The 112715-nt window shown below is 42.1% G+C and overlaps 3 protein-coding genes across 12 annotated transcripts; 2 read left to right on the forward strand and 1 right to left on the reverse strand.

Annotated features, from left to right (window-relative positions):
• Positions 1–2927: 2927 nt before the first annotated feature.
• On the forward strand, positions 2928–40908 carry NKTR (natural killer cell triggering receptor). Of its 9 annotated transcripts, none has more exons than XM_089533724.1 (18): positions 2930–3077; positions 7183–7281; positions 9810–9884; positions 11093–11200; positions 12369–12413; positions 14518–14605; positions 23523–23552; positions 24330–24475; positions 24875–24991; positions 26567–26792; positions 27226–27375; positions 29267–29354; positions 31394–31539; positions 33015–35891; positions 36088–36183; positions 36491–36550; positions 37658–37762; positions 39634–40908. In XM_089533724.1, the coding sequence occupies exons 2-18, from the start codon at positions 7224–7226 to the stop codon at positions 39710–39712; spliced, it is 4494 nt and encodes a 1497-aa protein (XP_089389850.1). In that variant the 5' UTR covers positions 2930–3077; positions 7183–7223; the 3' UTR covers positions 39713–40908. The 9 variants fall into 9 exon arrangements, with proteins under 9 accessions (XP_089389859.1, XP_089389850.1, XP_089389852.1 ...); XM_089533726.1 differs by having other exon boundaries at positions 37661–37762; XM_089533725.1 differs by having other exon boundaries at positions 2930–3061; positions 7179–7281.
• A 5166-nt stretch (positions 40909–46074) lies between these two features.
• Positions 46075–85050, forward strand: LOC149310111 (zinc finger and BTB domain-containing protein 47-like). 2 transcript variants are annotated; one of them, XM_089533735.1, is made up of 6 exons: positions 46075–46459; positions 70983–72425; positions 77197–77344; positions 79354–79469; positions 81430–81574; positions 82494–85050. In XM_089533735.1, exons 1-6 carry the CDS (start codon positions 46457–46459, stop codon positions 82904–82906), a joined length of 2268 nt encoding a protein of 755 aa, XP_089389861.1. In that variant the 5' UTR covers positions 46075–46456; the 3' UTR covers positions 82907–85050. The 2 variants fall into 2 exon arrangements, with proteins under 2 accessions (XP_089389861.1, XP_089389860.1); XM_089533734.1 differs by lacking the exon at positions 46075–46459 and adding an exon at positions 68842–68906.
• A 5601-nt stretch (positions 85051–90651) lies between these two features.
• LOC149310112 (kelch-like protein 40) lies at positions 90652–99103 on the reverse strand. Its single transcript, XM_089533736.1, has 6 exons — positions 97743–99103; positions 95489–95649; positions 94097–94204; positions 93129–93314; positions 91804–91950; positions 90652–90927 (listed from the first exon to the last, which is right to left on the reverse strand). Exons 1-6 carry the CDS (start codon positions 98898–98900, stop codon positions 90816–90818), a joined length of 1872 nt encoding a protein of 623 aa, XP_089389862.1. The 5' UTR covers positions 98901–99103; the 3' UTR covers positions 90652–90815.
• Positions 99104–112715: the final 13612 nt, after the last annotated feature.

Here is a 112715-nt window from a genome sequence, read left to right on the forward strand (position 1 = left end):
GGCTCAGTGCAATGGGATTCTGGGAACTGTAGTTTTGTGAGGCATTTAGCCTTCCCTGTCGGAGAGCTCTGGTGCCACAACAAACTACAGTTCCCAGAGTTCCATAGCCCTGGAGCCAGGGCAGTTAAAGCTGTGTCAAACTGCATTATTTCTGCAGGGCGGATGCAGCTTCTGCGAAGTTTAGGAGTCAAGACTAGTCTAAGTATCTACACTGTAGAAATACTGGAGTCTGACACTACTTTAACAGCCATGGCTCCATCCTATAAAGTCCTGGGAATGGTAGTTTGGTGAGGCACCAGCACTCTTTGGCAGAGAAATCTCAAGACCTTGTAAAACTACAAATCCCAGGAACTCATAGGATGGAGTTACAGCACATAAAGTGGTGGCAAACTGCATTATTTGTACAGTGTAGATGCACCCTGAGAATCAGTAGGATCTTTAAAACCAGAAAACAAACTGAATATACAATTACGAATCTGCGCTGGCAAGGAGTGAAATAGATGTGATTCTATGGTGAAAAAATGTTCCAGATATGAAAATCATATAATCCATGTGAATGAATATAAAGGCAGAAAAGTCACAAATCCAATATATAGAGAGGCCGAAATTAACAAAGAGCAAAGTCCTGTGCAAATTTATACACAGAATAAACTCACAATAAAATAAGCAGAATAAATGCACAAAGAAGACGTTGCACAGAGAACTGATTTAAGCTCCAAATTGTGTTTATTGTATGGTTCGTCAGAACAAAACGCTGAATGAGGCTGATTTGGGTGGATGGCAGCCAGCCTGGATTCTCTGCTAATCTGAGTCGGCAGCAAAACTGCGGTAGCAAGGCTAATTGCTCTAATTGCTAGTTAAATGTAACAACCCTAGGATTACAAGATAATGAACCTGCTGTAATTAGTCATACACCAAGACTAAATAAATCAGCTTCCAAGAAAAGAGAGGAATTAAAATATCTTAACAACTGTTTATAAAAGAGATGGTTTAGGGATTTGAGTCCTGGACTATGGCTCTGGAGGCCAGGGTTTAAGTCAACTCCAATTAATGCCAATCTAAGCCTAGGCATTTCTTCAGAGATTTGCCATTGCTTCTCTCTAAGGCCGAGAGAGTCGTGTGACTTAGCCAAATCAGCCCATAGGTTTCTGTGGCTGAGCAGGGATTCGATTCTTGGTTAGACCACTAGACCACGTTGTTGTTGTTGTTGTATGCTTTCAATTCATTCAAACTTATGGCGACTCTTATCACAGGGTTTTCTTTGCAAGATTTGTTCAGAGGCGGGCTTGGCTTTGCATTCCTCTGAGGCTGAGAGAGCGTGACTAGCCCATGGTCACCCCACGGTCGAGCCGCGATTCGAACTCTGGTCTCCAGAGCTGTAATCCAATTTTGCTCAAACTGTTACCTCACTTTAGCTCTCCCAATAAATAAGGTAACTGATAGATGATCATAAAGGAGACTGAATGTTATAGATATCAGTTATATGTTGTATATAGATATGTGTGTGTGTTATATATAACTGAATGTTTTATATATATATATATATATGTTTGCAGTGTGTTTTGGACCTAAGAGATTTATTTTAGTATGATTTGTGAAAGGTGCCGGGGGTTTTTTGTTGTTGTTGGAAGTGGACACCCTTCTAAGGCTGCATTTGCAATGCAGAATTGATACTGTTTGACACCGGCTTAACCGCCATGGCTCAGTGGTATGGAATTATGGGATTTGTAGTTTTGTCTTCTGTCTGGTGCCGCAACAAACTACAAATCCCAGGATGCCATAGGCAGGAGACGCATTAATCAAAGCATTGTCAAACTGTGCTAATTCTGCAGTGTAGTAGCAGCCAAGGCCTACAATAAAGCTGTTCGCCCCACTCAGGCTTCATCCGCACTGCAGAAATAATGCAGTTTGGTGCCACTTTAACTGCTGTGGCTCAACGCAACGGAATTCTGGGATCTGTAGTTTTGTGAGACATTTATTAGCCTTCTGTCAGAGAGCTCTGGTGCCTCACAAAAACTACCAGTCCCAGGATTCCAAAGGATGGAGGCCATGGCATTTAAAGCAATATCAAAGCGCATTAAATTTTGTGCCATGGCAGCAACCTAAAAACACAACTTGACACTCCTATACCCTTCTCAGGCTACATAAGTGACATCGCTATTATATTCCACATTAGCAGCCATTATTATTATTATTATTATTTATGGCAACATCCCTTGGATTTCTGGGGTTTGTAGTTCAGTCAGGCCCAAGCGCTTTGGAGAGTGGAATAGAGTCACAGAGCTGTTACTTTCTCACAGATATTCATGAGTTGGTGGAACTGTGATTTCAGTGACTGTGATTCATTCTGCTCTTGAGCTCCGAACTGTGATTTTCAGAGATCACTGCTGGAACGCTGACTGACTCTTATAGCTATATAAATAACCAGGGTCTTGAAATGCATAAAAGACAGAAATTTAGGCGTCCTATTTGGAGGCCTGTTTCTCCAAAGAGAGAGTGTTGCTAGGCAGGGCCTCTAATCTGCCTTCAACTGCCACTTCGTCAGGAAAGGCGGGGGGAGGAGCCAAATCACGAAGCTGCTAGTTCTCGCGATATTACAGCGCGAGGCAACTCATTACGTTCACGTTCGAGGAGTCAGTGCGCATGCGTCCTACATGAGGACTGACCCTCCCTTCCGAAGGAGGCGGGGCTTAACAGAAGAAGCGTCGTCCTTCTTTCTCTTCTCCCTTCAGGCAAACGAGCGTTCAAAAATAAATGCGAGGGGGCGTGGCCTGGTGACGCCATCGCCTTTTCTGAACCAGAGGAGGAAAAAGGGGCGGGGCGTGAGGTGGGCCGACCAATGGGAGTGAGGGAGGAGGCGGGGCATAGCGTACGTAACGTGCGTGTAGTGCGCGCGCGCCCCGTGCCACAGAGGCAAGGGAAGGAGTGCGCGTGCGCGGGAAGGTGGGCTGGGCCGCTCCTTCCCTCAGAGAGAGAAAGAAAAGGCTGTTAATGGCGGCAGGGCTTCGCCTTGTCTTCCTCAAGGGCTCCTCTGAGGGAAGGAAAGGAAGGAGCGCGGCGGCGGCGGCGGCGGCCAGGTAAGGGTCACTGCGAGGGAGGAAAAGAGTTAAAACGGTTTCAAATCGGATTATTTCTGCAGTGTGTTTAAGGCTGCGTCCACACTGGAGACATAACCCGGTTTGGCAGCGCTTTAATGCTCTGTCTGGCTCTCTGCTGTGGAATTCTGGGAGTTGGAGTTTGTCGCGGGGCCCAGAGCGGAGCGCCCACAGCAAACTCCAACTCCCAGAATTCCACAGCAGAGAGCCAGAGAGAGCATTAAAGCGCTGCCAAAACCGGGGGAGGGATCTAGATCATGATGCTTCTTACTTTGGCCACATCCTGAGAAGAATATCACATAAGATGCTGTAATGGCAGGTCTTCCCTTGACTGAAGGCGAGGCACAATATGACAGTGCAATAATGATGACGACGCTGTAATAGGGAAGCCAGAGCTGATCTGGAAGGATAGCCGTGTCATCTTGTGTCTCCCTTTTATTGAAGGGGGGCAGGAGGCAAGGTCAGCCAGGAGCCCCGGATGAGGGAGTCTCTGGGGCTCCCATTCCTTCTGGGAAGAGTAGCAGCTTAAAGAAAGAGAGGAACAAGCTATTTATGTAGCTTTAGCTTTTAGGGAAGGGAAGGCGAGAGTGGATTTGCCTTCCAAAAAGCGCTAGCCAGCTCAGTCTGGTCGGAGCACAAATTCCTGGGTTGATGATGGTGCCCAGATAAGAGATGCCCTTCTTCCCTTAGCCTTGATGCATATGCAGCTCCCTGGGCGGCTGGTTTGGGGCCCTTGGCTCTGGATGGTGGCTCTCTGGTCCTGGTAAAAAGAAGGATCTGACAAGGATGGGGTCTCCCTACTGCTGTTGGGTCAGACTTTCATTGCTCTGGAGGACCATTGTGGCATTGTTCATTGGCTTGGCAGTGTCTCTGCAAGGCCTGAAGCAGAGGAAGATCTATTTAAAGGCCTGTTTGTGTGCCAGCATTGCTGGGGCTGAACCTGAGGCAGGCAGAGCCACTCTCCTTCACTCAGCTGCAATTCACATAAGAAATAGCTTTTCATGATGATACTGTGTTTTCAGAACAGATCCCTGTGCCTTTTAATGGATGGTGAGTTAGGACTGAGAAATTGCAGAAGGTTACTGGGAATAACAGAGTCCACTCCGCAACCCTTCTGGGTTTACAGTGTACCCCAATGCCTATAGCACTCTTCTGTTTGGAGCAAAGAAACATGGAGGATTTAATCCTGTTAGGTTATAATTAATTGCCACTGAGTCCCTTACAAATCAGTTGAGTTTTAAGACGTGGCTGCTTTTAAAATAGTAGCTGGGTATGGATGGTGTTAGGCAGGGTTTCTCCCACAAGTGCTCCATAAATGGACAGTACATAGGAGAGCAGGGCTTTTTATTGCCTTGTGCCAAGAGGAGATTGGTTAGGAAATATTTAGCCATTGGATGCATTTAAATGTAATGACAAGTCAGGATTTTCCTGGAGTCTGGCTTGTCGAGGATAAAGAAACACACTGTTGCAGAAGGCGGACCCTAAACAAACCACAGACCAAAAGGTCCCTAGTTTATCACTGATTTAGTCTAAAAAACCCCAGTGATAAACAAACAGTATGCGGCAACATGTTCTGGCCAATGTGGTGTAGTGGCTTGAGCCAGGGGATCCTGGGAATTGTAGTGTATTGTGGCACCAGAGCTCTCTGACACAGAAAGGTAGATCTCTCACAGAGCTACAGTTCTCAGGATTCCTAGCCCTGAGCCGGAGCAGTTAAAATAGTCTCAAACTGGATTATTTCTGCATTATATCTTGGACTACAGACTCTGGAGACCAGGGTTCAAATCCCACCTCAGGCATAGAAACCCACTGAGTGACCTTGGGCAAGCCACACTCTCTCAGCCTCAAACAATGCAATGGCAAATCCCCTCTGAAGAAACTTGCCAAGAAATCATGATAGGGAAATGAATTGAAGGCACACAACAACAACAAATAGTACAGGATTACAAAAACAAATCAGACAGCAACAAAAACACAACAGAACAGCAATATGCTGTTATTTCTGTATGTCTAGTGTACAGTTCTTTATAATTTACCAATCCTTTTCTTTATCAAATGCTATTTGGTACAGATAAATCTGTTTCAAAAGATATAAGTTACTTGTCCTGGTGGTAGTTTGTTTAACTTGACTTTTGAACACAACAAATCGGGGAAAGATCTAATTTGTGGATGGGTTGGGGAGCATTGTTTCAGCACTTTGTTGAGGGAGAATCAACCCGAAGCACCATTTCCTTTGGGGTTCTGATGTCCCATTAAACCGGCGGTGGGCTAGTCCACTATTTGCTTGCCCAATGCTAGTGATATGTTCATCCTGCTGCTTATGAAAGAAGCCAGTGTTGCCCTGGACACCTGACATGTCATGACCTGCAAGCTAGGTCACTATTTCCACAAAGGTCGGTGGCTAAATGTTTGCTGTTTTCCCTTCAGCAAACAGGCCCCATACAGACAGGCCAAAATAAAGCTGCTTCAAGTCACTTTGGAGGTACAGTCGGCCCTTCTTATACACGGATTTGTTATACACGGATTCAAGCATACACGGTTTGGAAATGTTCCAAAAAAGTATACATTTACCTTGATTTTCCATTTTTTATTTGGGACACCATTTTGCTATGTCATTATATTTAATGGGACTTGAGCATACACGGATTTTGTTATATGCGGGGGATCTTGGAACCAAACCCCAGCGTATAACAAGGGTCCACTGTATACTGTTAAAATGATGCATGCGTCCTAAGAGTCTGGAAGCCGCACCAAAGCCATGATCCAGTCCTAAGGACTGGAGTGCAGCTTTGGTGCAGCTTCTGGACTCTTAGGACGCATGCATCATTGAAACACCATATCTCCAAAGTGACCCAAAGCAGCTTTATTTTGGCCTGTCTATATGGGGCCTGGGGCGCGTTACAGACGGGCCCATGAGGTGCCCTCATTACGCGCGAGGGGCGGCGCTTCCTGACGCACCTTGGCCCTCGCGTGTAATGACTATGTCAAAATGGCGGCAGCCGTTCCACACGGCGGCCGCCATTTTGACGTAGTGGACGCTCTGCGTCCGCACGTCACGCCCCGGAAGTGACGCCACGAGTGCACGACTAGCGCCTCACGGCATCTCTTCCAGGGGCCAGGAAGGTGCGCAATTTTCGCACTCCTTCTCTGCAGCGTCCGGGAACCACACTGTTTGGCTGCTGCAGTTCCCAGATGCTGCAACTGGCAGCGGCGGCAGACTGCCGCTTCTCAGCGGTCTGTAACGGGCCTGAGTTAGCTAAAAAGAATCTACCTTTCTGGTCAAGGCAAGGGTGGGAATCAGCTAGCCATATTTTTTGGGGACTGCTGTTCATAGCATTTTTACGGTAGTTGGGTTGTGAGTCCAATTCCAATAACAGTTGTAGAGCTTCATAATTCTCACCCCTGTTTTTCGTTGTGTTTGTGTGGTTTGAGTGTGTGATACTCCTCATTTCTAACAGATGTGGGCCGAATGAAACATACCGCTCCTTAGTTCTGAACCCTGTAGTAGTTGCACCCTCACTGCAGAAATAATTCCCTTTAACTGCCATGGCTCAGTGCAGTGCAGTGCAGTTCTGGGAAGTATAGTTTGTTGTGGCACCAGAGCTCTCTGACAGAGAAAGCTAACTACAATTCCTACAACTCCATAGCACTAAGTCATGGCAGTTAAAGTGAATTATTTCTGCAATGCGTATGCAGCCAACGTTGGTATTGGTAGTGTGCTCTTTTTCTCACTCCACTACTTCCACACAGATAGAGGCACACATCATAACCCATTCTTAAAAGAGAGTGGGAAAGGAACAGAGATTAATTCTGCTTTGTCCAGTGCTTTGTTTAGGAAATAATCTTGGGCATATCTGCAGTTTAAATATTCTCTCCCCCTGTGCTCACCTTCTCTGACAAAAGCTCTTCAGCATCTATAGAAGTTCTGTCTTCCGCTTGGTTCACGTGGAATTCCCTGTGACTGGTTATCATTGGTTTCTTGGTAATACAGGAGGAGGCATTGCTTCCAGCCTTGGCATTCTACTCCCTCTTTATGATTGCAGGCATTCTGAGCTGCTTGAGTTCTGATGTGTTTCTTTTTCTCCAGGGTGGAAGTGGTGAGGAGTGCTAGGGCTTCCTGCTGCTGCCATGGGGGCACAGGATCGGCCTCAGTGCTTCTTTGACATAGAAATCAATCGCGAACCAGGTAAGACTTGGGGACTCTACACATTTACTCTTTTACTGAAGATTTGACACACTGCTTGCAGTTACCTGAGCTACTGAATGTATTATTTAGACGTCACTGGAGGAAATATCTTGTTTGCAGGAAGATGCAATATAGAGCAGTTTTGTAAAGCGTACTTCATTAAATTCATTAAGTAATGACTTGCTGCAACATGCAAATGTGATATTTTATGGAACTTAAGTATCAATAAATAAGTGGAAAATGGGTAGTGTGAAGCTTGACTCTGATTAACTGAGGTAGTTTTGTACAAGTGATCGATGGCCAGGGTTGGGAAATTAAACAGAATTGTGCAGGCTTAGTGTAGGTCTTTTGCACCAGGGTCAAGTACTTGTAAAAAACCAAAACAGATTCTATAAACCTGAACTCTGCAAACCCCGGTCTAGAAAATTAAAGCTGCAATGCTGCTGCTGCTGCAGTTCCTGCCATTTCTCAAGTTCGGAACTCAATACTGAGTTAAAATTAAAAATTCATAAATTTATAAAAAAAGAATTAAAAGTCATAAAATATAAAACATTAAAAAAGATTAAATGATCAACAGTGTTAAAATCAGATAAAAACATACGCTGTTAAGCACGCACACACACACACACACACACATATCCCTATACAACAATTATGGAAATACAGCACATAGTTTAGGTGGGATTTGCCTTTAAAAAGCAATCCTGAAATGCCTGTAAAAACAGATAAGTGTTTGTTTGTGAAAAGAAAGCAGAGATGTGGCAGTCTTAAATTCTCTGGGAAAGGAGTTGCAAAGTCTGTATTCTCTCGGATTAAGTCCAGTTGAACTGAGTGGAACATCTAGATAGATTTTGTAGAAAACTGTGCTTTAAGTCGTGAGGCTGTAATCTTTTAACAGATTTTTTTTTTTGCTTTCACTTTTAAAGCATAGCAGTCTACAAAAATGCAATTATTTGAATGATGAGTTAAACAGGTAACAGTTTTCCAGCTTGAAGAAAATTCAATATGTTCTTCATCTGTTTACTATGTGGGTTTTTAAAAAAAAAATATATATATATATATATATATATATATATATATATATACACACACACACACACACACACACACACACACACACACACTGGAGAATTCATAGTCTTGGGAAAAATCTTGGATGTTTCTGTTGTCACTTGTTCAGGTTGCTAAATTTCTTCTGATACTTCTTTGTGATGCCAGCATTTTGACTGGCTTTTTATATTTAGGTACTCTGAATGCCTTAGCAGAAGAAAAGCAGGAAATTATTTTTAGACAGTGTACATTGTATGTATGTAATGCCTTTATATGCTAAAGCTCATTTTCTTGTCATTTTTTAACATCAGACTCTTAACAGCTTCACTTTTGTAAATGTAGTGTTTTACTGTGATAATTTTAGTAAGCATTGCACAGACTGTTTTTATTACAAGCTGCTACAAGAGCCAGGATGGGCTGTTCTAGTGGGATTGCACAGTTACATGATAAATGGAAATAGAAGTGATAAGATTTGGAGATTTAAAATACGGTTACTTCCTAGTTCCACAATATTTCAAAGTAGTTTATTTTCTTTTATGACTGTACCTCACATACTCTTGTGGGCAATAAATGAAAATAGTAAATATTTATGTATTTGTTTTAGAAATTTAAATATTTTTTATGTTTGACCACACATCTCTATTTACCTTCTCACATATACATTGCTATAAATACAGATGGGCTTACATGCTCTCTAGCAAGAAGAGAGAAATGAAATGAAAAGCACAGCTAGGGTGTGCAAATGTGTCTGTTTACTTCCAACATGTGACAAGAGAAAAGGATATGCACAAGACTGATACTTATGTAGTTTTCTACAGTATAACACTAATGCAAAAAAAGTCTCAGTTCATTACTTCTTGATCAATGCTTATATTAACACCTGGTTTGAATTTCTGGTTTGATTTCATAGAGGTTGTGTTCAATTTCTGTAGCTAACAACAAGCCTATTAATCTTCATATTACCTGAAGCCTGTAAAACTGCACAAAGCTTAAGTAACAAAGAGGGGGACAGTTAGTCATTCAAAAGCAGAAGGCAGGTTTGCAGTTCACAACCTGCTCCTTTTGAATCAAGACAACAAACTGAGTTCCTGCATAGTAATTCTTTGGTTGCCCCTCTATGGATGTTCTTCCTCTATCAATAAACACCATTTCTCACATTGCTATCCTGCAATGGAGGCTTTAGGCTGACCAGGAAGGGCTTGGCAGGATCCATGTTGCCATGCTCTGCAGTTTACACTTACTCTATAGTTCTTCCCTTTCCCACTTCAGCAAAACTTGGGCAGCAAAGAGAGGATTGATTCAGTATTTCCCAAGTGACACTAAACATTTATCTGTGAGTATCACCAAAAGGAGACAAAACTGAAAGAGAGCCAGACTTTTTTTTTAAACTGAAGTTTACTCAAGAACCTTACTGAAAACTCAGTACTTTGGGTTAGCTGGTCTGTGAACAAAACTAAAATACTATCTTCTCATTCCAGTTGGTCGTATTGTATTTCAACTTTTCTCTGATGTATGTCCAAGGACTTGCAAAAATTTCCTCTGCCTATGTACAGGTAACTTGCTTCCTCATAGTCATGAATAATTGTAGCTACTTTACAGCTTAACTCCAGGGTCCACCTACAGAGGCCACATGGTTAGTAAGACCAACCATCCTGCGTAATACTTCCAGGGTGCCAAAATTGTACTCACATATATTAAAAAGCTCAGCATTGGCCAGTTTGTTTGACGCATTCCTTTGCAATACCTTTTTAGTTCTCTAACATACAGAGGTCTTAACTACAAAGCTATATGTATATATGATACTACTGTGAACCGCTTTGATCGCTGCGGAAAAGCGGTATATAAATAAAGTATTATTATTATTATTATTATTATATCTATAACATGGTAGAACATCAATTTCCCTGCGAGGTATTATAGCCTAGGGATGAAAATACAGTTACACTTGCGTGTGCACACACACACACATATGGAAACTATTTGAGCATTGGATCTTTGTTCTTAACATACCAGAAGTAGTTTTGTGTGGCATGTGGCATTGGTTGCAAAAATGTGTGGTTTAGTGCTAAAGCAGAAACTGTTTTAAAAAGCATTTTTGAATGTTCTTTGATATGTGCCTCTTTGGATGTTCCTGCCTAGCAGTCACCAGAGGCACAAGGAGTTGTTTAGGATTCTCGTGTCCTCTTCCCACACCCTTCACTGAAAAATAGAATGAACAGACAAATAGGTGCTTGGGAATGTTTTTCCAGCAGGAGGTCTCTTTTTGGCCCAGGATATGAAATCCAATTTCAGTTCTCCCAATCTTTTTCTGGAGACAATCTTGGAGAAGTTGGCATCTGCCAAGTGTTCACAAAAAATGCTGTTATAGTCATGATATGCCAAAAAAAAATCAGTCACCCCTCACCTGCAGTGTTAAATGTCTGGGGGGAGAGGGACAAAGAGTTAGAAAGTCTTCAAATATTTCAGTCCGTACAGTAGAAAAATAATTATTCCTTTAAGGTCAGTTTTGTGATTGTGTCTGTGCTTTCAAGTGGAGCATATAGACCAAGTCATTAAAGACTGCAAATAGTCAGTATTCTGACTTAAATAGTCTATCAGTCAGTCTCAAAGGTGCTACAAGACCCCTTTGCGTACTGATTTTCCAGACTAAAACACCTATGTCTTTGAATTCTACTGTCTTAGTCTACAGTTCCATCTTGAAATCAATATTACTGTGCTGAGATTTTTAAGCTTGTAGTTGACATATGTTTCTTTTCTGCAGGCGAAAAAGGAATTGGGAAAACAACTGGGAAAAAACTCTGCTACAAAGGTTCAACATTTCATCGTGTGGTTAAAAACTTCATGATTCAAGGCGGAGACTTCAGTGAAGGTAGACACTGAGAGAAATTAAATTTCTCACTCCAGTGTCATTAAACTGGCAGGGAATGTGTTGCTAGAACATTTTACAAAACCATTACTTACTTTCATTTTAAAAGTTAATATTACAATGAGATTAAGTTTTTAAAATTCTTGTAGGCCCTAATGAAATGTGTAGCTTGGCCTCTGCCCTCGAAGCAAAGGGTAATTGAGGCTTTTTAGAAAACAAGGTGAATACAAAGTTGACCAATTAGCTCACTGCTTATATATGAGTGATATCTGAAAATTCTGTTTCTGATGCATTGCTTTATGGAATGCTTGAACCTATATAGCATCTGTACTTAGTGTCCCTTCACACACTGTCTTTTTGGAAATGAAATAAAGTGGCATGTTAATCAGAATATCTCTATGCAAGATTGATCAGCACTTCTTAATTTGTGGTTAAATCCCTGCATGGAATTTGCAAGCATTTGATTGAATCAGTCATGTAGCTTATTGTGTTTGTCAATCCTGTGTTTGCATAAAGGGCTGCAGATATGCCCAAGAATTGCAGATATAAGGTTTCTCCAGTCTTCCAGATAATTCACATAAATGAAAAGTCTAGGAATGTTGCTTGATGAGATGAATTTAAACGAGATTTAGAACTAATGTCTTCAGACCTAGTGTGTGACTGTCCATCTACTGCTCTGCTCATTAACCTACTCCTTGGTTACTATTGCTTTCTTCATCCCTGCTACAAAATGCCTGCCTTTGTCCCTGCACTGAAGGCTTACTTGGAATGTAAGTTGAGCATCTGTAATTGAGAATTTGCTTGAAATCAAAATTAATCTAGGGAACAACTGCAAACGATTTTGAGAAATTGGGCATCTTCCCTTGTTAAAGAATCACAGTTTTTCTGTTAGCACAAACCAGCCACCTTCATGCATGACACTCTTTTTCTGGTGCTCCCTCCCACTTCTTTCCCAGCCCTTTAGAGAACAGGAGGTTAACAGGCAGTAAAAGGGCAAAGTAACCTCTAACATGTTCCTTATGCATCTACCAAAGATATTGATTTGATGAGTGATCTGTTCGTGACTATAAGCGTTGCAAAATTGATAGACCACTTGTTCGTGATCATAAGAACAGTTCCAGTTTTTAAAATACCTGTGCCAAAATTTAATTTATACTTTTTAATCTACTAGGTAATGGAAAAGGAGGTGAATCTATTTATGGAGGATATTTCAAAGGTAAGGTCTAATCATTCTTGATCAATTGCTTCATTTTGGGGAGGTTTGATTCCTGATGTGTTTAATGAAAAGGTGTACAATAGATGACTTTTGCATGAAAGTAACATTGCATGGATATTATCTATGTGCATGTGTTTTAAAGACAACCATTGTAATAATAGCGTTAATGATCAAAATTTATTGCGGCTAATGTAGTGGTTAAACATGACTGCAGCATGGAGGCTAGGCAACTTGATTCATGAAAACTCCTTTCTTCCTGCCTAAAACTGTCAACATATTCTTTTGTTTATAGAGAATGTGGTCTTTTGCAAAATGAAAAGGTAAGAGACAAAAACTCAACACAAATTCAGATTGTTCCCCTGCACCCTTCCTAATATATGGACCACTGATAATGAATTTGTGGCTGGGTAAATATAGCTTGGAGAGAAGCCTAGAGGTTGTTTGAGAAGCTCTAAGGCAGTTTTCTCTTTCAATAACAAAATAATTGGATTCCAAATAATTATCACTGAAAAAGTCTTAAGTCTTCCTTTCCCCCATCCTACTCTTTCAAGGTTTGTATGGGTACTGAATTCTCAAAATATTTTTCAGCATGTACTTTCCATAGAATGGGATAAATTAAGGTATGTTTGTGAATTAGACTCTTTAAGTTTCATATTATTGGTTGTTGATTTTTAGAACAGATATTGAACCGCTGTTGCAGTATTGGTTACAAACTATATGGAAAGTACTTGGATCGAATTACAGTGTCCGATACTCATTTTAATTCAGTTTGATGCATGGTCCAAGAGATACTTTCAAAGGATTCTTAATATAGTTAGATGTTAGCAAATATTGATGGCCTGTTGACAAACTCATATTCTAAAAGTTTTCGGTTCTTGTTTTCTATGATGTTATTATGGGTAAGTACAGTACAAATACTCTGGTTCTGTAACTTTGCTATCAAATAGTTCAGCCGTAATTGCTATGACTGTGCACATATGAAATCTGTTTTCCTGACTAAAATTAGTGTTGCTCAGTATCTCTATTCTCATCACCAACCTAACATTTTACTTTAGAAAATTTAACACATTCGTACTGGTCATGAAATGAGAACATGTGCTTTTCTCCTTCATTTTATTTTATTTTTTCATTTAGTGAAAAACACTGCTGTAGACCTAAGAGATTTATCACTGTTAGTGTGGCTTTTGAAGTATGTGGAAGGTGAAGGGATGGGAGAAGGAATAGTGGAATGGGTCTAGACTCAGTTGTACCAGCAGCAGACTCCAGCTAATCATAACTTAAGGGCCATTTATATCAGTGAGCCTACTCTGTATGTGATTAAACATGGGTCTATCCCAGTGTTTGAAACAACTTTTATAAAGAGAAGGATTCCAGTCCCACTATGCCTATTCACTTCACTTCACGCTTTTGGTATGGTGGGTAGTAGTCTATAGATCACTGGGGGGGATTACTGCGTATTGTTTCTCTTTCTCTGCTGACATTTTTTTAATACCCCAAGAGTGTCCTAAGAAGTCTCGGAATACAGAAAATGTAATCCTCAATTAGCCAGACATTGGTCTCTCTGCTGGGAATATAGTGGGCCTTAATTACCCACTGATAAGCCCCTATCTTGTGACGGGCATTCTGCAAGTTACTGTTTTATTGTCGGTCCGTCCCTGTCCCATTCCCCCCACCATCTGTTCCTTAGTTCCATGGCCTTGGAGATAATCTGTATAGGATCCATTTGTAGAAAAAGCTTTTGAACAGCAAAACTGGAAATCCTGTGTTTGACATTTTGGGCAGGGCTGCTGTGTCTCAAAACTGGGTTAGTTGGACATGTAGTCTGACTCAGTAAAGGCAACTTGATAAACAAATCTACTACTTACAGTTTTAAAATCATTTCTTTCTTTCTTTTTTTTATATTAGCCTTACAAAGTATTATTTTAATAGATGCTGATTTGTTTGTTCAAACTTGTTCCCATTTTAATTGTGTAGATTGCTTTTTAAATTTAAATTTCTCTGCTATAAAGTTGGGTAATTCCGTATTGTTATTTACTGACATTTTTGAAGTCTGTAAAGTCATAGAAGCTAATGGACTTTTCTTTTCTTTTCTTTTTTGAAACAGATGAGAACTTTATTTTGAAACATGATCGGGCATTTCTTTTGTCAATGGCAAACAGAGGGAAACATACCAATGGTTCCCAGTTTTTCATGTAAGTAGATGTAAATTGAAAGTTTAGTTTTTTTCCAGTGGAGAAGCGCTGTTCATGAGAAAGATGGTATTGCTAAAATCAACCTTAAAGCGACGAACAATGTACTCTTATTTGCTCCTCTAACTAATAAGAGATGAATCTTAAATTTTGTGAGTAGAATGTTTGTTCTGCAGTAACTGACTTTACTTCAAATCTTTAAAGAGTATAAAAATAATAAATTAAGAGTTTCAGTACATAATTCAGTTTTAGAATCTTATTTTTAAAAAAGAGGCAAAAATTGCATCCCATTTCAGCTCCTGGCAATGAGAAAGCCCTTTACAGAAGTTTTCCCCTATGCATTTAGTGAACACATCCCAGTATTGTTTCATCTTTGCCCTATCTGCCCCCTGATCTTCATGCATTTGGTGAAAGTTTGAAAGGTGGAGTTCAGGTATTGGTTGCTATGCACATAGTGTCGTCTTCAAGACCTCTGAATGTATGGGTATTGAGCAGTAGCACATGTTCGCTTAGTACATGGAGAGAAACTTCTGAAGAGGGCTGAAGTCAATGAAAATTATGTGGATTAGATCATGTTGACCAGAATGCATCTGCAAGCAGCAGAAAAAGTTTTTTTTTCAAAGAGTCATTTTGTTTAGGATGAGATATTTTTGGAGTTTATCATAAAGGCTTCAATTTTACAACAGAGTACATGTATAATAAAAAGTGTTTCTGCACACAGTTTATCTTGACAAGATTTTATCTAATACATTTAATGGCAAAATTGGACATTTCAGAAGTTTTGTTTCAAAACTGATCTCAGATTCAAAAATATATTACGAATACTAAGTACCTAGTGGGCTGAAGTTGACAGATTGTCTCCCCAGTCATTCTGCTTAATTTTATTAGTGTATTTCAACATGGGCCTTGTTTTCTGCTAATTACTTTCCATAATTACAAAAAAAAGTATAAGTGTTATTTACTATGGCTTTCTGTTTAAGAAAAGTGGGTTTGAAGTTTTGTTACATTTTTACATTTTACATTGATATCTTTTCATATTTTAAAAAAAATAATCCAAGTTGCTTTAGTCACATATTTGTAAACTTTGCCATCTTTCTTAGTGGATGAGAATGAATGGTGCTTCACTGCCTTGTTAAAGGAATATAATGTCCAGAAGGACTATATCCTTTCTGTCTGAAGAGATCAAATAAGTTCAGATAAGAGGCATATTTAGGTTGCTTCCTAAAGAATGTCCCAAAAATGGAAAGTCATTATAAACATAAGTGGAAGAATTGGTAACCTGTTTTCCTTCATACTTCATTAGGAAAAGAGATGTAGGCTTGAAGTGAATTCTCTTGTCTAGTGTAACAGAAAAGTGGCTTCTTTTGAAAATTCAGACTGGCATTAATCATATCTTCAGTAATAAACAAAATACTTTGTTCATTATCCTTACTACCTTCTTTGCTCACACGTTTCCATTTTTAAGCTTATCTGAACAAGAGAAATAACAACTTCTACAACTGAGAAAGCACATTGCCCAAGAGGCTACTGATGGGCTCTAAAGTTTCTTTGACATGACAATGCAGTATATGAGTCAAAACTGGATTAATAGGTATGCGCTGTATTTTATAGTGTAGTGTTTAATTTGAAAGGTTCTGATACAGAGTTTAAACAGTTGGCTCAGTTTTGTAAAAAGATATATTATAATAAGATAAATAGTTAACCCTACCGTCACAGTTCAGAGGAAGTGATTTTATATAGGCATAGATCTGTACGTTCACTGAATATAGGAAGTACATTGAATAGGGAAAGTAATCTCGGTGCCTCTCATATTTCCAGAATTATAACCAGAAACATAAGTTGAACTAAAATGAACAGGTTCTACACTAATACAGCTGTTTAATGTGTGATCATTCTTGAAGGGTTCATTCTTCTGATTTTTAATTGAAATGGGGGGTTGAGTGGTAGGCAGCAGTAGATTTAAAGGCAGTGAATGAAGTTTGCTGCACATATGACAAGATGCAGAGTTTCTTTCCAGCTGCCCCTTCCATCCATCTCTGCTTGTGATGGAGAGTGTTGCAATGTTACTGGACAGTTTACTTCTGAAGTAGCAGTTCAGTGTTCCAGAGTTAAATGCACTGGAACCTTTGGGGGAAACAGAGAAGAGTGGTTGCAGATGAAATGGCAAAGGGTTATCAAGTACCCAGTAGCTTGGCAAAGCTACATATCTGAATCATTATTGGTGCCTTGGCCTCATGTTGGATGAGAACAGGGTCCCTGTGCCATTTAGAGCCAATGCAGATATTCTGTGCTCCATATCCATGGGATTGTAGTGTCTTCTCAATCCAGACCACTAATCAGACTTTTCGGTCATAAATTTTGACTTAAAGGTTTCAGGCAGGAATTTAAGAACATGTAAGTACTAATCCCTGCACAATAAGTTTCAGCACTATGATCTCCAATATTTAAAAAGCCCTACAGATAGGAAGATTAGCTATGGCTCTTCAATTTGTGGTGCATAATCAATTAGAGGGCCAAATGTGTTTGACCAATAGCTTGATCTGTTCACTCTGATACCATAGATCTAATGAATGTAGAAAACATGTTGTAGATTATAGGCTCACAGAGTTGGAAGGGATCTCATGAGGGAAAGGATAATATTACAAAATACCTTCTTGCTGTAAGACAGGCTAATATTGTATAGAACACTTCAGAGCCTTGTACAGAATACTTTAGGAGTTCATGTCAATATAAAAGCTGAAGACTGGGACCTAAATCTTACTGTTAGTCCAAGCTAATGTAGACCTGTGTTGACTCACCAACATTTGACTCAGTTGGTTTACTCTAGTTGGGACTAAACAGTAGGATTATGACCAAGATTATCTCCTAGGGCCCCCTGGGGGGAGGCTGAATTTCATTTATTCCCCATGACCCTCCCTGAGATCTCTCTTCTTCAAAGTTGTGCCTTTTGTATACTCAGGAATCACCTCAAGAGTTAAGTTCAGGAAGGGCCTGTATCAACTGAATGGTGAGGGTTCATGGGCCATATCTGGCCTATGATTAGAGATCTATGTCTGCCATAGATTTTTCATGGGAAAACATGCAAGGAACTGCTGTACCAGTACAACTGCTCTACCTGGACCAAATGCTAAAACCTAGTTTATGTTTGGTATAATGAGAATGAGCCTAGGCATGTCTTGGCCTCAGGTACCTCTCACCCATTTCCTCCTCCTGTTTACCCATGTGGAGATCAGGAATAATAAGTTGCTATATCTGAACCCTATACTGATAGATGTGAATGACTGTTACTAAAAATAAACCAGCATCATAAACTGTGGTTCAAAGTGGCTTGTTTCCACTGACCATAGTTAAGATTAACCATGATTTAGATTTGTTCACGTAAAAGCTGTGGTTAATTTAAAATGGAATAGAAAGCTTCTAGACTCCTTGCTGTTTCGCAGAAGAAAATGGGGAAAGCACTCAAGTGAAGAAGGCTTGCTTGCCACATAATCATGTTTTAGTATTACATCCAGATCAAACTCTTTTCTCCTACAATGTAAATGGACTGCGTTGGTCAGTGGTGGACAGCTTTAAGCCTCCGATTGTTTTTGGCCTATAGTTTCCATCAGCCCTATCCATTGATGACAGATTATGGGAATTGCAGTGCAGAAACATCAGGAAGACTTCAGTTGCCTAGCCTTGGTGAAGAACACATTTGGAACCTGGAACACACAGATACAGCAGTGTATAGACTAATGGAGTTGTTATTGATAGCATGAGTCCCAAGACATAATGGTTGAAAGTGAAGTTTGTAAAGTTAGTGTGGCTTTATCTTTGCTAGGAAAAAAATCAGAAACAAACAGTGACTAAAATTCAGAGGACTACATCCACAGGAAGGTTTTCATAATCCTTTGCGCACACACTTTTCAGGATATGTTCCTGAAGTTTCAGGGAACTTGATATAGTGGAGTTCAGCAAAGTGAACGGGCTGATAGTATAATGAAAAAGTCAGCAGCCAGTCTCCAGTGAGTGTTGGTATTTTCTTCTTATATCCTGAGCTGTTATGATCTTTGCTAATGCGCTGTAAAAAGCGTGTATCAAATCCCTTAGAGATGTTTAAGTCTCTGAGACTGAACTGCAATATTTCTGGTCATGCCAGGAGCAACACCTTTTAAGTGTATTGACCAGATTCCACAGCATCATCTAACCAATTCTTTCTGCTGAAAGGAAAGGCAATGGAGAAGACTTCCAAAAATAATTATGTGATGCAGCTTGAAGGAAGGTGTACTGTTGCAATGAGAGGTGTTTGAAAATCCATCTGGGTTCATACAAGGCCTTGAGAGACCTGAAATCGACTAGATTGACCAGCCAGGTAGTGTTTAAAGTTAGATACTCTCAGCCTCAGAGGAAGGCAGTGGCAAGCCTTTGAACAAAGAAAACCCTGTGGTAGGGTTGCCATAAATTGGAAATACACCAAAGGCACACAATAACCACAAGAGTCTTGAGTTCTGTTTCTTAAAAGCAGCCCGGGGTTGTTTTTTTGAGGCATTGTAAAACTTGGAACAGGTCTACATCTTTTTCTAAACCCAGCTTGTGCAGGAGGAGGATGGGAATGCCAGATTCCTAGATGTCAGAGCTAAGATAATAGGAGAGAATATGAATAGGATGATGATTTTTTGTCCTATTTTAAACTGCTGTTTGGGGAAAATTCTATTAAATGTAAAGCAGTAGAATTCAGGGGAGTGTATATTATCTTTTTGTAATAAAACATAGTTTGGGACTCGCTTTCCATTTCTCCAATGATTAACTTAAAGATATATGGTTTTCCTGTGGGGCCCTTTTCACAACTCCCCCCCCCCATCTTTAATGAAGGACCAATTACATTAACCTATTTACATTGTAAATTTGTTATTCATTAATATCTAAAATGTCTCCATAGTCTACACATAAGTGCCAAATTGCAGCATTAGTATAAGCACCTTGTGCTAGCTTTACTCTTTTGACACAATCTAGTATGCTAAGATTAGGGAGAATGATGCTGCCTTTGTGTTTTTGACTGACTTTTGGATGTGGTTTAAAAAGATAGCTTACTGTCTGTAGTATAATTCACTCCTTTTTTCCCTTGGGGGAGTGAAAGATCCCAAAATTGAATGTACTTAGCTAACCATATAAGTAAAAGATTTGTGCTTTCAATATTCTTCATTAGATTATTTAAGTATTCTTTCACAATGGAATATACTGGCATGATATCCTGTACAGTTCACATTCATTCACATGAACTGAACTCTACACAGACATACAGTTGCATGCTTTTAAAAAAGTGGGAAAATACAAGTGCTGCTTTAGGCAGAGGTTTTAACAAGAGTGTCTGTTGTAGTGGAGGATGTCTCTTTACTGGTATAATCTTGCATTTGCTATTTTCCAAATATGACCAGAAAGAAAATTTAGAGCCCTGTTTTTAAAATGTCCTTGGTATTGAGTACACTTTGAAAGCTGCATTCACTTGAAAAAGTTTAAATTTTGTATTAAACATAGACTCAGATTTGTTTGGAATTGTACTACAATTTATTTCTTGCCATTTTTGTGTAAAATTTACAGAAACAGTGTTACATCGTGCGCTCCAAAGGTAATGTCTCATTCCTCTAAGGCTGTGTTCTTTTTCTTCTTTCTTTCTTTCTTTCTTCCTTCCTTCCTTCCTTTCTGTCTTTCTTGTCCTTTTCTGCTCATATGTGCATTAAATCTTGTGGTAGTAAAATTCTTCCAGCTCTGAGAGAGAGGATGTCTTTATGACAGTGCTATTTTAAAACCATAAATACAGTCTAGCCTCATCCTCTCAACTTGAGAAATTTAAGGTTGTGAAACAGTATCAAATTTATCAATGACTTGTAGAAAACCAGTTGTTTTCCTGGGAGAGCTCTTTCAAGGGCTCCAGAGGCAACATTTTCTAAGCAACTCTTCATTTAGAGGAAATGGTACAACTTTGGAAAAGGGAGGGAAGGACAGGTTCTTATTCTATTGTGCAATAGATTGTGGAACAAATATTAGTGGAAAATGCATTGGTTGTTTAAAACACCTGCCACCTGTTTTCAACATTGCTCAAATACAACCTTTCAAACTTATTGGGGCACCTAAAATATGGAAAGAGGGAAGCAGGGCACAATTTATAATGTTTGTTGCTCCAGTTGCTCAAGGGTACTGTTTGCTTTTGTCTCCCTCAATGACTTCTGTTTTGTTTTTACATATTTATGGTTGAGTAATAAAAAGACTAACTGTGAAAATAAGTGGATTTTTTTAATGGAGAAATCTCCAGAGCTGTAATGGACAGCTGATGTTCAGTATTTCAATCGGTATTTGGAGTTGTTCTTCACGATATCCTTGGTAATATATTGGAAGTTCTATTCAAAGTATTCTCTTCAATAGCATCTGCTGTAGTTTAAAGTATGCCAATTGCTTTACAATATGTCTCTTATTCGTCTTCACAGCTCCTCTGCTGGACAGTAACAAATGTTATAGTTATGAGAACTAAGACTGAGGGACATGCTACTAGTTTCTCAGTGCATTCATGGCTAGAGTAACATTTGAGTTTGTGACCTGAGGTCACAGAACCCCCAACTATGGAAGCACACTAGTGGAATGCTTATCTGTTTTACGAAATGTTTACTTACAGATTATTTTGTCTGTATGTTGCTCATGTAGTAGCCCTTGCAGTATAGTGTATAAGAATCAACTCGTGGTGAGGTAATGTTTGGTTGCACATTCTGTTCCTTGTTTGTGAATGTTCTTTGGTGTTTGGAGCCCTTAAGCATGTGTTTAATGTTCACTGTATTGTACGTTTATTTCTGTGAAAATTAAGCATATGCCTCAAGTGTGATACTGCCTAGACTTTCAGGACTTTAAATGAAACAGAATATTTTGTTTCACAGTCTTGAATTTGAACATCACAAAACTCTATGTCCCTATTTCACCGAGGGCTTAATAAACACATTTCTACTCAATATAATATCCACATAATATCCACAAGGGGTTATGATGTACATTTCCACTACACACTGTGCTGCACAAGCCAATTTAGACCCAGGAGAGGCCTTTTTTGAAACTCAAAGCATGGTGAAAAAAGCCCCATACCATACCTCTTAAAGAAGTTTGGGTGCAAAACTATTATCATCATTTTTTGAGAGCAGGTGCAGCCTCTAAGGTCTCCTAGAGGGCTAATGCACTACCCTAGTCTCCCACAGTTGTCCATTCCTGGTATAGGGAATGTCTGTGAGCAAAGATACATAAGCACCCCACCTCCCTTTCCTCTAGGAAAATGAGGCAGATGAGTTCCTTGGCCATCATTCATTCAAGGCTTCTAAACCAGCACTAGTTTTTGGTGTGGCTGTCAAGAATTGTGCGACCAAGAGCTGTAGTCCCTTAATAATAAACCTTTTAATTTATGGAAGTGAAATTTAGAGAACTATTTCATTTAATGGACAAATGTAACATATGTTAAGTAGGCTCAGGGGAAGGAGCTTTAATAACAATTTGAAATTCTGAAATGGTCCTTGTTTTTTGCTAGAGCAATACTCTGTGTGGTTTAAGGAGGATTCAAGTGTGTTGTATTTAATTTGTGATTTTTCCTGCATAACCTCAGGTGGTTCCATTCTAGAGTTGTATTATTGCACTGCCCATTAACAAATGGGGACTGAGGAAACATCGAGTCCTAAAAAGTCATTAGGACTATTAACATGTATGATTAACACGTACTATATGTATGAATGAACTTTCCGGGGTAGCTGGAACAAATTTTAACAAGATGCCTTTCTGGATCAGAATTATATATATTATAATCCTCATAGTGGAATGAATTCTCTGGATCCTGATGAAGTTCTTAATGATTTCAAAGCAGAGCTTTCCTGGAAAACAAGTTTGAAAGTAATATTGATGATGTTTCTAATGTGCTGCCCCCAAAAATGGTTTGGAATATTTGAAAGACAAACTAGTTCTTCCAGATAGTAAATTCCATTTTTAAAAGAAGCTGAAAACCTTTATTTAGGTATTGAAAGATATCCAAAATTATAGGAATAAATAAACATGGCCATCACATTGCAAGCAGTGCAAATGAATTTCTAAGGCTTCGATCATGTACATTTTAATGTGAGAATAAGTTCCACTGAATTGATAGAATTTATTTTGATTGAAAAATGAGGTATAGGATTGCAGTGAGCCAGTGTAAATTCCCTCCACTCTGGCACACTCAGATGTTTTAAATTACAGTCCCCATCACTCCTAATCAACAGAACCCATAGTCAGGGATAATGGGAGTTGTACCCCAAAACATCTGGGAGACACAGTACGAGGGACAGCTAATTTATGACATTCTTTGAGCATAGACTTTCAACTACTACTTTTCTGTAGCAGTATCTGTAGACCATTCTTCAGTGAAATGGTTTAGAACTGACCCAGGAGAGTAGTGAGAGACCAGCTAGTTTGCAGAAACAAATGTTATACATTTCTGATAGGTTTGATTGTTAAAAAGTTACGTATAGAGATAATATTTGTAGCCATACCTAATTTACTGTGATTCTGAAGTTATTTTCAAGAACCAGATTGCAATTCTGTGCAATGTGCAATAAATGAAATATGTGTACATCCATGATAATTCATCCAGTTCCTGCCATGGTGAAACTGAGAAGTTGATTTGTTTATATGCACTGCATGTATTCCATCTTAATGAGAGGAAAAAACTGAAAAGTGTGGTTTTGTGTTGCAATGTTAATCACTTACTCAAAAGTCCCTGCATTTAGTATGGACCCAGGGTTTCTGTACAAAACTAACTGTTGTATTTTTTTCTCCCCCTACTTTTTTGTTATGTGCACCATTCTGCCTTTTTACCTTCTCATCTGAACACCTGATTTCCCCCCCAAAAAACCATCTTCTCATGCATGTTGGTGTTAAACAGAACTACAAAACCTGCTCCTCATCTTGATGGGTAAGACCCACATCTTTATTTATTTTTTCCTGCATGTTGGAAAGATTTGGTCTTAGTCAAGTGGGGAACCTTTCCTGGGCACATCTATATATTACAGTGAAGAATGATGCACACTCAGATCTCTGCTCAGCCACGAAGCTCACTGAGTGACTTTGAGACCATTACCACTTTGGGCCCATAATGGCTAAATTATTGTTACAATAACAGAGTAAAATAGATGGAAGAGTGATATGACATATATGTTGTCCTTGAGTTCCTTATAAAAAGCATCAGGATAAAAATGCTAAAGAAAGTGATTAGGACAGGTATTTTTGTACCTTTAATTTCAGAGTTTCTGCATGAGAAATTGCCCATGTTTTTCTCAGTGGAAAAGAAGGATGCCACCTTACGTCCCAACTTTAGTGGAAAGGTGGAGTAGAAATAAGGGAATAGAATCAGAGCTCATATAGTGAAAAGTGGAAAGCCTTGTTTCGGCAGGGAGAGCTTAATATTCAAGATATTTCTGGTTTTCTGAAACAAATTATCCCTTTTCTTTTTAAAATAGGCCTTAGTGGGTTCTGTGTGTGTGCAATAACAACTTATGTTTGTAATTGTGTAACATGTAACTCCATATACATCTTAGGTTAAACATGATCACCTATTCCAAGGTATGACATTTTAATACTGCATTTTATCTTGTTTAAAAACAGGCTGAAATTTTGTATTTAAGAAGAACATTTCTTTCAACTCCTGTTTCTGTATAAATGAGGGTAGCCTCTGTATCTTATATTTCTGCAGTGTTCATGTTGTCTTTGGACTGGTTATTTCTGGATTTGAAGTGATAGAACAAATAGAAAATCTGAAAACTGATACTGCCAGTAGGCCATATGCTGATGTGCGAGTTATTGACTGTGGAGTGCTTGTTACAAAATCAGCCAAGGATGGTAAGCCATTACATTCTTGTTTGGAGTAGCTGAGATGAGCTCTTAATTTGTCTTAGCCTTAGAAATTTCCCAACATTTAATTTGCATTAGTATTCTAAAATAGTTATTTTAATGTGCTTTGACAGTGCTTACCTGCCATGCTTTCTGCCATGCTTTATAATGGTATCATGCTCATTTTGGCCATTTCCTTCTGCTATACTGGAGTGCATACAGTCTGACACTGAGTATTGGGATAAACTAAAGTTGTGGTAGGATACACAGGGTGACATAGGAATATTAAACATTCATCTCCTTGATAAAATATTTTTGAAATGTTTAAATGACAGAATGTATCAGCAGATTACTATCCATTTCACTTAGCAGATATTGCCATTAAAACAGTCACTTTCCTTGATACAGCTGTATTTATAGGGAGCCCTGGTGTCACAGAGGTTAAATACTGGTCCTGCAGCCACAACATTGTAAGTTCTATCCTGAGTGGCTCCAAGATTCACTCAGCCTTCCATCCTTTCGCAGGTTAGTAAAATGAGTGCCCAGCTTGTTGGGGGCAATTGGCTTACACATTGTAAACCGCTTAGGGAGTGCTAGTTCACGGATAAGTGGTATAGAAATGTGCTTGCTATTGCTAGGGTGTTACATCACAGTCTGCACCATTTGGGGAGAGGTTGCAAGAGCACATCTGTTGGTACCATTTTTATGTGCCTTCAATTCAACCTCTGACTTATGGTGATCCTATTGTAGGGTTTTCCTGGCAGGATTTATTCAGAGGAGGTCTGTTATTTCCTACCTCTGAGGCTGAGAGAGAATGACTTGCCCAAGGTCATCCAGTGGATTTCCAGGCTCAGCAGGGACATGACATCTACAATGTCATGTACTATGTTATATATACTATGTCTATTATGTCAATTCAAGAAAAATAGTTGATTTAATTTTACTCAGTTTGGAGATATGATCCATACCCATATGGGTGCACCTTTAGCTGAGCCTTTCTCTCCCTTTCTGCCTCTCTATGTGGTCCTTGTTGGAAAGGAGATTTCAACGGAGGCGCACACTAATTTCCCAGCAGATACAATTGTTGGATTGGTGCATGTATAGTGAAGAGCTGGCTATGGAGGACTTGGGAAGGAAGAGAACTTCATTGACTCCTATGTAGAACCTATCCTGCAGTTCTGTTATGTTGATAGTTTGGCCTACATGTCTCTTATATCATACCCTCACCAACATCTTTGAGAAGGGAAATTGAAAGTGGAAGAGAAGCTGAGCGTGGGCATTGGCAGTGGGTCTTTTTAAGTGAAACACACCTAAATGAAAGAATATTTTTCAAATGAGAGGAGTTGAAATCTGGGAGGGGCAGTGTTGACAGTAGGTTGCTGATAACAAAGACCCAGTCAGTTGCAGACCTGCTGCATGTGGTCAGGCTCCTCGTAGTTTACTTTGTGTGAGTAGAGAAGCAGGAGTGTGAGTTTGTGTTAATGGCTCTGGCTTTGTTTTCTCAAGTTAAATTTATTCCTTTTATTTATTAAAACTGTTATATCCCACCCTTTATCATGGGATTTCAGGGAAGCATACAGGTAAAACAATAATTTAAAACCATTACAGTTTAAAATCATCAATGGCTTAACATAAATATATTAAATGTGACCACAGGTCAGAACAGCTCACTTTAAAGGTCTGCTACAGTTAAAACCATGAACTTGTACATTTACAGTAAATTAAGACCAAAAGTCCTTAATAAATGCCATGTCTTGGTACAAGAGAGAAAACAGTGTTGGTTCAAATAAGACGTTCAAGGGAGCAGGGCTTTCCACATTTGGGCTGCAACAAGCCAAACATGAGTAAGCTATGGCAGTATTGTTTTGGAGTTATTTAATATTATATTATCAACAGAGGTTTTGTAGTTCCAATACTAACTGTCAGTAAATGAGAAGTAAATTGTCACACTTTCTGAAACAGGAACAGAAATGTGTTTGTAACGGTAAATAATTAATATCACCAGATAACTGAATTGTATTTCTTGTTGCATCCATGTTGAATTCCATCCATATATCTTCTAGCGATAATAATAAAATAGTATGACTTTGTCATTCTAAGCGCTGGAGAAGAAGAGAAAAGTCTCAACTAATTCAGAAGCGTCAGACACCTCCACCAGCAGTTCATCTACTTCATCAGAATCCTCATCTGACAGTGAATCTGAAAATGAGAGAAGCAGGAAAAGGAAACGTAAGAGGAGAACCAAAGCTAAACAGTCACGAAAGCAAAGAAGGGAAGAGAGGAAGAAAGAGGAGCCCAATAACAGACAGACACCAGGACAAAGAAGGTACTTAATACATTAAAATAGATGAAAAGGGCTTTTTTTAAAAAGTCAGTCAGGTTTAGGAACAAGCCTTAAAGCATCTAGTTAATTAAATGAAAGCAAACAACAGTGAAATGAGCTCCACTGTTGCAAGAGAACCTCTAAGCATGCATTTTGAATAATGAAAAAAATGGTATTAGGGCCTCCATATACAGAAGTTCTTGCAAGTGTGTTCTCCTTGCCTCTTAGAAAGGAGATGTGACATCTCTATACACCAAGGAGTAAGATAGGTTTAGTATTTGCAGAAGTGAAATGGGCAGACTAAGAAATTTAGGAACTGAATATTTACCAAAATGACCAGGTATGTTCCACTTTGCAGACATTCTCATTTGAATTATCATAAATTTTCAAAGTTACACTTCCAGGGTGAGTGAAAAATTGTTCTCTGTCCATCCAGCCACTCTGAAAGAAGTGAAGCAAATGAAAAATCAGACTTGAATGCGAAAAGAGACAAACCTGTTGTGCGTCCTGAAGAAATTCCTCCAGTGCCTGAAAACCGATTTTTACTTAGAAGAGATGCACCAGTTACAAGTGCAGAGCCTGAGCCGTATGTAGTAAACTCTTTTTCTTTTGTGTGTGTCCCTCCTTTGCGGGAATATTCCTATGCAGTAATTCTCAAGGTGATTATATATTTCTAAGTATCGAGTCATTATACCAGTTGTAGATTCCTGTTGGCTTCTGTTATATAAACAAAGATTTGATGCACTCACTATGTCCATTTCTGAGAGAATGCTTGTTAATATTACAGTTTCTGAAAAACTTAATATAAAAATAAACCCTGTATTTTATATTTAGGAGCTAAAGTCTTTGTTTCGTAATAGAAGAAAAGTTGCATCTAGCCTGACTCCAGTGATGTCCTGCATCAGTTGCCATTTTTAACAAATGAGCAAGAGGATAGGAAGTGCTGTATCCGGTTCCCATTTTTAACTAAATATTGGTTAATGTTATCTTTTGAGATGTCCTCAACATCTATTTATATGTAGCTTGTCCATCATAATTTTTGACACTTCCAGGAGCTTATTAAGTCATGTATTTATTTAATTTATTTCCTGCCTTTCTCCCAAAATGGGACCTAAAAGGTCTTACAGTATGCATCAGAGATATACACACATGCCTTTTCCCATTGATCTCTGGAGCTTAGCTTGAATATTGAGTTGATTTTTTAAGCAATCCTGGAGAAGTCTGAGAGGTCTAAGATTGTGACTATGAAGCAGTCATTTTCTTAGTGGTCTTACTGTATACGAAGGAATGACTTGGAACTATGTTTTCAAAACATTCTGTTTTCATTTTGGTTACATCTGTTGCATATCTGTCATTATATAAAATGAAAAACCCCATAGTGAAGAGGACAGGCAGATGCCAGCAACATCAGTCCAGTTTGCAGGACATTATAATGGACATGTTAGGAAACTACGTTGGCCCTTAAGGAATGCTGTCCAGTGTAATGTCAACAGCTACTCTTCAGGAGCTTCACTATGGCCCGTTACAAACGGGCATAATAGTACGGACTGGGTCCGTACTAGGGTTAGAAAGGGGCGTCACTTCTTGACGCCCCTAACCCTAGTACGGACCCAGTCCATACAAAATAGCGGCGCCCGTTCCACACGGGGGCCGCCATTACGACGTCACAAACGCGCCGCATCCAAACGAGGTGGCATGGACGTATAGAGTGCCCTTTCCGCGGCGTGACAAGGAGCTCCAAAACGGAGCTCCTTCTGTGGTTTGCATCGCTGGCGCAGCCTTTAGACGGCTGCGCCAGCGACACAAAGAAGAAAGTGGCCCCTTTCTCCTCCTCGCCGTCGCTGGGTGTCCCTGGGGCTTGAAGCCCCAAGGACACCCCTTTCCAGGTTGTGGGGAAGCGGCCTTTTACGGCCTGGAAAGCAGCGGATTGGGGCCTCGGAGGCTGCCGTTCTGGCAGCTGAGACCCCGATACAGCGGGAAAGGGGCGGGAACAGGCCGCCCCAAACGGGCGGTCTGTAACCTGCCATAGTAAGGGGTTTGTTTTTTGTTTTTTGTTTTGGTTTTTCAGAGAAAGAGTAGCATTTATTCATTTCCCTTAATAATTTTTTGTTTGAGACACACACCAGCCCAACTTTTACTGTTGAACCGAAGCCAAAGGAAGAAGGAGCCTACAAAGTGCAACAGCACCTCCCAAATAGAAATTGTAGAGAATTGGTGTCTTGGGCAAAAATCCTATAATCCATTGAAAGGGAGAGGCATCTGTCAGAGACTCCCAAGGTTGTAAGCTGTGTTCTGTACCACCCTGTATTTAAGACTAAAGAACAGATCACTTGGATAAGCAATTGGCAGATGAGCAATTGTGTATGTGGTTGTTTGAATCATATGCTCAGTCTAGTAGTATATTCAACTGACTGGAAAAAGGATTGATTTTTTTCAATGCTTTCTTCCTTATGCTTACATCATTTTTAATATTTAAGGAAGCCCCTTGATGTAGCACCAGTTTTGGCTGACCAGAAGCCCTCAGTGTCTAAATCTGGAAGAAAAATCAGAGGGAGAGGCACAATAGTATGTTTTTCATTTTTTCCCCCCTTCAAACTTTCTAATTTATGAGAGAGTTCTGTTTTAGCCAATATTAAAAAACTGTGTAACATTTGCCTAAGACTGTTGATGATGTTGGTGATAGTGCCAGTTTATTAAATTAAAAGTCAATTAAAAAGATGTGCATGATCGCAGGTGCTTGTGATAAAGCAGAGGTGGTTAGTAAGCAGAGGAGGAAAATGCTAATTCCCTTTAAATCCATCAGTTTATTTGCTAGATGGGGAAAGTGCAAGCAAGATCAATTAAAAAATGTTGCTGTATGTTGAAATTCTTTGGACTTTCTGATAGTACTGAGTTCGATGGGCACCTATTTTGGCTGGAATTCTAACAATACTATAAAGTGAAGCATCATCTTTGGACCAATTAGCTACAGTGTCCCAAGCAATCTGTTCAACAGCCCTGGGCTTTTAGAGGAAGAGTGAAATAAAAATTTATCTTATCTGCCTAATAATCTGCAAAATTATCTCAATTGAAAGAGTAGATGTTATAAAATGGTTGGACAGGATGGGGTTATATGGTACTTAAAGTAGAGTGTAATGGCAGGGGGTGGGAATGTGCATCTTTATTCATTTGAAGTTTATAGAACTTTTACATATCAGAGATGAGAAAGATGGCACAAAATACTGAAGAATTTTTTTAAAAGGGTGTGAATTTGAAAAGACCATCTAAGCCAGAGCTTTAGTTGGAAGACCAGTGCCATATCCTAGCTTTTGGTGGAACTGTGCAGCATCTCCATTCACATGCCTGAGTTTTCTCTTGCTGCAGAGTTCCATGATAGGGGGCAGCTCTGGAGGAGAGGGAGAGTCATTGGCAAAGCCAAGACCTTTCTCCAATCCTGGGAGCCCTTGCCACATTAAGTCCTTCTTCATGCTCCCAAGGCAGCAAGAGAAATGAAGAGAATAAAAGGACTGGAGTGGCAGTAGTGAAGAAGCTGCAGAGCAACAGAAAACACATCCCAATGAGTCTCCCTCTGTTGAGCTGGCAGACCCTGAGCTAGGGAAGCCTGAGCTAAGGATGACCCTTAGCCAGTGCTCTTGGGGTCCTCTGCCATAGCCACCACCAAAGAAGGGGGGAAAGGCAGGAGAGAGGAGAAGGGAAGGCCAAGAAAACTCACAAACCGCTTTCGGAGAAGGAAAAACCTTGCTGGCTCGAAGAGACACATCCTGCTAGGAGCATAGGCAGGAACAAGACTGGGGCTCAGGGGGACTAGCTCCTCCCTATATAGGGGCCGGTCTTTTGTTTATTGTCCCTGCCTACAGGAGCAAATAGGAGGAGCTAAACCCAGAATACAGGAGGTTATAGTTCTTTGGGACTGGATTAATCCCAATAGTCCTGTTTGGATTAACACCTTTTGTGTCTAGTTGCCTTTGAAGAAGAGTGTTTGAAAACTTCAGCTGGTCCAAAGAGCTTCAGCCAGATTGTTAACCATAGTTTGCTACAGAAAGCACACAACTCCTTTGTTGCAATGTTTTATTGGCTACCAGTCTGTTTCCAGGCACAATTCAGAGTACTGGTTATGACCTGCAAAGCCCTAAACAGATCAGGTTTGGATTATCTGAAGAGCCCTATCTCTCTGTATGAGCCTTCATGTGTCTTGAAATCTTGTGGGGAGGCTCTACTCTTTGTTCCACCACTCTCACAGGCATATCTGGCAGAAATTTAGGAGAGGGCCTTCTCCCTAGTTCCTCCCAAGCTCTGGAACTCCTTTCCTGGAGAGGTTAGATTGGCACCCTTCTTGCTATCCTTTCATGGACAGTTGAAGACATTTTTGTTTCAGCAGATCCTTGGAGGGTTGATTGCCCTGGGCAAAGGGCCTTTCATGTGATGGGCTGTTTATTAATAGTTTTTAACTTCTGCATAGTATAAAATTGTACCTGCAGAGTATATCTAGCCTGCAGTCACCTCCCAAGTAGTTTTGTTTTTATTATAGATGAGACTTAGTTGATGATTGTATGCCTGCACAGGTGATGGATTTTCTGTAATACTGTACTGTTATATTTTCTTAGCGATACCATACGCCCCCTCATTCTCGCTCATGTTCAGAATCTGGTAATGATGGGAGCAGTGAAACACCTCCACACTGGAAAGAGGAAATGCAGAGATTAAGAGCCTACAGGCCACCCAGTGGAGAAAAATGGAGTAAAGGAGACAAGTAAGACTTTAGAGTGTATGAAACTCTCTTAAATGACACCTGTCTTGTAGAAAGTTTCCTTTATACATGTCAGTGTAGGGGGGGGCTGTTATTTAAACTACAGATCCCATAAGATGTGTATTGAGTATATATATTAACTGTGTTTTATTGTGCATGATTTAATTTTAGAGAGGTACAAGTAAGAGCTTGTGACTGAGTGAGCAGGGAAAAGTTAGGAGGAAGCTTTAGATTGTCATTTCAATCCTCTTGATTCAGTCTTAGCAAGCTCTGTGAAACACACTGAAATGTATATTTTAATTTTAGAAATTAGTTTGCTGAACTCTTGTGCAGAAACTCAATAAAAAATAAAGCAGTTTGGCTACTGTGTTATAAAGCAGCATGGTATGCATGGTTTAAAAAAACATTCCAAAGTGAAACAGAAATGTTTATTGTTTCAGAACCATCTGCTGAATTTACCCCTCAAAACCAGTTTCATGAAATATTTACTTGCAGTCTACAAGTACTTACCATGAGCCATAGAGAAAATGTTTAAAAGAATCTGATGGGTGGTGATCAGGGTGCATTGGGTTTTTATTAATATATGAGAGCAATTTTTAGAATGATTTCCACAGATGCATATTAATACACAAACTCTACAGTTGGCCCTCCACATTTGTGGCTTTGACTTTTGCAGATTTGATTATTCGCAGTTTTGATTAATATGTTCTCTCTAGAAATTTCTAGGTCTTCAGCGCAACTCTGCCAGAAGTTGACCATAGGATTGTGCTGGAGAACGAAGAATTTCCTAGAGAAAACATTTCTAGGCATTTATAGGTTCTCCAGCATGATTCTATGATCAGCTTTTGGCAGATGTTGATCATAGAGAGTTGCATTGGAAGACCTGGAGATTCCTAGAGAGATGTTCTCTCAGGTAAAAAGAATAGTGTTTTTTTTATTTGTGGGTTTTCCACATTCATGGGGGTCCTTCACCCCTAACCCAAGTGAATGTGAAGGGACACTATATTTGAATGATTATCTAGCTAAGTTGCTCTGAAGCTAAGTTTCTGAGTATTGAAATCAAATCACTGGATCATCTTTAACCAGTTTCTTTGGCTAACCCATGAAAAAAAGTCTTCTCAGTCTAGGAGCAGTTGGTCATCTTGTGAATGCATGTTACATTGAAGCCGGACATGCCTTTTGAGGCATACAGACTGTAAAACCTTCTTTTAGCCACTCAGATATAGTTCTTCAGTTTCTTTGTACTTGATGTAGAGAAATCAGTCTGCTTATAGAGTCTCTTAAGTGTCATGGAACTTGTTTTTTTAGTAAGATACCTGTACTAACCCACTATTTCCAATCATCTTCCACTTCACTGAGCTATCGTCACTTCTTCAGGACCATGCTACATAGTGTCTGACACCAATACTTGCTTTTAAGAAAAATAAAGAAGTAAATTTAAGGGAATATCCATTCTTTTTTAAAAACTTGTTTTTTAGGTTGAGTGATCCAGGAAAATGGGATGAAAGAAGTCTGTCGCAGCGATCAAGATCTTGGTCCCAAAATGGCTATTCGGATCTAAGCAGTGCCAAATATGGCAGCCACCACAGAAAGCACCGGAAAGAGAAAAAAACAAAGCACAAAAAGAAAGCAAAAAAGCAAAAGCATTTGAAGAAGCGCAAGCAAATTAAAAAGAAAAAATTATCTCCTTCGTCAGATATGGAATCTTCTCGTTCCTCTACTAGAAAGACAAAATCACCTTATGATCGCGAGAGGGGCTCTCACTCTTCTTCACTGACTTCAAGGGGCGAGTCCTCTAGAAGAGGCTGGTCTAAATCAGACAGAGATAAGCAGAGTTCTTTGTCCCTGTCAAGCAGAGATTCCCAATCATATTACAGGTCCAGATCCAGGTCCAGATCTTATTCCAGAAGAAGTTCTAGATCAAGAACAGCTAATAAGTCTTCTCAGTCTAGGAGCAGATCCAGATCTAGATCCAGATCTAGTTCTGCCTCTGATCATCTAAAGATAACATCCACTCCACCCAAAAATGTTGCCACTCGTTTAAATGAGAGTAAGCCAGTTAAGGTAGAACCTGTAAGAACAGCACTGCCACAGAATGATAAGGTTGTGATACAGCCTGTTGTTACTGAAAGCATTCCAGTTATACCCCTAAGTGACAGCCCTCCACCTTCTAGATGGAAACCTGGGCAAAAGCCATGGAAACCGTCCTATGAGCGCATTCAGGAAATGAAAGCAAAGACTACTCACATACTACCCACTCAAACAACTTACAATTTAGTAAGTGCCAAAGATGCTGGCCCATCCTCTTCATATCATAAGCGAGAAAAGAGTTCAGATAGTGAGCACAGTGACTATTCCAAAAATCGGAGTGAGAGGAGCTCAGGTAGTTGGCGAAGATCTAGGAGCAGGACAACTCGAAGTAGATCCTACTCCAAGTCATACTCCAGATCGAGAAGTCTGTCCAGTTCAAGGTCTCGATCAACACTTAGATCCCATTCAGTGAATAAATTTCCCAGTGACCAGTCATGCTACAGTGGGTCATCGTCTTACTTTTCTTTAAGTGAGGATGACAGACCGAAAAGCAAAATAAAATCTGAGTACAGGGAGAGACATTTACAGTTGGAAAAGAAAAGGCAAAGTAGTTCTGAAAGTACACTTCCATATGCAAAAGACACAAGTTCTCAGAAGCACAGGGATAGTGTAAGCAGATCTTCAGATTTCTCCACAGACAGTGAGCAGTTGGTAAAACCACAGTCAACTCAAGAAAAGGGGCAATTACAGTCCAAAAAAGCTAATCGAAAACGAAATAAAAGCTGCTCGGTTTATGACGAACATGAAAAGAAGACTAGATCTGATTGGAGCAGTGACCATTCCAAAAAAAGTGTTTTGAAGGCGAAATCTGAGTCTCCAAGAAGGGGTAGGAAATCGAAAAGGAAAACACGTGCTGGCAGTAAGTGGGACTCTGAATCAAATTCAGAAGGTGGTAAAGTCAGAAACAGTAAAGAAGGTTCAAGATTGTCTTCTAGCAAGGAGGAAGGCGAAGCCTCATCAGATTCAGACACAGATCTCAGCCTTGCCAAACGTAAGACAAGATTAGATTCTTCTTCTGTTGTATCGAAGACAAATAAGCTGTCTTCCCTTTCAGAGACGGAGAGTTCCCATTCTACTTCAGGTGCCAGAGGGAAATCCAGAAAACAAAAGCATGGCTCCAAAAAGAACCTGAAAAAAACACATTCCAAAAAAGCTAAAGAGAAGTCCAAGGGTAAAAAAGACAAGAAGCATAAGCCTCAAAAGCAAAAGGAAACATTTCATTGGCAGCCTCCCCTGGAGTTTGGCGAGGAGGAAGAGGAGGAAGATGATGTTGTTGTAAGGCCAGAAGCAAAAGATGAAAGAGAAAAACAAGTTGCAACTGGTCCTAAAGATAAAAACCAAGAACAGGATTGTGAAAATGATAAGATGGTCAAAGACCAACCAAGAGAAGATGAAAAGCTCCATGAACAGAATACATTGTTGGATAAAGCTGTAGGGCATACATCACCTGCTAGCCAGCCTAGTACAAGTAATGGGGAACAATCTACTTCAACTCAGGTTCCAAATCCAGATAAAAACATTGATGCATCGGGAACTCCTGATAGAGCAATGGTGAGTGAAAACGAGGTAGATGTCACCCAGATGGATGACATGGAGATCTGTACTCCAGAACATAATTCACCTTTAAAGGTTGATGTGGAATCTTCCCCTGTTAGTCTGAAGATACACCTTCGGGACATTAAAGTTAGTAAGAATACAGATGTACCCAACAATTCTGAAGCAGAAGGTAGAATGCAAAGACTCAATGGTAAAGAATCTACTGATGCCAAAGAAGACAAAGACAACAAAGAAAAAGAGAAACAAAAACCTAAGCCCACCACAGCAGTTCTTGCTGTAGAAAGTAGACAGAAAACCGAAATGGTTGATAGTGCCCAAAGCAGCACAGTGGATAATAAATGGAAGCCATTACAGGGTGTAGGGAATCTTCAGTTGGCCACTGCAGTTGCTTCTAGCAGTTCTTCAGAACCCAAAAATCAGCCCTCGTCTTCTGAATCGAAACCACAAGGTTTAAGGATAGAAATCAAAAGTAAAAACAAAATTAGACCAGGCTCTCTGTTTGATGAAGTAAGAAAGACTGCCCGGCTTAATCGGAGACCAAGAAACCACGAGAGCTCCAGCGAGGAGGATTCAGCAACACGAGAAAACAGCCAATCACGAAGCCGCAGCCGGTCAAGGAGCAAGTCGGAACCTAAATCCAGGCACAGAACAAGATCCCTTTCTTACAGTCACTCAAGAAGTCTATCAAGCTCTACTTCCTCATATAGGTGGGTAAAGCTTATAAATAGGCAGAGCCATTTCAGAAAAGCATTGCACTGAGAGTGTGTCTCTGAATTCCTCTTAATGCATGTTAACTGCTTTGACTCTAGCTGGCTCTCACCATTTATCACCTTAAAAACTTAGTGCCTCTCAGTGTTTCTCCATTTTTCATAGCTTTTCAATACATATGCTCAAAATTTATAGGTCACGGAGCTACACACGAAGCCGGAGCCGAGGGTGGTACAGCAGGGGCCGCTCAAGAAGTCGTAGCAGTTCCTATAACTCTTGCAGAAGTCATAGGCAAGTACTTACAAAGGGGAAGGAATGAAGGATGGTCCTGGAGAGTTGTGTGGGCATCATTGCAAAATATCATCTTGAAACATAGGGTGCTCTCATAGCCAAGATGCTTTGTAGGCTGAGTGATCACTTACGATTTATAAATTAGTTAGTTATTTTTTTTGAGATAAGTTTGTCACTCGGGGGAATAATTGTGACTGTCTCTAATGTATGATAAATGGAATATTAGGATTTTTTTTTGAAATGTTTTAAAAAACATTTGCAGCATGAGTGTAAAAATGATCATGTCATTTTCTTCCTATTTTATTAGTCGAACCTATAGCAGAAGCCGGTCCAGAAGCAGTTCCTACGACCACCGTAGTCGATCCAGGTATGCTGTGAAAGAGATCACTATTGAAAATGTCCAGGATATGTAACATATTTTTAACAGCAACATGTAAGCAATATACTGAAACATAATTTAGTAACTCTTCAAGTTTCCAGCCTGTGGTGGTATATGCTGGAAATGTTAACTGAATTGAACAGGATTTTAGAAAAAACCAATGTTGTGGCCTTTAAAGCCCTTTACAACTTAGGTCCAGACTATTTGAAACATTGTATTTCCTCATACAAATTTGCCAGAGTTCTAAGATCTATAGGAGAAGGCTTTCTCTTCATTCCTCAAGCTCGCTTGGTGAGAACACAAGAGCAAGCCTTCTCAGTGGCTTCTCCCACCACCCACTGGAACTCCCTTCTGCGGAAGGCTAGACTGTGCCCTTCCTGTTTTCCTTTCACTGGCTGGCAAAGATCTTTTTTTAAAGCAGACTTTTAAGATGTAATCACTCCCAGGGAGGCTTCTTATTGCAGTGTGTGCATATTTTAAGCTTTTGTATGCTTTTAAATTTTACTGTTTTAAATGTGATGATTTTAATTGTTTTTAAAATTGTGTTGTTAAGTTATGAACTGCCTTTGGTACCACTCCAGGAAAAAGACAGCATATAAATGAAAGAAATGAAATAATAAATGTATTTTCCGATAAGTAAATGAGGCTCTGTTTTACCAAAAATAGAGCAAGTAATGAAATAATTTTGAAGGATTATTTTCCCAAATAAAAATTATTAGCTTTATGATTCTGCTAAATCTAATGTTAGTCCCAACTTCAGTTTGTTGTGTGCCTTCAAGGCATTTTTGACTTACAGTGACCCTAAGGCCAAACTTTTATTCTTGGCAAGAGAGGGTTTGTTTGCCTTTGCCTTTTTCTGAGATTGAGATGGTGTAACCTGTCGAGCATGGATTCGAATCCTGGTCACTAGCATCATAGTCCCAATGCTCAAACTGCAATACTATGCTGGTTCTAACAACAGTAGCCCCACTGGGTTTATGGGAGTGGTAACATAGATGTTCTGATTTCAATATGTGTACTCCAGTTGAGAGTAACATTGAATTTAACCATGGTTAAACCAGATAATCAGTTACCTTTTTTTTTAACCCATAAAAGCAGATCTTACACCTATGACAGTTATTACAGCAGGAGTCGTAGTCGAAGCAGAAGCAAAAGGAGTGATAGTTATCACAGATCCCGCAGTTATGATCGACGGTCCAGGTAGGTACATTGTACTTGTTCAAATGAATTTATACCGCAACCTTCCCTATGTGAGAACTCAGGGCTGTTTAAAACTTATGAAAACTTAGATGTGGTTAGTGATTAGGATTTATTTGTAGTAGGATGTGATGGTGGATGTTGTATATGTTGTGTTATGTTATTATGACTATGTATGTTTGTCTTTTATCAATAAAAAATGGTACAAAAAAAAAAGAAAACTTTCCAAAGGCACATGCACATTCTTCACTGCTGCCAGGTTTACATTATATTGTGAGACAGTAATAGACAAGAGAAATAGAGAAATGAGAGGCTAGAATACCATTGTCAGTGGCACTTGCAACGACACTAATTCAGACATATCACAGATACGTTAAAAGTTTGTCCTTTCTCAGATCTACCGTATTTTTAAAAAAGTTTTGGTTCTGACTATTTTAATCAGAGTAGTTTCTTGGCTGCCCAGTAAATTGAGTGGCAACTTTAAATTGTAAAAGACACAAGTGGGATGGGGGGTAGTGAATTAGTCCACTGCACTAGATTCTGTTCAGCTTAATGTTCTTGTAACAGCAGGTACAAGCAGGCTTCACTTTATGTCAGGGATGTGTTTCTGGACTTGTGATATAAAGTGAGACTGGTATAAATGAGAAGCATTGGAGGGGGGGATGCATTCCAGTGGAGCTAAAGGAGCTGCAAATTAGCAATTGGACTCAACCCACCACTAATTCTGAAGAGGTTTAAAGCATAAAACATTAGTACTCGCCTTTTCCAGATTGGAGAAATGTACAATCATTCCTCTGTGTCCACAGAATCAACCATCCACAGCTTGAAAATATTCATAAACCTATATGCATATTCCAAAAGCAAACCTTGATTTTGCCGTTTTATATAAGGGACACCATTTTATTACACCATTGTATATAATGGGACTTGAGCGTCCACAGATTTTGGTGTCCATGGGGAATTCTGAAACCAAACCTCAGCAGATACCAAGGGCTTGATGTACAGATGATCTTCAGAAGAGGCACCAAATGCTGATTCTAAGGGAGCTTGGCTGGTGTGCGAACTAGCTGCCATTAGATAATGGTTTCTCTTTAGAGGAGCACACTGACAGAGAGCAACTGGTAAGAACTGTGATCGTCTGCTGTCCTTTTTCTAGCAAGCTTCCTAGGTGGACAAAAGCACATCAGGAGGGAGGGGGGGGGCAGCACATCTCCTGCTGCATCTTCTGTGACAGGTGCAGAAGACACAGCAGGAGAAGAGGCAGCATATCTCCTGTACAGTAACCAACTGCATTACATTCTTTAAAAAAACAAAAACAGAATTCTTACTGCAGCATATTTATCAGAGCTACTTTTGGCATTGTTACTGTTACCCACATGATCTCTCCCCATCATGAGTCCCATGCCTAAGTAGATAGAGAACACCTTTTATTTCAGCCACACCATAACACCAAGTTTCCAGTTTCTTCTTCTCCATCATGCACCCTTTAAGCAGGGCAAGGAAATGCCTTCCTTTTGGCAGTGCCAGGACTCCAGTTAATTTCTGCCTTTCCCCACTCCCCCACCCTGGGCAAGGAGAAGAAACCCAGTCCAGTCAGCTATTCTTATACCAAAACTCCATATCTCTCCCTCTGGTCACACTCAAGCGCACAGCTATTCTGAGATAGCTATGCATTTTGAGTGACACTTTATTTCTTGAGAAATTATCTGCATTTGAAACATTGTAAATGAAGGTAAAGTAAAATGAGACTTACATGTAACTTTTCCCCCTTATATGTGGTATTCTGCTTGCAGTGAAGATTGTTGCATGTCTGTAAAGTGAAAGTAATACTTAAGAAGTTTACATTTTTATGTGTGTCTTGGCTTTTCTTCTAGATCCTACGGCTCTGACAGTGAAAGTGACCGCAGTTATTCAAACAACCGAAGCCCCAGTGAAAGCAGCAGATACAGCTGAAAGCATCCTGTTGAAAATGTCAATTGTACTCAACTAGTTTTTTTATTATTACTATTATTGTTGTTGTTGTTGTTATTTTAACATATGAAACTGCCCTTGTCCTTACTCAAAGTAAAATTAAAAGATATTTAGTGAGATAAGCATAATTTTTATGCTCTCTTTCTGGTCTATGACATTGTATTGATACGATTTTGGATGTGCTGGTAACCTTGTGTTTTGAGAGAGAGAGGGTCTGCTGTACCAAAATAATCTGTTGGCCTGCTCTGAAAAAATATGCTGGCCTGACAACCATGAAGCTGTGAAGAAAAGTACTGTGAGAAGTCTGCATTCTACAGAGTTAACCTTAAAAGCTTACCTTAAACTATACGGTATCAGTTCATTGGTATCTTGTACGTACATCATATAAGCCTGTACACATACCTAGATTGATACAGATAGTTAGGGTGGAGATCCTCTCCTGGCTATTACTGTTTCCCATTGTACCTTGCTCTACTTCACAGGAGATGCAAGGTCGGTTATGTATAAAATACTTAGGTTCAGGGGCTAGCACTAGCTCTTTCTTGAACAAATTAAACATGTTTATGCAAAACTCCAAAAATGAAATCAGGCTTTTCCATTTCAATTTTGTATCCATGCCAATAATATTATAGTATTTGTAAAAGCAGATCTTTAAAAAGCCCTTTTGATGCATTTAATCGTTGTATCTGCTAACCCTTAAACACTGGACATGAATTTAGTTGTTGGATTTTCCCACCATATCCAACATTGGGTTTCCATTGTCAGATTTTATACTGAAGCTATAAATCAAAGGGAGATGTGTGAATTCATTTTCAGTGTCCATTACTGAACTGACACTAAAGTGTCTAAATTATCTGTCTATGAGGACTTTTTAATCCAGACGTACTGAATTTTCTTCCTGTACTTCAGTATACACAAACGTTTTGTATGGAATAATGACTTTTTTTCAGCAAAAAATACCCCTATGCTAAGTGGGTATGATAACTGGGAGGGAAATATGTAACTCTAGTACTGATAGTGAATTTGTTAACTTTCTATAATTTTGAGAGGCTGTACATTTCATCAGTACTAAAAATAGGTTGTTTTGTTTTGTTTTGGTCCCATGCCAAAAGTTGTACATTTTAATAGGCATTTTTTCCTTTGATGCAATTAAAAACATGAATCATTTAACTATTAAATACTGGTTGCTAAATTTTTATCACATCCATGACATTAACTTACTTAGAAGTAAACCTGGTTTGGAGTAAGTAACATATTTCAAGGAGGTGTGACTTAATTCCCACAGCAAGACCACATCAGGCACTTAGTTGGCTTCACCCTAAAAGGCACAGGAGAAATAATCCTAATTTTCAACTCAACTGGACCTCTAGTTCAGTTGCAGTTTGCCAAACAGAAGTCATGTCCATTATTTTGTAAGTTGCCCAGTGTTTAAACTCTGTGGGGCCAGATGTGATTTGGATTTTGGACTTTTTTGAATTTTGGAATATTTGCATATACATAATGAGATCTTGGAGATGGGACCCAAGTCTAAACATGAAATCCATTTATGTTTCTACCCAACTCCTTTCCAGGCAAGCATTGTCTGAAGATGGTAGCCACAGATGCTGGCGAAACGTCAGGAAGAAACTCTTCTAGAACATGGCCACATAGCCCAAAAAACCCACAAAAAACCATTTATGTTTCATATATGCCTTGCACACATAACCCAAAGGTGATTCCATACACAATATGTTTTTAATAATTTTGTGCATGAAACAACCTCTGTTAAATGTACAAAATTTTCATTTTCCCTAGTATCTGTTTGCTCTAATCCCAAGTGAATCATTCTACAAAAGCATGCTGGATCAGAACCAAAGTGTTGGAAACTACCAAGGTGAAAACTGACCCAGTCAGTATATGATGCAGAGTGGGATGGTAGGCTGACACTTCTGACAATGGGCTGGCTGTATTTTTAAATGCTCCTCTTTGGACTGTTAAGTGTTCCCTCTATATAGGAAAAGAAATTTAGTGTGTAGCCCTTCCACTGGTGGTTAGTTTACTGCTGCATTCCATGTTCCTCGCAGCCTGCACCGTGTGTGGATGGCTATGGTTCCATTATGAAATACCGCCCACTACATTGTGACGTAGTGGTTTGAGTTGGACTAGGACTCTGGAGACCAGGGTTCAATTCCCTGGTCTCCAGAGTCATAGTCATGAAACCCACTGATGACCAAGTCACACCTTCTCAACCTCAGAGGATGGCAATGGCAAACCTCTTCTGAATGAATCTTGTCAAGAAAACCCCGTGATAGACTTGCCTTAGGATTGCCATAAATTGGAAATGACTTGAAGACACACAGCTCTCCCACATCAGTGCAATCCAGTCAAAATCACATTTTCCTACGTAAAATTATGCTACAAGCATTTGATGAAGTCATCTAATCTGGAAGATCTTATACTCGTTCCCCCCTCAATCTATAGGATTCCTTTGTACCTTTTAATAACATTTATTAGTTACAAATAGATCACCCTTCAGTGAGTTCAAGGCATCATGTGTGCCTCTCCTCACTTTATCCACATACCAACCCAGCAAGGTAGGTCAGACAGAATGAATTTATCTCCAATGAACCATTGTCCTAAAGTTTGTGTTTATTCTTTGCAGTGCCAAGTTGCTATAGATCAGTGGTTCCCAAACTTTGATCCTTCAGATGTTTCGGACTTCCATCTCCCAGAATCTCTGACAGCTTTACTGTGTTGTGCATTCAAAAAAGATGCCAAGGAGAGGTTCCTTCCACGCGCCGTCAGCTCTCCATACACACACACACACACACACACCATGGATTCAAGCATCCATGACTTGAATTTTTAAAATATATAATTTGCAAATAGCAAACACTGATTTTACCATTTGATATAAGGAACACCATTTTACTATTGCCTTGTGTATAATGGGACTTGAGCTTTGACAGATTTTGGTACCCACAGAGGGTCCTGCAACCAAACCCCAAGGGCCCACTGTACCATGGAGGGACCAGATTGGGAAAAGATGCAGTAAGGTAATCTATGCATGTACAAAAACATCCTGGTTTTCTAAAACCCCAATTTTCTGAATTAGAAAATCTCCACTCCCCAGTCAAGCTGTCAGAATAGAAATCTCGGATACATTCACATTCTGCCTCACAGCTACTTTTGACCTTTTGTTTCTAATAACGCCCACTGACGTTTTGATAGGAGCACTTCATGATGTGGGTTTCTTACTTTCTTCTTGCCAAATACACCAGGTCTGTGAACATGCTGGGCTTTGGATCCAGAACCTCCCATGGATACCAAAATCTCTGGATGCTCAAATCCCATGGTATACAATGGGTAGTAAAATGAGTGTCCCTTATATAAAATGGCAAAATCAAGGCTGGCTTTTTGGAACTGATATTTTGGAGGAATATTTTCAAGTCATGGGTAGTTGAATCTGTACCTACCTCTCCCTAAGCATCGAGGTGGGGAAAAATGAACAGACAAACATCAGTTACAAAGGCATGCATTAAACACATATCAGTCAAAAGAACAAGATGGACACCTATTAAAACTAATTAAATTTCATCATTTAGTAATAAAGAGTTTTCAGCAGCTGATGGAGAAGGGAGTTAAGGTGGTTTGTTTTGGGTTGTTTTTATTGAGAGAGCCAGCCTGGCATAGTGGTTTGAGCACTGGACTGCAACTGTGGAGGCCAGGGTTCGATTCCCAGCTTGACCATGAAAGCCACTGGGGGACCTTGGGCAAGTCACACTCTCTCAGCCTCAGGGGAAGGCCATGGCAAACCTCCTTTGAGCAGATCTTGCCAAGAAAACCCCATGATAGGGTTGCCATAAGTCAAAAATGAAGGCACACAAGAACAACAGCCATCCAAAAAAGCTGGCCATGCATTTCAGTAGCTGAGGAATGTTCAAGATGATAAGGATAGATTACCCAGAAGAAGAAGAAATTGGATTGAGTGGGAGGCAGAATAAATAGGCTTGTTTTGACTGGCTTTTCAAAGGATAATAGACATCTGGAATAAGTTACTGCAAAAGACAAAGTGGAATCAAGATGAGTACCAGATGCAACGCTGTCCTCTTTTGCAGAGTGGAAGAGTCAGGAGAAAGGACTGCCATGGCTGAGCCAAAGAAAGTCTGCATGCAGGCATCCAGTTACCTTTGGAAAAAAGACTGTCTGCTCCTCTCTCTCTGTTACACATATTGCTTAAAAACCAGAAGGGAATGGTAGGCTGTCAGATCACATCATCCTTCTCAATGGCTATGGCTGGCCATGGGACGTACTAAAACAAATGACAGTACTTGCCCATATAGAAACCATAGTTGCCCATAGAGAATAATTGGAAACTACTTGCCCATAGCAAGTATTCTCCAATGATTTCCTATGGGCACATATGGCTTCACAATGGGCAAATATTCCCCAATTATTTTCTATGGGCAAGTATTCCCGCATGATTTCCTATGAGCAAATATTCCCCGGTAATTCCTTATGGGCAACTATTCCCCAATGATTCTCTATGGGCAAGTATGGTTTTCATATGGGAAAGTCTTGTCATTTGTTTTAGTACATCCCCTGGCCATGGAATCTTTATCCACGGTTTCAAGTATCCACGGCTTGAAAATATTCCCAAAATATATAAAGTCCATAAAGCAAACCTTGATTTTACCATTTTATACACAGGACACCATTTGACTATGCCACTGAATTTAATGGGACTTGAGCATCCACAGATTTTGGCATGCAAGGAGGATCCTGGAACCAAATCCCTGCAGATACCAAGGGCCCACTGTATTTATATCCTATAGAGGCATAACTCAGGCTGCATCTATGTTGCAGAATTAATGCAATTTGACACCACTCCAACTGCTCCATGCTATGGGATTCTGGGATTTGTAGCTTTGTGGGATACTTGTCTTCCTGGTGTCTCAGCAAACTATAAATCACAGGGTCTCATAAGATGGAGCCATGACAGTAAAAGCAGTATCAAACTGCATTAATTCTGCAGTGTGGCAGCAGCCAGGGCCTCTGAAAAAAGAAACTCCTTTTAACAGATTTACAGCACTATAGACATAGGCTTTAATAATAATAATAATAATGATAACAACAACAACAACAGAGTTTTTATGCCCACTGAGGCTTCATCTGCACTGCAGAAATATTTCAGTTTTACACTGTTTTAAGTGCCATGGCTCAATGTTGTGAAATGCTGGGATTTGTAGTTTCATGAGATGTTTAGTTAGATGTCAGGGAGCTCTGGTGCAACCACAAACTACAAATCCCAGAATCCTACAGCACTGAGCAATAGCAGTTAAAGCAGTGTCAAACTGGATTATTTCTGCAGTGCAGATGCAGTCAAAAAGAGAAAGAGAGAGAGGACTTCCAAGTTCTAGTCTTCCTTGTAGCAGTTATAAATACATATACAAAAAAAGAAATGTAAAGTAACTTTTCCAGGGTACTATCCACACTTCAGCAGTAAAACAGTTTGACACCACTTTTAACTGCTATGGCTCCATGCTTGGAATCCTGGGATTTCTAGTTTGGGGAGATATTGAGCCATGGCAGCTGCAGCAGTGTCAAACTGCTTTATATTGTCACGGTGTGGATGCAGCCATTTGGCATAGCTTGGCTTGATTCACCTCACCCCAGGTTTGCACCACTGGGATTTGTTGGTCGGTGAGACATTTGGCCTCCTCTGTCAGGAGTTTCTCTGGTTCCACACAGAAAACTACAAATCCCAGCATTCCACACCAGTGAGCCATTGCAATTAAAATGTGCCAAGATGCTTTACTATTGATACAGTGTGGATGCAGCCTGGTTCAACACCACTTTAACCACCATGGCTCCACGTTGTGGAATCCTGGGATTTCTAGTTTGGGGGGATATTGAGCCTTCTTTGTCACAGAGCTCTGGTATCCCACTAAACTACAAATCCCATGGAGCCATGGCAGTCGAAGTGGCGTCAAACCACTTTATGATTGCCGCAGTATGGACACCACTTTTAACTTCCATGGCTCCATGGCTATGGAGTTTTGGGGTTTCTAGTTTGGTGTGCCATTAAGCCTTCTCTATCAGAGAGCAAGCTACAAATCCCAAAATCACATTCCCCCTTGGAGCCAGGGCAGTTAAAGCAGTGCCAGACTGCTTGGCTATTGGAAAACGGTGTGGATGCCAACATGTGGCACAGCTGTTCTGGATGCTTCCCAGGTGCAGCCTCCTCTGCTGCTGTCTTGCAAAGCAGCCACTCTGGCAGCATTTAGTGCTGCACTGTCCCTTTAAAGAAAAATCCCGCGCAGGCGCAGAAGAGGCCCAGGCTCTGATCAGCTGGGCCTGGCTGGTGGCATTCAGAGCTGGACTGCGTTGCTTTTCCTCCAAAGAAAGGAAAGGACAGGAAAAAAGAAGGGGGGGGGGAGAGGCAGCAACTGGAAGAGCATGCCAGGATTTGAACCCAGCACCCAGGAAGACCCTCTGCAAAAAGTCTAGGAAAGGGAAGGGGAGAGGAGGGTATTAAAATTGCATTTTTAAGATGCAATAATAGTAATAATAATAATAATAATAATGCATTTTTAAATGCAAAGATTTTGCACATTTTTTTAAAAAAAACATTACTAGGCAGCAAGATTAAACCTGGAGATTAAATGGAGATGCCAAGCCCCCTGCAAGGAGGAAGAGCAGCAGCAGCAGCAGAAGAGGAGCACCAGCTGGGAGCCCAGCAGCAAAATGGTACAGAAGGGAGCCCTGCCTTCTCTCTCTCTCTCTCTCTCTCTCTCTCTCTCTCTCTCTGTCCTTGGATTGCTTTCCCTTTTGCTTAAAATCTGCAACAGTAACGCCTGCCTTGGGAAGTTCCTTCCTCCCCAGTCGTTACATTTGACCCCTCCTCCTTCCCTGGCATGCCCTCCCTTCCTCTCCTGGTGCCCCTTTTGCATCTCCAGGGCTTGCCTTCTCTGGGGGGCATTTTGCAAAAAGGCAGAAATAGGAAAGGTCCAAAGCTCTCTCTCTCTTGCCCACACAAATGGGTATGCAAGTCGTGGGTATCTTTGTGTATGAGTGTGTCTCTGTGTGTGCATACACATACTCTGTATGTTGGTGTATGAATGTGTGTATAATGTAGGTATACACACACTATCTATATATGTGTATGTATAATGTATGCACATGTACTATATGAGTGTGTGTGTTTGTATATGCACATACACACTATGTACCTGTTTGTGCATGTGCATATATGTATATACAGTATATGTATACAATATATGTGTACACACTATATGTTTCTGTGTGTGTGTATATGTATATAAATCCAATCTCTGTGTATACAGATATATGTATACACATACTCTATGTGTATAATACACACACACACTGTGTGTGTATGAATGTGTGTATAATGTATGTATACACACTATCTATATGTGTGTGTATATATATGCATATACATACACTATGTGCCTGTTTGTGTCTGTGTGTGTGTGTGTGTGTGTGTATATATATATATATATATATACACACACACACACACTGTATGTGTATACAATATATGTACACACAATATGTTTCTGCTTGCATATATATTATATACTGTACACACACATATACTGTGTAGGAGTATGTGTATAATATATGTATACACACTGTATATGTGTATAATATACACACATACATTATCTGTGTATGTGTGTATGTATACACACAATGTGCATGTTCCCTCTGTGTGTGTGTATATATGTGTGTGTGTGTGTATGCAGACATACACTGTGCATGTTTGTGTGTATGAATATATGGATATATGTATACGCACACAGTATCTCTCTGTGTGTAGATACACACTGTATGTTTGTGTATCTCTCTGTGTGTATTTGTATACACAGTCACTCTCTCTGTATGTTTGTGTATGTGTGTGTGTCTATGTATATCCACACTGTATATGTGTATAAAATATATACATATTCTCTCTGCATGTTTGTGTATTTGTGTGTATGTATGTGTGTGTGTGTATATATACACACACACACACGTGTATACATGTACACACCTATATATACATACATAGACAGATATTCAGATGTTGCATATATATATATGTACAGTTTGAGTCTCCCTTACCCAAATTGCTTAGGACCAAAAATGTTTGGGATTTAGAATTTATTTTTGATTCTTTTCTTTTCTCTTTCTTTCTTTCTTTTTTTTTTTTTTGGGGGGGGGGGATTTTGGAATATTTGCATGCACATATTGACACACTTTGTAGACGGGATCCAAATCTAAATATGACGTTAATGTATGTCTCATATATACCTCATGCACATAGCCTGAAGGTCATTTTACCCTCGGTATTTTTCATTCTTTTGTGCATGAAACAAAGTTTGTCAACATTGGACCATCGGGAAGCAGTCAGTGGTGCCACTGTCTCAGGTATCCATGTGGATAACTTTGGATTTTTGGTAGATTTGGGGTTTTGGAATTCCAGATAAGGGAGGCTGTATACATAAATACAGATATGCATCGTGTGCCTATGCATATAGGAGTGAGTCTATGCATCAGCCTGATTGTTTTTTTGCCATTTTTTATATTTGTGTATGTGCGTGTGTGTATGCACACCCTTTGGAAAGGGTGAAACCAGGATGCCAAACGACAATAGCAGCAAAGAGTCAGCATTCCTTCATGGATCGGCTGATACCATTGCAAAAGATTAGTAGACCCCCAATGTGAATAGTGGCAAGTTGTGGAGGGTGAATGGGTGCTGGATGCAGTTTCCCCTTTGGAGAGATGCTTCTTGACTTGTATTTTGCTTTCTTGGGCACATGGGTGACGTTGGATCCATGTGCCTAAATAGGACAGCCTAGGTGTGCCATTTAAACACAGACCCAGCCAACCTGGAAGTCCTGAATTGGATGCAGGGCCTGGAATGGATTGGTAACCGTGTCTTCTCCATCCCAGTTCTTTCTGCTGCTTGGAGGAAGGAAGGCTGTTCAAGTTTTGCATTGGGATAACATTTTTGGGGAGGTGTGTTGTGGGGGAGATCCCCTTGCTTCTCTTTTCGCCTTTTGCAGAAATTAATAAATAGGTTGCATTTTTGGATGCTGGAGGAGAGAGCTTGCAGTCAAGATGCAGAAATGTGGAAGCTTAATGGAGGCTGGGCTGGAGGCTCCTCTGCAGAAAAATCTTCAAGGGCAGGAAAAGATCAGAAATATATTATGCGGGCGGGAAGGAGAGCCTGTGAATCTTTCCAAGGCTTGGGATGTGAAGCTTTTCAAAGGCCTGGAGATGGCCTGCCCCACTGTGCTCTCAGATGAACTGTGGGCCCACCTAAAATGTGCAAATACATAATCCCACATACTCCAGGCATCTTGTAAAGCAGAGAGTAGGAGTTGTGTCCAAAAGTCTATTGAGGCCCGCCTGATGGAAAGAAAAATGAACGTCTAGATTTTTTTGTGCTTGTGTATGTGTATGGGGAATAGCTTGGCTTTTGGAAGGGATGCAACTGTTACATCCGGTTGTTTGGTACAAATATGGAGGATGAAGCTGAATATCTAGTTTGGTGCAGATATATTTCAGGAAGGGTTGGTGTAGCACAGTGGTCCCCAAACTGTGCCTTTGAAGAGATTTTGGACTTCAGCTCCCAGAAGCCTCAGCCATGTTGACCAATAGTCTAGGATTCTGGGAGCTGAAGTCCAAAATCACTTAAAGATCACAGTTTGGCGACCACTAATGTAGCAGGAGGAAACCCTAGAAGGTGAAATGCAGAATTGTGAAGTCTGCACAGGGTTTGCTCTGTGTGGTGGCGTCACAAGGGGAGTGAGGAAGGTGCAGACCGTGCCAGGTGACACCACAGCTCTTCAAATATCTGCCTTTTGACAGAATCAGACTGTGGCATTCACCTGTGTCCCTTTAAAATGCTGAAGAGATGGGGAAAGTGGGGTGAGGCTCAATGGGAAAAGAAGGGAGTGGTTAATTTTCTTTCAAAACATCACTTTTTCCCAAATTTTCACTGTGAGCACATGAAACTATGTATATGTAGATACACTTAGGCTGAGCATGTGAAGTATAATTTTAACTGTGCAACTATTTTATGTCGCAACTATTACTGAATGATATGTGGGAATTATTATTTATGAGTAACATTAGTACAAAAGCATTACAATCCGCTGTTCCCTTACGCAGGTGATCCATTCCGCCCCCCCCCCCCCCCACGTAAGGGGAATTCTGCATATGCTCGAGCCCCATTTAAATGAATGGGGCTCGTGCATGTGGTGGCACAGAGGCGTGCATGCACCATGGGCATGTGTGCCGTTACCCCTTATGAGGCGTGCCGCCCATTTTCCCAGTGCAGCTTTCAGCGTATGCTGAAAGCTGCGTAAGGTGCATGCGTATGATATGGGTGCACTGTATTAAAGATTCTGTATGGTGTGGGATGGGAGGGGGTTAATGGGGGATGCCGCCATAAGTTACCGCCCAGAGTGACACCAACGATAGTGATGCCACTTATGTAAGGCTCTCTGTGACACATAGTTGCTTGTTCACTCAATAGCTGCAGCAGATCAGCATGCATGTGTGCATGGACCACTGTAGCACCAATGAGATTTAGGTATTGCCGGTGCTCCAAACATGCTGGCTTCTCTTCATGCGGTTTTGGCTGTGTGTTGTCAGGTCTCAAACGTAATTAGCTTGTTGATCAATCCTAGGAATGAGGTGGGAGACGATTGCCCCTTCTAGATGCTGTTGGATTTCAGCTCTCATCTGCCCCATCCAGCATGGATAGTGGTTAGCGTTGATGGGAGGTGAAGTCCCAATAACATGTGGAGGGCTGCAGACTCCTCACCCTTCTGTTAAGATGTGAGTTCTGGAAGAGAGCAGAAGGTCCATCAATGACAGACCTGGAATATTCACCTGGAGTATTGTGTCCAGTTTTGGACACCATAATTCAAGAAGGAGGTTGACAAGTTGGAGCATGCCCAGAGGAGAGCAGCCAAAATGGTGAAGGGTCTGGAAACTATGCCTTATGAGGAGAGACTTAGGGAGCTGGGTACCGTTCAGCCTGGAGAAGAGAAGAAGGTAATATGATAGCCCTGTTTAAAGATTTGAAAGGATGTTAGATTGAGGATGGAGCAAGCTTGTTTTCTGCTGCTCCAGAGACTAGGACCCAGACCAATGGATTGAAACTACAGGACAATAGATTCTAATAAGCATCAGCAAAAACTTCCTGATGGTAAGAGCTCCTTGACAGTGGAAAGCACTGCTTTGGAGAGTGGTGGAGCCTCCTTCTTTGGAGGTTTTTAAACAGCAGCCAGGTGGCCAGAGTGCTTGGCTTGTGTCTTCTTCCATGGCAGAAGGGAGTGGATTGGATGGCCCTTGGGGTCTCTTCCAACGCTTTGTGAAAGACTGTGTTCAGAGGTACTGTGAATGCATCTGCACCACACAGAACCATTTGATATCGCTTTAGCAGCCCTGTTGCCTCCCCCTGGACTAGAAGACTGGCAGAGAATCCTAAGTATTTCGCCAGACATCAGAGCCCATGAAATCACAGGACAGAGTCATGACAGTTAAAAAGTGGGATCAAATTGCTCTAACTGTATTCAGGTATGCTCATTATCTGTCAGTGTTATTTGCCTGGGGGACCGATGGCAGTAAAAGGCTGATGTCTTCCATACCTGGCTGCTGGTCTTTTTGAAGACTACCCTGGTTAGCCACTTTAGGAAACTGACTGACAAAGGAGAGCTCTTATTCTAAACTCTTTGTGTTGCAGTTAGGAACCAGGCTAGCCTTCTATAAATGGCATACTGAAAGTGGAGGTTGAAAGAGCTGAGGATTAGTGATAACCTATAGGATGGTCTTGCTGCCTTCGGCCAAGAGTCTTGATAAGTTACTTTTGGGGGAGTATAACTGTTAAGAGTTTCTATAACTCCTCTTGCCGGCCTGGCCTGAAGCTGTGCAGAATTCTGGGAGTTCTAGTACAAAACTCCGATCTGGTCCACAGCACACCCAAGCCTTTGTTCTTTGCTGGTATCCAGCAAAAGTCATTGTTCTTTGCTGCTATCCTCATGTACCTTTTATTTTGTTCTTCTTAATCTTGCTCCAAGTCACCTCCTTATAGTGAGTCTATGCTAGGGTTTTCTTAGCAAAATTTATTCTGAGGAGGTTTGTCATTGCTTTCTTCTAAGGTTGAGAGAGTGGGACTTGCCCAAGATCATCCACTGGGTTTCCCTGTCTGAGCAAGGATTTGAACTCTGGTCTCCTTGTTGAAATTCATTTTGTTACTTTTGGCCAGCTTTCTAATCTATTAAGGTCATTTTGAATTTTGATCCTCTCCTCTGGGGTATTAGGTACTCCTCCTAATTTGGTGTCATCTGAAAATTTGATAAGCATGCCTTCTATTCCTTCATCCAAGTCATTGCTAAAGATGTTGAATAGTACTGGGCCCAGGACAGAACCCTGTGGCAGAGTCTTATAATTTCTCTGAGCTTTGGCCAGAATGCCCCAAATATCTAGAAGAATTCAAACAAGGTTTCACTGGAACAAGAAGCCTTATAATTCACAACATTGTTGGAGACACTGCCAGGGTGTAGGCACCTTGGAACGCATGTGGGTCTTTTGTCCCTACAGATTTGTGGAACAATGGTGGTGGTGGTTGTTGTGTGCTTTCAAGTCATTTCCGACTTATGGTGACCCTAGGATGAACCTATCATGGGGTTTTCTTGGTACGATTTATTCAGGCGGTGTTTCCCTTTGCCTTCCTCTGAGGCTGAAAGAGTGGGACTTGCCCAAGGGCACTCAGTGGCAGAGCGAGGAATTGAACTTTGGTCTCCAGAGCTGTAGCCCAATGCTCAAACCACTACATAACACTATACTACGTACACCTGCCTGAATATCCTAAAGGCACCAGATCCCATCTGATCTTGGAAGCTAAGCAGGGTCAGACCTGGTTAGAACTTGAATGGGAGACCACCAACAAGTGCTGTAGGCTTTATTTCAGAGGAAGGAACTGGAAACTCTACCTCTGAGTATTCCTTGCCTAAGAAAACCGTGTGAAGTTCATGGCATCGCCATAAGTGGACAGGTGACTTGACGGTGCATAAAACCACATTCTACTCCCAGATTTCCTGACTATTCGCCCCAATGGCTGAGGCTTTTGGGAGCTGAAGTCCCAAATGCCTGGAGGGCCAGAGTTTGAGAATCACTGCCCTAAAGTGATCCTATCATGGGTCATATCTGATGCTGAGAGTTTGTGGCTTCCACAAGGTCTCCCAGTGGGTTTCCATGACTGAGCAGGGATTTGAACCCTTTGCTCCAGAGTTGTAGTGTGGCACACAAATCACTACACTACACTGGCACCTCTGTGCGTGGTTACCCTTGTGGACTCAGTGCTTCTCCAGCCATGTGTTGAGGTTGTCTATGTATTGAGATATCTGCTATGGAATAGAATCAGAGAGCCATAGATTTGTTTCTTCTGGCCCAGACTTATTCAGCCCATCAATTTTTGTAGGCCTGTAAGCCCTGCAAGTTTCTTATATCATCCTATATCATTCTATTTCTATATCTTCTTCTTTTCATTGTCATTGTCATCGTCATCATCATCATCAGTTAAAAATGGCATGAAAATTGCCCAAGGCTAACTACAGCTATTTAAAAATTGCACATAAAATTTGGCTTGTTCCCCCCCCCCCCCCCACACACACCATGAACCTTCAAAACGTGAAAAAACTAAAAAATTGTATGAAATAAAAACAAGATTGACATCACACCACTTCCAGGTCACTCAGTGGTAGTGAACATGGGTCAAACCCAGCACAGTTGTCAACCTCCTTTAGACTGATAAAGAGTTGGAGAGAACTTGAAACCTTGTAAACTTCCATGGCATTGGTTGTTATTAACTGTCTTCACATCAGCTTTGACTCATGGTGGCCCAATGAGTTAGATGTCTCCAAGACCCCCTGTCCTCATCTGCTCTGCTCAGGTCCTAAAGCAGTGATGTCCAAACTCTGGCCCTCCAGGTGTTTGGGACTTCAGCTCCCAGAAGCCTCAGCCATCTTGGCTAATGGTCTGGGAATCTGGGAGCTTCTGGGAGCTGAAGTCCCAAACACCTGGAGGGCCAGAGTTTGGACATCACTGTCCTAAAGGCTTAGGCCTGTGTCCTCCAGGTTTGAGTCTAGCCATCTTGCTTGCGTTCTTCCTCTCTTTCTATTACCTTTCCTAGCATTATTGTCTTTTCCAGTGAGTCGTGCCTTGTCATGACATGGCCAAACTACAAGAACCTCAACTTTATCATTTTGGCTTCCAGAGAGAATTCTGGGTTGATCTATTCAAGGACTCATTTGTTTGTCCTCTTAGCCGTCCACAGTCCTCAGGACTCTTCTCCACCACCACATGTCAAATGAGTTTATTTTCTTTTTAACTGCTTTCTTCAGTGTCCAGTTCTCACATCCATGCATAGTAACAGGGAATACAATGGCTTGGATGATCCTAACTTCAGTGTTGTTTTATATCTTTGCACTTAAGGATCTTGTCTAGTTCTTTCATAGCTGCCCTCCCTAGTCCCAGACTACTTTTAATTTCTTGATGACAGTCTCCATTCTGATCAATGTTTGATCCAAGGTATGGAAATTCTTTAACTATTTCAATGTTCTCATCGACTGGGTTAAATTTCTATAACTCCTCCACGGTCATTATTTTTGTTTTCTTAATGTTCAACTGTAAGCCTGCCATTGCATTTTCTTCTTTGACTTTCCCCAGCAGTCATTCCATGACATTTGGTTGGTAACAATAAAGGTAATTTGTTATTGTTGTGTGCCTTGAAGTCATTTCCAACTTATGGCGACCCTAAGACAAACCTATCATGGGGTTTTCTTGGCAGGATTTGTTCAGAGGAGGTTTGCCATTGCCTTCCCCTGAGGCTGAGTGTGTGTGAATTGCCCAGGGTCACCCACTGGTTTCATGACTGGGCTGGGAATCGAACCTTGGTCTCCAAAATCATAGTCCATCACTCAAACTGCTCCACTGCACTGGCTCTGGTTTAGCCATTTAATGGGATGTAGGAATCCTAGTAGACAAGTTGAACATCAGTCAATAGGGTAATGAGGCAGCTAAAAAAGCCAATACAATCCTAGGCTGCATCAATAGAAGTATAGTGTCTAGATCAAGGAAAGTAATAGTGCTACTCTCTTCTGCTTTGGTCAGGCCTCACTTGGAATGCTGTGTCCAGTTCTGGGCACAATTCAAAAGGGATGTTGAGAAGCTGGAGTGTGTCCATAGAAGGGTGACCAAAATGGTGAAGGCTCTGGAAACAACCATGCCTTGTGAAGAGAGATTTAGGGAGCTGGGTGTGTTTGGCCTGGAGAAGAGAAGGTTAAGAGATGATACAAAAGCCTTGTTTAAATATTTGAAAGGATGTCTTATTGAGGAGGAAGCAAGCTTGTTTTCTGCTGCTCCAGAGAATAGGACATGGAGCAATGGATGCAAACTTCAGGAAAAGAGATTCCACCTCAGCGTTAGGAAGAACGTCCTGACAGTAAGGTCTGTTCGACAGTGATTATTATTATTATTATTATTATTATATTTATATTTATATAGCGCTGTAGATTTACATAGCACTGTACATACAATTAAAAAATTGATAAAAAATTAAACCTGCCAATGGTACAGGATAATAACAAAATACATATAAAACAATAGATAATAATAATAATAATAATAATAATAATAATAATAAATATTTATTTATATCCCTCCTCTTCCATTTGGGGATCAAGGCGGGTAACAAAATAATTTATGCAGTACACAATATAAAAACAATAAATAGCATTGGATAAAATAAGCAAGCAACAAATTAAAAACATTGAATATCACATATCAAAGCAAATATCAAATAACAATCAGACAACAGGAGTCTCCTCCTTTGGAGGTTTTTAAGTAGATGCTGGATGGCCATCTGCAGGACATGCTTTGGTGGTAGGGTTGCCATTAGTCGGGGCCTCCAAACCGGGACAAATGTAGGACAAAATTTTCAAATGTAGGACCTTTTTTGGGGGGGGTCCTACATTTGAAAAAGAGCCTCGCTGAGGGGAGGATTCCTTCTGTGCTTGGGCTCCGTTCACGGAGCCCAAGCGGAGAAGGAATCCACCCCCAGGGAGGCATTCTTTTCCCCTTGGACTCCGTTTTTGCCAACGGAGCCCAAGGGGAAAAGAATCCCTCCGCTCAGCGAGGATTCCTTCTCCGCTTGGGCTCCGTTCACGGAGCCCAAGCGGAGAAGGAATCCGCTCTCTTTCCCGGCCTCTGTGGAGGCTTGGCCTTTACAGAGGCCGGGAAAGAGGGAGCAGAGCCAGACCGCCTCCCTCGGTGGAGGAGGCCAAGCAGGGAACGGGCCTCGCTCATGCGAGGCTCCTTTCCCTGCCTGGCGTCTGTCGCGGGGGGGGGTGTCCCGGGGGCGGGGCGAAACCAGGGCGGGACCATGTGGACCCGCCCCAAACCGGGAAAGTCCCGCCCCCAGGCGGGATATGGCATCCCTATTTGGTGGTGAGTTCCTGCATGGCGGAAGAAGGTTGGATTTGGATGGCCCTTTGGGATCGTCTCTTCCAACTCTACAATTCTATGTGGCTGTCCTGGATTGGTGACCAAATTCCACTCTCTGGGTCCCATGTACTTGGATGGAGGTATTAGTTTCTCTCTTGTTCTGTGATCAATGGCACTTAGAAGAGCTTCTCTGTGAGAATGAACAAGGAAGAAGAAGAAGTTGGCAATGTCTGTCTACTTTGGCCCCGTCTGTGACAGTTCCTTCCAGCCTCCAGCCCCGGCTTGCATTCCAAGCATAACGCTGGCTCTCTCTGACCAAGCTGGTGGGAGTCTGCTTTTTGCCAGGCCTGCAAGACCAGCTTTGTAAAGCTAGCATACTTTTCAGGGCAGGCTGTAGGATTAGCAGCATTTACAGAAAAGCAGCCTTCCGCCACAATTTTGCTGTGCATGAACGGGAGAGAGCAAAAACCCCATTATGTAAAAGAAAGTGCGATATATGTTTTTCAAGTCAACTGTGGACTCTCTAGGAAAGCTGCTCCGAATGCAAATGCTAATCCATGGATGTAACAATGATGCTGGCCCTCTCTTCTCTATCCTTGTCCTTCCTTAAATAAAATGATGCCATGATGTGATTGCCGGCAGTGTGGCACGTTGCCCTTAATAACACAGCTATTAATTGGAGCGCTTTTCAGAAAATGGCAGTCAAGTGCCAGGTTCAGGCAGAAGGAAGTGTCATTGTTATTTTGCTTGAATTACCATTAGCTGGGATATCTGAGTGTTCGGCTGTCAATGGTGGGCTGCAAATGGCCAAAGCGGAACCAAAGTATAGGACAAGGGATCAGCTGGTCTAGCAAGTTGACAGCCTTTGATACAGAAAACAGCTTCGCCTCCAAGTGAGTTTCTTTGCTGTCTGTGGCTGAAGGAGGCAGGGTCTTTCTGAAGAGAGAAGGGTGCAAGAAGATGAGCCTGGTTCTGCAACTGAGTGAAAGCAATTGGGTAGCCTAGTTGGGATGACCACTAGGCTTTCTATGTGTGAATATGTGTGTCTTCAATTGGAAAAAGTTAAGAGGTAACATGATAGCTCTGCTTAAATATTTGAAGGGTTGCCATATTGAGGATAGAGCAAGCTTGTTTTCGGCTGCTTCAGAGACTACAAGACGGAGCAATGGATTCAAACGATTCTAACTATTCATACTATTTAAAACATGAATTATTAGTGGCTTCCAGAAGAGGCAGTCTGCTTTTTCTTCCATCAGAAAATAGGATTCTGGCGGTCTCAGGGACAGAAAGCATTGGGGGCCACCCTTGTCACAGTGAATCACATTAATCTAGGAAGCGATAAATTACTGTATATACTGTATATACTCTTGCATAAGTCTAGAAATTTTAGTAGAAAAATTGACCCCCCAAAACTGAGTCGACTTATCCATGGGCCAGTATAAGTTCTGTATTTTTAACTCTTTTATATATAAAAATATATCATCTCTTTATGAAAGGCAAGAGTGACATCTGCCCTGGAAGCACTGACCCCCCCCCCCCCCACTCACTCATCCATCCGGCCATTAGTGTAAGCACAAAGATGCTTGCTGGAATTTGGTAAGTTTATTGGCATTGTTTTCCTTTGCGTCATCATTTAGTTTCTTACTTCATGCCCCTACGTTTTACCCTTGACTTATCCATGGGTCATAACAAAATCAATAATTTGGCCCCATAACCTGCCCTCAACGTATACATGAAGTCGACTTATAGTTGAGTATATACAGTCTCTTACCTTAGAGTAAGCAACTGACAAACATGTTGTTGGGAGTGACTCCAGATGTGTTGGTTTCTATCAGGAAGAGGGAGGAAGGTGAGGAAGTGATTCCCAAACTTTGGTCCTCCAGAGGTTTTGGATTTCAACTCCAGAGTTCCAGATCATTGGCTAACCTGGCTACAGCATCTACAAGCTGAAGTCCAAAACATCTGGAAGACCAAAGTTTGGGGGAAATGGTAGTAGAGAATCAGCTTGACTCTGCCAAGATGTCCAAAAGCTAATGGCCAAACCTTACATTAGGCTATAACTCTGGGCCTCAACAGGGGGGAATCTGTGTTGGTATTTTCACCACTGGTCTCTTTTCCTTTACAGTAGTTTGAATCCACTGCTCCATGTCCTATTCTCTGCAGTAGCAGAAAACAACCTTGCTCCATCCTCAATATGACATTCCTTCAAATATTTAAAAACATAGCTTTCATGTCACCTCTGTTTTTGAGGTCATAATGCTACTGTATTTTCTCTCTATATGCACATGTTCTGGTGGGCCAAATAACCTCCCTCATGGGAAAAGTGGGAGCTTTAGGAAACCAAAGAATGCTATGACTGAGCTGGTAAGATAATAGTTTGGATATGAGAGTCAGGCCTCTCATACCATAGATGTACATAAGGGGAAATAAGGTAAAATCTTTTTGTCTGTGAACTCAATGTGTCAAAACATGAGGCGTTCTTCAAACGTTTTTTCATGAAATGCGTCACTGCGATTTCTCCGCACGGCTCTGAAGGACGGAAGGCCCAGTCACTTTTCTGTCGGGATGCCTGCCCAGGAAAACAAAAGGCTGTTTTGTTCTTGCGCTCTTTGGTTAATAGATCTCTCTCTCCTAATTCTAGATATTGCTTAAAGTGCAGTCCCCTCCCACCTATTTTAGTGGAAAGAAGAATGGACTTTAAAATGGAAAGCGGTATTCTGTGGGGCAAAGAGCCAGCATGGTGTAGTGATCGACTGGAACTGCACAAGACCATGGTTCAAATCCCTGCTTGGCAGTAGAAAGCTATGTTATTAAATATTTGAAGGAATGTCATATTGAGGATGGAGCAAGGTTGTTTTCTGCTACTGCACTGGCTGACCTTAGGCAAGTCACACTCTCTCCAACTCAGAGGATGGCAATGGCAAACCACCTTTGAAGAAACTTGCCAAGAAAACCCCATGATAGGTTCACCTTTGGGTTACCATAAGTCAGTAACGACTTGAAGACGCACAACAATAACACAAAGAGTAGCTAATGGGGTTCTTTCTCCAAGTGCGTTTCCCATTCTGCAAGTTCAGGGTGCCTGAGTAGTTGGGTATCTTGACAACTCAAGAGTGCTGCCGGAAATGGCAACACTATCTCTAGATGGTCTTTTGTCTCCTCCATAATGTGTAAATGGGGGGAGCCTGTGTTGTGACTTCCCATCAAGGATTTTCTGTCTTTCCTCCGTGCATTTTGCCTTCAGCTGAAAAAGCATGTACAGGAGAGGGCAACCAAAATGGTGAAAGGTCTGGAAATCACCAAGCCCTATGCGGAGTGTCTTAGGGAACTGAGTAGGTTTAGCCTGGCGAAGAGAAGGTTAAGGGGTGACATGTTAGCCCTGTTTAAATATTTGAAGGAATGTCATACTGAGGATAGAGCAAGCTTGTTTGCTGCTGCTCCAGAGACTAGGATATGGAGCAATGGATGCAAACTACAGGAAAAGACATTCCACTTAAACAGGAGGAACTTCCTGATAATAAAAGCTGCTCGATAATGGAACATGCTCTCTCAGATTGTGATGGAGTCTCCTCCTTTGGAGGTTTTTAAGCAGAGGCTAGATGGCCATCTGTCAGGGATGTTTTGATTGAGAGTTCCTGCATAACAGAATGGGGTTGACCGGCTGGCCTTTGAGATCTCTTCAATTCTATGGCTCTAAGCATAACTTGACTGGCGACCATGAAATCTGAGGAAGTAGGCGTAAGTCTACGAAAGCTGATGCAACCAACTTCTCTCTTTCAGTTTGTCTCAAAGATTATGTGGGATCCCTTTGGGTACTGTTTTTCCTGACTAACATGGCTATGTCTTTGTATGACATGTGGGGACTCCATGGCATTGCCTGCCTGCGTGTCCACTTCTAGTGACCACATCCATCTTTTTCACTGTTTCTAAACCTTTCCACAGGCTGTTTTGTTCCTTTTATGGCCTCCAGTTTCAATTTTAAAAATCCCTCTACTTACTGCAAATTGTTTTATAAAAAAGAAAGACATGATGGACCTATTTCTCTCTCAAACCCCTGTCCTGTTTTTTCCAGAAACCTGAGGGAATGGGCCAGGCAGCCTGCCTCAAAATTCTCTTCACGTTGACCTTCTCTCGGCCTCAGCCCAGAACCTGGCCAGCGGCCGACCAAGGATTAGCAATTCTGGCTGCAATGCCTCTGAGGGCCCCCTTGAAGGCCTCTAGGCTTTGGGGGAAGGCCAAGCGGAGTCCTTTCAGCCTTCCTCTAGTGCCTTCTTTCCAAGTTTGCTTTCTGTAAAGTGTGAGGCACACACATGTGTTTTTAAAAACTACAAATTGAATGTCCCTTCCCCAAAACACTTGGGACTAGAGCTGCTTTTGGATTTGGGGGTTTATTTATTTATTTATTTGCATTTTGGAATGCCTGTATTTAATTGCACTGTATGCATTTACAATTGCCATTCCATTCTCACGGGCTTGACATCCGCGATCTTGAATGTTCACTGAAGATCAGCCTCCATTAAATTCAATGGGGCACACCCTTGTGGCGCATAGCCTGCGTGCACTCACAGGCACACACCCCATTCATGCTTATGGGGCTTGACTATCGGTGAGTCTCCATGTTCGCGGGGGTCCGGAATGGATCCCTCACAAAAACAGAGGGCCGACTGTATACAGGATGAGTATCCCTTATTTGAAATGCTTAAGAACAGAAGTGTTTCACATTTTGCATTTTTTCAAATTATGGAATATTTGCACAGACATATTGAAATATCTTGCAGAAGGAACCTAAGTCTAAGCATGAAATTCCTTTATATTTCATATACAGCTTATGGGAGAGTGTTGGATTATGACTCTGGAGACCAGGGTTCAAATTCACCTGCATAGTCATGAAACCCACTGAGTGACATTGGACAAGTCAACACTCTCTCAGTCTCAGAGGGTGGCAATAGCAAACCCCCTCTGATGAGACTTGCCAAGAAAACCCTTTGATAAGTTTGCCTTGCAGTTGCCATGAGTTGAAAGTGACTTGAAGGCACACAACAACAATGCACCTTTTACACACATACCCTGTAGGCAGTTTTATGCCATCTTTTAAATAATTTTGTGCATGAAACAAAGTTTGCATACACTGAATCATCAGAAAGCAAATGAGTCCCTTCTCTGCCACCCATGAGAAGAGTTTTGGATTTTGGAGCATTTTGGATTTTCCACTTTAATTTCACTTTAACTGCTGTCGTTCCATCGTGGAATTTATAGTTTGGTGAGGCACTTGAGCTCTCTGGCTAAGAATCCTGAATGCCCCTCCCTGGACTACAAATCCCATGATTTCATGGGATGGGACCATGGCAGTTAAAGTGGCATCATAGCATTATAATTGTGTAGTGTGAGAAGGGTCCCAGATTTACCAATCTACTGATCCAAAAAACAAGGGTCTCCATGGTCTGGCCTCTTCTGGACCTTCTGTCATGAGAGCCACGTGTAAACATGGTGGTTTTGGTTAGTGTTGATACCCCTGTGCCTAAACTATCATTTTTCCTTAGAATACAGTAGCTGTGCCCATACAGGTTGAGTCTCCCTGAAGCTTGGGCCCAGAAATGTTTTGGATTTTGGAATACTTGTATTTGCATATAGGTATATAATGAGATATATTGGAGATGGGGCCCAAGTCTAAACACAACATTCATTTCTTTTTCATATGTACCTTCTACACATAGCTTGAATGCATTTTGTGTAATATTTGTAATAATTTTACGCATGGAAATCTTAATGACTAAAATGTTCCTCCTCCTATTTGAATACAATGTGTTCCCACCACATGTGATTTGGAGGAATTTGAGCATTTTGTGGTTACCTGGGAACACTCTATAAACTCTGGGAGGAAAGGCTTCAAGGTTTTTACCAGAATATTCACAAGTAGCATGGCATAGTGGTTTGAGCATTGGGCTACAACACTGGAGACCAGGGTTCGATTCCCTGCTGGGCCATGAAACCCATTGGGTAATTTTGGGCAAATCACACTCTCTCAACCCCAGGGGAAGGCAATGACAAATCTCCTCTGAACCAATCTTGCCAAGAAAACGCCATGATAAGTTTGCCTTAGGGTCACCATAAGCCGGAAACGACCTGAAAGCACACAACAACTGTTCATGAGTATGTGCATTATCAAATGTGTGGCCATCTGTCTGCTTCACATGGATTTGGGTGGCTGCACATTTTTCGCAGGGAGAGGGTGGATAGACACAAATTTGTGCAGGACAGTGACAACAAATGGTGATGCGAGTGTGTGAAAATCCTCAGCAATTCGCATAATGCAGTTACTTGTAGACGTTCCCAAAATTTGTGTACACTGAACCATCAGAAAGCCAAACATTGTCTCAGCCACCCATGAAAAAAGTTGTGGTTTTTGGAATATTTCAGAATTCTGGATAAAGGAGACTCAAGCTGTACTTGCAAAGATGGTTTATCATGAGAGAAAAGTGATAGCTATGTCTGAGAATTAAGCCTTCATCCTCTATTGTAAGAGGCTAGTGCAAGCGTACTGGTTAACCAAGTGGATGTTTAGTGATCTACTTATAAAGGCTTGGTGGTTTACTATAATCCCAGGGATCTGTATTGATCCCAGAAAGGATTTGGAATTTGAATGATATGTGAGTCTGTATCTTTTGAGATTGGCAATGGTAATCAAGGATGGCGTTCCGCTTTATGAGAATCCCAACTTTTACCTTTAAAAAGCAAACAACAATATACAAGGCAAGTTTCTAGTCCTCAATACATGTGAGAAGAAAGGTGTGTTTGTGTGTGTGTGCATTCGTGTGTATGTCTGTGCGATGAATTTCCCAGGGTCAATTTAAGCGGCCTTTGTTCTTTTTTCTCTCTACCATAAATATTTTTGGATTTTAAATACATTCACAAATAGTGTTGCCCCAACAATTATTGGAATTAATATTTTCAGCATCACTACCCTCCATGGCTCTGGTCTCTCTTTCTCTCTCTCTCTCTCTCTCTCTGGCCAAAACATGCGAAATAAGTAAATTTTAGGCAGAGTTGCTTTATTGGCTTTGTTGTTGTTGTTGTGTGCCTTTAAGTTGTTTCTGACTTATGGCGACCCTATCACAGGTTTTTCTTGGCATGAATTGTTCAGGGGAGGTTTGCCATTGCCATCTTTTGATGCTGAGAGTGTGTGACTTTCCCAAGGTCACCCAATGGGTTTCATAGCCGAGCGAGGAATTGAACCCTGGTCTCCAGAGTTGTAATCCAACATTCAAACCACTATGCCACACTGGCACCATGCCTGTTATGTGCAGAATGTGTGTCACCTTTTCTTGGTCTTGAATTTGAGTGGCCAAGTCCAAAAACGTTGACCTTTTTTTCCAAGCTCTCTTTCTGATAAATGACTTGCAGAACGTGGAGTGATGTTTTTGCTGAGCTTGGGAAAAACTCCTTTGGACATTAACTGGGAAGGGTTTTTGCATATCTTGCCTGATGTCCCTTCTCAGTAAGAAGGGATTTCTCCAGGGTTTTTCTGAGGAAGAGCTGAATTTGGAAATGCATGCATGGAATGAGGTGAAGGCTGGTGGGAAGGCAGTATCTTGTGGAGGGAAGAAGAGGCGATTTAGCTTCCCAGCTTGTAACCGTTGCATCAATTAGTGGAGTTTGCACTTCTGTCACTCCAGGCAGCTGTTCATTTCTGACAATGGCCCTCTCTGGGAATAAAACTGGGAGGATGGGCAGGACCGAAGTGACCTTGAATGCCTCCGATAATAGACTAAGGCGGCACTGCCAGGACACTGCTAGGACTGGGCATCCTATGGCTGTGACAAATTTTGTCATGGGTTTCTCGGCCGCCATTCCTCACTGCCTCAGAGAAATGATCAGCTGGGCCCTTTCTTTGGGGGGAAAAACACATGATAAAACCATGCATGTAAAGAACTGGTGGATTCTCTCTCAGCATCTCTGGTTCAGAGCCATATAATGTTGTTGTTGTGTGCCTTCAAGTTGTTTCCAACTTATGTTGACCCTAAGACAAACCAATTGTGGTGTTTTCTTGGCTAGATTTTGTTCAGAAGAAGAGGTTGACTTTCCCCCGAGGCTGAATGACATGTTCAAAGTCACCCAGTGGGATTCATGGCTGAGCTGGGAATTGAACCCTAGAGTGCATGCACAGAAATCATTCCTGAAGGCCAATGCTATTTTAGGCTGCATCAATAGAAGCATAGTGTCTAGATCAAGAGAAGTAATAGTGCCACTGTATTCTGCTCTGGTCAGGCCCCACCTAGAATATTGTGTCCAGTTCTGGGCACCACAATTCAGAAAGGACATTGAGAAACTGGAGCGTGTCCAAAGGAGGGCGACAAAAATGGTGAAGGGTCTGGAAACCATGCCCTATGAGGAACGACTTAGGGAGCTGGGGATGTTTAGCCTGGAGAAAAGAAGGTTAAGAGGTGATATGATAGCCCTGTTTAAATATTTGAAAGGATGTCATATTGAAGAGGGAGCAAGCTTGTTTTCTGCTGCTCCAGAGAACAGGACCCGGAACAATGGATGCAAGCTACAGGAAAAGAGATTCCACCTCAACATTAGGAGGAACTTCCTGACAGTAAGGGCTGTTCGACAGTGGAATGCACTCCCTCGGAGGGTGATAGAGTCTCCTTCCTTGGAGGTCTTTAAACAGAGGCTGGATGGCCATCTGTCAGGGATGCTTTGAATTGGATTTCCTGCATGGCAGGGGGTTGGACTGGATGGCCCTAGTGGTCTCTTCCAACTCTACGATTCTATGATTCTATGCTTATGTGCCAGCTGTGATAACAACTAAATAGGGTTAGCATTGATTTACTTTAATGGGGACCAGGTCTAGCTTCACAAATACCTTCCCATGGAACACAATCAGTCATTTCCTTTAAATGGATTAGCTGTTCAGTAGACATAGGTATGACTAATTTATCTACAGCTTGCCCTCTGAAATGAGGACCGGTAACTTGAGGCCATTGGGACTTATAGTTGTACATCTTCTTTGCCTGCAGGAGTTTCCAAGTTCACGCCCAGGCGTTCCAGTTCTAAAGGCTCCAGTTGTGGTGCTGGAGAAGACCCCTGCTTGGGATGTTAGTTAATCACTGCTAGTCAGAAAACTGGACTGGATGACTTTATAGTCTAATTTGTATTACCTATGAACCACAGAGAGTTTGCTGTTGGTTACTAAAATGACGTGAAAGCTTCTGACTGTAAGCATAAGATGAATGATGGAGTTGTATGATGAGAAGCCGGGGTCTGTGTTTTCCAACCTGGATTTTGGGAGATGTGATCAAACATCTGAAAGTCACCAGTTTAGGAAACGTATCTGAAGGGTACCAGGTTGAGAAACCTTCTCTGTGCATAAGTACTGAGCAATCATATAAGGTGATGACCACTGCTGGAAATAAGAGAACTGGACAAAACTGCATCTTGGCCTGATTACTGTAGACATTTTTTAGGGGAGGAGTTGAGACATCTAGAACATCTAGTGTTATCTAGAGCTGAGGCATCTGGAACAGAACAAAGGTCTTCCATTATGACTGATGCCTCATGATGTTGGCCAAGCTGCCTGACCAGCACCCTCACTCACCTGAGTTTGCTTTTAGGAACCAAGGCATGTCAGTTTGGCTGGTAGCAATCTTTCGTGTACTGGTGGTGTCCTTGCGGCTAGGCTTCTGTTACTGTGCCCTGTTTCATAATATGTACTGACAGCCAACTGCACTTTCAACAAACAGCTTTAATAATTCCTATTTTCCCTCCCAGCTCCCCCATCCCAATCTGATTTAATCAGGTTTCTTGGTTTCTCTCTTCTCCCATTGCCCATCTGTCCCTGCTCCAGTCCACAAATCATTAAAAACGTAAATCTAGTTCTCTGTCACTAGTCTGAGCTGTTCATGATTCCCTAGGTCTTGTCTCTGTAGAGGCCAGCCGCAAAATGTTAGCTGATGAAGCAAGTTGGAGAGAAGGGAGAGAGACCGAGGAAGAAGGGAGGAAAAGCATAGCTTGCCATATCGAGGGAGAGAACTTGGATCAGGGTCAGATTATGCAATGATATTTTTTTTGTGAGCAGCTGCTAGCAAGAAAGGGAAGCCAAAACCCACCCGCTCCAGATTGTTCCATCATTTGTTCGTATTCTTAGAAGAAGCTCAGAATGCAGTTTAGGGCTTATCTTTGTAATTAAGACTCTGGCGTTATCATTCCAACATTGAGTTTGTAAGACCATTCTTTGGAGACAGCTACTTAGAGCAAAGCTTGGTTGAATTACCACTGGATGATTCAGTTGCCTTCTTGAAGCAGGAACGTGATCCCATTTGCAGATTTAAGCTCCTGAAATTATATTGGGTGTGCTAAATAAAAAGCATTATATACAACTTTCTAGCCCTTTTGATAATCAGTATTCAGTGGGCAGGAAATATTGCAGTCTGCAGCATCTGACGAAGGGGCAGCAGGAGGACTCTCTAGCCATCAGGTCAGGCTTCTGTTGCCAGTCACAATGTCTAGGAAAAATGCAAAACATTGTGCAAAAATAAGCTGATCTTGCCATCTTTGCTTGACTTGTTTTCATGGCTCTTAACCAGCTCACAGACCCACCAGTCTTAGATAATTTTCACAATACACAGTACTTTGATGCCATTTTAACTGCCACTTTAAGTGCCAAGACCCCACTTTATGGAATACTGGGATTTATAATTCTGTCGGGTATTTAGAATCTTGCTCTTGGCATCTGCCTCTCCTGTTTCCACACCTCTCTTTACTTGTCCTCTTCACCTCTAGACTTCTGTGGATGCCTCTTCTGCAGTAGTCACTCTTCTGCAGCGCTTTGGACTTTTGTCATTTCCTCTGGATGCCTAGAATTCCAAAAACTTGGCTTGATGCAAAAACCTCATCTGCTTTGTTCAAATATTTGTAGTCAGCCTTCACAGTGGCTGTGGAGTCATTCAAGCTTACTATCTACCACAACACACACACACACACACACACCCAAGATGTACTTGGTTTTCTTTTCTGAAGCTCCTGGCTTCATATCCACCTTTGGTTTCATCCTCTAGTTTGCCTTTTTACTATTCTTCTCCTAGAAGATTAACTTATACCTTGTCAAATTGTTCATATATCTGGTCGAATATTGTCTACCTTGACTGGCAACAGTTCTCAGGAGCTCCATTCAGATAAAATCTCTTTCCCATCGTCCTCTAAAAAAGTAAAAGGAGTCCCCTTGACATGAATGTCTAGTCGTAACTGACTGTATGGGGCAGTGCTCATCTCTGTTTATAAGCCAAAGAGCCAATGTTGTCCGACGACTGCTCTGGTGGTCATGTGTCCAACATGACTTCACCGAACGCTGTTACCTTCCTAATGAGAAGTGGTACCTATCAATCTATTTGCATTTGCATGCTTTTGAACTGCTAGGTTGGCAGAAGCTAGGACTAGTGATAGGAGCTCACCCCATCATGCAGCACTTAGCCTTGAATTGCCAATCTTCTTATTTTCCGATCATCAGAACTGGTGCCTTAACAATTTTACCAGAAATGTCAGGGATTGCTGGAGTGCCCTGTGCCTTGCCAATGCGCTAAGTAAGAGTTTCCTCCACCCAGGCAGAAATCTGCCCCCACTATAATTTGAACACATAGCGTTTTGAGCTGGAGTCTGCTGCCATCTCAGCATGAAGACAATGCAATGGTTTTCATTATGATATTAGAGTAGGTCAACCAGTAGCAACCAAAGACTATTCTGCCTCCTGCTGCTGTGATATTAGAGCAGGTTGGCCACACCAGCCCTTTAGCAGATTATGATTTAGCTGTCAACAATACTAAGGTGCACATACGGGGGACCCATGTTAGTTGAGTTTCTGCTGAAATAAATCTTGAGTAAAATTTCTTTGCTTTCTGTTGGCTTGATTTGTTAAAGCATGCTCAGACATGCACATAGGATCCACTGTGAAGGAGCAAAAAAATGCTGAAATGCTTACTGGCTGGGGGATGCCACTCACTAGTCTGTCCTGCCCCCCAGCTACCCAATACACACCCTGATGCCACAGCAATCTGGCAAGACACATGTTGCAAAAAAAACCCCCAGGAAAAGTCTTTTTTCTCCTGAAACTGCAGAATAAAAAGTGAGTTTTTCCTAGATTGCATTACAACCTAAACGAAACACATTCACTGTGAAAATGGCCATATGTTGTATGTTTCAACAGCACCAAAATCAAAGTGGGTATGGAATTGTTTTTGCTACTGTAGATCCAGCCTAAGGTGCATATCAGGCCTCCTTTACTTTCTCAGGTTTACTGTTGCTGCTACTTGTTTTGAAACCTCAAAAGGGTTCCTTCCTTCCTCCTCCTTGAGCCAATTCCCTGCACTTCATCAAAGAACCTTTTCATCTCTCTCGGAGTAAAGAGGCGGCTATTCTTTCCAGTGGCTGGGTTGCTACTAGAAAGCCTCTTCAAATGTGACTCAGAAGTTTTGAAGGTGATACTTTGCCCCTGGCAGTTTAAAAAAGTAAAACAACAACTGATGGGGGGAAGCAACTACCAGCCAGTGTGCTTTAACTCATCTTAATGAGCAATCTTAACCTTGCAAATGAGTCACAATTTTAATGGGTTGCCATTACCTTGCTGGAGATGTGCAAGGAACTTCTGAGTGATAGCTACCAGGCTTTCCTTGTGAAGGTCAGTGCTTTTTGTGCTCTTTTTCTTTCATATTACACTTTGGCTGTGAGTGTTCTTTGCCTTACCCTAGATATATGTTGGGGTTGTTAGAAGCAGAAGTTCCTTGCTTTGCCAATTCTGGATTAAACATCTGCCATCATTTTTTTGAAATTGTTATGTGTTTCAGGTTGTGAATGGAGTTGGTTGTTAATTGTTGTTAATTGTTCTTGAATTGATATCGAGTCATGACGACCCTGTGGATGAGACATCTCCAAAGTCCCTTAACCGTTCTCCTCAGGTTCTCCAGATTGTATGCCTTTTACTACTTCTTGCCTGTATTGTTTTGTTGCATTTTACTGAACCTTTCCATTTAGGGGTCTGATTGACACCAATGCTCCATTCTTCCTGACATCAAGTTAAAACATGGCTTGTTATTAAAGCCCTGGGGATTTTGTTTACTCACACTACATGTACATGTAGTTTCCAATTTATGGTAACCCTAAAGCAAACCTATTATAGGGTTTCCTTGGTAAGATTCCTTCAGAAGAGGTTCGCCATTGCCTTTCCCTGTGGCTGAGAGCATGTGAGTTCATAGAATCATAGAATCATAGAATCGTAGAGTTGGAAGAGACCACTAGGGCCATCCAGTCCAACCCCCTGCCATGCAGGAAATCCAAATCAAAGCATCCCTGACAGATGGCCATCCAGCCTCTGTTTAAAGACCTCCAAGGAAGGAGACTCCACTACACTCCGAGGGAGTGCATTCCACTGTCGAACAGCCCTTACTGTCAGGAAGTTCCTCCTAATGTTCAGGTGGAATCTCTTTTCCTGTAGCTTGCATCCATTGTTCCGGGTCCTGTTCTCTGGGGCAGCAGAAAACAAGCTTGCTCCCTCTTCAACATGACATCCTTTCAAATATTTAAACAGGACTATCATATCACCTCTTAACCTTCTTTTCTCCAGGCTAAACATCCCCAGCTCCCTAAGTCATTCCTCATAGGGCATGGTTTCCAGACCCTTCACCATTTTTGTCGCCCTCCTTTGGACACGCTCCAGTTTCTCAATGTCCTTTCTGAATTGTGGCACCCAGAACTGGACACAATATTCTAGGTGGGGCCTGACCAGAGCAGAATACAGTGGCACTATTACTTCTCTTGATCTAGACACTATACTTCTATTGATGCAGCCTAAAATAGCATTGGCCTTTTTAGCTGCCGCATCACACTGTTCACTCATGTTCAACTTGTGGTCTACTTGGATTCCTAGATCCCTTTCACATGTAGTTTCATTCAGCCAGGTGCCCAAGGCTACCCAGTAGGTTTACATGGTTGAGCTGGGAATCAAACCCTGGTCTCCAGAGTTGTAGTCCAATGCTCAAAGCACTACATTTTGCTAGTACTCTGCCTCTATGTGGTGTAGGGGGTGCATTTGGAGCATATTTTTGTTCTTGCACCATTTTAGTCACAAGAGAAGTTGTTTACTAAAAGAGAAAGTGAAGAGGAATCCTCAGAGTATATTGGGCCCTTGGTATTTGCTGGGGTTTGGTTCCAGGACTTCCCTTCCATGGATACCAAAATCTGTAGATGCTGAAGTCCCATTATATATAATGGCATAGTATAGTTGGCCCTTTGTATGCACAGATCTTTACACCCACAGATTCAGTCATCCATGGCTTCTTCCCAGCTTTTTTGGATATTTAAAAATCCAAAAAGCAAACCTTTATTTTGCCATTTTATATAAGGGACACCATTTTACTACACTATTGTATTTAATGGGACTTGAGCATCCACAGATTTTGGTATCCATGGTGGGGTCCTGTGGCGAAACCCCAGCCCACTATAAAATGATATCCCTTATTTAAAATTACAAAAATCAAGCTTTGCATTTTGGATTTTTTTTATTAAAAATATGTACAAGCCATGGAGCAGATTTTCCCCGGTGTGTCTTAAATGGCATGAGTGGATATAGGTTAGGAAGCAGAGTCTTAAGTTGATCAAGCTTAGGCCGTTTGAGGAAGAAGAAGACAGGACTTGAGTTTTCATACAGTTTTTCTTCATCTTTCTTTTTTTCATTCTCCTCCTGCTTTTTTCCTGACAGCTGATAGTTGAAAAGACGACTGACTACCCAACGGCCGAGTACTCCTTGGTGGAGGATGTAGCTCTCCACTTCACCTGTTTGATGGACAGACTGAATGAGCAGCGCCTCTTTCAACCAGACCTGTGTGACATTGACATTGTGCTAGTGCAACAGAAGAGTGTCTTCCCAGCCCACAAGGGTGTCCTTGCTGCCTATAGCCCATTTTTCCACTCACTCTTCACCCGGAACAAGCAGCTCCAGCGAGTGGAGCTTTCCCTGGAGGCCTTGACTTCCCAAGGTCTCCAGCAGATCCTGAACTTCATCTACACCTCCAAGCTCTTGGTCAACGTGTTGAACGTCCAAGACGTCCTGAGCACTGCGGCTGTCTTGCAGATGAGCAACATTGCTTCCTCTTGCCAGGAGCTCATCAGCACCCGCTCTCTCAGCTTGGCCATGGCAAGCAATATGGCATTGCCACCGGACACCTGCGGCAAAAGCGTCCCGTCTCAGTACTACTGTGACATCAAGCAAGAGATGGATTCTCCTCACCCCAAGATCTATGCTCGGGAAGGGAATGACCCTTATTCAGTGAGGGTGGAGGACGGCACCACACAGGGAGGCAACCAGAACCTCTCGGCCATAGCTGGGAAGAAGTATTACAAGGAGGAGACAGAGGGTGGCCCTAACATTTGCAAAATGGAAGGTGAAGAATCCGAGGTGGATCTAGATGGTCGTGGTTCTTACAACCATGGTGAACAGATCATTGTAGAAGTCAACCTCAACAACCAGACCCTCAATGTCTCGAAGGGGATGGAGGGAAAACCCACAGGTGCCAACCAAGTGGCGACTGTTACCACAGTGATTGAACATCCTGAAGAGGAAGGGCATGGTGCCAAGGAGGGTGGAAAGGAGGAAAACGGGAAAGGGGGTGAGGATGAGGAACCTGAAGCAGAGGAGGAAGAAGAGGAGGAAGAGCACACAGAAGAGGAAGATGTGGAAGAGACTACAGAGGAGGAAGAGGAGGAGGAAGAAGATGAAGAGACTGAGGAAACAATGGCTGAGATGAAAACGGAGAAGTTGGGGGTCACTCACAAGTCCAGCAGTAAGTCAGCCAAAGCCACCAAGATGGCTGTGTCCTCCCAATCCCAGGAGATGGCCACCATTGCAGTGGTGCTGGAAGAAGAGGAGGAGGAAGAGGAGGAGGAGGAAGCTGAGGAGGAAGGAGAAGACCAAAGAGGCAGGGAGAAGTTGAAGGAGCAAGACAGCCAGAAGGTCAAGCTGGAGGAGAAGCAGCACTACCCCTGCCAGAAGTGCCCACGGGTTTTCAACAACCGCTGGTACCTGGAGAAGCACATGAATGTCACGCACAGCCGCATGCAGATCTGTGACAAGTGTGGCAAGAGGTTTCTGCTGGAGAGCGAGCTGCTGTTGCACCACCAGACGGATTGTGAGAAGAACATCCAGGTGAGGCCTCCTCTGCCCCCATCATGGCTGGTGCATTGGTTCCCCACTGAGATGCCATCTGTCACCACTGGGCAGGGGTGTCTCTAGGGGGTACAGGGCGCACTCTAATGGTGGGTGACACCACTGGTTCCCAAACATCTGCCTTTTGGTGGAAACAGGCTGTAATGTTTGTCTGCATCCCTTTAAAACACTGGAGCTCAGTGGAAGAGATGGTGTGAGTGGGGCAAAGCTCAATGGGAGAAAAAAAGGGAGGCCTTGGGATTTTTTTTAAAACTAAATATTAAAATTATAAATTTATTTTTTTAAAAAAATAATTATTTTAAAATTTCCTTTGAGCACACTTTACCAAATTTTCACTTTAACCACCTGAAACTAGGTACATGTAAATACATTTTGGTTGCGTGTATGATATTGTATGATATTGCAACTTAAAAGTGTGCTGATATACTCATGTATAAATCTAGAAATTTTAGTCAAAAAATGACTTCGAAAACCTGGATCAACTTGTCCACGGGTCAATGTACGTTCTGTACTTTAACTCTTATTTTAAAAAGGGAGGAATCCCCTGGTGAAAGGCAAGAGCATAATCTGTCCTGGAAGCACTGATTCCGTTCTGTTCTCTCATCCATCCAACCTTTAGTATGAGCACAAACAGTTATGTTTGATGGAATTTTGTAAGTTCTTTGGCATTGCTTTCCTTTGCTTCATCCTTTAGATCTTTTGTTACATGCCCCTAGGTTTTCCCCTCGACTTATCTACAGGTCATATCAAAATTTATAAGTTTGGCCCCTAAACCTGCTGTCAACTTATACAGTCCGCCCTTCTCTTACGCGGGGGATCTGTGCCGGGCCCCCCCACGTAAAAGAAAAAACACGGATGCTCAAGCCCCATTCAAACGCCTGCGGTGGCGCAGCGGTGGCATGTGGGGTGCACGCCATGGAAGCGCACCCCATTCATGCAAATGGGAAGTGCTGCCCTGTGCGCCCTGTGTGCTCCCGCATGGCTTTGAGTGTATGCTCAAAGCTGCATATAGTGTGCCCGTGTATAACGCGGGTGCACTGTACATGAGGTCAACTTATAGTCGAGTATATACAGTAATTCTAATTTGGTGGCTGTTTACATCACAACTAGTACCATTGCATCCAGTGATATACAGGAATTACAATTTAGGAGTAACATTAGTTTTTTTAAAAAAAATCTAAGAATGCTAAGAAATTTAATTAGTGATACGATAGCCTTGTGTAAATATTTTAAAAGATCATATGCTGAAAATGGAACAAGTTTGTACTAGAACACAGAGCAATGGATTCAAACTACAAGAGAGATGGAACTTCATGTTCCACCTCAACATTAGGAAGAAGTTCCTGATGGTAATAACTGAGTGGAAGATGCTGCCTCAAAGAGTGGTGAGGTCTCTGTCTTTGGAGGTTTTTAAAGAGAGGCTTAATGACCATCTGTTGGGGGGGGGGGGCTTGGATTGTGTATTCCAACATGGCAGGTTGCATTTAATGGCCATTGGGGTCTCTTCCAACTCTCGGAGTCTATGATTCTATTCTGTGTATGGTGTGGTATTTAGAGGAGGTCAACGGAGGTGACACCATAAGTTACCACACTGAGTAACTCCAGCCCTAGTGATGCTGCTGCCACTGGGAGTGTGAGTGGGGTGCTGTGTGTTACTAGAAAGGAGGGCAGCAGGTTTTTCTTTCACTGTCCGAGTAGCCTGGTTGCAGTTCACCCAGGGCTGGGAAAAGTTACTTTTGTGGACAACAACTCTCAAAGCCCTAGCCAAGTCCTGTAGCCTTCTGGGAGGTGTCTTGTAAGACAAGAACTTCCGCAAGCCTTGAGGGTAATGGTGCATCTGGAACTTTGCCTGGCTATAGCAGATAAGAAGCCTCATTCTAATGACCACTGTCTACACTCTGGAAGGAGCAAGTCCCAGGCCAGCCTTCCTCAATTTGCTGCTCTCCATGTGTCTGCATCTTCCTTGTCAATGTTATTGATAGGAATGATGGAAGCTGTAGTCCTACATACTTCCAGGCTGCTGATTTGGAGAATACTAATCTCTGGCATTCCTCCGTCCAAAAGCTACCGGAGCAATGTATGGAGAGGGATTATAGAGAATTGCTGCTGAGAATAGCATGAAGGTCTTGCTTCAATCTGCTCCATTGTGGGTTCTGCTTCCTCAGAAGTACCCAGTTGCCTTGGTACAAGGGGCAAAATGTGAAATCTAAAGCTATCCTCTGTAGATCTGTAGCACCAACTTTGATCATATAGCAAGCAGCAGGCCATCAAGTAATTTCACTTAAACTTTCCTCTAGCTCATTACGGTGTTTTGTTAATAGGGCCGGGTGGAGACCCATATGTAATTACATAGTGTTCACACCAACTTTAATATTGCATGCAATGATATTGCTTTGGTTTCAAGCAAATAACTTGGTGTTTTTTTTTAATAAGCATGTTTCTAGCCCCTAAGGCTAGAGTTGGAAGAAAGAGCCATCTTGTTCAGTAACCCATTTCCCAAAACAGCCAACCAGAAAACTTCTTAGAAGCCCTCAAAAATGATCATAGGGACACACTCCCACCTGTGTTCCCCCACAACTGGTATGTAGAGATACACTGCTGCAGAACATGGAAGTTCTATGTAGTTACCATGGATCCCTGTCTAATTATTATTATTATTAATGATGATTATCAGAATCAGCATCAGCATCATCATCCTGCTCCCTCCCCCAACTGGGATTTGGAGCAGTTTACAGCTTAAAAGAATAGCACAGTTAAAAACATACATTAAAATGGAATTAAACTATCACAATATTAAAACTGATCACTCATTAAAAGAATAAAATACATTTAAAAAAAGATAAAAGTGCTTTAAAATAGTACATTTTACAACAATACAGCACATCCCAGCCCATTCTTTAAAGGCTTTCTGTTTTAAAAGCCTGAGTGAATAAAAATGTCCTAGTTTGCCGATGGAAGGACAACAAAGTGGGTTGAGTATACAGGTCGAGTGTTCTTCATTTGGAAATGCAAAATCTCCAAAATCCAAAACCACAGATGTGAAATTCATTTATGTTTCATATACACTCTTATACATGTAGCCTGAAGGTCATTTTATGCACAGTATTTTAAATAATTTTGTGCATTAAACAGAATCATCAGAAGGCCAAGATGTCACTATCTCAGCTCACCAATGTGGACAATTTTGGATTTTGGATTATTTTGGGTTTTGGGATTCTGGATAAGGGAGAGTCAACCTGTTTTGGTTGATGGTTGTGCATTGAAATGGGCTGACTTTGGAGAGGGTTATGTACCATTGGGAGAACTGAGTCCTCTCACCCCAGACTGATATCCTGGGGGGCTCTTGCTGGGCTGATCTGAATGTTACAAGAGTTTTCCGAGAAGGAATTTGTCTTCCTCTTGGCTCACAACTTCCAAGTGTGGCTTTGCCTTTTGCAGCAATGCCAGTTAGTGGCAGGAAGCAGAATTGCAGTCAAAGTGGGTAGTTTGAGTGTTGAGTATTGAGTGTTTTGTGTTGATCAGCAGCTGAAATCAGTAGAACAAAAAATGTGAGTGCCAGCATGGCACAGTGGTTTAGTGCTGGGCTACAACTCTGGAGACCTTGGTTCGAATCCAGCTTGGCCATGAAGGCCCCTGGGTGACCTTGGGAAAATCATATTCTCTTAGCCTCAGGGGAAAGCAATGGCAAACCTTCTCTGAATAAATCTTGTCAAGAAAACCCCATGATAGGTTCGCCTTAGGATCGCTTAAGTGGGTTTCCATGACCAAGGGGGGAATCAGATCCTGGTCTCCAGAGTTGTGGTCCAACATTCAAACCACTACACTATGCTGCCTTTAATACCAGAACCATAGAATCATAGAGTTGGAAGAGACCTCCAAGGGCCATCCACTCCAACCCCATTCTGCCATGCAGGAAGACACAATCGAAGTACCCCTGACAGATGACTCTCCAGACCTCCAAAGAAGGAGATGCCACCACTCTCCGAAGAAACGTCTTCCACTGTGAAGTCGAAGGCTTTCATGGCCGGCATCCATAGATTATTGTGGGCTTTTCAGGCTATGTGGCCATGTTCTAGAAGAGTTTCTTCCTGACATTTCACCAGCATCTGTGGCTGGCATCTTCAGAGAAAGGTGTGGCTGGCATCTTCTGAAGAAGCCAGCCACAGATGCTGACGAAACATCAGGAAGAAACTCTTGTAGAACATGGCCACATAGCCTGAAAAACCCACAAAAATCTAACATCTTCCACTGTTGAACAGCTCTTACTGTCAGGACATTCTTCCTAAGGTTGAGATGGAACCTCTTTTCCTGTAATTATAATTTTTAAAAATTCAGACAGCATGCCTAGCTATCAAATATCTCCTGGCAAGTCATTCCACAGTTTAGGGGTGGCTGAAGGAAACATTCTCTGGGTGACAGTTGCCAACCTAGTCCTGTCCAGTTGAAGTAAATGTTCCCCAAAGGAACCTGATTGTATGTGAAAAGGCAATCCGTCCTTTTATTAAAAAAAAGAGGGAAAAGGTGTGCATGTGTTCAGAGCATAGCAAAGAAGCACTGGTGTGTCTCACAGTGTAGTTTTTATTTTAAAAAAAGGTCCAGGAAATTTAATTTCAGAATTAAAACTTGATGTACCGTCGTCCCATCCAAGCAAAGTGTCTGGGAACTGTTGCTGGGGTCAGGGGGACATGTTGCAAGTTTTAGTGGACACTTCCTTCCTCCATAATGGTTTGTGGGCATGATTTCTTTGCAGTGCATAACGTGCGGGAAAGCCTTTAAGAAGCTCTGGTCCCTCCACGAGCACAACAAGATCGTCCATGGCTATGCGGAAAAGAAGTTCTCCTGTGAGATCTGCGATAAGAAATTCTACACCATGGCGCATGTGCGGAAACACATGGTTGGTGAGTGACATAAAGGGACAGGCAGGGATGTGCTTAGTGCAAGGATAGATATCCTGCCTGCCAGATGTTTTAGACTCTTAGTTCCCATCAGCCCCAGCTATTATGGGCCATTTTAAACAATTTAGTGAGTTGTCCCAAGTTGCAACACCAACATGGGCTTTAAAGGGCAAACCATCTGAAGAGATAGGTATGTACATGGATGGATGGATGGATGGATAGATAGATAGATAGATAGATAGATAGATAGATAGATAGGAAATGGGTTATAGACTTTTTGAGCAGTAAGAAGTCTGACGGTGAAATAATTTGTGGCTATGCCCACCCTGTAATCTGGAGAGAGAGAAAAAAGACTTGCTTATACAGGTTGAGTCTCCCTCATCTGAAATACTTGGGACTAGAAATGTTTTGGATTTTACATTTTTTTAAAAAAAATCAGAATACCTGTATTTATAAACATAATGAGATATCTTAGAGATAGGACCCCAAGTTGCTGGACATAAAATTCATATATGTTTCGCACACACCTTATACACATAGATTGATGGCATTTTTGTGCAATATTTTAAAATGATTTTGTTCATGGAACAAAGTTTGTATACTGAATCAGAAAGCAAAGATGTCGCTATCTCAGCCATCCATGAAGAAAGAATTTTCTGAATATTTTGAATATCAGAATTCTGGATAAGGGAGACTTAACCTGTAGTAATTTTAGCAGGATTATCTAGTTATCTAGTTGTAATTGTAATGGTAAAATAATATATTTTGTTTTTCCTTTACTCCCCCCCCCCCCAACAGTCTGGATGCGGGAGATCAGAGTCCTTTTGTGTTTAGCTAGTTAGTCTTCTGCATGTTAATTAGTTAGTCTTCAGTGTTTTAGTTAGTTAGTCTTCAGAGTTTTAGTATTATGGACTAGTTTTCATTATATATGTACCTGTATTTTGCTTTCTGTGTCTCTTTTTTAGTTTTCTCTTTCTCTTTTTCTTTCCAAATATTTATGGTTTTGGTTGTGAATTAGATTGTGTTAAAGTTACTACATATATAATTTAGTAAGGTGAGTTGTAGTTGGGAAAGATGATAACCCTTGGTTGAAACAAAAAGCAATAGAAGAAAAGGAAAACTGAGGAGCAGGTGTATTGATTCAGTCAATGAAGCCACAGTCCTAAGTTTGCAAGATCTGAGCAGGGCAGCTATTGAGCAGTACCAGATTACTCACTAATTTGAGGCCCAGGGTGCATCTACATTGTAGACATAATGCAGTTTGACACCACTTTAGCTGCTATAGCTCCATCATACAGAATCCTAAGATTTGTAGTTTTGTGAGGCACCAGCACTCTTGGGCAGAGAAGGCTAAACAATTTGTCAAACTACAAATCCCAGGGTTCCATAGGATGGATCTACAGCACTTAAAAGTGTCAGACTGCATTATTTCTGCAGTGTAGGTGCACCCTTAGAAGGAGCAAGGAGAGGAGAGAACTGCCAGAGGTTGTTGCTTTGCTTTATCGGTGAACTCCGAGTGGCAAATCATTAAGCACTCCGTGGTTACAATTGTGTAAAGTCTTGACAGACCACCCCAGTTAACAACATCACTCAACCCCTGGCATTGCCCAAACTCCAATCAGGATAATGTACACTACCAGTTCAGAAAGGTTGATCCGGGACTTGGTTGCTCTAGCAAATTTGCAACTAATCTTCACCCTAAATTTCCTTTTTGCTGTGCTGCCTGGTCATAACTGCAACAGGACTGTGCTTGCTGGATTGTCCAGTTTGATTGCAAAAGAAGGATCTTGACTAGTTGCCCATTTCTAAATTTCAGATAAATCTCCCCACATACAGAGGGTTAGAGTGCTGGAGAGAAAATTTCTAACACATCCTCCTTCCTGAGTCTGCTAGTCAAATGGCAAAAGTGTTCAGATTTATGTCCTCTTGCCAATGCAGTTGAAACGGTGTGTTCTGGACTTTCTTATCCAGCTTTAGACAGTAACCCCTGTTCCTCTTTCCTTGCTCTTTAGCGCATACCAAGGACATGCCCTTCACCTGTGAAACCTGCGGGAAGTCATTCAAGCGAAGCATGTCGCTGAAGGTGCATTCTCTCCAGCACTCAGGGGAGAAGCCATTTAAATGTGAGGTGAGACTAAGCATCCTTTCTTTCCTAAGGGTCAAATGATGCCTTTCCTCCTTCACCCAATTAGCAAAGGCACGGATGACTTCCTAACAAAAAGTAACTAGCAGCCCAGAACCCAGGATTGGAACTTGGTCTCAAGGTATCATCCTTTATTTCCCATTTTGTTTCTGATCTGGATTGGAGACATCATCATATGTGCCAACTTGTTTATTTTTTTAAGTTCAAGCAATAGCTGATGGTGCAAATGGCATTGTGTCTAATTCGGCTCTAAAATCCTTCTGGTATCCAGTGTCCCTCTGAGCACAGTATAGTGGGCTCTCCATATTCACTGATTTTGACATCCAAAAGAGTAACTACAATGGGCCCTTGGTATCCACTGGAATTTGGTTGCAGGACCAAAATCCATTGATTCTAAAATCCCATTAAATATAGTGGCATAGTATAATGGTGCTCCTTATATAAAATGGCAAGCTCTGGATGACTGAATGCATGGATTCACTGCCTGGAATCCTTCTTTGGATATGGAGAGCTGATGGTATAGCAGGCCTTCCACATTCACTAGGGTTAGGGTTGCAGGACTCCCGTGAAAGTGGGGGGGAAAACCCCACAAAAATAAAAAAAACACTTTTTTAAAATTCTGAGAGAACGCCTCTCTAGGAATCTGAAGGTCCTCCAGCGCAACTCTTTGGCCAAAATCCAGCAGACATTGACCATAGAATTACACTGGAGGAGCTACAACAAATATCTAGAGAAATGTTTCCTCTAGGAATCTCTAAGTCCTCCATCTTGAGTCTGTGATTAACATCTGGCAGAATCATGCTGGAAGACCTAGAGATTCCTAGAGAGAATATATTAATGAAATCTGTGAATAATCAAATCTGCAGAAGTCAAAGCCACAAATGTAGAGGGACGGCTGTATTGGAAAATGGATTGACTGACCTGTATTTTGTTCGGTTTATTCTGCCGTTTTGTGCCATATGTACCACTGACGGTTACATTCTAACATGGTGTCCTACCATTTCTCTTTCATTTCCCTCCACCATTTCCACTAAAGCATGGTGGGAAAAGTATAGACCCCCCCCCTCCAAGGCTGTGTTTGATGTCCCAGGATCCTCCCCCCAAAAATAAACTGTTGTATACCAAAATGACACAGTGATTTCCACCATGGTTTTTTGGGCTGCCGTGGGCCAGCTTATGCCCAGGAGAGGCCTTTTTTCTGACAAAGAAGGTTAAATATCTCACAAAATGACAAAGCCCAGAACTCCATGGCATTGAGCCATGCCAGTTAAACCAGTGCCAAACTGCATTGATTTTGCAGTGTAGATGCCGCCATACAGCAGGAGTTGTAAAAGCAGTAGCCTAGTTGGCTTGCAATATACTTGTAGAACTCTGAGCAAGACAAATGGCTTAAAATTGTACTTTATTTGCAACAAACCCTTGACTGAATGTGCATTTAAATTATTCCTTTCATTTGTCCATTGTGCTGAAATTAAGGAAAACCCTTTTCCAACATTTGTACTGTGTTTTCAAGCAACCGTTTGCATAACACATTTGCTGTGCTTTTCCCTTCCAAGAAACAAAAACACTCTGAGCTCTGGGTGTGAGTCTTGTCTGCTGCTGCTCCAAGGTAAAAACTTTAGAAGGATCCATCCTATTTCTCTATTTGCAGTGAAGACAGGTTGCCAAGTAGAGGAATTTCTGAAAGGGAACACCAAATGTGGTGCTGCTCAAAGGACCTCTTAGTCATGTTCAAAATGGAGGCTATTTTTGAATTCTTTCAGGACAGAAGGTTGAAATGTAGAAGGTTGACATGTTTTGGAAAAAGAGAACCTCTGGTCACCTGGTGTACTGGACTAGACAGACCTTTGGTTTGACCCAGGAGGATTCATGATACACTCTCATGCGTCATTCTGTCTCCCTTTTTCTGCTGTATTTATTTTATTCTTCCTCTTTCTCATTCCAGAACTGCAATGAGCGTTTTCAGTACAAATACCAGCTCCGTTCCCACATGAGCATCCACATCGGCCACAAGCAGTTTATGTGCCAGTGGTGCGGCAAGGACTTCAACATGAAGCAGTACTTTGATGAGCACATGAAAACGCACACAGGTACAGGTCCTATTGTGCAGCTGGTTTTCCTCCCTCCTTTCTCACAGTCGCCATCAGCTCTTTTACTTGGAACGTGGTCAATTATTTTGATAAGATTTACACTGGGGTCCAACATATTCTCCCAGTTGAGGTTTTGGGGCTCCCAGTTTAACACCTCCCAGTGTTTGCCCCTTCAGGTGAAAGGTCTAGAATCCATTCTTTATGAGGAGTGGCTTATGAAGCTGGGTGTGTTTAGCCTGGAGAAGAGAAGGTTAAGAGAGGACATGATAGCCACGTTTATATATTTGAAGGGACATCATGTTGAAGATGGAGCAAGCTTGTTTTCTGTTGCTCAAGAGACTTGGACACAGAACAATGAATACAAGCTGCAGGGGAAATGTTCCACCTTAACATTAGGAGGAACTTCCTGACAGTAAGAGCTGCTCCAGAGATGAGAACCTGGAGGAATGGATTCAAGGTACCAGAAAAGAGATTCCACTTCAACTTCATTTTTAAAAAAATGATTTTTTTTTTTAAAAAAAAGACACTCAAAACATAACATATGTACATATATATACATAATATTTTTTCAAAACATCCCTTGAATTCTGGGAGATTTTTTTTTGTAGCTGCAGCAGCAGCAGAGACTAAATAGATTACTACACATGGCTTTTAAACCGCGATTACACCAGGGAAAAAGTGGCTTTAGTGAAACTGATTGCACAGTGCCGTCTCCAACCATAGCTGCTCTGTCCCTGACCTGTCCCTTTTTCATTGACAGGGGGAACCCATCAATGACCTCACAATCGTGCTAGTCCCCAGGTGTGAAACACCACTGTTCAGGCAGTTGCACAGTTGACAGTCACATGATATCAGTGCTCCCTAATGCCCTAAGATAGAAATAAAGCTTATCATCATGATTATCTTTTGTTTTCCCCAGGGGAAAAGCCATACATCTGTGAGATCTGTGGGAAAAGCTTCACCAGCCGTCCCAACATGAAGCGACACCGCCGTACCCATACAGGAGAGAAACCCTACCCATGTGATGTCTGTGGCCAGCGCTTTCGATTCTCCAACATGCTCAAGGCCCACAAGGAGAAATGCTTCCGGGTCAGCAACCCTCTGGCCTCAGATCTTGGCAGCAATAGCGACGCGAATTCCATGGATCTGGCAACTCCTCAGAGCACCAACTCACCTCACTTGACGGCCGGAGCTCCACTCCACTCAACGCCACATTCCCACACACTCCCTTTGCCACTCATGCATGCTCATGCTCAGAGCATCCCCCCTCCTCCCCTCTTACCACCACCGCCTCCTCTCTTTCCAGGCAGCAGAGTGAACTTGAATAACTAAGCCTTGCATCAGTCTGTTGTGGGTGCACAGGAAACTGCTCTGTAATTCAGTAAGTGCCCAGTCGGTGTCAGTCTTGAACATTACTGACCGTTGGAAGGGAAATCACTTAGATTCTGGGGTGTGGTTGTTTTGAATGGGATTAATGGTTTGTTTTCTGCTTGAAGGGCTGGAGGTTTTCAGCCCTGAGTGGGAGCAGCCAGAGCTCACGCGTCACCTTTCGTGCTCAAATTACGTAAGATACAAAACTAACGTTCTGCTCTGTTCATCCATGGAAGGGTGTAGACCAAGTGCTGCAACTGTTCTTTGTCCTCTAGAGATATCTCAAAGATCTTGTCTAATGGTTTCCTAACCTGTCCTGCCAAGCATTTCAGGAATAGAATGGAAGAGGAATGCATTTCCTTTGGAGCCTGGAGGAAAGGGTTTTCTGCCCGAGCTGAAAAGCTTGGAAGAGATCATTGTGGCTTCATGGTTTCCCCTTGCCAATAAGTAATGCCAGTACCTGCTAACTTGTTATTCCTTTGGTAATAATAAGTGCAACAAAATTAGATTTTAAAAGCAATGCAGTGTGCGAGAGCGGAGCTACTTTATTGATATCACAGATGGTAGTTCCTTAGTTCTTTTCAAAAGTTACTATTAAAAAGGTATTTTGAGATACAATTTCCAAATTCTGTGGCATTCTCTTACCAGTCCTAAGGGGTTTTAGGTCTCAAAAAAGTTGCAGAAAGGTAGTGAGCAGCGCAGGAAGAAATGTGACAAGTTACTTGCCCCTCTACTGTTGGGATTTGTAACTGCAACACCATCCTTTCCAAACTCTGTAACAAAGAATAGGAAGGAATTATTTTTTAAAAGGCAAATTTCCAAGCATTCCTTGAGAGGAATGAGGGAGATACAAAAACATCTACCCATGGAGTTGAGAGGAAATGGGAAATCGTAGGGTGATGGTATGAAATGCAAGCATTCTGGGAAGGTCTTGGAGCATTTGATGCTCTGCTTAGGAACCTTTTACACAGTCATGGACTGTGTCACACAGTCACTGATTCTGAACACCAACACTTGGTCTACATCCTTCTTAAATTCCATTATATATTCCTCTTTCACAGGTTAATGCACTAAGACAAGCTCCTCTAGAAATGTACCATCCTTGTTTCTCATCCTTTAGCTGCTTTTGAGCTGGCTTGAGAAAAGGTATCTGGCCTTTTAAAAAAGAAAATGTTGATGATGTACTTATTTTACCCTTTTTTGGCACTTTATTACTCCATTATAATAACACTCTCACAGCAGGACGCTTAAACATTATTCTAGAATTTCTTGTAAGCTGACGAAACTCCTGAGCACCATCGGTCCACCAGCATGCCACCATTGAACCAGCTGTGCTCATTTTCAAAATGTATGCTCCCATTCAAGTGGGCAGAGACTGAGCAGCAGTGGCACATGGGTGTGCCTGCAGGTCTCTGTGTGTGAACAGTATATGGATTTCATTGGATATTTGCTTTCTGGGGTTCCCCCGCTTTATGCCTCCCACCTCCAAAACCTGCATTATTCTCTTCAACTAGGACATCCAGACCACTTTGCCTCTCTACCATGTTTTTGTTTGTGTGTATTTGTTTATGTGGACTACAGCAGGGCTGGCCCCTGGAACAACAGCCATAACACGTGAATGAGGGAGACATGACAACAAGGTTGTGGCTCAGATGAAAATAAAAGGTTGAGATAGTGCAATAAACCACGAAGCAGAGGGACATTGAGACAGATGGCACAATATTGAACTCGTTGGAAAGGCGTATTGACCTGTTAAAAGTTTGGCTTACCCAATAAGCCTTACTGATGGTTTCCCAATATGACCCTCCATGACAAGAATATGTTCAAGAACAGCGGTCAGTGTTGGGGAGTACAGTTTCCTGCCTTGAGACTTCAGTAGCATGTACCAGTTTAGAAAGAAGTGGTCAGAGATGAGGAAAACAACTTTACACGGCCTCAAAACTGATTTTCTGAATGACTCGTGTTTGGGCTTCTGCTAGTATTATAGCATTCAGTATCTGTGGCCCATGTATGCCAAGAAGCAAAAGAACAGGCGTGTATCGGTGACTCTCCTTTAACGTGAAAAAGAAAAATATTTACAATAAAGCACTTTATTCTGTACAGAACTGGTGGGACTGGGATGGAGATGGGAGGGGCGGATTTAAAATCTGATACTTTTTTAAAAAATTAAAGAAGCGGCTTAAGAAATAGGTATTTCAGAAGATAGGTTGAGACTGGGTTTAACACTCACGTGTGTAATCTGACTCAGTTTTTGTTTCTAACTTGCAAGAGAAACAGGACGCCATCCTAAATGATCTTGGCTTCTCTCTTTTCTATGATCTCTGGGTTATCCGCAAGGCAAAAGTGAGAGGGTTTGGCGATCCAGTTTGTCACTCCCCTTCTTCCACGTGTAACACGATTAGGGAGAGAACAGCCCTCAAGACTCAAGTCCCCATTTCCATTTTTTCTGCAGTCAATTTCTTTGGTACCAAACCCATCTGAAATGGATAGAAACTATGGCTATTTTGCCCTTAGAACCCCCCCCCCCCCAGGTTTTAAGTACATTGGGTCCTCCACATTTACTGGGGTTAAGGTTGCAGGACCCCCGTGAAAGTGGGAAAATGACAAATTAAAAACAACATTTTTTTTAACTTGAGAGAACTCTCTCTAATCCACATTGAGTTGTTGACCAATAAACCATGCTAGAGTATTTACAGATGTCCAGAGAAATGCTTTCTCTAGGAATCTCTAGGTCCTACAGTGTGACTCTGTGGTCAACTGTAAGAACTAGAGATTCCCAGAGAGAACATACAAATCAAATTCACAAATAATCGAATCTGCAAAAGTCAGAGCTGCAAATGTGGAGGACCAGTTATATGTGAAAAAGGTGTACCCTCCCTTTCGTTGGCTGGAAACAAAACTAAGTGATGTTGTTTGTGGTTGTAACTGTCTGATCTCTGATGCCGACAGGGAGTGCAGAGGGGCAAAATACTTCCCCATCAGAGAAAGAAGATGCCAGCCACAGATGCCGGCGAAATGTCAGAAACAAACTCTTCTAGAACATGGCCACATAGCCCCAAAAAGCTATGGATGCCAGCCATGAAAGCCTTTGGCCCACTGTACCATTGACCAGTAAATCTGTTTGAGGTACCACATAGTATCATTCCAGAAGATTCCAAAAAATGACATCAAGATTGGGAATATCTTATAGGTTCCAGGCCTTGCAAAGGTATTTTGCATCCCATTGCTTTACCCATGCCTTCACCCTACTGCCTGCTACACCTATAAGAACATTCCCAAGTGTTCTCAATGACAACGGGTGTCGTAATATGTTGAGACACCCTGTTGAAGGGCAAAAAAAATGTCAACCACTGTGAGATATTACTTTGCATTTTGGGTTGGTGAAAATTTTGCACAAAACATTGGCTTGGATTTTATGTGTTCTGCCTATATCATGTCCACCCCACTTATGTCTTGGCAGGGGACGCAAGGGGCTATCTTCTAGCACAGTGGCTCTTAACCTTTTCTTTGTCTTTTGTTGCAGAAGAGCCCTAAGACCTAACTCAAGATTTAAAACCAAAATAATCGTTATTCCTGATCACTGAACCATTGACAATTACACCATCCATTTAACCTTCCCTCCTCGGATTTACCGAGGGGGAGAGAAGACTTTTCTCCTTTTTATTCCCACCGGATTCTGGCTGGAGCTGAATGAAGGGCAATGTGCAAGGCCAGCCAGCCAACTTGCCTTTGTCTAGGCTCCTCATGCATTCCTCCAGCACTCATGCTACAGGGGCATCTGCCTCCACCTTATTTCACCTCTTATTAAATAAATAACAAGGGCACACCAATTCCATTTTACATTTCTTTGTCGCTTTCAGACATCAACCTTGATACAACATATAATGTTGTTGGATTCTGTGCAGCTGAGGTTAAAATGTGCCAGGCAATGACCTCCACAGCAGGCTAGTACCAATTTTGTCTTACTATACTGAAGCTGTGTAATCTGAAAGGGTGTTTTAACCTGTATTTTTATCATCTTTTATTCTGTATCCCCCTTTTTATCTGTGTTGGTCTATGACCATAATGAAGATCCTTCTTTTTCACTAGAGAGGAGATGGGCTGAGCAGTCTGCCAAGCCTTCATGCACCTCTTGCCAGTGCATCACAGCCCCCTGAGGGTCAGCGGACAACAGGTTAAGAACCAGTTCTCTAGCTCTTAGCACCCTGCAAATATCAAACCTTGAAATAGGCTATTCCTATTTACTGGCTGGAATGAAAGGGAATGGGAAGACAAGGTAGACAATGAGGAACCAGCTTGGATGGGGGCGAACATGTTAGTGCAATAGTTCCCAAAATTTGGTCCTCCAGATGTTTTGGACTCCAGCTCCCCAGAATTCCTGACTGTTAGCCATGCTGACTAGGGCTTCTGCGAGCTGCAGTCCAAAACATCTGGAGGATCAAAATTTGGGAATTGTTGTGTAAGTGCATCCTTCCATCCTTTCCCTGTGTGCTACAGCAGCAACAACATCCCCTCTCAGGGGTGACAGCTGCATTGGGGAAAGGTTTCAGATGTTGCATAAAGGGCTAAAAAAACCCAAAACCTTTGCTCTGCCTAAAAAAAGATACAGCACACCCTCCAGTTGTCCCAGTTTGGCAGTGATAGGCCTGATTTAAGCCTGCTTTCTTGGTTGGTTTTAAAATGTCCCGGTTTCTCCCTCCTCTTTCCAATTTCTCCCTTTATCCCCATCTTACTTCAGTTGTTGCAAACTGAATCCAAAGTGCAAACAGTAGTTTGGACTCAGTTAACTTAGAAGAGGGAGAGAGGAGAAGAGATTTTGCCCTTCCCAATTGGCTCAGGCAAAAGCAAACTGCTGCAACTTCTCTGAGCTTGCCTGTTCGTTCTCATTAATACCTTTAGGCAACTTTATAGCACTGTGTTGCTTTGCTACGCATCCCAGTTTTCTGAAATGTTGGATGATACAATGTAGGCATGCACAAGAATATATCTTGACCACCAGTGTGGAGAGTTAAGGTTAGGACTCCAGGAGAATAGGATTTGAATCCTTGCTCAGCCATAGAAACCCACTGGTGATTTTGGGCAACTCTCACTCTCTTAGCCTCAGAGGAAGGCAAGGGTGAACCCCTTGTGAACAAAGTTTGCCATGAAAACCCCATGAGAAGGTTGCCTTAAATTGGAAATGACTTGAAGGCACACAACAACAAAGCCACACTTATAAATGCACACGTCACTCGCAGTGTTCCGGCCATAAGATTTTTTTCCTGGAAAAATATTTCACATGTTTTTGCACCAGCAGTGCCACCCCCCAAAAATATAAAATGCCCTCTTAAGAGTCCCAAAGTGCAACAAGTTATCAAAACGGCATGAACATGTAATCTCACCCGGGGACGGGAGGGAGAAGACTTTCAGTATCTTTCTGCTCTTGCATGTGTGAACAAGATAAATGAAGATTTACATCCCTATTGCTCAGTGAGATATAAACCTTTCTCAGAAATGGTGCTTTGCTTTTTTCTTTAAAAAAATAATTAAAGTTGGTTTAAATAACTTCAGACCCATTCATGTGCTTGGTCTTTGTTGTGTTTGCAACGGTTTACGTTAACTCCTGCTCCTCTCCCCTCTGTATCTGTTGCCAGTTGCTTCACTCTGCCTAATGGCAGAACCAGCCTTGATACCTGGATGGGAGCCAGAGGATATTTGCATCTGCCTGTGTATGATCTTACCCTAAACCTAATGGATGTTCCTGGATGTGGTGTGCATCTGCTTGGTTGCAGTCTCGCTAGAGATGATACTATGCATCTTCTGTTGTTATCTGCTCTCAAGTCAACCTCGACTCATGGCGACCCTGTGGATGAAACATCTCCAATATTCTATCATCCACTGCTAAGTCTTGCTGATTCATGCCCCTGACTTCCTTGACTGAGTCTATCCATCAGACATGTGGCCTTCCTCTCCTTCTGCTTCTTTCCACCTTTCCTAGCATTATTGTCTTTTCTAATGATTCATGCTTTCTCATGATGTGACCAAAGTAAAATAGCCTTGGTTTGGTCATCTTGGCATCTAGGGCTATTTCAGGCTTGATCCATTGAAGGAGCCATTTGTTTGTCTTTTTGGCCATCCACATTATCCTCTTCTCTAGCACCACATCTCTAATGAATTGATTTTCTTTTTATCCACTTTCTTCATTGTCCAGCTGTCACATCGGACCGTAGTGATGGGGAATACCATGGCTTGAATGATTCTAACTTTAGTGTTCAGTTGTATCTTTGCTCTTTAAGGTACATCTACACTGCAGACATAATGCAGGTTGATACCACTTTAAGTGCTCCAGCCTATGGAATCCTGGGATTCAAAGTTTTATAAGGTCTCCCGCCTTTGCTGCCAAAGAGTGCTGGATTCTGTAGGCTGGTGCCATGGCAGTTAAAATGGTGTCAAACTGCATTATTTCTACAGTGCAGATGCATCCTTAGACTGGGAATCTGTTTGGTACATTTTCCTAACATAATAGTTTGTTCCAATGCAATAAAACACTCGTTGGAGTCATATACAACAGTGGAAAGAGGAGAACAGAGAAAATCATTCCTGTCATCAGAAAAAGCCACTCTGCCAGTTTTTGTGTGGTTCACCTTTCATGCCTGCAGCCATTTTATCACCATTCTTTCCTCTAGAGATCTCAGATCTCTGGGCTTGGCCTTGATTCTCAAGATCAGGATCTGATTTTTGCTTCTCAAGGGTAAGGGAAGGAAGAAAGAGTGAGAGCATGTGTCTTCGAGTGACTGTGCATGTGTGTATTTTCCTCATTTCTTAGATTTTGGCTCTGATGTTGCTTGGCTACATGCAGTCGGGTTTTCTTCTGTTGAAAGGCATGCAGTATATACAAGCTGTGGGTGGCATGTAATACACATTTTCAAGATTCATCAAGGGCTGCAGAATTGTTTGGCACCACTTTAACTGCCATGGCTCAAGGCTATGGAATTCTGGGATTTGTAGTTTTGTGAGGTATTTAGCCTTCTCTGTCAGAGAGCTCTGGTGCCACAGCAAACTACAAATCCCAGGATTCCATGACAGTTGAAGCGGTATCAAACTGCATTAATTCAGCAGTGTGGCAGCAGTCATGGCATTTTTTATTGGAATGGTGCAGTGGTTTGAGCGTTGGGCTATGACTTGGAGATCAGGGTTCAAACCCTACTTTGGCCATGTAAACCCACTGGGTCAGCTTGGGCAAGTCCCACACTCTCAGTCTCAGAGGATGGCAATGGCAAACCCTCTTTGAAGAAATCTGCCAAGAAAGCCCCATGACAGATTTACCTTAGGGCCACCATGAGTTGGAAATGACTTGAAGGTACACAACAACAACTCTGTGTAGTTGTGGCTGATGCTTGTTGTATCATGTTGAATGATGTTGCCGCAGACCACCTCCTGTGAAATTGCAAGGGTCATCCCTAGATCTGAGGTTTCACAAGGGTCCTTGTGAGGATATCACAAGGGTTACCCCTATGATCTCAGGGCATATCAACCTAATGGGCAACACTATCCACCACTTTGGCCAATAGGATCATGGCCACAGGCAATAGTGTCAGTGCAACACAGCATGGCAACTTGATCAATGGCCCACTTACCCGAAAAAAGTAGGCACAACCATTTTTCACTTCCTTTTGTGAAAGCTCATCCACCTTTTGGGGGTTTCTCTTCAAGTCTAAGATGCTAGGCAAGAAATAACAAAATTTGCATGTTTTTCCTGGTTTTATCTAACAAAAAAAATGGCACTGCACCATCAAATGTTTAAATGCAGACATACAAAATTAAGTGAGAGATGGGAGTGGGAGACATGGGGAGCCCAATGGTCAAAAGACAAAGTGATGCCCCAACATGATCACATCTTTGTTAGTCTCAAGATGTTGAGCCGCACCGGAAGAAATGTAGCGCCTGATGCGTACTGGATCTCCCGGAGGACACCTTCCCACTTCTTTCCTTCTTCATCATATCTATAAATTCAGAAAAACACCTGGGTAAGAAATGGACAGATCCTCCCATTGGTGTAACATCTAGAGAGCCTAGATATTACAGACCTAAATACAATTGCTAGTCCCAAACAGAGTAGGTCCATTGAATAAATGGAACTTATGCAGGTTTTGAATCAGTGGGTTTATTCTAACGAGGTTTAAACATTGAATGTAGGCCTTTGCTACTTTATTTTTCAATTTATTTAATTTGTACTCTACCTGTCTTCTATAAATCAGACTCTAGTGGATGTGCATATAGGAATGTAAATATACAGTCAGCCATCTATATTCACTGATACTTTATCCATGGATTCAACTATCCACGGTTTGAAAATATATTTTTACAAAAATACCAAAAAAACAAACCTTGATTTTGCCATTTTATATAAAGGATACCATTTTACTATGCTATCGTATTGCAAAAACAAAAACAAAAACAAAAACCTACAGTTCCCAGAATTCCATAGCCTTGAGCCATGGCAGTTAAAGTGAGGTCAAACCGGATTATATTCTGCAATGTGGATGCCGCCACTGTCACCATGTGATTGTGCAATCCCAGAACTGCTGCTGGAGTAATTTACCGCATTTTGGACTAGTGCTATTGGGATTTTATTGTCAGGTTTTTCTGCCAATGGGAAGATGTTGGCTATCTACACTTCACAGATGAGGCAGCAAAGAGAAGGAGACAGCATTGCAATAGGTATGGCCAAAGGCACTGCTATTGAACTTCTATAGTGGTTTAAAAGCCACGTGTGATAAAGTCCTTAGACAATAATACTAGTGCCTTTTATAAAGGATGTGTGGAATCTCCACTTTGGTGCTTTAATGCCAGCAAAGGCCAACACTGACATTCCTTACCTCCAGACATCATTGAGCTCAGTTGGCACCAGTTCTCCAGACTCTGTCTCTACTGTGGCAAAGCCTCCGATGAGGAAAAGGGTCCCAGCCAGGCTGACCAGGCTGACAGAACTGCGCTCCTGGGGGAATTCAGTGAAGGCTTCCCATCTACCAAAGCAGAGAAGACCAGGAGGTTTAGAAAACTGAGCTTGCCATTCATATTACCTGCTAGAGATGCTTTAGCTAGAGATCCTGCATTGAGCACGAGTTGGATTCGATGGCCCATGAGGATCTGTCCAGCTCTATGACTCTACGATTCTACTCCGTAACAGACATCTCAATACATAGACAATTTCAACATACGGCTGTAGCAACACTGATCTCACATGGCTAACCACACACAGAGGAGCCAGTGCGGTGTAGTAGTTTGAGCACTAGACTAGAACCCTGAGTTTGAATTCCTGCTCAGCCATGGAAAGTTTGAAACCCACTAGGTGATCTTAGGCAAGCCACACTCAGACTCAGAGGAAGGAAAAGGCAACTCTTCCTGAGCTATCTTGCCACGAAAACCCCATGACAGGTTCACCTTAGAGTAGTCTTAAGTTGGAACCAACTTGATAACATATAACAACAACAGCAACAACAAATTAAACAATTCAAGGAGTTAAAAGAAGACAGGTTAAACCAGTGACTGTGGGCCTGTCACTCTCTCCACTTAGTCTCTCCTACAGGTTTATCCTAAGAGACATGACATGCCAAAATATATGTTCCATACGACATGACTTGGGAATATGTTTAGGATATCAATATAATGAACAAACAGAGGTGCAGGTTTTTCATCCTGGCAGTGGTATAGTGTGGCTCTCCAAAGGTTGTTAGACTACAAGTCCCAGCATTATTTGGGCTATACCAGCTAGGGCTGCTGGGAGTTGCAGTCTAGCAACATCCAAAAGGAGTCATCATTCCTACTTCTGCTCTTTACATTGTGCTGCCAGACATGGCCAGTAAATTCTGTAGTGGTCAGTTATAAAGTGCTTGCATCCATTGTAATGATCCCTATAGATATGCCCTCAAAGAATGTCCAAAAATTGCAGGTATTATCTATAAGTTTGTATGTTTGCTGCTTCAAAATCCTTTGCATTGCAATGAGGATCACTTGGATTAATGAATCATCGCCTGGAAACACCCCACACAGAGACCCTTTCTTGGCCTCCAGGCTCCAGCTAAATTCAGAGGCAGCTTTGAGGAAGGCGGCAGATGGCATCACTGGCCCTGCTCCTCAAAAAGTCCCAGCACTTTGACCCCATGGGCGCTGGCCCTACTACCACACCAGGCTTGGCACGTACTTGTCAGTTGCAATGTCATAAACTTCCAGTGAATTGGTCAAACCCGAGTCGGTCACGCCTGCCGCCACATAGATTTTGTCATTGTGTATGGTTGCCCCAAAGAGTGAACGGGCATTTTTCATGGGTGTCAGCTCCTTCCACTCAAACTTCTTTGGGTTGTAGACCAACAGTGTGTTCAGGCACTTCCTAAAGGAAAGGAAAGGACATTAGTCAACCCCTGTTGTCCCCAGCTAATAACACAGACCTTCCTGGTGGGCACAGAGCACTAACCTCAGAGCCATCCCAAAACTGTCAACAGGTCTCACTCAACAAAATCTTTGAATTTGAGCCTGTCCCCTGAGGTATTAGCTAATATGACACCTAATATGGTGTCATCTGCAAATCTGATAAGCATGCCCTCTGTTCTTTAATCCAAGTCATTGATAAAGATGTTAAATAGCACTGTGCCCAGGACAGAGCCCTGTGCACCCCTCTGGTCTTATGCCTCCATTGCTGGTGGAATAGTAAATTCTCTCTGTGGCCAGGATCCTACTGGTTAGACCAAGTAGTCTAGACCGATTGCTTAGTCAGTTGTTGAATGCTGAGTCAACAGATATGTAAACTCAAACAACTCAATGGATCTACTCTAATTGGGAATTACAATAGGAGTCAGGCCTAGGTTTTACTTAGCCTGAACTTAAAGGAACCATTCAACAAACTGAACTCTCCAAACCAACCGCTGAAGCCAAGGATCATTGCAGATCAGATTCTAAACCATGATGTGACACAACTTGGAAAAGTTACTACTTTGGAATACATCTCCAAGAATCTCCCAGGTGCCGGGGCCAATGGGGTGTCACTTTATTTCTGCAGATGCTAGCCAGTTAACAGCCCAATCTTTTGCTTAATGTTTATTCAACTGTAAGTCTCTTACACCAAGGTATCAGCTGTCTTTGTTGCCAATGCCATTCCACTTCCCTCTCACTTACTTATCGTTTCCTTTGCCTCCTATGACGTAGATGAGGTCATTGTGGGACACCACTCCATGGCCATAGACTGCGTAAGGAAGAGTGTCTGATTCTCCCCATTTGAAGGACCTGGTGGAGCAGAAAGCAGTATTTTTTTAGAAGATGTTCAAATCCACATTCCTGTCCTTTGCAAAACTTAAAGGAGGTAACTATAACTTCGAGAACCACTATGCCAGTGTGACCATCACTTCCCCCAAACTTTTATGCTGATTGTAGCTGCATAACAGTTAAAATTCAACAGATAAGAGAGTATCCATTTCCTTTATCTAGGCGCTAGCAGCTGCTTTTCTTTCAAAGGTCCTTTTTGGATCTTTCTATCTATCCTAACACCTCCTAGGCAACGCTTGGAAAAGTTACTTCTTTGAACAACAACTCATGCCTGGCTGGAGGATACTGGGAGTTGCCATTCAAAAAGAGATTTTTTTTTTCAAGCTCTGCAGCTAGTCTCCAAGCTTCCTTATGATTCCAGACTTTCAGAAATCCTTTTTAAAAATTATGTTGTGAATGTTTTTTCTAAGGCTGCCTTTTACATTCATTAATTACTTTCTTGATTATCGCTGCTTTGCTGTGTGTTTCATGAGCTGCTGAATCTGCTCTGGGATTGCTTTGCTTTTTTTAATTAAAGGGGATTATAGCAATGTTTTCAACAGCCCCCGGGACCTCTTCTGAAGGTGAAAGGATGCTCTTGAGGTCAGCATTCGGACTGTAAAACTGAAAATGAATAGTTCAAGCCAGCCTCCTTCAATCTGGCATCCTCCAGAGGTTCTGGACTGCCATACCTATCATCCCCAGAATGGCACAGGATTTTAGTCTGAGATGTATGGAGGGTAGCAGTCACATTGGCTTGGCCCAGCTCAAACTAGACCCATAGATCCAACTGTTCAATGCTAAGGCAATAGAAAGGAAAATTCTGTTTATTCTATGGACCTATTCTAGTTGGGTTTCATTCAATCTGTTTTTAGCACATGCCACAGCAGGCTTTATTGGTCAATGTGAAGTTTCTTTTTAGGCCATACAGTTGGTCTCCATATCCAGGGATTCTTTATCCAGGGATTCAACCATCCATGGCTTGAAAATCTACCTATCTATCTATCTATCTATCTATCTATCTATCTATCTATCATCTATCTATCATCTCTATCTATCTATTTAAAAAAAATGATTTTGCCATTTTATATAAGGGACACCATTTTTATATGCCATTATATTTAATAGGACTTAATTATTCACAGATTTCAGTATCCACAGAGGGTCCTGGAACCAAGCCCCAGGGGAATCCAGGGGTCCTCCAAAATTTACTTTCCAATGAAATCCATAATCTACCCTTTCTGCTTGGAGGTCTTTGGTACTCACAGTCTGTCATAGCACATGACTGAATCCAGTGTCTGCTCGCCTTCCTTCAGTTCCTTTCCTCCTACTACAAAGATGGAATTTTCTGCTTCACCAAGTCCAAAGAGGCAGCGTGGAGATGGGAGAGGTGGCATCCCAAGCCAATCTGAATCCAAGTGATCATACTGTAGAGAAGCATAAGGAGACCATGGTACCATCATCACCATATGAAATGGGTTGAAAAGAAACACAGAAACCCTAACAGGGCAACACAGGAGCCCATATGTAAACCCCACAATGTCCAGGAAGTGAGATTGGGTCTAGGCTTATGGTTATTGTGTGCCTTCAAGTGATGGTGACCCTAAAGTGGCTCTATCATGGGGTTTTCTTGGCAAGATTTGTTCAGAGGTGGTCCATGCCCTGCGCATCAGCTTCCAGAGCCATCTGACTGGGCTTGGCTAGACAATCTTTTTCTCTGATCTAGCAAAGGTTTTGTTCCATTTTTAACAAAACAGTAAGGCTGCCACCAGTATTGCGTATTGAGAAACAAAATGGTTCCCAATTGGCAAAGGGGTTGGGCAAGGCTGCATTCTATCACCCTCTTTATTCAAGTTGTATGCAGAAAATATCGTATGCAGATCAGGCTTAGACTCAAAGTCAAGAGGAGTAAAGACTGGCGGAAGGAACACTGACAACCTAACATACACAGATAACACCATATTACTAGCAGAAACCAGTTACTGGAGCAATTCCTGAAGAAGATCAAGGATGAAAGTGCCAAGGTAGGCTTAATGCTGAACATCAAGAAAACAAAAATAATGTCCACGGAAGATCTACAAGAATCCATCCTAGATAGTGAGAAAATCAAAACAGTCAAAGAGTTCCCATACCTTGGATCAAATATTGATTAGAAAGGTGACTGCAGTCAAGACATGAGAAGAAGGCTAAGATTGGGAAGGGTAGCTATGAAAGAACTGAACAAAATCCCAACATGTAAAGATATAAATCTGAACACCAAAGTGAGGATCTTCCATTTTATTCCCTATCACCAAGTGGGGATGTGAGAGCTGGACAGGGAAGAAATCCGATAGAAAAAAAATCAACAGATTTGATGAAATAGGGTGCCAAATAAGAGGGCTGAGGATACCGTGGGTGGCTAAGGAAGCAGACAAATGAGTTCTAGAACAGACCAAGCTTGGACTACCCCTGGAAGCCACAGTGGTTAAATTGAGGTTGTTGAGCTTTGGCCGATTCATGAGAAGGCATGAATCACTGAAAGAGACAATGGTGCTGGGAAAAGTAGAGGGCAGTAGAAAGAGAGGAAGACCATATGTCAGATGGTTAGACTTTGTCAAACAGGCCATAAGCCTGAGACTGCAGAACCTGAGCAGAGTAGTAGAAGACAGGGGGTCTGGAGATGTCTCTTCCATGGGATCACCATGAGTTGAAGTTGATTCGAGGGCAGTTAATACAACTAATCCTCTGACCATCTCAATTTGGTGGCCACAATCCTGATGGCTCCTCTGTCACCCCACTTTCTCATCTACTTTTATCTATTTTTAACTTGTATCTTTCTTCCTCCCACTTTCTCTCTAGCTTACTTCCATTACTGGAAACTGAATTCAAAGTGCAAAAGTAAATGGACTCAGTTAACTCAGAGGTGACAGATTAGAGGAGAGGGAAGAATCTTGCCTTTCCCAGTAGGTGAAGGTAAAAGCAAACTGCAGCAGCCTCTGCTAGATCATCTATTCTAAATAATAACTTTCATCATTTTTCCCATGCTCTGATGTTGCTTGGCCACATGTGCCCTGGTTTTCTTCCATGAAATGTTGGAAAGCTGTGGATGGCATATAATACGCATTTTCAAGAGTCATCAAAGGCTGCAGAATTAATGCAGCTTGATACCGCTTCAATTTCCATGGCTCAATGCTATGGAATTTTGGGATTAATTGTTTCATTAGTTATTTAGCTTTCTCTGTCAGAAAGCTCTGATGCCACAACAAACTACAAATCTCGGGATTCCATAGCCTAGATGGAGCCGTGATAGTTAAGGCAGGGTTAAACTGCATTAATTCTTCAGTGTGGCATCAGCCACAGTCAACCCCTCCCCCATAAGATAACACATACTTGGAAGAAGGAGTCAAACCAGTCCCAACTGGGACTTAGCCAAACCTGGGCCCTAAAGGTTTACAGTAACATGTGCCCCATTCCAACAAGAGGCCAATACAGCTCTTGTCTCAGAAGCAAAAATTTTACATTGGAAAAAGCTCTCCAGTACCTGCAGAAAATAGGAGTTCATTGGGTCCTCTTTATTGCCCTCATTGTAGTAAAGTCCACCAGCTATGAAGACCTGGTTCTCACGGGTGACCAAGCTGACATGGTTCTTTGGGATCTGAGCCGAGAGGGAGGCGTAATAGCACTCATTGGCCCCCGGGTCATAGGCCACCGCCCCAGAGTCACTGACCATGAAAATGAGATCTTGAAGGAACATCCCAAACCGCATGGTATCATTTAAGATCCCTGGAAGGCCTTCTTCTTCCTCCTCCTCCTTCTCTTTATCATCACCTTCTTCCTCTACTCCTCCATTGATGACATTGTCCCCAGGCTTCTTCTCCCCCTTTTTCTTTATCCTTTTCACCACTGTGAATTTTCCCTCATGGGCATCCTTCACCATCTGCAACTTCTTAAGCAGTTCTGGGTTGGACTTGACCAAAGGATGCTTCTCCACCTTGTCCCTGAAGTAATCCTTCTCCATGAGGCGGAAACGGATGCTCTCAAAGACTATCGGCAGGGACTTCCCTCGACTCTCGCGGTCCTTGGCTGTGGCCCATTTCATTACCACCTCAAAAACAGACTCTTCCTTCTCGATATTCAAGGAATCACTGGAGATGATGGCAATGAGCTCATCGGGCGAGAGCTGGGAGAATTCCTCATCCCGGGAGATCAGGGCAAAGCGGTCGCAAATGAAATCCCGGGCAGCAATTGCCAAGCGGGCACAGTCCAACATCAAACCCAGCCTGAAAATGGCCAGGCAGTTGCTGAGGCATAGCCTCTTCTGAAGGAAAGAGACACAGACTGTGAAAATGGAAGGGATCTGGAACATGTTGGCCACAGAGAAGATATCTTGAACGTTCTGCTCTGTGATCTCCAGTTCCGAGGTGTAGATGTAGTGGAGAATCTTACCCATCACTTCTGGATCCACATCTTCTAAGCTGATCTCCCTTTTCTTACTCTCTTCCATGTCGGAGAGGAACATGGCCCTGAAGTAGGGACTGCAGGCTGCCAGGACCAGGCGGTGACATGGAAACTCCTTCCCTTTCACCTTCAAGACACAATCTAAGAACTTGTTGTGATCTAGCAAGTCCTTGAGCCCATCTTGGAGAAGAGTTTGCTGGTAGAGACGCAACTCTTCGGCTTGTTCTAAGGGGACACCCATGGTCGAAATATTGTATTACTTCCTTCTCTTCTTCAATCAAATCTTCCAGCTCTTTTGATTCTGGGAACGTTGGGGTGACTCTTTTTTTGATTCTGGAGAGAGCGCCGTCCAAGAATATGAGTGAGAGCCTCGCTGCCTGTACAGCTGGCTGTGTGGCTCAGTTTCCACAGTGCGAGAGGGTTTTTATATATAGCAACAGCGTTACAAAGCTTAAGGAATCCACTCGGGAGCATGTGTAAGCCGATCACCTTTTAATATGACAAACTGGCCCACCAGGGAGGGATGGCTGTTGTGGGAAGGGGAGGAGGGATGACACAAAGAGGGTGAGCAACAGCTGTAAGTGTAATTCTAGCTCTATGACAGAAGCTATCCTGATGATTCACTATGGAGAGGTCTTTTCCTAAAGGACTTTCATCCCCCTCCCCAAGACTTGAGATAGCCAAGTCATAGTGTGTGTGGAACAGATTACGCCTTGGAGTAAATCAAAGCAAAGAAGCCCCTGAAATCAGCCATAAGAGCCATGAGAAATGTTGGATTCATGTCTCTCTGTCTTCACCCTGCACCACCACAGAGGCGCATACACACAGATGCCACATCCCTGCTCTCCTCTTCTAAATCCAGAGCAAGGCTTAATGCGCTAAAAATACACTGCAAAGTCAGAATTGAATAAACAGGGAAGAAATACCTCTGACTATTGCTTGTAACATAAGGAAACCTCTTCTCAATCATGGATACTGTTGATCCTTGCTGTCCTTAAAGATCACTCATTTGGGATCTGATTCATTCCCACCTATATTGTTCTGGGCTTCTCCAAGTATCTGGATGTTTCACGGGGAGTAGTTCTTTCTGATGCCTCATGAGATACAGTGGAGTTAACATCAGAGACATAGCCTTGCTAGGTCTGGAATATCAGTATGCAAAGGGAAGTTGTAGCATCTTTGAAACTAACTGTGCAGAAGAAGTTGTAGCATAAGCTTTTGTAGACTTGGGCTGCTTCTTCAGATGCATGGAGTGAACTGGTGCCAAGGAAGGACTTTTATAATCTGACTGTATGAATAGCCATAGAAATGCAAAACTTGTGGGTATGGTGATAAGGTGACAAGTTGACGTTATCTAGGGCCCATACAGACAGGCCAGAATAAAGCTGCCTCGGGTCACTTTGGAGGTATGCTGTTTAAATGATGCATGCATCCTAAGAGGCCAGAAGCTGCACCAAAGCTGCACTCCAGTTCTTAGGACTGGAGCATGGCTTTGCTGCAGTTTCAGGCCTCTTAGGATTCATGCCTCATTTAAACAGCATACCTCCAAAGTGACCCAAAGCAGCTTTATTTTGGCCTGTTTGTATGGGCCCATAGAATCATAAGAATTGGAAGAGACCTCAAGGGCCATCCAGTCCAACTCCCTGCCATCCAGGAATACACAATCAAACACTCCTGACAGATGGCCACCCAACCTCTCTTTGAAAACCTCCAGAAAAGGAGATGTCACCAATCTCTGAGGCAGCATCTTCTAGTGTTAAACAGCTCTTATCATCAGGTACTTCTTCCTAATGTTTAGGTGGAATCTCTTTTCCTGTTTTGCATTTCTATGGCTACTCATCCGATCTGATTATAAAGGTCCTTCTTGGGCACCATTTCACTCCATGCGTTTGAAAAAGTAGAAACAGTCTACAGACGCTTATGCTACAACATCTGTTGCTTGGTGAGTCTATGAGATCACTTTGCGTAGCAGAGTTAAGGGGATATTTGTAATAAACTTTTTATTTATAAAGGTGCTACTTGAGGAGACAGGAAACAAACATCTGAGGCTTGCTAGTCCCTAGGCAACATCAATAAAGTAAATATCACAATATACTATGAGCTACTTCTGCAAGCATGAAACTTTTCAGCAACCTTTTCCAGCGAATGTTGAACTCAGAGTGTATTTCAGGGTGCTCAGATTCAGTTTTTCCATCTCTCTGGGGATTACACTTCCTCATGTAAAATGCTCGCATTGCCAAATAGGCAAGAAGGGATAAGCGTCAAATGAGTCTCAGTTGTCTGATAATTACAACAACCTTCTCTGATCTGGATGTTTCAGATGACAGCTCCTGTCATCCACAGGCAACAGGACCATTGTCTGTGGATGATGCAATTGTAATCCAACACATCCAGAAGATGCCAGATTGAGGAAGACTGATCTAGATCATTGCTATTGGCCAAGCTAAAGCTAAAGCTAACCAGAAGGTTGTATGCAGGGCACAGTGGAGGGTGGGCCCTAGTGCTACAGTGATGGGAAGGGAAGGAGGAAACTAAGTAAATACACAGACCATTTGCAAGCCAGTCCAGTGGCAGTCCTAGGGTTGGTGTCACTCGGTGTGGTAACTCATACAGTCAGCCCTCCATTGGCCGTCCTCCCATTTCACACAGTACAGAATCCTTAGTAATGCTTTTTTTTTTTTGCACTGATGTTACTCATAAATCATAATTCCCATATACCACTGGATGTAATGCTAATAGTTGTGACATACACAACTAGCAAAATTAAAATTATACCTTCAAATTCCAATCTCATAAGCACAACCTAAATGTGTTTACATATACATAGTGAAGATTTGGTTGAAATGTGATTTTTTTTTAAATTAAATTGGAAATATTAGTTTTAAAAATTCTGAGGCCTCTTCCTTCTCCTCCCACTGAGCTTTACCCCACTCCCACCATCTCTTAAAACCATCTTTTAAAGGGAAGCAGATGAATGCCACAGCCAGTTTCTGCCAAAAGGTAGGTGACTGAGGAGCAGTGGTGTCACCCCCTTTTAGGTTTTCACCTGGTGAACCCCCCACACTCCCCTAGTGATGCCACTGAGTCAGTCAATGAAGCCTTGCAAATTGTAGCAAGCTGCTGCTTTAATCATTCTCACCTAGCCCTTTCCTCTTGCTTTGGGTTTAGCATGACAAAACTGGAGAATTTGGCCTCTTGTCTCCTGAGTGAAAATTGGAGACATGGAGACATGAGATCTGGCAACCATATAAATCCCCCCGCAGCCACTAAAAAAAAGGAAAAAAAAGAAGTGGATTTCTAGTCTCTTTAAATTTTGTTGGGATCAAAATATACTATCAAGATATACTATATCCACAGCATTCCCTTCATCTACCAACTTGTTAGATGAAGGGAATGCTGTGGATATAGTATATCTTGATTTCAGTAAGGCCTTTGACAAAGTTCCCCATGATATTCTTGCAAACAAGCTTGTAAAATGTGGGATAGACAAGGCAACTGTTAAGTGGATTTGTAATTGGTTGACTGGCCGAAGCCAAAGAGTGCTCAACAATGGCACCTTTTCATCCTGGAGAGAAGTGACCAGTGGGGTCCCACAGGGCTCTGTCCTGGGCCCAGTGCTATTCAACATCTTTATCAATGACTTGGAGGACAAAATTGAGAGCATACTTATCAAATTTGCAGATGACACCAAATTAGGGGGAGTAGCTAATACTCCAGAGGACAGGATCAAGATTCAATATGACCTGAACAGACTAGAAAGCTGGGCCAAAGCTAACAAAATGAAATTCAACACGGAGAAATGTAAGGTACTGCACTTAGGGCAGAAAAATGAAAAGCACAGATATAGGATGGAGGACACCTGGCTGAATGAAACTACGTGTGAAAGGGATCTAGGAGTCCAAGTAGACCATAAATTGAACATGAGTCAACAGTGCAATGCGGCAGCTAACAAGGCCAATGTGATTTTAGGCTGCATCAATAGAAGTATAGTGTCTAGATCAAGGGAAGTCATAGTGCCACTATATTCTGTTCTGGTCAGGCCCCACCTGGAATACTGTGTCCAGTTCTGGGCACCACAATTCAAAAAGGACATTGAGAAACTGGAGCGTGTCCAAAGGAAGGCAACGAAAATGGTGCAAGGTCTGGAAACCTTGCCCTATGAGGAACGACTCAGGGAGCTGGGGATGTTTAGCTTGGAGAAGAGAAGGTTAAGAGGTGATATGATAGCCCTGTTCAAATATTTAAAGGGATGTCATATTGAGGAGGGAGCAAGCTTGTTTTCTGCAGCTCCAGAGACTAGGACCCGGAGCAATGGATGCAAACTACAGGAAAAAAGATTCCACCTCAACATTAGGAGGAACTTCCTGACAGTAAGGGCTGTTTGACAATGGAACAAACTCCCTCGGAGTGTAGTGGAGTCTCCTTCCTTGGAGGTCTTCAAGCAGAGGCTGGATGGCCATCTGTCAGGGATGCTTTGATTGTGATTTCCTGCATGGCAGGGGGTTGGACTGGATGGCCCTTGCGGTCTCTTCCAACTCTATGATTCTATGATTCTATGATTATTATTGTTATTGTTATTGGTGTTTCTAGTAGTCCAGGTAATGGGCCCTTTCCTATGTCCTAGAGTCAGAAAATTGTTGTCTATATCTGCTAAAGTTGTATACCCTGTGCTACATATTTGCCTGTTTTTCTCCAGTTTAGTGCCTTCCCAAGATTTTCGGTCATATCTCTCCTCATTTTAAACCAGTGGCTGGTTTGGGGCAACGGGGCTTTGTAATCCAGCACATTTGGAAAGTACAAGACGTGAACACTGAGAGTGGATTAGTTGTAGTTACACCCAGAACTTGGAAACATTAATATTTTTGGACTGCATCTCTTTGAATCCTTCAACCCATGTGACTGAGAATGCAAAGTGTTATAGTTCAGACTCTTGCCTCTGCTGAGACACACACCTGTGGTTTGGAGGTGAGGATTTGGAACTAATAGATGGTCAAAGCCAAAGAAGTTCTCAAGCTACATTATCTTATCATGATTCCAGAAATCAGATTTTACTGGTAACAGGCCTGAGTCTCCTTAATGCAAGAATACACAGACTCCCGATTATTCGCACTTACAGGTGTAGCCTTCAATGTGTAACAGCTGCAGCAGATAATCCACTGTGTACTTGGCATGCCTTTCGCAGGGAGCAAAGCCTTTGCAGAGCTTCCCAAAGCCGCGCATGGTCTTGGCTCCAAGCCATGTTCTTAATCCTCTCTGCTTCTGTGGATTATATTTCCCCATCTGCATTAACTTGCCCCTTTCCAAGGGGACTTAACGTTTGACTGGCTCTTTAATCTTTCAAAAGGCCCAGTTTGCCCTGTGAACTGCTACAAAGGCAAGTGATTGTGCAAGATCCATGCGGAGCTGCTTTGTCAGCCCTCAGCTTGGCCTTCGGCAGGCTGCTTGGCTGAGTGACAGGCCTCAGCAAACCTATGCGTGCTTCACTCCCCATTTGCCATGGGTCCAAGAAAGGCTTTGGAAGCTTTCATGACCGGTTTTGATTAACCACATTTAACGTTGCCTCTGTACCCTAAACTATACTTGATCTTAACCTTCACTATACAGTATTATCAAAACAACCCAGCTTCATAAGCCACAGTTAAGAGTTGGCTTGTTTCAGCAAATCATAGTTAAGTCTACAGGTTTATGATGGGTTGAAAGACAGATAAGTTCTTCGTCATTAGTAACATTTACCTATTTGGCCACATCCTGACATAGCTTGGCCACACATCTCAGTTTTCACCTACTGGCTCCAAATCCTTACTTCCAACTCATAGGGGTTGTTCTCACTAGGTGAAACCCCGCGTTCTGAATCGAATCCAAGGAGTGGCGTTCCTATTAGGATCCGATTTAAACCTAGAACGGTTCTAGAGCAACCCGCAATCGTCTCCACTACAAATCGAATTGTAGAGCGGAATAAAATTTTGATTCGAGTTTTCCTCATTTAACACATGTTAAAAAAACACTAGGGTCTGACCTACGTTTTTCCATTGATTCGATTTAGGAACCGGAGCATTTAAATAGGAACGACAGCCTTTGAAAGCGTTAGATGAATGGGAGGAGCGGAGTGCGATGGGGCTGTCCTTGGGGGAGTTGCCCTTTCTGTCCCCATCTGTCTGGCTGTCGCCATTTTTGCTTCCCTCACCCCTTTGTCCGCTGTGGTCTTTCAATAAGAGATAAGGATTATTTTTATTTTTTATTTTAATGGTTTACAGGCGCTTAATCTCTTCAGCGCTTTAAACACCTGAAGTCCCGGCTGCTCAAGGCTTCCCCCGGTGGATTGCAACCTCCCCTCTGTGTGGGGAGAGCCCATTTCTAACGGAGGAGAGGCAGGGAAGGGAAGGCTCCTCGCGAGGAGGCATCTGATCTCACCCAGGCAAGGAAGGGCTCTGATCAATGGGGGGGGGGGGGATAGAGCCTTTCTCCCTCCCTTTCTCAAACGGAATCTGCCTTCTCCTCCAACCCTGGAAAGAGAATCTTTGGGAAGAGTGCTCCCTCCCTGCTTTTCCAGCAGCCTCCTTCATTGATCTCTGGGCTCTCTGAAGGGATTCTCCCTGGCTGTCTTTTGGGAGACATGAAGAGGGGATGCTGTCATGCAAAACCTATCCCATAGTTCCTCTGGAAAGAGGTTCGCTTTTTGCCAGCAGCCTCCTTCATTGATCTCTGGGCTCTCTGAAGGGATTCTCCCTGGCTGTCTTGGGAGAAAGGATGCTGCCCTCCAAAACCTATCCCATAGTTCCTCTGGAAAGAGCTTCGCTTTTTGCCAGCAGCCTCCTTCATTGATCTCTGGGCTCTCTGAAGGGATTCTCCCTGGCTGTCAATGAAATGGAAACGATGCCAAAAGATAAATCGCTTCCAAATATTCCGGATTAACGTTACGTCATTCTGACGTACTATTGATTGACAGCTCCAAATAAGGTATGGAGGAGAAGAATCGCTTTATTTAAACACCGATTTCATGCCAAGTAGGAACGCTTGCAGGTAAAAATTTCGATTTAAACAAACAGATGGGAACGATGAACAAAGCGAATCGGATAGCAGGATAAGAACAGTGTTATTTTGAATCGATTTTATTAAAAACGTTGTATTTTAAATCGTTTCAAATCTTAAGTGGGAACAACCCGATAGATGTGTGTATCAGCAAGAGCCAAGATTTTGGACTATAACACTATGCATCCTCAGTCACATGGGCAGAAGGCTTCAAAGAGATGCAATCCAAAAAATACTAATGTTTCCAAGCTCTGGGCGTCAGTACAACTAATCCATTATCAACCTTCACATCTAGTACCTTCTAAATATGGAAGATTACAAAACCGCATTGCCCCATACCAGCCACTGGTTGAGAATGATGAGAGGCATGTTCCAAAACCTGTGAAATATTGAAATGTATTACGCAGGTGTAAGTGAAGATTATACTTGTATATGTCTATTTGTAGTATTGCAGAGGCGGGTATTTCCTTCTTTCCTCTATAGTGATAAAAGCCCACCATTAACCTACTGCAGAGCTATTGAAGCCATGTTCCGAATAGCTATTCCATACCAGCTAGGTGGGGGGAATCACAGAAGCGTCTGACTATGTACCTGTAACAGATGCAAAATGAATTCTTCAACTGCTTAGACCCCGAGAGGACCTTGCTGGATGTCAGGAGTTGCATAGGCAACTGGCTTGCCATATCAATGCTGGGAATTGTGTGATGAGTTATACAGCAGAAACTGTATTGCTAAGTATATGAGAGACTGTGATGCTGTACAGACCGGCCACTAAGGCCAGACTGGGGGTAGATTCGGGGCATGGCGTCCATATGACGCATGTCTTGACTCTGCCCCTGGGCCAGTATGATACCATGTCCCCACACCACATGGCGCATGGCATTACAACGCTCCTCTGGAACTGCGTCTAGATGATGCAGTGCCAAAGGAGCACTGAAAGCTGTGGCACCGGCAGCTATGGTACCCTTTCCGCGGTGCAGAAAGGAGCCATTTTTAGGGCTCCTTTTTGCACCATGGAAAAACAAGATGGGGGCTGCAGTGTGCGGTTGCCGCAGCCCCAATTTGGCACTAAAAGGGGTGGTCTGTACAGCCCCTATATCTCCCCATACAAACCTGCTAGAGCCCTAAGATCTTCAGGATAAGGCTTTCTCTTGGTCATGACAGGGTGACTTTTATATGGTATGTGCATGTGTGTTTTAGATTTTGGCTCTGAACAGACCAGCAACAAACACCAGGATCGGGGCAAAGTGGGGTCATGGCAACTGCATATCGCATGCCCTGACTCTGCCTCCATGCTGGTGTGTCACCGTGCACCCCACCACATGGTGGGAGGCATCACAGCATTCCCTTGCAGCATGTACATGCACTGTGCCAAAGGAGTGCTGAAAAGCCGCAGTGCCAGCAGCTATGGTGCCATTTCTGAGGCGCAAACACACACACACACGCTTTTTGTGGCTTCTTTTTGTGCCATGGACCTGCTGGGTTGGGGGCATGGTGTGTAGTTGCCACATCCCCAATCCAGCAGGGAAAGGGGCAGCATCCCACTGCCCCTTAAAGGCCATCTGTAAAGCCCCTATGTTTTAAAACTTTTGTATGTTTTCACTTTTAATTTTATATTGTTTTGACTAGGTTATTTTAATTGCTTTTTAAAAATGTTTTTAATGTGCTTTTATCTTGTGAGCCACCTTGGGTCCCTTTTTGGGGGAATGATGGCATAAAAATGAAATAAAATAAAATAACATTTGGTGAGCTCAGATACAGGTGCTGAGATAATACTGGAAGGGAGGCTATCAGGAGTCAAGATTGTTCAAGCTCATTTCTGTGAAAGAAATGTAAGCATAACAACAAAGAAAAGGTCAGCATGGGAATGAGACAAGAAATGTGTTTATTAATTGTAATGAATAAAAAATAAGCCTGCTTGAAGCTTGAAACTGCATGCAGTTTAATTAAGGACGTTTAACATTTTCTGGTTATTATTCTGACAATGAATGTCACTGGACTGGATCTACATTTCCTTAATAAAGGTTTTCTGAGTTTTAACTTCTGAAGCCTGAAGCCCACAAGCAAGCGCCATCACTTCTTTAACCAGCTTCAAAACAGAGTTGAAAACCATCCTATTCAGAGAAGCCTTCCCAGGCATTGCATAATTGTTGCTTACTATTTGATGTTCTTTTGGTGCCTGTTTATCAAGCCATTTCCTGTATTGCTATGTACTGTATATGTATTATTCTACTTTAGAGTATGTATTTTCCCTGGAAGAAGATTAACCATCCATTAAGAAGCCAAGCCCTCCCTCCAGTCCATCTGCCTTGGTCCAGGCCTTGGAGGTAGAGAGGAACTGCTGGACCTCTTACCCTTTCCCTCCACCACTCCCTTCTCCTTCTGTGTCATGTCTTTTTAGATTGTAAGCCCGAGGGCAGGGAACTGTCTAACTAAAAAGATTGCATGTACAGCGCTGTGTAAATTTACAGCGCTTCATAAATAAAGGTTAATAATAATAATAATAATAATAATAATAATAAAATTTCCAAATTTGGTATCCCTCTGGACTTGACAGGAGACCTCAGTGGACAATGCAATTGCTTTGTGACTGGCTACAGAGACATAACCTGGTGTTTCTGCCTTATATCTCTGGGCTTTTCACCAGTCAAAGAAGGCTGATGATGGCTCGATGGGAGGTCCATAGGTTGGCAAATGGCTCAGCATAGCATAGCCCCATAGATAAGAGCTGTTTGACAGTGGAAGATGCTTCCTCGGAGTGTGGTGGAGTCTCCTCCTTTGGAGGTTTTTCAACAGAGGCTGGATGGCCATCTGCCAGGAGTGCTTTATGTATCCCTGCATGGCAGAATAGGGATGGACTGGATGGTCCTTGGAGTCTCTTCCAAACTCTGGGATTCTACGATTCTGTGATTCTAGGTGAAGCAACTCCAGTATGCTGAGCCATGGGAACCTTGCCTGTCAGCCTCCTGTTTAGAATCTCACTCCCCGACAGTCAGCTCATCGCTCAGTTGGTAGGTGTCTAACTTTAGATCCTTCTGTAACATTCCAGCAGATCTAGTTCCTTGATTATATTTAGGTTCATTGTGGATGGAGCCATTTCTGGGACAGGGTTTGGAATTCACTCAGTCACTGATGCGTCATGGAGCTTACTACTTAGTCTTTCTGCCCCAAAGCCAATAGGCTGGATGGCTCCATTTCTTTCGCAACAATGACCCATATCCCGAGTCATGCAAAAGATCTGGAAAAGGAGCAATTGATGAACCCAGCAGTGTTTAGTCTTATGCAGGGCCCAGTCGTTCAGTTAGTGCAATTGCTCCAGGACCCTCACAGTCTAGAGGCCCAGTGCTGAAGAAGAAAAAAAGACATGCCTTCCTTCCTTCCTTCCTCAATCACATCCCAACTCAACCAATATTTCTGCTGTCATCAACATTTTGTGTGTTTCATAACTGAATAAAAATGCATAGGATCAGGCCTTACTGAGAATGTAGGGATGAAAACAGGTTGGGACATGAAGACTTTTGTGCTGCTGCCTATGTACTTTGGATTTTATTCAGTATTTATTTATGTATTTTATTTAATTTCTATGCTACAACTAGGGTTGCCAGATATCAGGGCCTGATACTGGACCTCCTGTTTTTGGGGGTCATTCTAAGCAGGAGACTAGGGTACAAATTCTCCAAATCTGAGGAGCTCATCTCCAAGCAAGAATAAAAGGCTGTGCACATAGCTTCAGTTTAGCTAGTAGCTTGCAAGGACGTAGCGGGGGGGGGGGGGGGGGGTTGGGGGGTCGGAACCCCCCTATCAGGCCCTGGGGGCGTTCAAGCTCCTTCCTCCCCCCTCCCCTCCATTAAAACCACGGCGAGGGAACAGAGGAAAGACAAAAGAAAAGTTCCCCTATTCCCTCTGCTCCCTGGCTTTAATGGAGGGGGAGGCAGGAGGAAGGAGCTTGAACCCAAGCTCAGAGAGAGAGAGAGAGAGAGAGAGAGAGAGAGAGAGAGAGAGAGAGAGAGTCCCTGTGACTCCTTTGGCTTTCGTTTCCTTCAGAGTCCGGCTTCCACTCCTCCTTCTCCTCCTCCTCCCCCTTCCTCCCTTGTGGAGAAGGAAGAAGAAGGGAAGGAAGGGAAAAAAGAAAGGAAGAATAAGAGGGAGGGAGAACTGAAGAAAAGGAAAAGAAAGGGAGGAAGAGGAAGGGGAGAAAGGAAGAAAGAAAAAAGGAAGGAAGGAAGCTTCTAAAAGGAAATATAAAAGAAAGAAAAGGTGACTTCTAACTTTTAGCTGTTATATCCATGTACAATATAGTATAATAATAATAATAATGATAATAATAATAATAATAATAATAATATCCCTTACCCAAAATGCTGAGGATTAGATGTATTTTGGATTTTGGAGTTTTTCAGAGTTTGGTATATTTTTATACAGTATGTCTAATGGGATATTATACTGGGAGATGGGATCCATGTATGTCTCATCTGCATCTCATAGACATAGACTGAAGGTAATTTAATGCACAATATTTTTAAAATAATGTTGTGCTTCTGCACACTGAGCTTCAGCAAAACCCTGAGACCACTCTGCCGACTTGTATAATTCAATAATTCAGTAATTTCTCTAAACCTTCAGGATTTCCAAGTTTCCTTGAATTGGGGGTCAGACCAGATGCTCTCAGGGTCAGTTTGGGGTTTTGGAAGTCCAGAGAAAGGAGACTCAGACTCTACTCTGGACATTTCTCCTGAGAATGGACTCCGGTTTTCAAAAACAGTCATTTCTGGATTTTTGCAACAACAAAAAAGAGGTGGGTCTGTGATGCAAAAAGCAAGAGGCTTCCTTCCAGCCTTGTTTTTTCTCTTTTTTAAAAGACAAATAGTATAAACTACAGTTAGCTGGCCCTTTTTCAGCATGTCAATGGGGATGCTTTGATGGAGAGTTCCTGCATGGCAGAATGGGGTTGGACTGGATGGCCCTTCGTGGGGTCTCTTCTAACTCTATGTTTTTATGATTAATTAATTAATATATGGAATCAATCTAAAATGATGAATCGTGGCTGTGGAGTCCTATGGCCCTGCTCCAGGCAATGCTAGACTGCAGGCCCCATCATCCAGCAGCACCACAGACTGATGGGAACTGCAGTTTAATAAGGCTGCACACTGCAGAAATAATCCAGTTCGACACTGCTTTAATGCTATAGAAAATGCTGCGATTTGTAGTATGTTGTGCCACCAGAGCTCTCTGACAAAGAAGGCTAAATGTCTCACAAAACTACAATACCCAGATATTGTTGTTGTTGTTATTTTCTTATATCCCGCCTTTCTCCCAATATACAGACTCAAGGTGGTGATTTTCCATAGCATTAATCTATAGTATATCTTTCTACAATGTAGATGGACACCTCCATTACATAATTTGTTGAGGATGCTTTGACTGGGAGTTCCTGCATGGCAGAATGGGGTTGGACTGGATGGCCCTTCTAGGGGTCTCTTCTAACTCTATGATTCCATGATTCTGTAGCACTCTGAGCCTACTGTGATTTTAATAGTTTTTAAATGTATAAAGGTATAAAGTCTTATAATGTAAGCCATGCACTGATGGACTATTGCACTATAATTTTTTATTGATTGATTTTATACCCTGCCTTTCTCCCAAAATAGGATTCTCTTAAAGGGGTTTGTTTAATATAAAAAGAAAGGAACCTATAATGGCTTGAAATTAAAAATTATGGTAGATAGATAGATAGATAGATAGGTAGGTAGGTAGGTAGGTAGGTAGGTCTTGGAATTAAAAGGTGTGTGTGTGTGTGTGTGTGTCTCAAAATTAAAAATCCCTCTTGGAAGTGGGAATGAAATGTGTGGATGCAGCCTGGGTTCGTAGCTCAGCTCAGATGTTGGAATACAGTGTCTCAAAGCATGAGCAGAGTGTCTCTGAGCATGAACAGAGTGGCTGCCGCTCATTGCTCGAGCAGCTGCACTTTGCTTTATCGAGCTGAATTTATCTGATGTAAACACCTTCAGAGGAAGGACTCAGTTTGCATCTGCACTGAAAAAATAATCCAGTTTGATGCCACTTTAACTGCCCTTGGCTCCATGTTGTGAAATGCTGGGATTTGTAGTTTGTTGTGGCACCTGACAGATGACTCAACTACAGTTCCCAAGATTCCATTGCACGAAGCCATAACGGAAGTTAAAGTGGTGCCATCAAGGTGTCGAGGGTAAACGCTCGACCCTCTTTTTGTGTCTTGGGGGGGGGGGCTCTTAGCCTCTCAAAATGGTGGCACTTAGTCTTGACCCCCCCCCCCCTTCCCAAAATCCTGGCTACGTCCTTGTAGCTTGGCTTGCAGTAATTTGCAAGACTTTGTCGATCTGTTGCTTGCAATTTACAAAGACTCCCCAGGTGGGGATCTGTGTAGTTAACTTTCTCCTTCAGTCCCAGTTGTTCTGGGACCAGGGCTCCCCCTCCATTCTGCTTTGCATACACCTTTCGACTAGAAGCAAGTAGGCTAGATTAAATTCTCCTTAGTCCTTCTCTCTCTGTGTGTGATTGCATCATAACCTGCAAATAACTGTGTTTGGCACAATGCACAATGCTTTATGAATTATATTATGCATTTATGCATCACCAGGAGCTGTTCCTAGGTTTCAGGTTTCGGTCCAGAAATCTCAGAGCCTGGGATCCTCATCTGGCTACGCTAGTGATGGCTAGGGTTGCCAGTTTGGGATCATCCCTGAGTTTTCAGAGCCACCTGGAAATTACCCCTTGTTATGTCACAGACCCTGGTGATGCTACAAGGATGAAGTTACCAGGACCAAGGCCTGGGGATGACATTAAATGCAATAAATTAAGCACTAACCACAGTTACACAGAGTACTTCATTCAGATTTAAAAAAAAAATCCACAAAAACAAATAATGAGGAAAATATGTATACACACACTTTTCAAGGAGGGCGTCTCATACTTAGATTCTTCCTCCTTCATCTTCAGAATTGGCAAACAAGGTATATATTCAAGGCCCATTCACACTACACCATTATAG

Source organism: Sceloporus occidentalis, unplaced genomic scaffold (assembly GCF_023333645.1).
Source record: "Sceloporus occidentalis isolate IW3139 unplaced genomic scaffold, rSceOcc1.0.p SCAF_7, whole genome shotgun sequence".
NCBI classification, from domain to species: domain Eukaryota; kingdom Metazoa; phylum Chordata; class Lepidosauria; order Squamata; family Phrynosomatidae; genus Sceloporus; species Sceloporus occidentalis.

Coding starts and splice junctions, on each gene's coding strand:
- LOC149310112 (XM_089533736.1), bottom strand. CDS start 98,900: ATGGGTGTCCCCTTAGAACAAGCCGAAGAGTTGCGTCTCTACCAGCAA. Junction 93,315..94,096: donor GGAGGCAAAGGAAACGATAA/GTAAGTGAGAGG, acceptor CCTTTCCTTTAG/GAAGTGCCTGAACACACTGT. Junction 90,928..91,803: donor GAGCTCAATGATGTCTGGAG/GTAAGGAATGTC, acceptor CTGAATTTATAG/ATATGATGAAGAAGGAAAGA.
- LOC149310111 (XM_089533734.1), top strand. CDS start 68,859: ATGTGCAAGGAACTTCTGAGTGATAGCTACCAGGCTTTCCTTGTGAAG. Junction 72,426..77,196: donor ATTGTGAGAAGAACATCCAG/GTGAGGCCTCCT, acceptor ATTTCTTTGCAG/TGCATAACGTGCGGGAAAGC. Junction 77,345..79,353: donor TGTGCGGAAACACATGGTTG/GTGAGTGACATA, acceptor CTTGCTCTTTAG/CGCATACCAAGGACATGCCC.
- NKTR (XM_089533724.1), top strand. CDS start 7,224: ATGGGGGCACAGGATCGGCCTCAGTGCTTCTTTGACATAGAAATCAAT. Junction 35,892..36,087: donor AGCTCTACTTCCTCATATAG/GTGGGTAAAGCT, acceptor CAAAATTTATAG/GTCACGGAGCTACACACGAA. Junction 36,551..37,657: donor GACCACCGTAGTCGATCCAG/GTATGCTGTGAA, acceptor AACCCATAAAAG/CAGATCTTACACCTATGACA.